This window comes from Hemicordylus capensis, chromosome 2, assembly GCF_027244095.1.
Source record: "Hemicordylus capensis ecotype Gifberg chromosome 2, rHemCap1.1.pri, whole genome shotgun sequence".
Classification (NCBI taxonomy): domain Eukaryota; kingdom Metazoa; phylum Chordata; class Lepidosauria; order Squamata; family Cordylidae; genus Hemicordylus; species Hemicordylus capensis.
Window position 1 is genome coordinate 90,927,583 of NC_069658.1, and position 144,179 is coordinate 91,071,761.

At 42.9% G+C, this 144,179-nt stretch overlaps 1 protein-coding gene across 2 annotated transcripts; it reads left to right on the top strand.

Moving 5' to 3' along the window:
• The first annotated feature begins 6,567 nt into the window (after nucleotides 1-6,567).
• MFSD14B (major facilitator superfamily domain containing 14B) lies at nucleotides 6,568-62,913 on the top strand. 2 transcript variants are annotated; one of them, XM_053298528.1, is made up of 12 exons: nucleotides 6,568-7,056; nucleotides 19,523-19,615; nucleotides 27,371-27,433; nucleotides 34,189-34,316; nucleotides 34,516-34,630; nucleotides 46,802-47,020; nucleotides 48,533-48,646; nucleotides 50,952-51,023; nucleotides 51,838-51,950; nucleotides 52,674-52,771; nucleotides 57,616-57,773; nucleotides 61,297-62,913. In XM_053298528.1, the coding sequence occupies exons 1-12, from the start codon at nucleotides 6,841-6,843 to the stop codon at nucleotides 61,498-61,500; spliced, it is 1,593 nt and encodes a 530-aa protein (XP_053154503.1). In that variant the 5' UTR covers nucleotides 6,568-6,840; the 3' UTR covers nucleotides 61,501-62,913. The 2 variants fall into 2 exon arrangements, with proteins under 2 accessions (XP_053154503.1, XP_053154504.1); XM_053298529.1 differs by lacking the exon at nucleotides 27,371-27,433.
• Nucleotides 62,914-144,179: the final 81,266 nt, after the last annotated feature.

Below are 144,179 nucleotides of genomic sequence, written 5' to 3' on the forward strand. Positions count from 1 at the left end.
GGAGCCAGCAGAAGGGCAGTGCCAGCAACAGGCCCCATCAGATAATTTCCTGATTGGGATCAATGGGAAACTCAAAAAGATTAATAACTCTGAGAATTATAAGCACTCTCTCCAAACTAGAACTCCCAGGATAAGACAGGGATAAAATACATATATGTTTGTCATGAAGATAGGTGCCTTCCAGCAACATCTCTCCCCAATGCTGAAGGATTACACTTTGCCCCCACTCTGCAGATAGTCTATTATGACATCATCTGTAGTTTCTCTGTTATGATGCACTCATTGTCTCCTTGGTGATGGCTAAAGCTCCATCACCAACCTTTAGCCATCAAGGCTCTGGAGAATGCAGAAGAAGCAGCATCTCATAGGGGCAGCTTGGTTCTCCTCCTCCTATCCCAAGAATAGATGGGATAATAATGGAAAAGCAGTTGTGTTCCTTTTAAATATACAAGTGACTGGTAAGGATGCCAGGTAAGAAGTATCTTTCTGTTCTAGAATAGGAATTTGTAAGGTGGTTTGAAACCAAGCAAGCTAGCCAATGATAATATTTTAGCTTCTCTAAATGCCAAATTCTTTCACTTCCTTTCTTTGTTTGGCTCTGTAAATAACTTTTGCCAAGACTTAATTCTAGTGACAGTAAGGGAAAAGATACTATGTTGCCTGGAGAAGAATCTTCACCCTGGAAATAGACCAACTTGAACAGGAAACTACTAACAAATGGACAACAATAAAACAACCCTCATTGTGGGAATCATTTGGGAAAGTGGGGTGGGGGGAAACCCATAGATTCTGCCAAGTTTTAAAAAATAAACTCATAACAAAAATTGTGATGCAAGGTACGGAATGATGCAAATCAAAGGAACATAACTTCTTGTACTCGTCAGAAAAAAGGAAGCCAAAAACGTCAGGTATTAACATCATCAACACAAAGGTAATTGCTTTATTGGTAAAGAAAGTAGCCATTTGGTTTCTTCCCTAGAAAATGAGGCTGTTCTCACGAGCAGCCAAGACCGTGCTGTGATAGCTAAGCCTAGGCTTGGGTGCCCATGGGAACTGCCAGGAGGTGCGTGGGTCCCAGCAGTGCCTCGGCGGCAAACCCAGTTATGAAGCCAGGTACTTAAATGAGTTTACGGGAGCGAGTGCTCCCTGAACCCTGTTCAACTGACTGTGTGTCAGTGCTGGCTGCTTTCAGCTGGCACTGACAGGCGCCCGTCCATTGCTGGGGTTATCCCCACAATGCACTGTGCACTTGTGCGGAGCATTGTGGATTTCCGGGAGCCAGGACAATGAGCAGGGCCTGTCCAAGCTGCATGGAGCAGGGCTGATCGTGTGGGAGCATGGAGCGTGCTCCCATCAGGACAACAAAGAAAGTCTGGGGGAAGGCAAGACATGGGAAACCTTCCCCCTCCTGCCCACCTGCCTGATCATGTGAATGGCCCCAATGAGAGGCAACACTGTCACAATGTGCTTCATTAGTAAGAAATGGCTTGGCTTGAAGTTTAAGGAAGCGACAAACTCATAACAGAAAGGTCCAATGACACACATTGTAGCACTATTTCAGGAAGGAGGAAATGTAAAAGATCACAGGTGGTCACCACCAACATGGAGGTAAGTCCTGACGAGTTTGTCCTGAAGTCCTTTGTTTTAGCAGATATTTTAAAAAATAAAAATAAAATTACAGAATTAAAATGTTGTTTGGCTAAGACTTTACACTGAAATAAAAAATGTTTTAGCCAGCTATCTAAAGTCAAGCCTTCTTAAAAATATTGGTGGTTGAACTGTCTACATTTATGTCCTACTCTACAGAATTTGTACATTATGAGATATTTATTTAATCATTTTAGACAGCTACTATACCTCCAGAAGCACCAGGAATAAGTGGTTGGCTATATGTTGATACAGTGCATGAGCTGCAGCAAGATCATTAACAAAAGTGGCATCTGATACTTTTTTCTACACTTCACTAAGCTCACTCTCCTCTTGAGATTCAGATGAGTGTTTCTTTCCACAGGAACCTCTGCTCATGCTGCTCATGTCAGAAGAAAAAAAAAATCTAACTGATAGCACTTAGTATGGAGAAAATAAAAAGGTCTGGAATCCTACACGTGACCAAGCTTCACTCTCTATGATAATGCACAGTGTCTAGTTCTGGAATTGACTAGACAGTGATCTTGTGGCTTCGGGACACAAGCATTGGTTAAGGGAGGAATGGAGCCAGCATCCAAGCATAATTTATATGAAACCAGTATAGCATGGACTCATCTACCCACATTAAAGATCTTACCTATTTTATGGATGGAAGAAGTAACCGGTGTCCATTAACTTCTTTAAGTCCCTTTGATTAAGCTCCTCATGTTTTTGGCTGCCTGACTTGTGTTTACAGCCAATCAAGGCAAAATGGCATGTATGTAAATTAATTACAGATGGCAAATGTTTTAGACACTGTTCCCTGTCTGATCCCACTGTCCATGGGATCTCTATGTCCCTGATTACAATGGCACTCATCCCTCCCTCCTGCTCCCAGACCTCCAGTAAGCCATGTTGGCTCACCTTGCCTGCCCAGGAAGTGCCAGCAGGAACTCAACTGAGATTTGTTGTCCTTCAGAGACCATCTCACATAGCATAACATACCTGTCAGACTACAAATCATATCTAAGCCCTTTCCACCATTGTTCTGCAGAAGGTCCAGGCCAGCAGTGTTGCCAGGCTCACCATTTTTGTGTGCATCTATACACCCCAAGACCAGAAGCTTGATCATTTTAGCCCACAAGAAGGGAAGCCATAGCCTGGGGTATTCCTGAGATTATAAATCATCCTGATTAGGCATTTCCACATGCCCTTAGGTCATTGGTATAGCTGCAAAAGGATTGGGAGATGCCACTTTGATTGCATCTAGGCATGTACAGAGTCAGGGCAGACCAGCCTAAGAGTGCACATCTGAGATGTCTTGCAATGGAATGCAAGTTCCCTCCCTTCTTAATGAGCCTTTGCAGATAAGGCAACCGCCAAGGCCACTTTCCCTCCCTTTTTGTAGTAGTTTTGGTGAGTCATGCTGGGGAAAGATGTGCCCCTCCCATTTCTTTTTAGTCTACTTCTTCAGCAGAAAAACCCTTTTGTTTAAGGGGAACACCTTAAACAGATACTCCACAAAATACATGCAACATTGATATAGAATTACAATAACCAAACACTGAGTCCAGCCCCAGTGATCCAAAATCATTACTTCAGATCATGTTTTCAACTATACGATCTGTCCCCCCCATGAGGGTTTCCCCAAGTTACTCTGCTCGATTCAGTCATTTTGCTGCACAGACACCCACATGCACAGGGAGAGAAGGAGCTGACCAGAAGACAGGTAGCTATGAATGCATCTTTGCTCTATTTTCTTTCTTTAAATTTTCACCCCAAACCTCTATCCCTCTTCCTTAGTGGTAAAACACAGTAAATGTGTATTAGGGCAATCTAAGCCATTTCCAGTCTGCAAACCCCTTATGGGAAAACCATTTTCAGCAACTCACTGGGTGCAAATCTTTGCTTAATCACCCTTTTCCTCATTCTATACCCCTTTCTAGCCCTCAGTAAAGCAACTTTGTTTTCAAGGCACGTGTGTCTGTGTTCCTTCACTTTAGCCTGCTCTAAGTTCCGGTGTACCCTACCATGACTGACTTTCCAAATACCTTGACTATACAACATAGCTGTATGCAGGTTCACACTAATTAAAGCTAATCTCCCCTTCACTTTGAGCAAAACATAGTCACGAAGGGTGGTTATTACCATACTTCAGAGCAAACCCGGTAACTGCAGTTCATTGTTTAGAGTGAAATGTCGGAACTTACCTGATAAGCTCATTCTTGACAGTGGAATGGCGTGTATCTGTTGGGGTGGAAAATAGATCTCTGAGACAGTAGGGGTGGGTCATTCTCCAAGCTAGGGCTCCCCTTGGATAATGACTACTGAGAAACTGATCAGGTCCAAGAACCATGGTTTGTGTGGTCAACTTGGAGCTACTAGGACCACTTCCTCTTGACACTCTTTGACCTTTAAGATGGTTTTGGTAGCAGCTTGGTTGGTTGAAAGTCTGATCACCCAGAACTCCAACCAATTTATACTGTGCAGCATCTCCTCTGTTGACCATTTGTTTTATGTCATGAGATGACTGTAGTGGGTCCCCCAGCCTGATATACTTGCATTTTACAGCAGCTGAAACTTGCAGTGTGTCAGGAAGGAAATATGTCTCCTGAGGGCTCCCTGCATTCTAGCAAGTTCATGTGATAGTGATATAATTATTTTGTAAATAAATTCAAAGTATGCAAATAACACCAGGCATTTCCTCTATCAATCGAAGTGCTGGTGCTGTTTGTTTGCATCCCTCGTACATTAGTTAAAGTTCTATATCAGGGCTGCTTAACTTAGGCCCTCCAGCTGTTTCTGGACTACAACTCCCATGATTCCTAGTCATAGTGGCCAATAGCCAGGGATTATGGGAGTTGTAGGCCAACATCTGCAGGAGGGTCCAAACTGAGCAGCCCTGTTCTAGATGAAAGAATCTAGTAGTTTGAATTTATGTGTTATTGGCCAGTACTGTTCTTGAGGGGAAGGGAAGAGTAAATCCAACAATAAAAAGAGCAAGCTTGCGGATCTCATGACATTGCAATTCATCTGAATTGGCAATCTCATACAAGGTGCTCAGAGACACCTAATGGTGCAGCAGGGAAATGCTTGACTAACAAGCAGAAGGTTGCCGGTTTGAATCCCCGCTGGTATGTTTTCCAGACTATGGGAAACACCTATATCGGGCAGCAGTGATACAGGAAGATGCTGAAAGGCATCATCTCATACTGTGCAGGAAGAGGCAATGGTAAACCCCTCCTGTATTCTACCAAAGAAAACCACAGGACTATGTGGGCGCCAGGAGTCAAAATGGACTTGACGGCACACTTTACTTACAAGGTGCTCAGACACAAATTGCTATCATGCTACACCCTGGTTTTGTGAGTGCTACCATATACTTATAGATTTCAGTTGTAGACATGCTGTTCCATCTGCCACAGACACTCTAACCACCGAAGTGCTTGATTGTACATATGCTATGATCACAGCTGGATGGTACTCCAGCTGAGAAGCATCTTCAGTATCCCTTCATTTTTTCAATGTTTGAAAAGATTAATATTATAATTGCATTTTAGCCCCTTTGGTTTACAATCTGCATGCATGATGTATCATGATCATATAAGATAATAAATTTGCACATGTGGCTCTGTAAACTTGTATTAAAGGTAAATTGTGCCGTCAAGTTGATTTTGACTCCTGGTGCCCACAGAGCCCTGTTCTTTTGGTAGAATACAGGAGGGGTTTACCATTGCCTCCTTCCACGCAGTATGAGATGATGCCTTTCAGAATCTTCCTATATCACTGCTGCCCGATATAGTTCCAGTGGGGTTTCGAACCGGCAACCTTCTGCTTGTTAGTCAAGCATTTCCCTGCTGCGCCATTAGGTGGCTTACACTTGTATTAGTCATGCCATATATAATTTTATTATTAAATTTGTATAGCACTTTTCATTAAAACAATCTTAAGCCAGTTTACAAAACATGTAAAACAATATAAGACTGTAAAAGTTACACAAAGTGGAATATAAAAATACAAATCTTATTGTATTGTTAAAATAAAATATATTTTGCCTAATCTCATATATTTTGTCCAATATAAGCTTTTAAATTTTAAACTCACTTAAAAGCTTGACCCCCATAAGTCCAGCATCCAAGCTGGAGTGCCTTGAATCTCTACATCTTGCATGGCTGTAGTCTAACAGTACCAGTGGTAGGAGTGCCATCACTAAAAGTAAAATGAAAAGTCTGCACAGGAGACTTCATAATATAGGCTAAGCATGCCAGTACAAGATAAATCTGCAAGCCAGTAGAAAGGCTTTAAATGAAAAAGATTGCCATGGGTTTTACAAAATCGATTAGGACAGCAATGAATGCACCACTGAGAGACCTTAGAGGCCAAGTTGAAGAAGAGATCATCCTGGAGAGAATCTATGTGGTCGCTAAGAGTCGACACCGACTTGACGACACTTAATCAATCAATCAATCAATCAATCACAAAATTAACATTTTCCCCTCTGAAACGAAGACATTATCTCCAGAACTCCATCTTGGCACATCTGAATTTGAAAAAGAACAAAGAACAAGATGTAAAAAGAGGGGGCTGAGCCAGGAGAGAACACCACCTTTTTTTACATCACTGAGTAATCACAAGACGGCCACCCATCTGGGATTAAGAAGCAAATTTGGGATATAAAAATAGTAAAATGGGATCTAAAAACATTTCATTTCATTTCGCGATTTGTCCCGCGGGACTGTTTGGTGCCAAAAACATGACAGAGACAGACATCTATGGCATTGAGGCTGCACCACGTGACCAAAAGCAGCAGAACGGCGCGGTCGCCGCAGACGGAAGAAAGCGAGCCGCGCTGAGGGCGGTGAAAGCCTATGCCCAGGCCACGCCCCCTGAGCGAGGAGGGCCCCCCCCCCATTTTCCACGATACGTCCACTCCCCCTGTGTGTGACATAGTTTCCGGTGGGAAAGGCAGTCGGGTCGCCGCCGTGTGAGAGTCACGTGTACTTGGAGGCTTCGACGAGTGAGGAGGAGCGACGCCGCCTCCGAGAGCAGCTGCGGCGTTAGGGAGGCTCTTTCCCCCGCTCTTCTCCCTCCCCTTCCCTCGCGCACTGCCTGGTCCTCGCGACGGTGGCAGCAGATGAAGGAGCCGGCGGGAGGCCGCCCGGAGCCCCTGCCCCCCCGCCCCCGCCGCTGCCGCTGGGGCAAGATGGGAGCGAAATGAGCCCCGAGCCGGAGCCGCCGCCGCCGCTTCCTCTTCCTCTTCCCCTTCCAACTCCGGCCCGGGAAGCAGAGGTGGTAGCCTTGACGGTGGCGGCGGTGGTGGAGGGGGAAGCAGCAACTGCAGCTGTCGCAGGAGGGAGTGGTGGAAAGAAGTGGGGGAGCCGAATCATGCTGGTGAGAAGAATCGGGCTCAAGCCGGGGGGAAGCGCCTCGGTGAGTGTCTGCCGTGGGAAGAGGAGGCCGGTCCTTGAGCAGTGGGGTGGTGGAGGAGGAGGAGGAGATGGGGCTGCCCGTGGGCGGAGGGCGGGGGTCGCCTTTCTCTCCGAGACTTGCAATCGCCCTCCTTTCGTGCCTCGGTTCATTGCATCTTCCTTCCGAAGCCTCAAGCAGCTGGGCTGAAAGACTTCTGCCTGCCCGTCGCCGCTGGCCTGTCAGGCGCGGGCACGGATATCTTTCGCTTTCCAATTGGAAAGCCCAGAGAAGCGCTTTCATGTTCGAGCCCGGCTGTTTAGGGAGGGAGGCGCGTATGGTCCCTTTTCACTTAAAAGAGGCTCAAGGCTTCTTGATCCCGAACTGCCTGAGCAGGGGGCCCTCTTCTTCTGTTTCCAGACAGTGGGAAATGGTTCCCAGGTAGTGGGGACCATTTGCAATCGCTAAACGATCTCTTTCCAGACTCCTTTAATGCCTGGCCTTGACAGAGAGAACTGGATGCAGGCCTCGCCTCGCCACAGACTGAGCCCCTTGGCTTTCTGCGGAGTTTAGTGAGGTGGGATGCCTGGGAAGGCTTTTCAGGCAGGGATTGCCAAACGCTTTTTTTTTTAACCAGCCTTTGCATCCGCATGAAGAATCTCATGCTGTATTGTTTCCTTATCGTCTCAGATCTCTCTGTGTAAGGTTGTAACCTTATGTACATTTAAAGAGGAAGTTTCATAGAACTTAATGTGACTTTTTAGTACATCTGTACCCCACCCACACCCTGGAAATAAATTGCCACACCTTGCAGCTTAGATTAGGTTCTCTGCTATATCTGTTGCTGGAGTTTGTCTTACCCTTGTGCCTTATGTCGTATCTATGTCCTATCAGATATGTTCTTATAGTCCTATTTTAAGGTCTCCTGGTGCTATAGATTTCCTTTAGGGTGCTGCCTCCTTAAAGTTTCACTCTATGAAACACACAGGGGCTTTTCTGTGTAAACCCGCCCCCCCACTTAGTTGCTAGCCTGTGATGTATTGCTAGCCTTTTAAGTATTGGAACCCTAGTTGAAGGGTGTAGGGTGATTTTTCTTGTTAGTGGTAAAGATTGCCTGAAGAAGTATAGGAATTAAGCTCCTGCTCCATTATATTTTGTACTGGTAAACCTTGAATGATGTTCATTTTGGAACCAGTTTGATCATCTTTGCATCACATGGAGGCCCCTGAAATAGTGTTATGGAAGCACTCATATGTCAGGCCATGATGTTTGTTTTGGGTATATTGTGTTACTGGATGGAAAATGTATTCATGTTAGCAGTCACAGCCTTGGTCCAGTCTTGGTCACATTTTGTGTGATAGCTCTTATGTGCACTAATAAAACATTGCCACCAAAAAGCATTTTTCAGTAACTTTTATTTGTCATTCAAGACACTACTTGTACGTTATTGATTTAATACATACTCTGCAATTGTGCTATTCTGAAGCTGGTGTTGAAGTTAAAAAGTGTAGAGTAGCATTATAAATAATGTATTTGTACTACATGGCTCACCTATGCTTGTGTGTCACAGGGTCCCTGAAGCCTTGAGTTTGGCTCATCCTGAGTAACTGTATAGTAGTGTAGGCATACAGGGTTCCCAAGTATATAAACTTAATCTAGAAAATATAATGGATAGCTCTCTAAGGTCACTAAAACAACTCTGCAAACTTCTGCTGATGCATTTTGGACAAGAGCTGACAGTTTTCTGGATAGATGAGTCGCAGAATAAAAACAAACTGAGCAAAAAGTCCCTTTGCTTCAGAACTTGCTTTACAACATGTTGAAAGCTTCTAGGCAACATTTCTTTTTAGAAAGTCTGGAGTAGTGGTGGTGTCCTGTTCTTAAGAACAGTAGTTTGGGAGGAGTGGTTGCTTGCCCACATGGAAGTTGACACCATAACAATTAAGGAGCAATCAAATTATTACTTGCTTTTATGTTCAGTTTGAAATAACTAGTACAACTACCAATATAACATTGTTACCAGTAATTCACCAACATTCTGATGGAGTAATCCTTATAAGCAAATGGATGTTGTATATGCGTTTGGGACTTCCGTTTGTCCAAGATACTGTTAAATAGGTTAAAAGGATTTGACCAAGATAGGTTAAAAGGATTTGACCTAAAATCATATTTATAATTGCCAAGGAGACACAGAGGGTTCTTTAATCTTTTTGATTGTTACTCATAGATATGGTGAAGTAAAACTGGCAGAGAAAATTAAATTGAAATATAATTCTTGGGAAAAAGTATCATAAAACGAGAGAGCACACCTAAAACAATTTACAATAATATCTACGTATTAGGCAAATTTGTAGAATTTCATTTTTTTACAGAGAGCATAGTTATCAAAATCTGTATTGTGCCCTATTTTTTAAGGTTGGTTCGAAGCATTGTTCCCTCTGTGCGCACTGTCGCAAGTTTTTTGATGTCCGCTCAGTTAATTTTAGATTCTGCTCAGGTTTAATTGGAAGGCCCCAGTCTGAATGCATGTGAGTACACACTGCCTTGATACTGCAGCCCGGAACAAAACTCATTCCACACAAAGATGGAAAAAATTAGAGGGACCACTGGTTCTAAGCTTTAGGTATAATAATTTGTAACTGATGGCAGGAATTGCATCTTGCTGCACAGATGGAGCACTGCACAGAGGGTCAGACCTTGCAGTAAAACAGCTAGTGTGTAATAGTAAGAACTTCAAATTAATTAAGCACACAAGTACTTGAGCATAGCTGAGGTATTAATGCTACATATATCTTTGCGTTTTGTGCATAAAGGGTGGCATCTTTCGGGCTGTGGTCATCTGTCAATGGAAAATCATAATATGTGTTTTGACTGGTTAAATAGCCAACTTTAAAATGATCCTATGTTAAAGTAACATCAGATAAAGTAACTGCATATATCCTTCTTTTATACTATGGTTGCATTTACACATAATGTAGGTGTGTGCGAATCAATTTGGGTACAAATTGATTTGTACCTGAATCTAGCTTATTCAGGTGATTTGTAGACAGAACAAATTGCCCCTGTAGTCCGTTGGCTAGATTCAGGTCCAAATCGAATCATGCCAGATTTTATTTGAATCGATTTGAGATTAGGACTCCTCCTATTAATTTCCCTAGATTTCCAGATTTCTTTCTTTTAAAAAAAACAAACAAAAAAACCAAACTAAGCTCTATCCTTTGTATAAGTTGAGTTATGGAGCAAAAAGTGTGGTCACTATTTTTCAAGTGTTTGGATTCTTTGGTGTGTAATAACTTTTCCTCAATGAATCTCTATGAGGATTCATTGACAGTCAAAATGAACATAGTCAGTCAAAATGAACATAAGAAATGAAGGTGTACAATGAATACACATAGGAATTCATTATGAGGAAAAGTTGTTATACACCAAAGAATGCAAACATTTGAAAAATAGTGACCGCAGATTTTGCTCCATAACTCCACTTCTACAAAGACTAGAGCTTAGCTTTAAAAAAATAAATAAATAAAGGCTGGGGATCCATGATCAGATCCCCATTATTTCTTTAACTTTAGATCCCCGTTATTTCCTATGGTGGAAATATACAAAATCCGTAAAATCTAAAAAAAAAAATCAACTAAGTACCCCACTGCCTTGAAATTTGGATGGGAAGTGGTGCCTCCCACAGACTTACCCACCAACCAAATTTGGTGCCCCTAGGACCTTTATAAGTGGTCCAAATTGAATTCTATGAAATCCAAATCAAATCTGGGATGATTCAGGGGGACAGATTTGGACACAAAAATCAGGGGTGATTTGATTTGGGCACAAATTGAATAAAAAAAATTGGTTCATGCACATCTCTAACATAATGTGAAACCGGAGGTTGCTGAACCCATGGTTAATTTTTCAAACTGTGAATTGCATCACAGCTGTTCACCAACCCCAGTCGGGCAACCTTTGTTTTCAGCTGCAGGGGAGCCACTCGCTCTTCCTGGTCTGCCGAGGCCACATCCCAGCATGCTCCATAGCGCTTGTCACTAGAATGTGGGTAAGGCACCAGCATGTCTCCAGGGTGGCAGCCCTCGGCCATAATCTTCAAGGGTGTGTGTGCTGAGCGTGCTCTTGCCTTTTCGGAATGGTCTTCCCACCCTCTGCAGGAAAAGGGCATTTACATCCCTTTAAATGTCATGCTATTCAAACTCTTTTTCTGTCAGCGTTTGCTCCACCACCCTTGTAAGAGCCCCGGAACAAAACTGTGGTGTACAAGCCCAATTTCTGGCTGGGGTGTGTTGCGGGGCACCATTTTCCTGTAACTCAGGGAGGGGAACATGACTTCCTGGTAGGGAGATATGTATATGAGGGAGGGCAAAGGATCTGGGGTCTGGCCCTCTGTGACCAAAGATGCTCTTATGATGGCTCACCCTGCAATGCAGCCAGGATGCTCAACTTAGGCCTGCCAACCTTCAGTCTTGCATCGGACTGATCTCTCAGGAGTTGAGCTAACTAAAAAAATGGGGGAGGCCCTGCTTGCGTGGGGCCCCTGTTCTCTTTGCTTAATGACAGAAATTTGGCACACCAGCCCCCTCCTCTGCAGGAAAGCCTTTGAGGCACCCAAAGGGGATTTTGATGAGCCATGTGTCTGGGCATAGCTGTGTGGGCAGACTGAGGAAACACCAGGACCAGGGACAGATCTTTGCTCTCATTCAGGTTTCCTGGGTTTGGACCCACATTTGCCATATGCAGATCTGCCACTGGAAGGAATCATGATAGAGGGGAGTCCCAATTTCTGCTGACCCCATGAGAGTGGGGTCACAGTTCCGGGCAAAAATAAAGATGGACATGATCAAATGGGCAAACGGGCTGGTAGAGGACATGATTTGACAGCTTCTTTGTGGCAGTTGCCAAGACAGGGAGAACTGTTGCTGGGATGTTCATGCCCACAGCTTGCTTGTATAGAGGAACCTGGCAGGGCGGCATCTGCTCTCTGGCCCTTATATATGTCTCCATGGCTTGACACTTGTGAGAGTGTGATCTGTGGGAGAAGGGGATGTCATTGCATATTTTTAGTCATTAAAATAGACACCCCTGTCCCTACAGACAGTTCTTCACATGAGCTGTGAAAGGGTATCCCCCATGGCCTTACACTCTTGTGAGTAAGCAGTTTACTTGGGAACAGCATAAGTGTCACCACAGAGGAGGAATTTCTCCTGTCACTGTTGGCAATCTTAATCCCTTTGCCTGGCCCTTCTCATGAGTAAGCCTAGGGACCACACACTCCCTCATAATTGTACAAAAAATAGACTTAAGCCATTCTATAATTCCTGGGTGGGGCCACCTTTTAAATCCGACCCCTGCCATTTGCTGCTGTCCCAGAACTCTAGTGAGGTTGCGCTGTTTATGTTGGCAGCTAGAGTTCATGTGTTTGTGAATATGCATCTTTGTTGTCTCATTTTCAGAGAACAAAGCACTTAATGCCCGTCTTGCTATCCTGTCCTCTTTCTCTCCTGTTTGTCAGGTGGGGGTAGTGTTGTGAGCAGCTTGGCTGTCACTAACATAACTGTAGCCAATCAGGCTACTTCAGATTCGGTAACTGTGAGATCACATGCATTCGGGAAAGAAAGAGATAATAAGCGTCCCACACAGACTAGAATTTAAAAGGCTTTACTGATACTATGATTACATTCAGGCAACTAAGCATGCAGGCATGTAAGCAAAATACTTATTCATTGTAATATAGAGTTCTCAACAATATCTTAGAATCATTCATCCTCACTGGAAACAGTTAACAGCTAAAAGACAGTTCTTCTCTGTGTACATTGGAAATACATTCCTGTCTAGTCTGGGCTAGTGGCCAGACCCAGTCTTATCTCTACCGCTGCCTAGTAACAACCCAAAACAATTCACCACCCTAACAGCAAAAAAGGCATTTCCTCCTGCTTTCGCAAGCGGTTTTAGGATTTTTAAAAATCACCTCTTCCCCTCTTAATACAGCTAACGAAGCTTAGCCATGTCAGTTATCTCCAGTTTTATTCCCAAATAAAATCAAGGTTGCTTACACAGCAAGTAGAAAGCCACACATAGTCTCTGCACCGAGAGGCCAAGACAGAGGAAAGAGGAAGAGAATAGAGCTCATTGCTGATGTAGAGAAATTGAGCCAAAGGCAAAGGGAATGGCAGGTGGAGGGATTGAGGGGAAAGAAAAGATGGCAGCGTGGAGTGCAGGCCGAGGCAGAATGCTGTTAGGCCACCTAATGGGCTGAGAGCAGCCCTCCTTGGAAGCAGAGAAGACAGAGATTGAAAAGAGAGGACACAAGATGAGAAAGGTATGTTAGTACTGGAAAAACCTAGACTGAAGGCAATCTCTAGATATAATATTTACCTGTCCAAGCGGTCTTTATCTTCAGGAGGTCATGGGAGGGGAGGGATGCCGAGAGGCTGCAAGCTGCCCAGGCAGCTGTGTTATAGTGTCCAAGAATTGCTGTGAGGCACAGCTTGCTTCAATAACCTAAGATCCACAAACTAATTCACAAGGCAGGAGTGAGGGCCTCCCCACCACTTTGATAAGGCAGACATCCAACTCCCTGGGGTCTGAGTAGGGCTCTTCTCCTAGTGTGGCTTGCCTCTCTCTCCTTTTCTCCTGGGGAAGGGGTATGAATGCCCCCTTATATAATCTCCCCTCAAACCTCCTGTCATATCTCAAATCAAAAACAGCCAAATCAAATCTGCTAACGTCTCCATCCCAAAGTAAACAATCCTGGTCTCCCATTGGCATAGTGGGGTCCAGGCCTGACTTGTTTACAAGTCCAGATGGCAGCAATCCTGTATACGCACGGCTTGACTGGTCTGTGGTCAGCTCTCAAAGCCTAACTGACGCCTTCAATTCTAAGAAATGTTATTTAGAGATAGCATGCAAAGAATTGTTATTAGAAAATAACATAGAAGAAATGTTATCAGGAAATATCCTGTAAAAGCAATTCAGCAGTTACTGTGTGATAGTATATATTCCAAATGCATACATGTACTGATATCTAAAATGTGGTTTTCTAAGATGTTCTAAATATGATTAACATAGCAAGTTTCAAGCTGGTCCTCATGATTGACAATAGCATAGCACCATGCAAAAACAACTCCAAGGCAGGATAGGGTAAAGTTCCCTTCTCATCAGGCCTTGACTACAGCACACACAATTCCATTCAATTACGTTGGCTCAGCAGAACTAAAGTTCACACTTCAGTCTCTTGCAAACCAGCCATTTTAGACACCGGCTTGAGTTTTGCTTTTTGGAACTGCAGAGCTGCTGGTCCCAATCCCAGGGGCTCACCACAGTAGCAAGGGATAGAGTGGGAAGGGGGCATGCCTCTGTGGGAGTTTGCTGTTTGACAGGCTTCTAATCTTGGGTGGCATCCCTGTTGCTGGGCAACTGCTTTGTTGGATAAGAGATGGGGTGGGTGGGGCTAGTGCTTGTATGTGCTGTAGTGTCTAAAGCTGGATTGGAAGTCTTGCCCCAGCCCCGTCAGTCGTTAAGTTTCCCGGCCGGCCGCTGCCTCCATTTTCTTCCCGCCCGCCCCTGTTGCTAGCTGCTCACAAACTCTCATGAGGTCTGCCATGCATGGGATTAGTGATGGGTATGCCTAAGAGAAATATATAAAGAAGATGAAGCGTCAGATTGATCAAGGCTCTATTCGTGTTTGTGTCCATTTGGGTAACCAAGTTCTGAGTTTCAACCCTGCCAGATAACTAAACCAGCTAACCGTGCCAAAATATTGCATAGCTTTGACACAGGCACGATGCAATGCCTTGCAATCAGCAGTCCTGGAAAGGAGATATCAAAATATCCCCTACAAAGAACGTACCGGTCTCTGCAAATTGGGAGTTATTAAAACAGCTCATGTGCTTCCTTGTCAATTTTACCGAGATATACGGTGTAAACATATTACCCCTTTTATTATCTGCCATCCGGGTTGTACAGATTCTTTTTATCTTGATTATCTTTTAACTGACCAGAATTACCTGAGATCTTATAATGTGGCTAAGTTCAGTTTAATATTCAGTAAAATCTGTCAGGAGTTCATTAAGAATCATTGTTAATTGATCTTTAACTATGTGCTTATCTACTGTACAACCTGTAGGTTATGTAGTGTTGTTGTTGTTGGGCTTCTGTTCATAAAATGTGCTGGTCTGTGTTTGTAATAAAGAATAAATAAAAGAATAGAGCTCAGGGTGCAACTTCAGAGCTGTTTTGTTGGCAGTGATTTTCTAGAAAGCTTTAAACTGGATTTTTTCTGATGTCTTATACCTATTAGGATTTGATTTAACATGTTAATTTGACTTGTATCTAGTACACACACAGAGAGAGAGAGATGCAGTATTTTATATAGTGTACAAATATCTCATTTTTTCATAAACCTAAATTAGTTGAAATTAAATATTTGATGTGGGGGCACATTTAATGTGATTTAATGATTCAGGGCTTACAAATTATTTTTTCCTGGAATACTGACAAAATATGTTTAAATTTAAGGAAAACTAAGATACTGAAAGCAGAATTAAAAAATGTACTGCTAAAATAACTGCATGTTTAGATTGATTGATATATGGGTCTGCCTTGGGTCTTCCTTCCGTTCATCCATTCAGTGGTGAGTGGGCGAAGATACAGGTTGTGCCTGCTAGCTCTGTCCTGACCTTCAAAGGAAGGTGAGATCAAGCTTGTATATCTGTGGAGCCTGTGTTCACCATCTGAATATGTGGAAGCTGGGGGACAGGGCTAACAGACACTTGGGCTTGGGACTGCTTCCCATCCTCACATTGAATAGGACAGAATGTAAGACCATGATTTTCAGTTTTGAAACTTCCCAATTTGACTTGCACTGTACCCATTCATTATGTTAATTTTATGAAACATGGAATTTTTAGAAACAAAAATGTATAAACACAGTAGAGAACTTTTCTCTTCTACATTACTATCATACCATTTAGAAGGTATGAAACTTTTATTTAAATATAGTGGTGTTTTCTAGATTGTATTGTCATTTGCTACCACTGGTAAAAAATGGCTGACACCTGGCAGAGCGAATAGTTACCAGCATAATCTGATATGAAATTCCTTCTTTAAAAAACAGTGCATTCCCCCCCCCCTCACCAAAAGGGAGTTCTAGGGTGACGTTTTGGGGGCATCGGTCTTTTGGGAATGCGGTAAAGGCAGGAGAGATTCATGGAACTTGAACAGAGTATGTTTTAGGAGCTGTATTTTGAGAGAAGGGGAGTAATAGGGACTAGAAAGGACTAGTAAGAAAGGAATTGTTCTTTATTTTTAGTAAACTGTCTATGCCCATGACTTAGAGCCCTTTTGGAATTGCAATAATATGACTTTGATGAAAACAGTTGTCTCAAACCTACATAATAGGGAGGATTAAAAATATGAATTAAGATTCCACACAGATTATTAAAGTTGATGTTACATTACTCCTTGAAGTAACATCATTTGCAGAAAGTACTCTTCTTGTCACCACTTTTGCTTCTATACCGGCTTAAGTAAATGGAAAGCTTAATTAATTGAAGAGATTGAATAATTGCACATAAAAATGTCTGCCTTTGGCAGACATACAAAAAAAAAAAGCTCTTAATGTTGCAGGTTTTAATGAGTTTTTTAGACTGAAGCATTTAATTTTGTAAAAAGAAAAACATTGCAAATGCCGTCTAGGTGGTCTGTTACTATACTTCGTTCCATTAGAGTGTATTGTCAGTTTTGCTGATTTGCAGCATTCTGTGTGCTTAACAATACAAGAGGAGCTCAATAATTGCAGGGGTTCCATTCCATAGTACAACTGCGGATATGGAAAATGTGAATATCAAGTGATATTATAAAATGGGGAATTGGATGTTAGGTTCCTGGTCAGGGGAAGACATCAACAGAACATTGGATACGCGAGGTTGACGTGTCCCCCCACCCCACCCTTTCTGCATATGCCGAGGTCGAGAGTCTATTACTTGACCTTGGATACGCAAATCCACGGATAACGAATCCACGGATATTGAGGTTCAACTGAATCTGTAAAGTCAAAACATCCCATCTTCATTAAGAATGGAATAAATGTCATGGCTGAAAGGAAGTGCTCTGGAAGCTGTTACAGTTCATAGGCAAAACTGTGTTCCTATTTAATATGTGATAGGAAGAGCACTTAGTTGGTTCTGTTTCATAGAGTAAAATTGCATGATAACCTCTAGTTAACTTGCAGGTATTCATTAAAGTAATAACTGCAAACTTTGGCATGAAGGAAACTTGTTTAAAAATCTGGCTGATACATATGAAGATAACTGAGCAGATGCTTCAAACTAATTGAGATTTCTTTTAATCCTCCAGTTTATAAAAATGTCAGATATTCTTTACAGAAATGAATCCCTTTCTGTTCTGTCCATGTGGTTTTGGAAATCTGTCCCCCACCACCACCACCACCCTAGCAAGGAACTTGCTTGAAGCACAAGTGTCTTCTGGAAGCAGTGCATGTGTTTCATCTTAGCTGGATTTTATTATGGTAGAGTTCTAATATTTTAAGGGATTTAAACTTGAGTGTTAAAACAGTTACTTGCCTGGAACTAGGGATGTGCACAGCCCGGTCTGGAGCCCATTCTAAGGGTGCCCGGACCTGGGGCTGGTTCAGTGCCGGGGTGTGTGTGTGTGTGTGTGTGTGGACCTTTAAGGGTGGGGGAGGGTGTACTTACCCCTTCCACCACTTTCCCCCTCCAGTGCTCCCGGTTTTGTAAGAATTTGGGGCAGCAGGGTGCCTTCCTGCTGCCCCTTCCCCTGTTCCTCATCAAAAGGCTTCAAAAGCCTCACTGTGCGTGCGCATGTTGTGCGCACGGGTCACATCCTGCGTTGCATGTGTGTACACGTCGGGCGTGTGCGACGCACGGATGTGACGTGTGTGACGTTCGCAGGCGCAGTGAGGCTTTTGAAGACTTTTGATGAGGAACAGGGGAAGGGGCGGCAGGAAGATACCCTGCTTCCCCCAATGCTTACAGAAGCGGGAGTGCTGGAGGGGAAAAAGCGGCGGGAGGGGTAAGTACACCCTCCCCCTCCCTTAAAGAGCCCGCCTCCCCAATGCCGGATCGCGGAGGTGCGGTTCCGTGCAAACTACTACCTGGAACATTTAGGACTGGTTGGATTACAAGGATTACATAAATACAGTAACTTCAGGAGAGGAACATAGAGAGAATGGATATGCGATTGCTGTACTAGTAGGTACCCTATTGTATGGTATTTCAGCTTAATACAGACTGGCTGTTGAAAAACAGATCTTTATTTCTCCCAGTGGGCTAAACCAGTGGGAGTGTATGTGGCTGAGCAAACACACACCAAGTCACAGAGCACTGACTCACTGGTTTTACTGAAAAAAATTAAAGGGGTTTATTCTGGCATTAAGTATTTTACCCAGTGTGGGGCGGGCGGGGAAGGAACTTGGATAAGTGTTCAGAAGAGAAACAATTGTAAGCCTTTATGTAACTATGCCGTTAATCACTCGTCCTCTCCTCCTCGTTCTCCTGCTTGGATCTCTTGGAAGCCCTACTTGTTCCCAGCAATAAACAGTATTGTCAGAAGACAATTCCCAATAAAGTACTAATAAATAAAATTTGATATCTACCAATATTCAAAGAGGAGAATCTCTAGAAGTCTCAGAAAGTTCAAAAACAAATTCATCAGGCAAAGTTAATATCTATTATGAAAATGTCACAGCTGATACTAAGTTAGTTTAAAAGGGGGAAAGCAAGGGGAGAAGGAGATGCCACCTCTCCAAGGGGTCTTTCATTTACTCTTTCATCCAAAAAGGGCTCACACTATAGACGAAAAGAACAAACAAAAGCCCCCAAAGTCCTTAATGTACCAGGCTTCTAGCCTTTATACACTAGCCAAATTATCCCAGTTTTCTTGCCTCTCATTGGCTGGTTTATCTCTTAGCAACCTGGCTGTTCTTGTATTAATAACATTCTATATTGAGTAATAATGACTTGAGGCATTTTCAGATACTGTCCTCTATTCCCAAATTTTCCATTGTGGCTGCTCAAGCAAGCCTAGATTGATACAAGCCATGTATCAAGAAGGTTAGTTATCTGAACCCTGTGATCTTCCCATGATAGCTTATGTTTAGCCAGCAAAGAGAGAGCCAAGGTTTTTCTACTAGCTGCAGTTGAAACTTGCACATGCCAATGTTAAACCATCCAAAAGACAGCATTGTTCTCACTATCAGACTGCTGACTTGGCTGAAAAGCAATGAATGTATCAGAATTGTCCATTCTTGACCCAGTTTACCTAAGTTAGAGCCTTACAAGTCCAGTCTTATTCTCATAGCATCTGGGCAAAGCCTGTCACCTGGGTGTGTTGAAATTAAATTGAAATGCTTCCCCCCCCCTGTGACGGCGGTGATAGTGTTTAAAATGGTGTTCAGTAGCAAACTTCTAGGTTATGCTTGGATTGACTTATTTTTATTTTTTTACAGCAAGGTATTGGTCGACCAAGCGTGTTCCATGCTGTTATTGTCATCTTCCTGGAATTCTTTGCTTGGGGACTGCTCACAACTCCCATGCTCACAGTAAGTTTGCTATCCTGGGGATTTTCAATCAGTGTTGGCAGGATTATGTTATGTTAATAATTGTTTTTGGAATTAACATGCATTTGCCTTCAGTTTCCATTGACTACAAAAGTGCTTTGAGGATCTGATCTGTACCAGGTATTGAGGTTCTCCTAAGCTGTTGGCTGTATGCTTAGAGGCATCAGGCATGCACACAGAGCTGTTTTATACAGTGTGTTGCTGTGTGTTGGAAGAAAATACTTGTTCATTGATGTGTTGCAGTACAAAGCATAAATAATATTTTCACACTGGCACAGCCTGGAAAAATTACAATAAGGCATCAGAGGGAAAGGTAAGGGAGCATACCCACTTCCCCAGCTTAGCTGAGTCCAATTACCATTGAGCTCTCCCTCCCATTACTTTTTCTATCAGCAACCATGTCACCTGTCTGCATCAGAGAGAAAGGATAGAGATTTTGTGTGAAACAGGATGCTGGACTAGATGGGCCTTGGGCATGATCCAGCAGTGCTGTTCCTATGTTCTTAGACAGAAGTTCACCCCATTGGTTTTCCCCCTCTCATAAGTAGCTATTCCACCTGGTCATTATGTAGCCATTGCATCAGGGGGTCTCAAACTGGGGTCCTCCAGCTGTTGGACTACAACTTTGATCATCCCCAGTCAGTGGCCAGTAGCCAGGGATGATGGAGTTGTGGGCCAGCATCTGCAGAAGGGTTGCATTGATCTCTGCATTACATAATGGTACCTGACTTGGCTGCTTTTTCTTTCCTCCTCCTTGTATTCCAGTGTTTAATTGTAAAGTATTGTGTTAAACTGTAAAGCAACTTGAGTGCCTTGCAGAATGGTGTTCTATACATGTAAATAAATTGATAACAGTAGACAGGAATGTAGAGAACAAGTGATGGAAGTTGTTCATCACATGTTCATAACTAGCTACCACTTAAGAGGCATAATAAACTCAGGAAGGAACTTGAATTCTTTGCAGCTTTAGACAATGATAGTTGGTGCTCTCCTGACTAAAGCAACTCTTTCAGGGTTCCACTTCATAGGATTAAATTAACCCTTGGAAATGAATATTAATGAAGCTTTGGCTTTTAAAGTAGAACACCATATAAGTTTTGCTAAATTTACTAATTAATAAGATTGTCAAACTCAGAAATGCTGGAGGGTTTCATTTCCCCATTTCAGATGCTTCAAGCATGATTACACTCACGTTCTTTAACTGAACATGCAGGTTGAATCATCAGGCAGCATCCAGGCCTTTAGCAGCATAGTGTTTTGTCAGTGGAAGCTTCTTATTCCTTGCACAAGCACCGCTTTTTGCTAAAAGTGTGGATGTTTGAGAGAAGAATGTCTCTTCCTTGCTTGTGACTTTGTGACCTGTATTCTGGCTGACTTGGATTGCACTATTTCTGCAGGGTCTATGAAGGATGTGACCAGCAAGCCTTCTTGCAGTATTAGGTTGGATCAGTTTCAATCTGTGACTCCTGAGGATGTGGACAAGCTGCCTGGGGCGGTGTGTGCTACCACTTGTTCTCTGAATCATTGCTCAACTTGGCTGCTTGTATCTAGCAGGGAGATTGTTGGAGGTGGCCTAGTCAATATCATAAATGCATCGCTGTGGGAGGGTAGGGTGCCCCCTTGTTTGAAGGAGGCAGTGGTTAGACTGCTTCTCAATAAGCCTTCCCTGTACCCCTTAGTGATGGATAATTATAGGCCGAACTCCAATCTCCCTTGGTTGGGCAAGGTGATTGAGAGGGTGGTGACTGACCAGCTTCAGATGGTTTTGGAGGAAACTGATTATCTAGACCCATTTCAAACTGGCTTTAGAGCTGGATATCGGGTTGGGACAGCCTTGGTCGGCCTGATGGATGACCTCTACCAGGGAATCGACAGAGGAAGTATGGCTCTGTTGGTTCTTTTGGATCTCTCAGCAGCGTTCAATGTCATCAACCATAGTATCCTTCTGGATCACCTGGGGGAATTGGGGATGGGGGCTCTGCTTTGTAGTGGTTCCGCTCCTATCTCTCAGGCAGATTCCAGATGGTGGAGTTTGGTGACAGTTGCTCCTCAAAGAAGGAGCTGCTATAAGGACTCCCTCAGGGCTCCATTCTGTCACCAATGCTTTTTAATATCGATATGAAACAGCTGGTTGAGGTCATCAGGAAACTTGGTGCAGGGTGTTATCAGTATGTTGATGACACCCAAATTTACTTCTTTTCATCTTCATCATCAGGAAATGGCATTCATTCCCTAAATGTCTGCCTACAGGCAGTAATGGGCTGGATGAGGGATAACAAATTGAAGCTGAATCCAAGCAAGATGGAGGTGCTCATCATAAGGGCTCAGAATCTGAGGGATGAGTTAGATCTTCCTGTGCTGGATGGGGTTACACTCCCTCAGAAGGAGCAGGTACGGAGCTTGGGAGTAGGGTTGTGCACGGAACCAGGTGGGGTGTGTGTGTCTGATTTTAAGGGCGGGTGAGGGTGCACTTACCCCTCCCTCTGCTTCCTCCCCGATGGTGCTCTGTTATGTAAGGCTCCTTCGAGGCGGCAGCATACTTCCCTGCCACCCCGTCCCCTCTTTGGCCAGACGTAACATGTTGTGCTTGTGCACATGCGCCAGGTACTTACGGCCAAAGAGGGGACGGGGCGGCAGGGAGGTATGCGCCACCCTGAAGGAGCTTTGCATAACGGAGCGCCGGCAGGGGGAAAGCGGAGGGAGGGGTAAGTGCACCCTTGCCCACTTTTAAGGTCCAATCCACCTGCCTTTGAACCTCACAGTGTTCGAACCTGTTTGGAGGCCTGTAAAAGGGCCTCCAAACAGGTTCATGTACATCCCTACTTGGGAGTACTCCTGGATCCAGGCCTCACCCTGGTATCTCAGGTGGAGACTAAGTCCAGGAGTGCTTTCTATCTCCTTCGGCTGATTAGACAGCTGCGTCTATTCCTTGAAGAGGACGACCTCAAAACAGTGGTGCATCAGCTGGTAACCTCCAGGCTTGACTATTGCAATGCACTCTATGTGGAGCTGCCTTTGAATATAGTTTGGAAACTTCAATTAGTTCAAAATGGCAGCCAGATTGGTCTCTGGGACAACCCGGAGGGACCATATTATGCCTGTTTTGAACAGTTGCACTGGCTGCCAGTATCTTTCTGGGCAAAATACAAAGTGTTGGTTATTATTTTAAAGCCTTGAACGGCTTAGGTCTAGGTTACCTTAGAGAGCACCGTCTTCTGCATGATCCCCACCGCACGTTAAGGTCATCTGAGGAGGTCCGACTCCAGTTACCATGGGTATGTCTGGTGGCGACTCAGAGGTGGGCCTTCCCTGTAGCTGCTCCTGGGCTGTGGAATGCACTCCTGGCAGAAATCCGTAATCTGAATTCATTATCTTCAGGAGAGCCCTCAAAACCTATATGTTTGGCTTGGCCTTCCAGGGTTTTTAGTTTTTAGTTGTAAATGTTTTCCAGGGTTTTTAAACTGTTTTGAATGTGTTAACTGTTAATTGTTTTATGGTGTGCTAAGGTCTCTGTTTTCAATTGTTAATTGGTTTTAATGTAAACCTCCCTGAGCCTTTTTTGGAAGGGCGGTATAGAAATAAAATTAATAAATAAGAAATATTACTCTGATACACAATGTCTATGATTTACACTATATGCTGCTCTTGTAGTGTGTAAGGAAAACATCTAAAACAAATGGTGTATAAATAAGGTTATAGATAATCCTGGATTTTAGACATTGCTTTTTGGACTCTTGCTATTGGTAGCACTGTTGAACACTGGAAGTCTTAGCTGCCTTAATCTATGTCTTATGCTCAGAATTCCCATATTGCTCTATTTGAGCGGTGCTTTTTCTAAAACAGCATGTAATATAACTTTAATATTTCTGCAACAGAAGTTGACTTGAGCTAGGGGAATTTTTTTAAAAGTTTGATTGCATAGAGCAGAACAACCCTATACTCCCCCACCCCACCCCAAGAGTGGACATAAAATTGCTTTTGCTATTGCTGAAGCCTGTCTTCATTTTCTAGTCACTTTCACTTAAGTTCTTTGTTTGCTGATAACCATTACAGGAGCAATGTTTGTATAATCGAGGGCTGAGATCCTTGGTACTAAGTGCACAAAAAGTGCCCATTACTGATATGTTTAGATATCCATTCCTCTTGTTGCTCAGAGGTCACTTGAAAGTCAACTGCACTTCTGATACTGCTTGTCAGATGTCAGGTGGAGTTAGGAGCAGAATGAAAGTGTACATGCCAGTTCCCCATGTGATGCTTTTATCTGGATCCTGCTCCATGGTGCTTCTGCCTAGTTAAATGCATAGCTAATACAGAGCTCTCAATCATTAACACTTTTTTTGCAGAGTACAATTATCCAGTTTTCCTCCTTCTGGCACCCCATTTGTATCTAAACCTGACTTAAGCAGATTTAAATAGTTGAAAGATAGACGTGGTAATGTTTCAAGGCTTGAACATGCAGAGAAATCTCAAGTTGCTATTGAAAAATGCATAAGCAGCGATTGAATTCATAAATTTAACCTTGCTTAATTCTTTCTGAGAGCTGGCTATTTGTTACTTTGTTTATCAAAGCCATTATTTAGAAATTGTGGAGCGGTTAAGAAAATTGAAGCATGTTTTGTGGTGTTTCTCTTGGAGACCTACCTAATATGAGGTTTGTTGTTGTTACTACAGTATTAATCCATTTTATCCTCACAACAATCCTATGAGAAAGCCTAGGCTTGAGAGATACTTTTCCAAGGTTACTCCATAAGCTTCCTGGCTGAGTGAAGATTTGAATCTGGGTTTCACCAGTCCTAGTCCCCAAAGGCATCTCAGTCATGAGGAAAAAAGTGGTGATGGCCTTGGGCAGCAGATACACCACAAGACAAGAAGTTCAGGCACTCAGCCCTGCTCTTCACTGTGGGCATCACCCCACCTGCCTGCTGCTGGTTCCTACTGCTGCTTCTCTGCTGTTTCTCTGCTGTTGTGTTGCCCTACCTGCCTTCTCTTTTCCCTCTTCAGTTTGTCCTGGGCGTGCTCTGCCAGAACCTGCTGCCTCCCCTTTTTCCTTTCTGCTTCTCCCTGACATAGTGTGCTCTGACGCTTTTTGTTGCAACCACTGTTGTTGGCTACTACTGCTGTTAGGGCTTTGCCCACTGAGTGATCCATCAGGGCCACTGCTGCTCTAGCTTGTTGGCCCAATTGTTGCTTTTGTCGTCTCCCTAGTGCTGCATTTTCCTGGGGAGACGGTGAGGATGGTCAGATGAGTGAGCCAGTTGCTACTGCTTGAGCAGTTGATGGGTCACGGAGTGGACAAAGGTGAACATTGCCTTCTTGAAGCCTGAACAACTGTGGCTGGTGATCATGGTGGTAGTGGTGGAGCACAGGTTGTGCCCTGGGAGGGAAGATGAGAAGGAAAAAGTGGCAGGGGCAGCAGGCTTCAACCCATGGGGGAAAGGTAGGCAGAGCAACAGTGTAGAGCAACTGCCAGTATTACACCTGCAAGTTCACGTCCGGCGGAGTTGTTCAGGGTTGTGAGAGGGCTAGTATGTGCCCCTCCTCTCTTGAATCAGAACCTGGAACCATTGATTATCCACTGTGACGTGTTTAATGAACACTGTGGAAGAATTCTCTCCTATTTGGGCTGACTTAGACTCCATCTCCACAATTACTTTAGTATCTGATGTGGAGGTGTCCAGCGACTCGTTTGTGATTAAGTTGGATCAGTTCCAGTTTGTGACTCCTGAGGATGAGCTGATCGGAACGGTGCAGTGTACCACCTGTTCTCTTGACCCTTGCCCGACATGGCTTATACTATCTGGCAGGGGCGGGGGGGTGTTGTAGAAGGCCTAGTAGATATTATAAATGCTTCTCTGAGCGAAGACGGGATGCCTCTTGTCTTAAGGGGGCAATTATTAGACCACTTCTGAAGAAGCCTACCTTGGATCCCTCAAAGTTGAGCAACTACAGGGCTGTCTCCAACCTTCCCAGGGCCGGGCAAGGTAATTGAGAGGGTCATGGCCTCCCAGCTTCAGACAGTCTTGGAGGAAACTGATTATCTAGACCGATTTCAAACTGGCTTTTGGGTGGGCTATGGGGTGGAGCCTGCCTTGGTCAGCCTGGTGGGTGATCTCCAATTGGAAATTGATAGAGGAAGTGTGACTGTTGGTCCTTTTGGACCTCTTGGCAGAGTTCAGTATTATCAGCCATAGTATCCTTCTGGAGCGTCTGAGGGGGTTGGGGGTGGGAGGTACTGCTTTGCGGTGGTTCTACTCCTACCTCTTGGGCAGGTTCCAGATGGTGTCCCATGGAGACGGCTGTTCTTCAAAATCTGAACTTTTGTATAGTGTGCCTCAGGGCTCCATATTGTCTCCAATGTTATTTAACATCTACATGAAACCGCTGGGAGAGATAATCAGGAGATTTGGTGCAGGGTGCTATCAGTATGCTGATGATACCCAAATCTGTTTCTCCATGTCAGCATCATCGGGAGAGCGCATAACCTCCCTAAATGCCTGCCTGGAGTCGGTGATGGGCTGGATGATGGATAACAAATTGAGACTGAATCCAAATAAGATGGAGGGACTCATTGTGCGGGTTTGAAACTCTGGAGATTAGTTTGATCTGCCTGTTTTGGATGGGGTCATACTTCCCTGGAAGGAACATGTATGCAGTCTGGGGGTGTTTCTGGATCCAAGCCTCTTCCTGGTGTCCCAGGTTGAGGCAATAGCCAGAAGTGCCTTCTGTCAGCTTTGGCTGATACCCCAGCTGTGCCAATTTCTTGAGATAAACGACCTCAGAACAGTGGTACATATGCTGGTAGCCTCCAGACTGGATTACTGCAGTGTGCTCTATGTGGGGCTGCCCTTGTGTGTAGTCCAGAAACTGCAATTGGTACAGAATGCGACAGCCAGGTTGGTCTCTCGGTCATCTAGGAAAGACCATATTACTCCCGTATTGAAAGATCTACACTGGCTGTTGATAAGTTTCCAAGCAAAATACAAGGTGCTGGCTATAACCTATAAAGCCCTAAATGGTGTGGACACTGGGTATTTAAGAGAACATCTTTTGTTATGAGCCCCACCGGCCTTTGAGATTATCAGGTGAGGTCCATCTGCAGTTGCCACTGGCTTGTTTGGTGGCTACTTGGGGGCGGGCCTTCTCCACTGCTGCCCCAAAGCTTTGGAACATTCTCTCTGCTGAAATAAGAGCCTCCCCATCTCTGACAACTTTTTAAAAGTGTTAAAAGATGTATCTATTCACCCAGGCTTTTAACTACATATTGTTTTAATAGTTTTAACATTGTTTAAAATGTGTTGAGGTTTGATTTTTGCAGTGTTTTAACTTTTGCTGTATCATTTGCTTTGTGTTAACTGTTTGTTTGTTTTTAAATTGTGTCATTTATTTTAACAAATGTTTTAACTCTTTTGGTTGGTTTGCTTGCTTGTTTGTAAACCGCCCAGAGACTTGAGTTTTTGGTGGTATAAAATATGTTAAATAAATAAAAATAGAGGAGGGGGGATGCTGGCAGTTCTGGTTTGGAGGGCACTTGGAGACTTGCCTCAGCAGGCCAAGTCCCACATTCTGTCTACTGCACCCTGTAGAGGCTCCACTGTAACTCATGTGTTATATGATGAGTTCTGTCACAGAAGTTATAGCAATTATTGAGCAATCCAGGGTGTTGTATTTTAGGTTCTGCAAGTTGTTAAATATCTCTGTTCTAATTGAGAGCTACTTATAATAATTGTTTCTCTTTAGGTCCTGCGTGAAACATTTCCTCAGCATACATTTCTAATGAATGGCCTTATTCAGGGAGTTAAGGTAGGAATGTTATAAGTAGCCTGCTAAAGGTGATGTCTTTTACATGTTAATGGTTCAAGAACAATAATGGGCAGAGAAGCACGATGCATCTGAACTGACAGTGGTGTCTGCCTTACAGTTTGTAGGATATGGATAGCAAGCACTGATTCCATGTAGGTGGATGCCTGAGGTGAGGCCTGCAGAGTTGTACTCTTCCCCTGGGCACCCAGCTCGTTCGGCTGGAGCCCACTGGAGCCACTCCTCTTCTTTCCCCTCACTCAGCAGTTGTTCCTTCCTGCTCCCACCCTTCTCCAGCAATGTGCCCCTTCTTCTTTACTTCTTCCATCAGACTTAGTGCATTGCTGGAGGAGGATGTAAGCAAGAGGGAGCCACATGCCTTTTCCTTTGATTGCTGCCTTCAGCTTATGTCAGTCCATCAGATGCGAGCTGGAATCAGCAAGCAAAGGAAGGGGCACATGGCTCCCTCTTGCTCGTGTTGTCCTCAGAGCAACCCTCCTTCCTTGCTGCCTCCAGCCTGGGTCTGATGGATGGGCACCTACTGGAAGCAGCAAGGAAAGAGGAGGCATGTTGCTGGAGGAAGATGAAAACAGTGCGCCCAGCAGGAGGAAACCCAGAGCAGCTATCCGGGCTCACTCAATCGCTGGCTGCAGTGCTATTGAGCTGAGGTGGCCACTCTCTCCATTCCTCACTTCCACTGGCTCTCCTTCTCATGCTTGGAGAGGAGGAGAGCTCGTGGAAGCAAGAAAGGGATAGAGACCTGCTACTGCTGTTGCCGCTGCCACCACCACTGGCTTAATAACGAGAGCTGCTCCAAGCTTTCTCCCGCTGCACACACTGGCTGTTTGCATGGCACACCTAGCAGGAAGAAGCCTGGCTTAATAACTGCCTGGGTTCTTCTGGTGATGGAAACAGCAGAAGCAGCAGGTCTCACTTTCACTTTCTCACTTCCCATGCTTGCAGGGAAAGTGAAAGTGTGGCAGCCAGTGATGGAGAAGCCAGGCATCTGATCACACTCTTCATGCTGACTCCCACAAGTGGCAGTGCCCGTGTGCTCTGTGAAGAGGAGAGAGTGGTGCTTTTGTCTTGGGAGATAGGGGTGACATATACTGAGTCAGAACATAGGGCCATCTAGCTCAGTATTGTCTATACGGACTGGCAATAGCTTCTCCAAGGTTGCAGGCAGGAGTTTCTCAGCCCTATCTTGGAGATGCCAGGGAGGGAACTTGGAACCTTCTGCTTTTCCCAGAGTGACTCAATCCCTTAAGGGGAATAGCTTACAGTGCTCACACTTGTTGTCTCCCATTCATATGCAACCAAGTTAGACCCTGCTTAGCTAAGTCATGCTTGCTACCACAGGACCAGCTCTCCTCGCCTTGATAAGTGAGGGACAGGACAGCATCAGGGCTGGTTCCTGTGCCAGATCAGCACCCGGGCCTGGGGGTAGGTGACAGCGAGATTTTGTGCAGCAATATGAGTGCATTTTTTTGTCCACCAGAGGCACTGCCTCAAATGATTGTCTTACTTCATCTTATGGGGAAGCTGCTCCTGTAGATGGCACTAAAGCAGATGTGGGCTTGAAGGATGCTACTCTTGTATGTGTACTGACAGAGTTTTGCAGCAAATGACAAGGAAGATAAATTTGTAATAATAGTGACAATTCTGGGGGCAAAAGTGAGCTCTGTTCATCCCTTTAGACTAAAAAAGAATAGTTTCAGCTGCATAGAATGAGTGTAAGTGATGCATTGGCACTGAGAAGACTATACCTAGGTTGGAAATGAGGGGTAATAGCCAGGGTGGTGCTTGTGCAGCAGTGCAAGTAGAGCCATTTTCCCACACTCTCTTCCTTGCTACAACCGTCTGAACCCACCCAAAAACAGTTTCTGAGAGCTGACGAGGGAATCCCCGGAAATAGGGTGGAGACATGATCCATATGTAGGGTTGTAAGTTGGAATCTCCAGTTCCAACTAATGTGTTCAATGCCTTCGTGCCCCACAGCAGTGGGTGCCCCTAGTGCTGCCAGCTCTATGCAGTACCTGCCCTTTCTGGCACTGGGGGTTGCTTTTCAGAGGAACGAGTGGCCATGGGGCTGCCAAAAAGGCACATGAGGATAACTGGGAACTGTCTCCTCCAGTGCTGCCCCTCACTACAGTTCCCAGGTATCCTCTTTGCATCTTCACTATCATCTGTGGTCCCTGCTTTGTCTGAAAAGCTTCTGGTGGGGGTGGGTGCGAGGGACATACTTGTCAGAATCGGGGATTGTGACACACTGCCTTATCCATGAGCAAAAGTGCACTTGCAGAAGGTACCTCCCTATGGCTTCCAGGGATTCCACATTCTCTGAAGCCACACTTAGTGCATCACAGACGATTGCCAAGGGTCCCTCAAGTAGGGGTTTTTTGTGTGTGTGTTTGTGCGCTGCTGCAAGGAAAAGGGAAAATAGTCTGTACTCATGCTGTTGTGCGAGTACTGCTTTGGATGATACCCAAGTAGCAACATTTCCTAAACATTTTTTAAAACTTATATCGGTGTTTCATGATACTAAAATGTGGAAACAGATTGGGGTATTGAATAAATAGCTAATGTGAAGTGGATGGTTAGAACCAACTTTGTTTTAACTGGAAGCTAAACTGGGCTGTGAGGCAGGCACTAAAAATTACTGTTGAGGAATAAAATAAGTAATAATTGTTGCATCAATCAGTCAGCAAATGTGCAGTGAGATGATAGTTTCAGAGAAGAGGGAGAAGCAAGGAAGTATCCATGCTTGGGTAAAAGTGTGTTTATATTTATAAATCAGTTTTATGTTAATCTTCTCACAAGCAGTTTCTGTAATTAAAAACAGCAGGTGGCAACCAAAGTAAAAGTAGCATGAACTGAAATGCTACTGCTTGCACAGTGGGAGGAGGGGTAGTTTTCCATGATTCCACCTTCTGCATTGCCCTGCACCTCCTGAAAATATGTTCCTTAAGAACTCTACAACCCTCAGCAATGTATTTTCAGGATGCAAATTTTAGTGTGGATGCAACCCATTAAAACAGCAGTATTAAATGCAAGTACAACAAGCACAGACCAACAAACGTAATCGCCTAGTAAAATCCTCCTCGCACTCCATCCACCTGTCAAACACAAAATGCAGAGCCCAATAAACAGGTTTTTTGGTGCCTATTTAGAAATTGAGAGAAATGGGGCAACTCAAACCTCCTGAGGGAGGGAACTTAGGAGCTTAGGTGCAGTTATGAAGAACGCTTGCCGGCCGGACCTCAGAAGGTATTGGCACATGGAGCAGATCCTCCCCTGATCTTGTAAGAGCTACAGGACTGTAGAAGCTGTTGAGGTTCTGCTGCTGTATGCTCTTCCCAGTTGATTTGGAATGGTATCTCTTTTGTGTCCTGTTTTGTTATTGTATCCCTCTCTATATTTAAGACTCAGGGCACTTTCAGAAAAATTTACGATTGCCTAAAAGAAAAAAACAAGAAATATTCCACAAATTATTCTAAATATTTTATGGGTAAGCACTTGGTGTTTTGTGGATGGTTGAAGACAAAATGTGAAAGGGAGTTGGTGGTAAGATTTGCTGGAGAATGCAATTCTGGTGTAGTATGGAAGAACCGTTGGAACTGCAGGGTGTTGTGACAAATATTTGACTGGCAGAAGATGGCAGTTGATAAGTAGCTTGACTTTTGAGGATAGTGCCATGCAAGGAAAGTTATGCTGTGGTTAGAAGTATCAGGGTTAGGAGAAAAGATTAGAGTTATGGATACAGCTTCAGTCACCATTCCCTGTTTGCAAGAGACTGTGTTTAAAGGCCTCTTCACTAGGAAAGACTTTCCTGTAATTGGCACAAGTGCCTTCTCTAATCCTCATGGTTCCAGTGGTAGCTCTAGTGATTCCAGCATAGGTTTTACAGCCTACTCTAGGTCAGGTTATTGGTTATGCCTGGAATTTTTTTTCAGTAATTTAGGCCCATATTCTGGAGAAGCTGTCCCTCCAAGTGCATGTGAAATGAAGGAATTAGGGTCTCATGAACTTTTTTGTGACAAGCAACCACAATTCACAAAAATGTGAAATGATTGCAGATCTCTGCTTTAGCCTGGCTGAGAACAGTTAGTCATAGTTTTGAATTTCCAATAGGCTCCTCTTCGCAAACTTATTCTGATCTAACTTTTCCTAGCAATAGTTCTATTTTAAAAATATTACTTCCTTCCTTTCTGTTTGCTGTGCAAAATTTCTAGTATGGCCTGGAACCTCATGCTGTTGTGATGGATAAAATCTTAGCCTTCAGACTAAAGGATTACATAAAATCTCTCAGGATGGAGGGATTCTGAAAGGAAGTTTTTGCTTTGAGTAAGATAAAAGGGGAACATTGAGCACATTAAAAGTAGAAAAGACTTTCATGTGCTTCTGAAAAGTAGTTATAGAAATATTAATCAAAAGAATAATACAAGTAAAAGTGGTCTCTGAATGTGCAAGGGCATATAGACATGTTGTCTTTACTGCTCACATTTTTAGCACGTAGGCATGTTGAGGGGCTCAATGCCACTTACTTGTTATGCCAAATGACTTCTATTCTATGATGGTTAAAGTGAAATAGTGTTCCAAGTCTATTTAATTTTAATTTAATTTATTAAATATTCTTAATTTCTGTGCTACCCTTCAGTATACAGATTCTCAGTGCAGCTCACAATAATTTAAAAAGACTTTATTTGGCACTGAAAAGATAGTGTACCCACCAGGTGAGCCTTCTTGGAGAGCAAATTCCTTAACTGAGGTGCCACAGTAGATAAGATCCTCTTCCCAGTTGTCACCCACTTAACCTCTTGAGTACCCAGAGCAGGGCTTTCAGTAATTATCTCAGTGCATAGACAAGCAGATATGGAGGTAGACATTGCTTCAGGTATCCTTGTCCCAGGCCATTCAGGACTTTAAAGGTAAGCATTAGTGTTTTGAATTGTACTTGGAAATAGACAGGCAGTCAGTGCAGATGTTTAATCAGTGAGGTACATTCCTACTAACTGGCCCAGTCAGAAGTCCTGCAGTTGTACTTTGCAGTAGCTGAACAGAGGCAGTCTTTGTACGTTTGTACAACCCCACTGTACAATGCACTTCAATAGTTTTCCAGTGTGGACACCTGCCTACTGCAAGGACTCTATGGAGTGCTGGTTTGTAAATGTTTGTTTTTGTGTGTGACTTGTTAAATGTCATTTTAACAACTTAATTATAGAATACATAATTATTTGCTTGTATAAAATATATCAGGGGCTAAGCATGTTCTGCATAGGGAAAACCCAATTTCTAAACTCAGAATCAGGTAGACAAAACTAACCTGCATTTGAGCATAACTTGTGCATAATATGTGAGCACTGAAACTTTGTAATGCTTTGGCAAAGGTGGAGCCACTGGAAGGCAAAGAGAGCAAATGGCCAGGGAGCAGGATTGGTGTGAAATAGGCATAAGCAGGTTCCTTTTGAGGTTATGGGCTTTGCTGCATCTTTTTCCTTTTGAGGGGGCTTTTTCTATGCAGTTGATATTTTAAAAGTTCTGTATAGATGTATAATGGAATTGAGGCTTGTTGCTGATATCGAGGGAGAAATTGGTAATGAGTCCCACTGATATTGTGGAACTGCTTGAGAGTAAAGGCTTTTGTGTGCTTAAGACTTGGAAGAGTCTTACTGGAATGCATGTGAAAAAGTGGAGAACTACGATCACTGACAAACTGGTGGCATTCACTGCTTGAAAGTTTAAACTACCAGCATGTCAAAATCTGATATTATTGTTCTTAATTGTGTGTGCTATCTGCTTTATGTTAAACAGAATTTAATTTACCTGTTCAGTCATTAGTGCAGTAGCAGTCGGAGGAACCTTGAGACTGGTATTATGCTACTTAACTAAGAGTTTAATAGGTTTCGTGCGAGACAAATATAATAATCTGGTATTGCAGCAATGCAGCTGAAGCTCTATTTTGCATGTCTGAGAATTTCTTTTGTGCTCCTGCCTTGTGTTCCAGGGAGTAAGTAAACAAATGGCTCCTTTGTCTTCAGGGAGCATTTAGGCTGTTACTATGTGCTGTGAATATATTTCATGTTCTCCAGTTGCAAACTGGAGGGGAATAGTTCATTCTCTATTTCAGTTGTTTGCATCTTTTGTCTTGCCACTGCCTCTGAAGGCAGTCGTCCTGTATCGTCCCAGTGTTTGGTAGGGATGTGAATGAGCGAGTTCGGTACCTCATTTGGTGTGAGTGGTTCCCTTAAGGAACCCTGCTGCTTTTCCGGGTCTGGCACTGTTCCCTGCAGGTTGTGTGCAGCCCTGGTGTGCACACCTGTGCCAGTCATGTGCAAGCTAATGCAGTGTGCAACCTGCAGGGAACAGCACTGCGGCTGCATGCGGCCTTTGCTTGAGCGAGCACCACGCCTGGGAAAGTGGTGGGGTGGCAGCAGAACAGGTAAGGAGCTGCTTACTTGCTCCTTAAGGGAACTGCTCCCCACCCTGCCTGCACTTGCATGAATGGCTTGTGTATATTCCTAGTGTTTTGGCCAAATTTCAGAGTGCTTTGTGAAATATGACTTGCCAATGTGTGGATGTTTATAGAAAACACTTTACTTCCATCCCTAATTTGCCTTTTTTTGGCCCTTTCAAATTGTGCTTTTATAACAGGGTGCTTCCCAAAATATAACATGATTACTTTTTTTTACCCCAAATGCTACATTATGAGTATGAAACGGATTGGCATGCACTAAAGCCACTTTCTTTCTCTCTCTCAGGGGATTTTATCCTTCATGAGTGCTCCACTGATTGGTGCTCTGTCTGATGTCTGGGGAAGAAAGTCTTTTCTCCTTGTTACAGTTTTTTTCACTTGTGTCCCAATTCCATTGATGAAGATAAGTCCATGGTAAGTGGCACACATAACAGTACGGAGCTTGAGGTTGGATTTATGTATTGCTTCTGTGTCCGAATGTGATAAATCAGTTCTTATCATACATTCAAAATGAAAGGTGTAAATGTGACAGAATAAGTTGATGTGTTCTTAAGATTGTCAAAAAGCATTCTGCACGGTTGCATTTCTCACTTTAAAACTCTTAATCTTGCAGGTGGTATTTTGCTATGATTGCTGTATCTGGGATTTTTTCTGTTACATTCTCTGTGATATTTGCTTATGTAGCTGATGTAACACAAGAACACAATAGAAGCACTGCTTATGGACTGGTAAGACAATTTCTTTAATATTCTTGTCAAAATCTAGAATCATCTGTCTTGATGGACAGCTATATGTTAACAGAACTTATTATTAATTCATCATTTAAAAATGTGTTGGTTGCCAATAAATTAAATTTGAGTGTGCTATTATGTTATGGGGATGCATCCTGTTTTGAATGAAGTTTCACTCCCCTTGTAAAATAAGATTTGCAATTTGGGAGTGCTCCCACTCCTGACTTGCTCCTGGGTGCCATATAAATGTATGTAACTGTCTTATTTTCTATATTTATGATCCTTTTAACTTAAAAAAAATAAATAACACGGTGCCTTACACTAGGACACTAAGCAACTTAAAATCTGCCCAGACAATAAAAGCAGTACGGCAGCAGCACAATATAAAATCAATTGAGAACAGTGTTAAAAGTCTTCTGAAACAGTAACATCTTTTGCATTGGTATAAAACAAAAAGACAGGAAGACAGCCTGTCTCTGTAGGAAGGGAGTTATACAATTGTGGCGCTACCACTGGGAATGTCCTGTCTCTGGTAGCTGTCAACTGCATTTCTATTAATGGCAGGCCAGAGAGCTGGGCTCCCCAGCCCTTAAGAGCAGCTGCACAGGTTCATGCATGTCTGGTCCCAAACAATTTAGGACTGTGAAGGTTAAAGCCAACACTTTCCATTGGTACTGGAAGCTAATAGAAATAGAACTGGAGTGGGGGGATGGGGTATTGATAATATATTCCAAAGTTATTACTGAGTCATACTATCAGTCCATCTACCTCAATTTTTATTTTGGCTTGAAGTAGTTTGCTAGGTTTTCATATGGGACTTCCACAAGTCTACCTAAATGTTGGAAATTGAGCCCAGACCCTCTTGCATTCCAAGCATATACTTACTACTGAGCTGTGGCCATCCCCAAAATCCAACCCAGGCAACAGCTGTAGCCAGGAGTCTTTGCAAGTTAAGCTAGTGCAGAAGCTGTATATGTTTTGGGGGAAGGTGAATCTGGCTGCGATCACGCACACACCTTAATGACATCAAGGTTGGATTACTGGAGTGTTCTCTACATGGGGCTGCCTCGGAAAAGTACGTAGTAACTTCAGGTGGTTCAACATGCAACTGCAAGACTTCTGACCAGAGCCACTCATTTCAAGCATGTGACTGCTTTTGTACAACTTCACTGGCTTACAGTTCCTTCAGATAGAGTTCGGTTTGCTGGTTATTTACCTTTCAATCCCTAAATACCTTCGGGTGAGATAATCTGTCTCCTGCCATATAAATGGGCCCACTCTCTTAGATTATCTGCTGCTGTATGTCCTGCCACCATCCGAATTTGGTTGGCAGGAATGCATAATATAGCCTTTTCTATTGCTGCACCTGGAATGCCCTACACTGAGAGATTAGTTTGGTTCCATCCCTTGTGGCTGGCTTTTGTAGGATGAACATGTTTCTGTTCCATCAGTTCTTTGGTGTGCTGCATATTTGACCAATTTCTTCTGCCTGACCCCTTGCTACTTCTTACGATGTTGTGTTTTCTACTGTTTTTAGTTCTGGTCTTTTAGATGACTTTTTAATATGATTTTGATTCAAGTCACCTGGGTTGTTTCTGAATGGAAGATATTTTAATAAGTAAAAGGTACAATAGCTATGCTTGAATAAGGTTCATTAGATTGTACTTTGAGGTAGATAATAGTTTCCTGTTGCAACCTCAGGAGCAACTACAGTTGATGCATTAAAAAGGGGAAAAATAACTTGGATTACTTAATTCTTAGATGCGCAACCAAAAAATTGGATCCTATACACAGTTGGAGGATTAGGTAGTCATCTGTTAGGTATAAGATATCCTGTCTTAAAATGTGGAGCAGGAACAGGGTTTCTTGGATTGCTTGCAGCTCTAAGTAAGGCAGTTAGTTATATTAGTAATGACTAATTCTTTTCTCTCAGCCTGGCAGCTGAGACAGAAAATGGCTAGCCTGACATGTACTGGATACATTTCTTTCGATGTTGCCTTCTGTATTTCGATTTCTTCATGAATGTGGATGTCACAGGGATAGTAATTGTTTAATTCAGAAGTATAATAGGTCTTTCTGTCAAAGTGTCTTACAGCTTCTGTTTGATTGGAAAGGGGTTTTTTTTAGAAGCAATGTTTAGAGGTGTTGCTGGTATAAATCTTTTGGAGATTGGAGCATAGACACTTCTAGTGTGTGTCGTCCCCCCGCCCCTGAAATTTAGGTATCTTCACAAAGTACATGGTGGTTGAAATGCATTCATTTATGCTGATACTGTTGGGTGTATAATTTTCCATTTGCTTGAAATAGGTAGAAACCAGTTCGTGAGAGAGTTGCAAACCATGGTGTACTCTCTAAGGCCAGCAAAAGATTGCTTCCTGTTTTTGTCGTGCCTGCAAAAGTCATATGCACAGCACTCTCTCTTTTGCCTGAAGACTTATCTATCTATCTATTAGATTTGTACACTACCCCAAACTTTTTTCTCTGGGCGGTTAACAATAACATAAAAACAAATTAAAAACATATACAAAAACTTAAAACAGTTTAGATAATTTGAATCAAACACAGATTAAAACCCAAAAAACTTAAAAGGCTGAAAAAGCTTGGGTGAAGAGGTGGGTTCTCAAATGCTTTTTAAAAATAGTCAGATGGAGAGGATAATATTTCAATAGGGAGCGCATTCCACAATCTTGGGGCAGCAACTGAGAAGGCCCGCCCGCCCCCATGTGGCTACCAGCCGAGCTGGCAGCAAGTGGAGATGGACCTTTCCAGATGGCCTCAATGAGCGGTGGGGCTCTTAATGAAGACATTCTCCTAAATACCCAGGGCCCAAGTTGTGGCCCTTTTATTACTATTGGCCCTTTTAGGCAGAAGAAAAAACCCAGAAAGTATCACACAGTCTGACATGATAGCAGAAGAATCTGCAACAGCTTCCTTTGGGCCTTGGCCTCATTTGGAACAATAGTGAGCAACTGATCCCTATATGCTCTCTTTCTCCCCTGCTTCAACCAAAAAATGTGAAGTATATCTTCATATTGAACCAACTAGTGTTTCCTGTAATGAAATCAGTAGGGGAACTTTTGGCTCATTTATAATTCGCTCTACTTGGATCCCCCCAGTCTCAGTCCTTCATGGTTAGCAGTCCCTGCTAACTGGGCAAAGAGGCACCTTTTACCGTGGTGATTCTCTTTATTTAGCAGGGGGGGAATAACTGGCCCTATCCACCCCCAGCACAGTACTTCCAGTGACTGTTGCTGGTGTCTATCTTATGTTTCGTTTTAGAATGTGAGCCCTTTGGGGACAGGGAGCCATCTTATTTATTTATTGTTTCTCTTTGTAAACCGCCCTGAGCTATTTTTGGAAGGGCAGTATAGAAATTGAAATAATAAATAATAATAATAATAATATTTATTTATATATTTATTAATATTTACATTCCACTCCTCCTCCAAGGAGCCCAGAGCAGTGTACATAGTTAAGTTTCTCCTCACAACAATCCTGTGAAGTAGGTTAGGCTGAGAGAGAAGTCACTCATCCAGCAAGTATCATGGCTGAATGGGGATTTTTGCTCTGGTCTCCCCGGTCCTAGTCCAGCACTCTAAACACTACACCATGCTGGCTCTCAGGTGGATGACTTTGAAAAACTAATGGGGGGCTACCAAGGGGTTAATATTAGGCTGCTGTTTGGTGTATAGAGTTGGCACATTAGTCTTTGTACCTACTAAGTGAAAATTTGATTTTAAAACATCCATACTTGCCTCTTCCAGTAATGGTTGGCATAAGAGAGGTGAACTTTCAGTTTCTTATGTTTGCAGTGCGTGCTAGACCAGCTGACTACTTCAGAGCTTCCCTTGCAGTGTGCAGTGATCGTCTGGCTTAGTAGGAGAGTGATCCGTGAGGTGGTAATTTCACAGTGAAATCTTAAAAAAACATTATTCGTGAATCTTCTGAACTTGACTTTATGATGATCAGAAGCTTGTATGAAGTGACTTCTATTAATGGAAATCCTAGGTTGACTTAAAGTAGTTTCTCAATGTGTGAGCAGAGGAGGCTTTCTAGGAAAGAACGAGCAGTTGCTAAGGGAGAGGAGTCTCTCCAGGCTTGAGTCTGTGGAAACTTTCCTTTTCCTGTGAGAGAGGATCCTCCACGCCCCCTGCCCAAAGACCAAAGGCCACATAAGCCTTCCAACTCAGGAGCCACTGGCTGTTTTCAGTTCTGGCTGTACTTGGAGACGATGGCTCTTGCAAACTATTATGTCTTTTTATGAAGACAATTGCCAAGGCACAGTAAAGTGCTTTGATGCGTTGAGGTGCTGTAGAGTCATTTCCCCTGTTCCTTCATTAGTACACGAGTACCATGGCAACTCTTCCATAATAGAGTGCTTAAGTGTCTGAAAAACACCTTGCTAAATACTTTTTGATGCAGGAGGATGATTTGTGTTAGAATATTTCACACTGTTTTCAGGTCTCTAGAATATTCTGTGCAATCAGACTTTGGCGCATGGATTCACAGACAGTTCTGAATCTCTTTTGGAAAATGTTCAATCCCACAATGACTATATCTTATTCCCTGTTGTACAGACTTGTTCAACATAATATTTCTAATTCTTAGAATGAAGATGTGTACTGTAAAGGCAGCTGTGAAAACGTCTCAGACTGTAGTTACCCATAATGGTGGAGTGGGGAAGTAGCTTGCCTTGGGAGCAAGAGGTTGCTGGCTTGAATTCCTACTGGTATGTTTCCCAGACTAAGGGAAATGCCTATATTGGGCAGCAGTGATATAGGAAAATGCTGAAAGTCATCATTTCATAATGTGCAGGAGATGACAATGGTAAACCCCTCCTGTATTCTGGCAAAGAAAACCACAAGGCTCTATGGTCGCCAGGAGTCAACACTGACTTGAAGGCACAACTTTCCTTTATCCTGGTTCTGCTTGCATAGCCATTCTTCCTGCCCCTGCTGCTAGCTTAGAGTTCAGTGACTGTTGGCTTTGTGTTTTACATAAAATTGAATGGAGGCTAAATGCATGTCTTCTGACCACCACCAGTTCTAAAGGCCTGCTGGCTTTAATGCTTTTTAAATGGTTTTGACCTTTAAAGCCCTTAACAGTTGCTCCCTGGATACTTGAGGGACTGCCTGCTCCCAATGGTTTCTGGCCCACTTGACAAGGTCATCGGAGGGGGCTCTGCTCCACGTGCCAACAAGGGAGGAGGCTTGGATGTTGTGCATGCGAGACAGGGCCTTCTTAGTTATTGCCCCCAGATGTTGGAATGCTCTCTCAATGAGCATTTGTTTTGCAGTCTCCGTCTCAGTTTTCAGAAAGCAAGCGAAATCGTGTCTGTCGTGTGTCTGTCATGTTGCTGCTGCTCTGTGTTTTATGGTTTCTGTGTGTGTGTGTGTGTGTGTGTGTGTGTGTGTGTGAGAGAGAGAGAGAGAGAGAGAGAGAGAGAGAGAGAGAGAACTTCTAATCAGATTTGTATTTTTATCTTCCGATTTAATATTTTTATTCTCTAACTATAAAACTGCTTTAAATGTTTTGTAAACTGCCTTGAGATTGTTCTAATGAAAGGCAGTATAGAAATCTAAAAATAATTACTTGTAGAAGAGGAAATCAATAGTGCTAATCCCCGGTAGCCTCCTAGGCTGTGCTTAAATACAGCACGATGCTATGGGGAAGGATGGCAATTCAGTGGAAGAGTATATGCTTTGCATGCAGAAGGCCCCATGTTCAATCCTTTGCACCTTCAGGTAGGACTGGGAGGTACCTGTCTGAAAGTGTGGAGAGCTGCTACCGGTGAGTGTAGACAGTACTGAGCTAGTTAGGTATAAGGCAGCTTCCTTACGTAATGGCATCCTCATGTGCTTCTATTGCTGTAGCAGATACCTGGCAAGTAGACTGTAGACCCAGGAATATGCGCCTGTAGTGTTTTCCTGCCTCTTAAGATACTTGAGTAGACTGGTGCTTCACAAAGTGTGTGGTGTTATATAGGATATTGTTTAATTTAGGATAACTCATTAAGGAAGAGCCTTAGCTTGCTCAGGGTGCCCACAAGTTCAAGAAATAAGGTTTCAAATATTTATTTAAATCTGCTCAGCATAAAAGCAAAATAAGCAAAGCATAACCATTGAGCCACAGTACATCTCTACTTGCTCTATAACACTTAATGAACCATACAGGTTTCCAAGCATACCTTCTTTAGCTACCTGGTCTTGGGTTTGGTCTTCACTGATCAGGTGGATAGGCATGATGTGTAGAAAAAACAGATTAGTATTAGACTCTCCCATTTATGATGACATTGCTTAAAGTAAAGTTGTGCTGTCGAGTCAGTGTTGACTCCTGGCGACCAAAGAACCATGTGGTTTTCTTTGGTAGAATACAGGAGGGATTTACCATTGCCATCTCCCACACAGTATGTATGATATGATGCCTTTCAGCATCTTCCTATTGTAGCAAAAATCCCCCGGGTTCTTGAGTGAGAGACTGGCACCAGCAGTTTGAGAGAAAACAGATTTTATTGCTAGCAATTGACTCAAGGGAATAAATTCCAAAGCTTGAGCCCCGATTACATTGTGGCTTCAGCTTTTATACTCACATTAATTTACAAACAGTGGATACAATCCTCATTGGTTAGCATCACTTAATCGTCATTTTACAATTATTACCAATCAGACAATTTCTCATACTAAGCTATAATTAAGCATCCCTCCTCCCTCCATACAGCCAAACTATTTTCCACTCCTTTCCAGATGTGTCCTTGAAGGTGTCGCTAGCTAGCACCTTGTTACCTAGAGATATCAGAGGGGCCCCTTTGCCTGCATTCCAGTGTGAGACAGATTTATTATTGTGTTAGCAAGTTACAATTAGTGCAGTTTGGTAATACAGACCCTTTTAACCATTTCTTGACCACCACAAACCTGAGTCTGCCTCACTATATTGCTGTTGCCCGATATAGGCATTTCCCACAGTTTGGGAAACATACCAGCCTTGCTTACTCCTTACTAATTTCAGCACCTTCCCTAATTGTGCTTCTTATTATTTAAACTGCCCTGACTACTCTCTTGAATTGACACCTGTCCTGACAACAATGCTTTACTGTGTCCTGCTGCTGGACCTTCTTGTTCCCCATACAATTTAATATCTCTGAAACGGCTTCAGGAGTGGGGGTGGTTGTTGCCAATAGGCAGGTGACACCCACCTCTGTTATCTCTAGGGTTGATACAAATCAATGACCTAAATTAATAAAATAGGACTTTTTGATTCAAATTGATTTTAAGGAATGCATAAAGAACCTAGCTCAAAGATATCATCATGAATATTAATCATAACTTCTAATTCTATTCTATGAACGTGTTAACAGCAGTATATGGGGATGAGTGATAAGACCTGATCAGTCCTATTCTGCAGGTGGTGTACATGCAGTGAACACACACACACACACACACACACACACACACACACACGTATGGGATGGGGAGGGGAATAGAAAGTGAAACCAAAAGTGAACAGATTTATGCAGTCTTGAGGAACACTTTCCCATCCCCTGCTAACTTGCCAAAGAGACACCTTTTAATGTGGTGACTCTCTTTAATGTGGTGAGAATAACTGGCCCTATCCACCCCCAGCACAGTATCTCCAGTGACGGTTGCTGGTGTCTATCTTATGTTTCTTTTTAGATTGTGAGCCCTTTGGGGACAGGGATCCACCTCATTCATTCAGTCATTCCTCTGTGTAAACTGTCCTGAGCCATTTTTGGAAGGGCAGTATAGAAATCATTCAATCAAGTGTATTCTCCCTTGTAGAAAGGGAAACACCTATCAAGGCAGCAGGCCATAAGAGACCCGATTTGGGGATATTTTAATGAAGTTTCCATACCTGTGGGTAAGAAAGGCATGTATGCAAAAGGCAAACTGTGCAAAAATGAAATGCAATGCCTGGTTGCCTGAATGAAACAGCATTATGAGAATTGTATAGCTTCTAAAAATGAAACTTACATCTGTCTCTAAATATGTATTAAGGTTATATTTGACAAGAATGTACTTTTATAGAAAATCTTCCTGAGTTGTAATTAAAAGTGTGATTAAAATAGAGTCCTTCTGTGAAATGATTTAAATCTATTTGAATTGAACCAAATCAACCCTGGTTATCTCCCTTTTATTCGCAACTGGATTGCTGTGGTGTTCTTGAATCTGTTTCTGGGGTTGGTGATGGGCTCAGTGAGCAAATAAATTGAGATTAAATCCAGCCAAGGCAACTGTTTCCTTGGTTAGGAATTGTGCAGATCCTGTAACAGAGATTGTACTCCTCGACTAGGCTCACAGCTTGGAAGTGTTCCTGGACCTGGCCTTGCTCCTAGATATCCAGCTGTTGGAAGTGGTTAGTTGTACTTTTTCTCAGTTTCAATTGGTGTATCACCTGGGCCCATTCCTGGCTCAATCAGAAATTATTGTGGTGAACAGTGTCTGGCTACATCACAAGTGGATTTCTGTAACATTGACTATATGAGGCTTCCCTTGAAGACTGCCAGGAAGCTTCAACTGTTGCATTCTAACAGATGCTAAATCTTTTGATCATGCAAAGACTCTGTTTCAGCTGCAGTGGTTATTGATTTGTTTCCAGGCACAATTCAAGGTGCTGGTTATCACCTTTTGAAGCCCTCTCTGTAGGACCAAGATACTTAAAGGATCTCCTCCTGCCATATGAGTCTGTCCTTAAGATCTGTAGGAGAGACCCTGCTGCATGATCCCTTGCTTTCTATGGCTGGGTTGGTGACAAGAACGTTCTCTCTTATAGCACCTGCTTAGTGGAGCTCTTCCAGGAGGATGAGGTTGGCTTTCTCCCTGTTGGTTTTTCAGCACTGACTGAAAATGCGTTGTCTCTTCCTCCCACCATCGATGGGGCCTTCTCTAATTGTTCTTATAAGATGCTCTTTCAAAGTTTTGTTGAACTTGTTTTTCCAATATTTGCTGTAAGCTGCTTTATTTATTTTAAATAAAAGTTCCTCACTGAGGAACTAAACAGGGTAGAAATGTGTTAAACATAATACTATATTACCATCCTGATTACCATACTTTTAAAATCAACTTTGTAGAACCTTTTTATCTAATTTGATGCACATGACTCTAACTATGCCCAAAATAGACAGCTTGGAGTTTTTTTTCACCCAATTGTGATTAATGACAGTTACCTAGATCTAGTGTTGAGAGAACCCACTGTGAGAAACCATGATCAGTAGTAGTATGGTGCAGAAAATGGAAGTAGAAATTCTAGTTTTGACAATAACTTTAGTGAGAGGCATAAAGAAAGGAAGTTTAAACTTGCATTTGGAGTGCATATAGATGAGACATTTGGATAAACAGCCCCCATGATGCCAGGAGGGTATCAGGACATCGCTTTCCTAATTGCATGAGCCAGTAAGGTATTCATCCAAAACAATCCATAATAAATGTGTAGTGCAAAGCAAATTCAATATAAAGAGCAAAAGAGGCAGTTGTGATTGAAACAGTTCAGTGTAAATGAGGCAGATTTATGAACAGAAAAAGGCTTTAAAACAGCCACAAGGGTATGGAGATGAACACTGCAATAATCCAGCTTGGGAATCATTGGAGTCTTTACAGTATCATTTGTGAGCAAGCCTCAGAAATATTGAAGAATTGAAAATGGCAAGTGTTGGTAGGAAATGGAATCTGAAAAAGATCATGCAAATGTGACATCCAAATTGATAAGTGCTTAAAAATTCTCTGTGGCACATACAAAGGATAAAATACAGGTCCCTGTCAGTGGCTTAAAAATCTAATAAATAGTAATACTATCAGACAGAGGATAAATTGTTCTATAAATATTGCAGTCCTGTTGCTTTGGGCTGCTAGAATTATGGTGTTGCTTCAAGTCTTGTGTGCCTTGCCTTTCTACTAAAGCACAGAAGGTAATTCATAGTACATCCAAGAGCTAGTGTGTAATTTGCACCAAAGAAAGTCAACAATTAAAAATAAAGCTTAAAAAAACATTAGTGAAGCAACTACAACCATAAAGTGGAATGACAGCTGTACTCAAGAAGTTGGAATGTAGGGGACACATTGAAACATGGTTATGCCTTCAGGCTCCTGGGGTGCATTTTTCCACTCCCTTTTGCCTTAAAGGCCAGCAGAACCTTAAACTTGTCAGTAGCCCTTAGGACAAAAAGGAGGTGCAGAGAGATGTATATGCTGCCTAAAATAATGTTTGTTAGCTGACTGAAGCGATGTAGCACTGATTTATTGGGAAAGAAATGCTCAGTATTGCCCACTACACCTGTGACATAGAAGCTATCATGGTAGGTGCTTCTCAAGACCTCTTAGAACATCAGATCTAGCAATAACTTCATTATTGTCTTCAAGGGCTTTGGATGCAGTTACTGCTGAAAGCATAATTTCAGCAGGTCTCTTTAGGGAGGTAATTCAAAGGCCTAAGTTTGCAGTGTGACTGCAAGTTAAGGTTTGGGGCAGCACTACCTCTTTAGAAATTGAATGGCAAGACATACTAAGCTGCGCTTTAGGTCAGTGTCAGTACAAGACCAGTTGTTCCGGCAGGTCTGTTTCTTGTCCACCAGGGCTAGTTTTAGGTTAACTACTTGTTTGAATCCCCATTGGAATGTTTCCCAGACTATGGGAAACACCTATATCGGGCAGCAGCGATATGGAAGATGCTGAAAGGCATCATCTCAGACTGTGCAGGAGGAGGCAATGGTAAACCCCTCCAGTATTCTCCCAAGGACAACCACAGGGCTTGCATTCTAGCATTCAAAGTTTATTATGGTCAATGACCAGCACAACAAGGGAAAAAATACAATTAAAATATAATTTTTTTTTAAAAAAAGTCAACAGTCTAACCCATCAACAGTATTATAACTGAAAGGTTATAGAGCAGCACTAGGACTGTTAATTAAAAATTGGCGCACTCTTCGAGCTGCTGCACAAAAGCCCGCCACTTTCCGAGTAATGGCAGGTATGCTGTCCTCAAGCAGGAAAGCCACTTGTTGGCTAGGCAAATTTCCTGGGAAACGAGCCAACAGTGGAGATATTAAACCACAGGGCTCTGTGGGCGCCAGGAGTAGAAATCGACTTGACACCACACTTTACCTTTACTTGCTCTAGGCTAGAAGTTAGTGACAATATGCAAACTTAAATGAAATACAATCTTGTACACAGTCTACTGTTTCTGGACAGCATTCAGACCGTTAGCAGAGCTTCCCTCTATCAGTGGAAGCAGATTCCTTGAAAGAAAAAGTAGTGCTCATGCAGGGGGCCCTTGTGCAAGCTTCCATTGACTGAGTACTGCTCCATTATAGCAATAGCAATAGCACTTTCATTTATATACCGCTTTAAAGCCAGAGCTCTCTAAGCGGTTTACAATGATTTAGCATATTGCCCCCAACATTCTGGGTACTCATTTTACCGACCTCAGAAGGATGGAAGGCTGAGTCAACCTTGAGCCCCTGGTCAGGATCGAACTTGTAACCTTCTGGTTACAGGGCGGCAGTTTTACCACTGGGCCACCAGGGGCAGATTATAACATCTGGATGCTGCCCTCTGTATATAAGCCACAAGTATGGTCTCTGGCACTAGCAAAAGCATTCACAAAATTTGCACTGTAACTGTTGCAATATTATCTGAATATGAACTTTTCTTAGACCTTGTGCTCAGAAGGCTGATCATGCCAAACTTAATTCTACCCCCCTCCCCTTCTGCTGGCATCAGATGATGTCCATGTCATTGACATATGATAAACAAAACTCTTTAAAACTAAGAAACACAAAGAAAACTACCTGGCATTGGTTTATTTTTCCCCAAACTGTTGTTTTAGGACAGGGAACCAGTAGCTCCTTGTGTGCGTGGATTTCAATATTACTTTTCTTGTCCAGAATGCTCTTCTGGATTGGTAGTTGAGTTTGGCTAAATATTTCTCTGAGGCCATGTTTTCTTGATTCTTCAGATAATTTAATAATCTGTTGCTTTGGTAAATGTTAATCAATTTCTACTTGTTTAGCAGCTTCTGTATAATGGTGAAAGTAAATCTAGGTCATAAACTGCATTCATCATTGCTATAAGGACTTGGAAAGCATGCTTTTTCATATGTGTTAAATGGCTTTTTTCAAACAAGGTAATAACACCTGAATGTTTCTGATCTTATGTTTAGGTATCTGCCACATTTGCAGCAAGTTTGGTAACTAGTCCTGCTATTGGGGCACGTCTATCTGCTCTATATGGCGATAACTTGGTCGTACTGGTTGCTACAGTGGTGGCTGTTGTAGATATCTGTTTCATCCTACTGGTTGTCCCAGAATCTCTACCTGAAAAAATAAGACCACCTTCATGGGGGGCTCTTATATCATGGGAACAAGCAGACCCTTTTGGAGTAAGTCATGGTTTTTTTGTCTCTTCATTCATAATGTATACTTTTTGATCCTTGAAGACAATTACAAGGGCAAATGCATCATCAGGAATGTGTTTTTATGCACTGAGTAAATCAAAATCCCATTGGCTATACCTAAATTAGTTCTCTGAAACCTGGCTCATACTTAGAGAAAGTTCTTACTTGCCATAGGTTACCAGGCAGCAGTTTGCTTATCTGGGTTTGGGTGACACCTTGAATCCACATGGTGCTAATCCAATCCTTAGCATCACTATTAATCCAAATAGGAAACACATGGATTAGTAGGGTCATCATGGTTTTTGTAAACGGCCATGAAACACATCTTTGGCAGTATATAAAAATGCCAAATAAATACACAAGAGGATACAAGGTCCTAAATCACACAACTAGGAATGTGGGTACTAGAGGTATGCAAACTGATTTTGTGATTTGTTTTGAGCTTGAAATTAATCCCCAAATCCTCAAATTGATTAGTTGAAATAGTGGCCAAAGCCAGCTTTTCCAATGAATCAACCTCAAATTGCTCAAATAGATTTGAGTGTTTTGAGTGCCATTTTGAGGCCTGTTTTTCTGGGGAGAGCTGGTCTACTGATGGGGGTCAGTGGGTAGAGCAGTCCTCCGCACTGGACAACCTGTCAGCCCACCTCTGTGGACTGGTCTACCCAGTAGACCAGTCCTCCAAGGTGGGCCGACATGCTGTTTTCTCCTGTTTTTCTGGGGAGAGCTGGTCTACCAATTATGGTTGGCAGATAGACCAGCCCTCCATTCCAGATTTAGCGCATTAGCCCACTTCAGAACACTGGCCTTCCTGCTCACTATAATAGGTAGACCAGCTCTCCCCAGAAAAATGGGCCTCAAAATGACACTCAGAACACTCAAATTGATTCGATCGAAATGGAGTATATTTGTTTTGAAACACTTGAAATGACCAGTTCGAGCTTGAATCAGTTTTCACATCTCTAGTGGGGACCACTATCCAGTCATAGCCAATGCTGTTCATGAAGACGGAGGTCTTACTAAGCAGACTTCAAGGTACCTTCTGCTTATGCTTCGTGAGTAGAATTGACCTGCCTAAGCAGTCCAAGTAATGCTAAGAGCCCCAACAACTATCTTAAGAGAAGGCATGAAGATGATATATTACATTATTGTGGTAATCAATGCTATGACTCATCTTTTCTGACTAGGAGAAGAGGGGTTTCTGTTTAATGGAAGATTTCTGTCCCAATTTAGAGAGGCTTTCGGAAAAAGAATAAAAGGAATGGAAGATCATTCATTTCTTCCAAGTAACATAAGAAATTGCCCTGATAAATTAGGTCAAAGGTCCATCTAATCCCACACTTGGTTTCCACAAACAATCAGACAGCAAAACCCCATTTAGAGTTTGTTAAAACAAGCTGCAAGGGGAGTATTTTCTGACACATACTAAAAAAAGTAACCTATTTTTAAAATATACCTTACTGTCTCTCACTGTACCTTTCCTCAATCTTTTAACAGTCTTTGAGAAAAGTTGGGAAAGATTCTACAATCTTGCTGACTTGTATTACCGTGTTCCTTTCCTATCTGCCTGAGGCTGGCCAGTGTTCTAGCTTTTTCCTTTATTTGAGACAAGTAAGTTCTGATCTCTTTCCAATTTCTAACAAGTTTTATATTATTTTAAATTAAGAAGCTTTAAAGTATCCTAGATTTGCATGTTTAATCATTGTACAAACATTGTAGCATTCAGATTAATTTATGACTAAAGCGCTATTCACATGTTATGTTCAACACTCACAGGTACAGTGATTCACATGATGAATGCAGAATCAGCAGTACACTTCTGAACTGTACTTAGGTTCACTTTTAAGATGGGTACAGTCATTCACACAAACAAGTGTACAGTCATCTGAACACTGGTACAACATTATGTCTGAATAAATATTGGGGTCTTAATAGGTCTTGTTTCTTTGATTTCAATGCCGCTAATAATTGACTAACCTGGATGGTGCCTTTTGGGATTAGATGATATAATCTGGAATTAAATCAAAGTATCGTTCATGCAAATGTTAAAGCTTTTTAGAGTGTACAGTGGCCAGAATCTGTAGGACTCTTATTAAAAACAATTTAACGCCAGCCCATTTCCTCTTTTGTTAACTCTTAATATGCAGGAGGAATACTGATCTGTAAACAGGGAATGGCATGAAGGCAACCTAAATACAAGAAACCGTACAGGCATAACTGTCATTTGGTTTAAGATACAAATACTAATACAGTTATTTCCCCCTGGGAGAGAAGCATCTGTTGGTGCCAGTGGGGTGGAATTGAGACGAGAACCATGTCAAGAAAATGGTTAAACCGCATGAGTCTCAGATTGGGACCCTTCTATCATTGCTATTAGGGATGTGCAAATCGACTGCCATGTGCCAAATACCCCCACCACACACACATAGTACTCAGTTTATTTTTAGGAATTTTTGAAGTATTTAGATTATTTGGTGTCTTCATTACTCATGGGTGTAGTTGGAACATGGCACTTGGCAGTTGACACTGTCCAGTGACAGTCAAAATGGACAGAAGAAATGAAGGTGTACCATGAATACTCATAGGGATTCATTATGAGGAAAATTATTATTCACCAAAGAATCCAAACACTTAGTGACCGCATAGTTTGTTCCATAATGCCATTTCTACAAGGGCTAGAGCTTAGCTTTAAAAAAGAAAATTAAAGCTGCAGATCTATGTTAGGGTTAGGGCAAATTGGACTCCCCATTATTTCCTAGGGTAGAAATATAAAAAATCAGTAAAAACTAAAAAGCATACATTAAAAACCAACCAAGTGCCTTGAAATATGGGTGGCAGGTGGCATTCATGGGGACCTACCCAACACTCAAATTTGGTGCCCCTAAGACATTTAGAAGTGGGCAAAATCGAACCAAATCCGAATTGAATTGAATCCAACTTGAATCGAATCGCAAAAAATAAATTTGTGCACATCCCTAGTTGCTATATGCATTGGGGGGAAAGGTACATGGAGCCAGACAGTGGGTCTAATGCAATGTGGTTTGACTCTCAGGTGAAGTAATTTGAATTCAGCAGCACTTGTTTCAAAGTATACTTAGAATCTGACTACATGAAAAAGCATGAATGTCTGCCTCGAAGGGTGCTGCAGGAAAGTCATCAAGGAAGATATAATCGTAGTCATGCTTAGTGATGTTTCATGCAGGGAGGTCCTATCTTGCTTGAAAGGAGAGGCAAGTGGCCGTGAGGATAAAGTTTACAAGAGAATGTGCAAAGTAGTAATTAGTCTGATACTAATCTTGCCCAGAGTCCGATACCAAATTGTCACTCAAAAAATTGGCCTGAGTTCTTTTCTGATTAAAACTCAAATCCATATATTCAAGTGTTCATAAATGGCACACACTTCATTTTTTTAAATGGCCAAGAAATGCATACTTGTAGGGAAAACACTTCATAAGTAAGGCTCCTGGTTTTGCGTATGCTAGAACAGTGATGGAATTGACAACTTCTATAGCTCTAACTTTGAAGGGGAGGACATGCTTTATCTGGAGGTATTGCCAAGGAAGAGAAGTCATCAAACCTCCTGTTAGACGTTAGAGCTTAATATACAGTCCAAAATGAAAGGTCTGTTGCTTAGATTAATGTTAACCGTTTCTTTATGCCTTCCATTTGACCACAGATTAGCTCTGTGTTGTCCTTTATCTTTTATCACAACTGCAACCTTCCTTGTTCAACTGTAGCCTTAGCCTCTTGCTGAAACCACTCTTGACCTTTATCCAAATTTGGTCTTAGAAAAGTTATTTTCTCTTATTTGTTTTATTTCTGTAAGAATAACAATTGTAATCTTGTTCTTATTCACTTACTTTGTTGGAATTCTTTTAGCAAAAAGCTCTTTCAACTCTTGTGTTTCTTTTTACAGGTCATAAGATTTGAGTATGCTAGTATTGTAGCATTCATAGCTGTGGTAGGAATTCTGTCTATAGTTGCTCAGGTAAGCATAGTCTTTATAGGCGTCTAAAATCTGGTTTCCTCACTATTATAGTCTGCATATTAAGTGTACATAAACATTTGGGAACACCATTCAAATTGGTACTTACATTGCAGCAAAAAGAGTCTTGTGATGTCAGATTAACATATTTATTGTGACATAAACTTTCATAGAGTAGAATCTTCATAATCTGCTTATTCTATAATTATTTTAAAAGAATCTCAAAACTAGCAAGTTCAAATTGCTATACTTAGTTTTCAGCGGTATAGCTTAAACTTATCTATCTATATGTATAATTCACTAAGAAGTACTTGTGGCTAATCCCAATGTGTGGCAGCTCTCTCAACAGTTCATGAGTGAGCTGCTGGGAGGGGCAGAGGAAACCGACAGCGGTGGCAAAGATAAAGCCAACGGCCAGGCAGGAAGGCGGGGAGAGAAAGTGGTGGCCAGTGGGAAGGAATGGGTGACCCGCAAGTGGGTGAGGGGGAGGAATGGGCAACTGGCAAGTGGGGGGGGGGCAAACAGACTACCGGTGGGTGGGAGGAATGGGAAACCAGTGAGCAGGGGAGAGAAAAATGGTGACGGGGAGTGGGGGAGAACAGGCAAGTGGTGGTGGGGAGCTAAAGGCTGAGTACACTAGCGCACAGATGCTCTGTGCAGGTTCAGCTAGTTCAAATTATAGTAGGTGTATAACTAACATGAAAAATGCCAAAGTGCATTTTGACACTAAATTGATTCATTTGTATTATAAATATGCAATGCTTAAAACTGCCCAAGTTTAAGTGTTTTTCAGAAAAATGTTTTCTTATTTTTGTAGACTGTCTTTCTCAGCATCCTAATGAGGTCCATAGGGAACAAAAACACAGTACTACTTGGTCTTGGCTTTCAGATGTTCCAGCTGGCTTGGTATGGTTTTGGTTCTCAGGCTTGGTAAGTGTACTGCTTTCAGAACAGGCACATCTTGAGTAGAGTTAAAATACTCCTCTGAACGCCATAGATGAAGTATTAACTCTAATTACTTCTGCTTTGGCCAGTTTCTGTTTAACTTGATAATTCAAGTTAACTCAACTTTTCTTTGGGAGTGTTGCAAATTGGTGGAATTAGTCTGGCTTTTACCTTCAGGAAACATAGGACTGGTGTCTCATTTTACTTAGCTAGATTACTTAACATTTAAAAATGTTACTTTCAGCTATGGGAATTTTATCCTTCATTTCAAAGTCCCTTTGCATGAAACTTGTGTGCTGACATTTTTACCCCTTTAGGTTAGCAAAGGTTTAAGGGCCTGGCAACAAGTTGTCATGAGTATCCTCATGCCTGTGGTAGATGTACTCTCCATGTCCTCCCACTTGCTGTTAGCACTTTTCTATGTGAATTGGGACCTTCACCTATAGAGTTTTCTTGGCAATTGCTGGTGCATTTGAGAAACTTCCTAGGTGATGGTCCTGTTTCATGTGATGAATCCTGCTAAACATTACAGCTATTGGGGTGAAAACCTTGCCACGGAGATGCTAAGCCCTTGGAGTTAGGTAGCCTGACTTGGAGTCTAATGCAACCTGTAAGCAAAGTGTCAACAGCTAGAGAGCTGGCTTTTGTTTCTGAGGAGCTCTTTCTCCTTGGATTATGTAATGGCATTGCTTTGTGCCTTGTTCTCAGGATGATGTGGGCAGCAGGAGCTGTGGCAGCCATGTCAAGTATTACCTTCCCAGCAATCAGTGCTCTGGTGTCACGGAATGCAGACGCAGATAAACAAGGTGAATAAGTTAAGTTAATTTTTTTCCTAGCAAACCTCTTCTGTTTTCTTTCCAAAACCAGCAAACACACATCTAACTCTGTTTTAGAGAACAAAATACATTATGCATCTTTCTTACATGGGGCCTATGTAAACTCAAGAAGACTGTTGTGCATGTTGTGGACCTTTACAGATAGTGATTCTTTGGTCAGTGCAGTCATCTTTCCATGTGATCACGTCCTTCATTTTAAAAAGCTATGGACACTTTCTCACTTTAATATAAACGATTTATCAGTCAGCATATTACTAGGTCTGCAGCACTTACTTTCCATCAAAGATTTACTGTGATGTAGCTAGATAATTTCCATCCATCCATCAGATGCTTTACTTCATGCTGTGGAAGACTAATGGGTCAACTCCTCATTTCTAAAAAGAATGAGTAAGAAATGGTGGTTGGGGGAGAAGTGTGAGATAAATAGTAAGCATCTCCTCCAGCGGGTTGAATTTAACATGGTCAGCAAAATATTGAACAGAGGTTGGTGACTCCAGTCTATTCCAAAGTATGGTAGGTGTGGGTGGAATATTATCTGAACAGGCAACATCGATTTTGATATATCTTTTTGCTTTCCTATGGAATGACTGTCATTTTTAATAAAATGTTTTCAGTTCTGTCAGTGCCCTTTAAAAGATAGTTTGAATCAATAAGTGCAAGTGAAAACCCCAAAGGGTGATTTTTATAATTAAGTATCCTTTGAAAACCTAACAGGAAATGGAAGCTACGCCACCTCGTGGTGACTGACTAACTGGTAAAATACTATACCACTCTACAGATTAAAACTGGCTGTCTTCTTCCTGCTTTGAAACAAGATAATTTTATTAGACCTTTAGGTGGTAAAGTAGGTGGAATAACTGCAGTGGTTACTCAGCAGTATTAATATGATATAGGTGTTGCAGGTAGAAACCACAATGTCTTGTTTAGTATAGGGTTTAGGAAATTAGGAGTGAAACTTTTAACCTCATCCATTTGAAATGGAGCACTCACAATCTAATTCAATCACTTCTAAATTCCAATATAGATTGCTTGTGTTTGCTAAGTATGATACTAACCTGCTGCCTTTTTCTGTTACATGCTTTCCCCCCACCCTTCAGGGAAAAATGACAGTGGGCGGAGTTAGGTTCCTAAATGCCCAGGTGGGAAACCTCCCTTTGGTTTCCCAAAAAATTAAGCCAGGAAAGGTGCCTGAAGCTGGGGCACAGGCTGGCTTGGCCCAGGTTGGGGGGGGGGGAGCGGAGGGTGCCTCAAAACTGGGGTGCAGGCTGGCTTGGGCCAGGGGGAGAAGCATTATGCTGCTATCCAGGAAGGTGTTGTACCCAGGCAGGTCAGATGTGGCAGGATACACACTGAAGGAGCAGACCAAGCCAAAGTTGCAATGACCCAGAGGCCAGGAGCCAAGGATCAGTCCAACAGGAGCAGGCAAGGTCAGAGACAAAAGCAAGCAAGGGGTCTGAAGCCAAGGAATCCAAGAGCAGGGAACAGAAACCAGGCCAAATGTGACCACAAATGAAGTTGCTTCAGTGAGAAGCAGAGGCAGACTGAGGTCTTAAGTAGCAGCCAGAGATGCAGCCCTGCCCAAGCTTGGAATGTCCTTGATCTTAAAGGGCCCATCTCTTGAATTCCAGGTGCTGACTCCAGCGGGGCTCAGTTGCTGCTGGTGGAGGTTCTGTTGCCTCTACTTCATCCTCTGAGGGATAAGGGTAGGGGAGTGATGAGAGGGTCAGCAGGTGTGAGGGACAGTGGTACTAGAGGTGGCAGCGCCTAGGACCCCTGACCCCTGCCAGAGTCCACAGGTCTCTGTGTCTGGCTCTGGCAGGGGTCAGGTTTGGGACTAATGGCTGCCTTTCCCACTGAGTCTGACCAAGGTTGCAAGGGGTCAGACTCTGGTTTCATGACAGCCCAGTGAAGAGAAGATGAGGCTCCTACCCAGGAAAGGTGCTTGGCTGAAGGTCAGAAACCACAGAGGCCTGGTCTAGCTGCCCAAACATCAATGGGCCTGGGTGTGTGAGGTGGGCAGAGCAGAGAGTCTGGATGCCAAGTCTACAATCTCCTGGTTTCTCTTCCCAAAGGGTGGGGGAGATTGGAAAACTAAGCCTGGGGAGGGAGTGCAGCGGTGCCAGTAGATGGAGTCACATTCTCCCCACATGGCTGGAAAAGAACATGGAGGCCAGGTCTACCCATAGCTGGCTTGGGGCAGACCTGGCTTCTGTTCTAAATTTGAAGCCCGTTTCCGCCAATGGGTGCGGAGGCATAGTGTATCCAGGCATGTGCAGAGCACCCTGCAATGGGCCAGGTGCCCTGCCTGTGTGGGGAACACTTCCAGACTCGTCCAGGGTGGCACAGCAAGGCTCCACGTGGGTCTCAACTACAGCACCTCCCTCTACAGGAGAGATGAAAGCTTGTGTCAAGGGATGACTTTCCGTAGATTGCAGCAAGGGAGCTGATCTGCTACGTACAAACCCTGACCCAGAATCAAGCCATCTGCAAATGATTTAGCACCCCCACAAATGTGTGATGCGCTATGGGCTGGAGGCGGTCCCTTCTGGCTGCATGCCGCTCCCGATGCAGACAGCTCTCTGCACTGGGCCAGGCAACCCGATTAGCCACGGTCAGCTGAGGCTCCACGGCGCCTTGGTATCATTAGGTTTAGAGAGAATTCTGTTGAGTCATAATCGCACAGATGATAGCAGAGCCCCATTGGCTCCTCAGCCAAGCACATAGACCAAGTGTCTGAACCTGCAGTTCCTCTTGTACTGAGTAGTATTACTATTGCAACAACACATCATCAAGTAGGGTAAAACTAACCTGTCAACAATTTATGTGTCTTGCAGTTCATATTAATCCTCTCCCCAGTTTTTAGTTGCACCTCTTGCGGGACCACGTGCAAGTTGGATGGCTGGTAGACCAGCCTCTGCCGCACCCCCCCAGGCAAGCACCAGTTTGCAGGTAGACTTCAGCTCTTGTCTTTGTACGTCTGCCCCATTCCATGGCTGCAAGAAGAGTCAGCTATGCTACCACCTTAAAACTTAAAACTGCGGATGTAGTGCAGGCCTGCTCAACTTGGCCCTCCCCCAGCTGTTTTTGGACTACAACTCCCATAATTTCCAGCCACAGTGGCCAATAGCCAGGGATTATGGGAGTTGTAGGCCAACATCTGCAGGAAGTCCAAAGTTCATCTGCAGCCCTGTTATAGTGGAACGCATCAGCAATCATGTAACAGGCCGAAAATTTGAGGTGAATGAGGCAAATGTGTGCCACTGGAGAAAACAAAAGGCCGACCTTGAATTTCAAAGTCTGCTCTTGCAGGGATCCATAAAGAACTGGAAAAGTAACTGCTCCAGTATGTTCTGGATAGGCAATCCCAAGGGTGTGTTGTGTTGTGGAAATCAGCTCAAAAGCAATTCAGCATTCTCTAAGGATGGATCCCCTCAGCACCTTCAAAGCCTCTGTAAAATGGTTCCACCTCTGTGTGGCAGCATAAGCTGTCCATCTGGGAGGTGCACTTCAGTAGCAGTGTTGGCTGCACTTCAGTAACTGAACTTGAGCACTAGCTGTGCCAGTATCAATGGTTCATATTACAGCTCTGTTAGTGACATTAGTACTCTACCAGATAAATCGCAAATGCTGACCAGACACCACTGAGCTTCCGTCTTCCTAATAGACAGTTTTGAGAAAAGGGGAGGAAACTGACATGCTGAAAATGACAGGGAATGAGAAGAACCAGTTCACGGTGATGCTGGGGCTCCTTGGCAATGGGGAGAAGTTGACTCCGTACATTGTGTTTAAAAGGAAGATGCTGCCAAAGAATGCAAGGTGGACCCGAGGTTGTTAGTACATGCACGCAAATGGGGGTTGATGGATCAACACTTGACTGAGGACTGGCTTAGATCTGTCTTGTTGGAACCCCCCGCCCCCCAGGAGACGCTGAATGCTGGTACTGAACATGTTCAGGTGCCAGAGAATGCCATCCATAAAACCTGTTGTCTACAAACACCAAAATGACCTTGCAATCATCCCAGTGGGGATAACAAGCCCGTTTTAGGTCATGGATATGAGCTGTAATCTGCCCTTCAAAAGGTTATGTGGAAGAAATGGGCGGAGTGGATTTACACTGGGCCGAGGGCACTCACCAAATCAGGCCATCAGAAGAAGCCAGATATTTTTGTTATCGTCTGTTTGGTCTCTTGCTTCCTGTATAATGGGAGGCAATATATTCTGCCATTATATGGGGAGGATTCAGGAAATGTTGTCTAACAAATGAGATGGGAGACTCTGATGATGGTAACCCTTGGGCAATATTTGAATCCACTGATTCAGAGATGGAATTTGAAGGTTTTGCCAAAGACGAAGGAGATGGGAACCCTAGAGAGTCATCCAATGATGGACCCTCCCTCCCCCGACCTCACTGTCAGCTCTGAGCCCAGAGGCTGCCCCAACTCTGGGGACAAGCAGATTCATAAAGAAAGTTGGTGATGTTACCTACTCTCTGGTTTCTACCATTACATGCTTACTTCCTGTCACAGAAGTCATGGGAGCATGGGTAACTCCTTCATGTCCATGTAGGTGTGTCTTATGCGTTTTAGAATCAGAAAAACGACAGTACTTCTGTGCAGTATTTTGTAATCTAGCTAATCCTCTTTGAAGGTATAGGTTAGTACTCAATCAGAAAAAAAGTCAACCTGGTAATAATAGTTTGAAAGTGTTTTGTGTTTTGCTTTTAAACTGCAGGCTTTTGAGTTTTTGCATCATCCAAAAATAAATCAAGGTGGCAGAATTTCTTTGCCTTAACTGTTAGCTTGTCGTTTGTACAGGTGTCGTCCAGGGGATAATAACTGGAATCAGAGGCCTGTGCAATGGTCTTGGTCCAGCGCTCTATGGCTTTATATTCTTTCTGTTTCATGTGGAACTTAATGAGTTGGCACCTGTCCCGGATTCGGATAAAACAGCCTTGCAGGATCCAAGTGATGAGGTAAAGGAAATATCGTAAAGCGTTTTTTGAAGTGGTGTGGCTTTCAATTATTTGAATTCTTTGATCAGGAACTATGTTGTTGAATTTCTTGATAAGATCTCACGATACATATGCGAGCTACATTTAGGGGATATGAAAAAATCTTCATGATTTGATGTATATTGTAGTGGCATCAAACTGGACAAGAGAACTGTTTCCAGACCTCATGGCTTCTTAAAGAGTAAACTTTGTGCTAAGAAAATTACGCTGAGAACCTTTTTGTTGAAAATTTGTAGATGGTTGATGACATGGAGCGAGTCTGGAACCAGAAGGCTCCTGGTCATTGTATAGAATGGTTTATGATTTCTTTCCATTGCATCTTCATATTTTCGACACTGGGCAGGTGTTGGAGACAGTGCATCTCAAATTCTTTCCCTCCTACCAATTAGTAGTGCCAGGTCCTTGCCAATCATATCTAATCTATACTTTAAAATTGGAACCAATTGAACAACTTACTAATTTTGCACAGTTAATGCTGGTTGTAAATGCTAGGTTTCTACACCTGTTCTAGACAACCTGTCTTCAAAAAATTCACACTCAGATCTACAAACAAATGTAAAGCCGTGCTAACTGGCTGTCCCCTTACTGTGTTGCAGATTTTTCTCTCTCCAAAGCATCATGAGAGATGCTGCTGGTAATCTTTCTTGGCTCTAGTATAAAGGTTTTGATAATTATTCTGCAAGTTACTGTGGGCACACAGCAGTTCTTTGAATTTTCCAAAAGTGACACTTCTGAGAATTGCTTCCAGGCCTCTTGGGAAGAGGGGAAAAAGGATTCTTGAGATAGTGTCTTTTTAGAGAGCTCTAGGACTAGAAGCTTTGGGGAATAACAGTACTGATATTGAATGTTTGCTTGTTCGTTTATGGATGATTTACCCCTCGTCAGCATGGTACATTTATTTTTATGTAGTCTTTTTTGTTTGTTTGTTTTTTGCCAGGGTGCTCAGAAAGGGTATTCACAAGCTCAGCCTAACCAAAGCTAGGGCAGCCCAACCTGGGCTAGGCTGCACAGTATTTACCCCGGTGTTTAGCTGAGGTTAAGCAAATCTATGGTTTGCTTACCCTCAGGTGGCAATCATCTGGGTGGCTGCCGCTGGGTTAAACGGCGTTGCTTTAAATTAATTTCCATTTCCAGCAGCATATTGGGGGAAGGAGTAGCCATGCCGACCGCAGTGGCTGCTCTAATAATCTTGTGCCCTGAGACACCCTGGGCTGCAGGAGGAGGGAAGTCTTCCCATTCCCAGCATCTCGCTCTGCTGCACCGCTCCTTGCGTCAGCATGTGGTGCAACGGAGGGGAGGACAGTGGATGCTCCCCTGTTGGGGAAGGCAGGTGAGCTCCTGCCTTCTCCACAGCCCCCGCCCCGGTGAGGTCATGCACAGGACCTTAGAGTGTCTTATAATGGGGTTATCTGAAATTTCACACAGTTGTGGTTGAGTTAGCATTTCTGATACAGTATTTTAATACAAGATGCTGGAGCCTGTCCCAGGGAAATCATTTTACAGGTATCTGCAGTCTCTCATTCTTAATTCTGCCATGTGTGGAATCCTTCTAAGCATTTGGTCTGCAACTGGCTTAAATAGCTCTGCTGCTAGTGAAGCATATATTCTGTTTATGGTTTGTAATGTCATTTGGATTGTTTGCATAGCCTATCGTAGGATTCCAGGATGGGACAAATGTGATAGCCAGCTTGACCATTTAGCTTGACTAAAGTTTTAGGCTTTGGGGCCTGTACTAGGCAAAGTATAAGTAAAGAATCAAGACTTCTCTCTTTCTTTCTCTTTGTGTTCTTACTTAATTGTCAATTGACAGGAAGGCAAATAGAAGAGGTGTGGTTCAGTGTACCCAGAGAATTGAGGAAACATGCCCACCACAAAGCTTCACTGTTTTTAAGATCAAAAGGGAGCAGACAGGCAATGTTCTTAAAGCAAATGGCACAGGATACAATAAAACCACAATTTATGTAATTGTCACTTCAGTATTATGGGGTGATGCATCTGACCAATTGAAAGGGACAATTCTGGAGTACCAACCAATCACTGGAAAATAAACAAGGGGGTAGTTGAAGGTAAAAGGTTATCCAAGATGGGGTACAAAAATAAGGTGAAGGCTGTATATGGGGCTGCCCTAACCTTCCGATACTTGATTCAGCTTCTGTGTTCACTCAGTGATTTGTTGGTGCAGGAGCTCTGTTGAATCCTGTGTGGTCACAAGACTGCCATGTTAACTGCTCCTGTCAGGTCCGGTGAGAATAAAGTTCTTATATTGATAGCTTGTAGACTGTCTTGCTTCATTGGGTCAGTGGGCAACAAATGAACATCCTAGACTTCTGATTCCCTTGATTCCCTGTAGGATAATTTTCCTATAAACCCCTTATGCTATGATTATTACTTAGACTACAGATATCTTTTCAATAGAAAAATTCTCAAAGTGGTTTACATAGCAAAAAGAATGAGAAGATGGTTCCCTGACATACAGGGTCCCACAAACTAAAAAAACCCTAAAATATTTAAGATTTTATCTAAATTTGACTTATAGTTAAATATCTAAAATTTATCTAAACAAATAATGAATTCATATCTCTGGATCATATCTCTGAGCCTGCTACCATTTTTAAACAGATATCAGTAAGAACATGGTTTTAGTCATGAATACAATGCATATCCTGCATAATGTACAGCTCTTTAGTCTTCCCCTAAGGCTGCCTGTTGTAGCTTCAGATCAGCTACCCATCCAAGCTTGTAAGGGACCATAGGAGCTCATTCTAGGAAAGCTTGTAAAAAGACTAGAGTGGATTCTGGTCTTCAACAATTAGGCTGCCTCATCCCATTCTGAAGCAGCAGACATGCTAGAATGTGATTCACTTGACCAGACAACCTGCTACCCATTGTGAAGCAGCTCTGTGCTGCTGCTCTGGGACAGGGAATCTTGCCTGCTTCAGAAGGTTGTCCTTGGCCTCCATGCAAGCCTGCTCCGCTACAAAATGTGAGGTATTAAAGGAAGTTGTCTGTTATCTGGCCTCACGCTAACGTAGGAGGGCATTCCAAATTAGTGAGACCATTTCGTTTCCAAGCATCTTTGAAGCTCTGCATGTCATTGGAGATAAGATCCTTCCCGCTTCCTTGAGTCGGGGAAAGATCAAAGGCAGTGGAAGCCACACATTCTGATTACCAATGTCAGCCAAAACTTGTGGCCTCATGAGTGTGAATCTGACTGGTAAGTGAGTTAAATGGTGTGACGAATTTTATTGGTAAAATGTCGGAAAGCAGTTGTGGATGCGTAGGCACAGCTTAGTGCAGTCTGATAGGGCAGTCTCCAGTCTAAGCCCTGTTGAAATTAATAGGTGTTAAGTTAGTCGTGACTAACGTGCCTTCTTGACTTCAGTGATGCTTAGTCATGGCTGGCTAGTCTGGGTGCTGCCATGTGTGTGTTATATTTCTCATAAAATTCATACCGGATATCTTGTTTGTTCATTTTTCTCTGCAGAATGCAATTATACCTGGTCCACCTTTCCTATTTGGAGCATGTGCAGTTCTTTTAGCTTTTCTGGTTGCCTTATTCATCCCTGAGCACAGTAAAGCCAGCAGCACCAGAAAGCACAGCAACAGCATCAGCAGTATCCAGAGCAACAACCCAGACCGAGGCAGCGATGAGGACATTGAGCCATTGCTGCAAGACAGCAGTGTATGAGGACTCAATTTTCCTAATGTTGAGATTGACTGCAAGCCGAATCCATGCACTGAGCTCTGAAACCAGAGCAAAACTTTACTGGAAAGAGCTTTTGATCTAGCAAAAGCTTTGCACATTTCACCCACCCAAAGTATACTGTATTAAGGTGGCCGTTGGTGTCTAATTGGGGCTGTTTTTCAACCAACCACTTACTGTGTTTTTTGTACAACAATACAAGGTAATTATGTTTCTGTTATCTGGTGTGCAAGTGTTATCATGCCCCAGATTGAACTGACCCTTTAGAACACAGCATCTTGGAAAATATTATCTTCAAACAGGATTGAACATTGAGTACCCAAAATCACTGTGAGCTTACCACAGTTCCTACCAAAGTAATTAATTAAGTTTCTCCATCATGTCTTTTTGGATGTATATTCCCCATAGTACTTTTGGATTTGGGAGATAATATATTCTAAATGCCTATTTAAATGTTTCTGATTGGTAATGGTCACAACAAAATCCCTGAATATATGCTCCTGTAGTTCTTCTACTAATATGCTATCTGATAAATTGAATATTCCATTGATTCTTACAAATGAAATGTGGCAGAAGAAAGCTGCTGAATAGAGGTCATTTACAAGTCTTAAATCCTCATTCCTGAGGACTTTTAACTTGGAAGTATATAATAAGGGCTCTATTTGGAACCTCAAAAGGGCATAGACATATTTTGTTAATGGAAGGCACTAGTGATGCTCACTGAACTATCCAGCACCACCAATGTGGCCAGTTCTAACATATACTAAGCTGAATGCTGAGGCAACTTACATTGACTTATGTGTATTTATTGCATCATTTGTCACATTTTATCTGCCGTATGAAGCACTTCTCTTCCCTGTCCCCCATTAATTTCACTCCTGCCTTAACTGCTACTTAGTATGCATTTGTTATCAACTATATGTAGCCTTCATATCAGTCTCCTAAAGAATTTCATGGAATTATGATTATGAAACTCCTTTCCAAAACAGGCTTTAAAGAGGTTTAATTTCTACAGAGTATCATGCTATAATTTTTAGAGGTATTTTATGAAATTGCACAGATTTCTGTGTATTTTGCAGCAGTGGAAACGGACCATTATACACAAACCTAACAAAGTACTCTTATGAATGTTTTATATGTATTGAATATATGTAGATATTTGTAAGAAGTTTTTTTTCCAGATGAGGTACTGTGTAAATCTTGTATTTATAAATGTAATGAGGGTGTTGACAGATATACAGCTTTTATAAAGGATTGTGTATTGACTGAACAAATTTAAATATATATATTTTGAAACTTGTTCCACCTTAAGCAAAGATAACAAACCTTTTGTACTATGCAGTTTGGTTTTTAAGTTAATAAGCTTCCTAATGCATAATAAATTTGCAACCTATATTATACAGGTTTCATATGTGGTTTTCTTTGAGTACTAAACGTGTTCAAATTGCTTGTGGTGCATAGTTTCTTGGCTTCAAAACTGAGCTTCTTGCTTCTCCAAACTGCCAATATGCTAAACGGCAGGATTGGAATATGTGTAAAAGATGTGATGGTCAGTATGGCAGTGGTTATACTTTTCAACAAAAGTTCACAAAGCGGTTTACATAGTAAAAGGAACAAGGAAATGGTTTGCTGTCCCAAAAGTTCACAATATAAAACATGAGAGACACTAGTAACAGCCACTGGAGGAATGCTGTGCTGGGATGAATAGCGACGGTGTTCCCCAGCTAAATATGAGAGCCATAACTTTAAAAGATACAACTTTGCCCAGTTGTCAAGGATCATACTGTGATTTGCTAGAAGCAATTGGTCTTTTCAGCATTATTTCAGTGTACTGTAGTAGTTCAAGCTGGTTTCAGAAAAGGCTGAGGAAACCAGAGACATTATTGCTGATGCATGCTGGATAACTGAAAGAGCCAAAGAATACCAGAAAGAAGTCAATATGTGCTTTATTGACTATAGAAAAGCTTTTGATTGCGTCGACCATGTCAGGTTGTGGAATATCCTTAGGAAAATGGGCGTCCCAGAACATCTCATTGTTCTCATGAGAAAGCTATATACAGGACAAGAAGCCACAGTCCAGACAGAACATGGTGAAACAAGACTGGTTCCAGGTCGGCAAAGGAGTAAGACAAGGCTGTATACTTTCTCCTTCTTTATTCAATTTATATACTCAACATATACTGAGGGAAGCTGGATTGGAAGAAGATGAGTGGTTTTAAAGCTGGAGGAAGAAACATCAATAACCTGTGCTATGCTGATGACACCACTCTGATAGCTGAGAATGTGGATGATCTGTAAGCTCTAGTAATGAAAGTCAAGGAGCACAGTGAAAAAATGGGACTATGATTAAATGTAAATAAGACTAAACTAATAACAGGTACAGCAACCAGCCTCAGAATTGATAATGAAGATTTGAAGTGGTGGATAGCTTCTCCCTTTTAGGACTGACCATCCACAGAAAAGGATCCAGCAGTCAAGAAATACGCCCCAGACTAGCACTTGGTAGAGTTGCAATGAAGGCCTTGGAAAGGATAATTAGGTGCTGTGACGTGTCTATACCTACAAAGATTAGAATAATTCAGACAATGGTTTTTCCTGTGGCACTCTATGGATGCGAAAGCTGGACTTTGAAGAAGCAAGACAGAAAAAAGTATTGATGCTTTTGAACTTTGGTGCTGGAGAAGACTTTTGAGGATACCATGGACAGCCAGGAAAACAAACAAATGGATCATACAACAAGTCAATCCAGAATTTTCACTCTAGGCACAAATGACCAGGCTCACACTGCCATACTTTGGACACACTATGCGAAGATCCAGCTGCCTTGAGAAGTCCATAATGCTGGGGAAAGTTGAAGGAAAGAGAAGAAGATGACCAGCAGCAAGGTGGATGGGCTCGATTACGACCGCAATGAATGCACCACTGCGAGACCTTAAAGGTCAAGTTGAAGACAGATCATCCTGGAGAGAATCTATCTATGTGGTTGCTAAGAGTTGACACCGACTTGATGGCACTTAATTAATTAATCAATCAATCAATCACTGTACTAGTATTAACAGGGGATTGTCGAAAGCAGTTGAGCTGTTCCTGAAGACGCAACAAAACTGTCTATGTCTATGTAAATATAACTATAACAAAACAAAAATTATAGTATCTGGAGTGCTCACTGTGTGTTCCTGACCTTTGTTTTAAACTAGAGTGGGGAAAGCGTGGGACTTAGCAGTTATTGTGATGCTGTTATCTTGTAGATACTCTGCCGCCTTGTTTTGAGCATCTGTTATTGAGGTTGAACTAAATCAAAGGTTGCTTGGCAAAATAAGGCCCAAAGGCAATTCCATGAAAACAGCAACACAGAGGTGAAAAATCAAATGTAAACTGACCAAAGTTTGTGTCACTTTCTAAAGAAATGTCCGGATATCAATAATGTATGCATTTTAAACTTGTTCCTTGGCTGTAATTACTGGACATAATTTCTGACAAAGGCAGCAGTCATTGATGACAAAAACAGCTTACTAAGATATGGATAGTAAATAGAAACAAATTACACCAACTGTGTGTGGTGCAGCCTAAAAAGCCTACTTAAAGCTTTTTCTTCAGTTAGCAAGTTTTCAGAAATGGAATAAGGAAGAGTGAGCACTATGTAAACCACAGAAAATTAATCCCCATTCCATAACCATAAAACTGTCTAATGTTTTAACTGCAAAGTGTAATCACTGCAAAGAAAAATCCAAATCACTGCAAGGCAGTTTACATGACCTAACTTGCCACAATATTTTCTCTTATTTTTAACATCTCTCCAGAATACATGGTAACAGTCTACAGAATCACTTTTTACAGTGATGGAATTGGTAAGGGAATCTGCTGCCTACTTGGCTTGAGCTTGCTCAATGCACACAGGCTGACAGAAAATAGTTGGTCTTCTATTTTTTAGCATGACTCACAAGAATATTGCTAGATATCAGTACTGAACGACAGCATGCCTACTTTAAGTATACTTTTATCTACAGTCCAGCATTTCTTTGATACTGTAATAATACAAGAGCTCCTCTCAAGAACAATTCTTGGCTAGATAAATCCATAGTAACTGGCAAAAAAGGCAAGACCAGACTGGACATTATAAGCCTTCTTTGATAACACAGATGCTGGAAGAGAGCCAGTGTGGTGTAGTGGTTAGAGTGCTGGACTAGGACTGGGAACACCAGAGTTCAAATCCCCATTCAGCCATGATACTTGCTGGGTGACTCTGGGCCAGTCACTTCTCTCGTACCCTAGCCTACTTCACAGAGTTGTTGTGAGGAGAAACTTGAGTATGTATTACACTGCTCTGGACTCCTTGGAGAAAGAGTGGGATATAAAAAATGTTTTTAAAAAATAACCAAATCTTGCATACTACTCAGAATTCTGGAAGTTCAGTAATAATACTTAGCATTTGTATAGTGCTTGTATAGTAGGCACAAGGCCATCTATCCAATCTGCATTGCACATTCTGACCTCTGACCCATGCTAAAGTAAAGCCAGTAAATGCAAATGGGTGTTTATATTTGTACTCAAGATCCTAAATGCACACGAAAGTCTTAGATACAGTACTCTCGTGTATGCAGGCGGAATGGTCTCATTTTAACATCTTGTATGGGTTTTAGTCTGTGGGAACTGTATGGGGTTTGGTTTGTGTGAGTCTTTTAAAGAGCACTTGCTTGACCTAGTAGCTCAGTTCTTATAAAACCTTATTAGCGTATTGTAGGGCTTAGCAACTTTCAGAATTGGTGTGCTAACTCTTACGGGGCAGTATGCGGAGGAATGCCACTTGAAGTAAAGCTGGCATCCCTACCTTGCTAGCCTCATACTGACCCGTGTCAGCTGGGCTGTGATGCCCCACCCCTCTGTCACTGGCCACACTCCCAGCCTGGAAGCCCCATATTGATCACTACCTCGCTTGTTCCTGGTGGCATTCAGTGCTGTTCTGCAGTTGTCAGGTATTAACAGCTGGTCTGTATCTCGACACTTGAGCAAAGTTCCTTGCATTGTCTCCTCCATTCCAGGAGTAGAAGTTAGTTGCTAGAGGGGAGAGAGCATGCACTCAGGGAAGACTGGCTGCTATGATGCCTGCCTCTGGGCCATGGGTTGCTGCTTGCTGAAGCAGACAGTGGACATCCAGGATCAGTGGCAGCTGGCTGGCTTTTGCACATGCACATTCACTTTTTTCAGAGTGCACATTTCAAGAGAGCCAGCCAGCACAGCCAGAGAAAGCTTCACCACTTATTCTTGATGTCTGCTGCTTGCTATAGCAAGCAGCAACACCACCGGCCAGAGGCAGGTAACAGGCATCATAGATGCTGGCCTTCCTAGCAGTGTGAGTGCCACTCAGAATAATTCCACTTGGCACTTTAGTATGTGTGCCATGGGTTGCTGATCCCTGGCTTATACAACTTTTAATGCTTAGCAGTGCTTTTTAGAGGAAATATTAGATCTAGATCTTGTGAGAGTTCAAAGTGTGTTCTCTTCCTATTAGTCACTAACCATCATGTCATGTGGAGACAGTCAAAATCCATGTTTCTTGTTCTGCTCTAATTGATAATTTGCACCATGCTCTTTTCTGGTTTTGTAGAATGGATTTCCTTATTAAGAAGGTGAAATCCTTATTTTATCGCCTTTGGCTGATACACCAACTGCATCCGTTTCTTGAGATGAAGGACCTCAAAATGGTGGTACATATGCTGGTAACCTCCAGACTGGATTACTGCAATGTGCTCTATGTGGGGCTGCCTTTGTACTAAGTCCGGAAACTGCAGTTAATCCAGAATGCGGTGGCCATGTTGGTCTCTGGGTCATCTAGGAGAGACCATATTACTCCTGTGTTGAAAGAACTACACTGGCTGCTGATATGTTTCTGGGTAAAATACAAGGTGCTGGTTATTACCTATAAAGCCCTAAACAAGCTTAGGCCCTGGGTATTTAAGAGGACATCTTCTTCGCCATGAGCCCCACCACCGGCTAAGATCATCTGGAGAGATTCATCTGCAGTTGCTGCAAGTTTTGGGCGGTATAGAAATATGTTAAATAAAATAAATAAAACTTTAAAAAACAGGTTGATGCAAGCAGAATTTGTTGCAGGGTGACTAAAATAAATGCCCCCCATGGGTTTTTTTTTGGGGGGGGGCAGTGCTTTCTGAAATGAAATGTTCTTTAAGAGTTACCGTTACATTGGTATTGTGTAGTTTTTCAATGTGACTTTGGTGTGAAAGTTTAATGTGACTTGGGTAGGAAAGAGGGATTAGCTGGATTAGGCTGCAAATCTATTTCAACCAAGTAGAAACTTGATGAATATTCAGTGTTCATTTTAATGATCTGCCAAGCAAGCAACATCATGTTTAGTATTTCCACCAATTAAGTACATGGTTGCCTGGGGTATTCAGTTGTGGTTCCTATTGTTCAGAAGCACAGAGGTGTAATTTTTTACTTGTATCAGAAACTGCTATTAAGCTAGGTATGGCATGTTAAGTTACAAGTGGTGCAGTGCAATAAAATATTGGGCAGGGGGATATAAAGACAAAGCAAAGTGCACATTGTGCTGTAGGTTTACTTTATGCCAGGGATTGTTCACTTCATGCCAGGAATACACAGATTACTAGCGGTACGTGAACACCATCCCTTTGCTTCCTGGTCTGAAGGACTTGTCTTGGTTTCAAGCCAATGAATTGCTTCTGAGAGCAGAGAAGAATATCAGGCTGCATCTCTCCACTTCACATGACTGCCTGGCTGTGTGTTTGGGGTGCTTCTCCCTCAGCCTGAATCACAGCCTCTGCAGCCAGGGAAATGCTTGCTGGTGCTCAGGACATTTTCTTGACTGCTGAGCCTGTCAGTCAGGCTGAGGGAGAGGTGTTCCGAGCTTGAGTTACATAGCCAGCCAGTCAGGAAGACAGGAGGAATGGGCCAGACCAGGACTGTGCTGTGGAGCCCTGGCCACAAGGCTTCAAAGGCAGCAGGAGGAAGGAAGTTGCAGGTTTCCTTTTGTTTACTGATAGGATGTACCGCTGTCTCACAATTCTTGGTTGCTTGCACAAATAATGTTTCCCACAACTTGACAAGATTTACAGTTCTTGCCCGCTTGCATAGTGTAGTGGTTAAGAGCGTTGGACTAGGACCGGCAAGACCTGAGTTCGAATTCCCATTCAGCCATGAAACTCACTGGGTGACTCTGGGTCAGTCATGTCTCTCTCAGCCTAACCCATTCACAGCGTTGTGAGGATAAACATAACCAAGTACACCACTCTGAGCTCCTCGGAGGAAAAGTGGGATATAAAGGTAAAACGAAATTTAAAAATACAAATATTATGCTACCCACCCACTTAAGCAAGATTTACGTCTTGCAGGGGGCGGAGTGTCACAATTCTTGCCTTCGTATATTTCTTTACCACCAACATCTAGTGGTATAACATACATAGTTAAATGTCACAGTTATGAGAGAGGCTAGAACAGTCATTGGCTCACATACAGAATTACTCATGAGTAGTGCATTGAAATGAATGGAACAAGTTCTATTAATTTCACTAGGAGTACTCATGAGTAGCTTAGACTGTGTGTGAGCCAGTGTAGTAGCCGTGTGTGTGTAGTGGGAGGGAACCTGAATTGAAGCTCTGAGAAAGGCATACACTTGTTTTTGTGTGTTTAAAGGTTGAAAATCTGTGCATTAGTTTTTTGACGGCAAATCTTTTTGACTGCTTGAAGCTCAGCTGATTGGGACTTGAGAACTGAAGATGTTGTCATTCCCAGAACCGATTCTTGTATTATTTAGAGCTTTGTGGAAAGCTTGCTTTAGTGGTAAAAATGCCTGGAAATTCAGACTTCTGTGTTGAAATGTTCACAGCAAGTCTCAGGAGTGTGTTAAGTTGTCAGTGTCTCTGTAAAGGATTGTAACATTCCTATTATTACAGAGAAGTGGTCATGAGAGAAAATCCTGGCTGAACTAGTACATCCATCTACACTACCTAACATGATGTTAGCTTGACTTTGCCTCAGGCATTGACCTTCAAGTAAGTTAAAACATTAATCGTATTAACATCTGAGACTTACTACTTTTGAAGAAAGAACTCACACATACTCCAGAGCTTTTTGTCTGTGTAACTATGCCTTATGCTTCAATATTACTAAGACAAACCCAAAAGATCACTTCATTATGAAAAAAAGGGCTCATTTAGAAAGGAAAGAATCAGGCTTGGGTAATAAAACTGGCTTAAATTAAATCATGCCATTGCACCAATAAGGTACACAAGACTCAGGTTGCAATCCATTCTTAGTTGAAACTAATCTTTGCACATGTATTTTTGCAGCTTAGCTGTTTCATATATCTGTATAGTATCAATAGGAAGTATACTTCCTATTGATACTGGGACAGTTGTGCCAGTATTGTTAAGATGAGCAGTGTTTTCAACACTTCACCATTATAAGCCTTGAATATTCTACTGCTTATAACATCAAAAACATCCACCCAATCCCTTTGAAACTGTGCAAACCTACAACTAAGTGATGGGAGACTGCACCCCTCCAAATCTGGTGCAAGTCCATTGCAAAATGTCTGAGATACAACAATTTAGGGTTTTAACTCCTAAAAAGAGGTTTCAAAGTTTTGGTGACCTTTTTTCACCGTGTGTGTGTGTGTGTGTGTGTGTGTGTGTGTGTGTGTGTGTATCTTTAGCACTCCTCAAAAATTCAGGTCCATGATGGACTGGTGGCTTTTGCTGATTTGAAAAACATCAGTCTAGTGATTTTTGAGTAATTATGTTAAGTAAGAATGTGCATTCTCTTTTTTCCTTCCAGCACCTCAGCAAAGCTTAGAAATGGGGGGACCCTTCTGCGGGGGGCATTTATTTCTCTGGGGCTTACTTCTGAGTAAAAATGTATAGTATTGGGAGCAAGGGCCCCATGTTAGGAAGTTCCAAAGAAGGAACCTTAAGGAAATAAAAATATTCCCATCTAACATCAAGAAACCATGATTCTGGTCTAAGCTGCTCTTGAACATGGGGGTTCTACATCACAGCGAATTTGGAAGCTTCACTTGACCATACTTAAGAAATCAAGCCTCCATATTCACAGGTGTTTTGGCTCTCATATAGAATCTCCACGGTCAAGGGCAGCCTACACTATAATAATAGTTGCCACTGGGTGGAATGGTTTCTAGGATTTCCTTGCTGCACTTCTTTGAAGCTTTCTGGAAGCATGTAGCTAAGCACTGTGAAAAAGAGGGTGCTGGGCTGGAGTACACATGCCTTTTCCAGCAGTATTTTGATAACGGAGCCTGCAATTCTACATGCACACCTGCTTTGTAGAGAATACAGCAAGAAAGAGATAGTGACTGATAAGAGGCACATTACTCAAAGTAAAAAGGAAAGAAAATATTGTGCTGTTGATGTACCGTATTGTGGTGTCAATTCCTAGCGATCACATTGCATGTGATTCTCTTGGCAGAATACAGGAGTGGTTTACCAGTGCCTTCTCCCATGCCCTGTGAGATGATGCCTTTCAGCACCTCCCTGTATCACTGCTGCCCAATATAGGAAAGGAAAGGTTGTGCCATCGCTGTCGACTCTTGGCGAGCACAGAACCATGTGGTTTTTTCTTGACAGAATAAAGGAGGGGCTTATCATTGTCTTCCTCCTGCGCAGTATGAGATGATTCCTTTCAGTATCTCCCTATATCACTGCTGCCCAGTATAGGGCACCTTTTGGTCCTGAGTGCTCCTGCTATGGTATCAACCAAGCAGGCATACTGTGCTGTGCAAGCTTGCTCCCATCACTTTAAAGCTTACAAAACATCCTGTTGACACAGAAGAGACCAACCAAAGGGGGGGGGGAGGAATTATCTTGAAGGGGACGCTGCCCAAAGTTTCCCGCAGAATATCCAACTCTCCCGGAGGGTCAACATCTTCCAAAAATATCAAAGAAAAAGGTTGTCCCAGCCCCCAAGGAACCTATGAACCCAAGGTGAGAGCTGTCCAGGCCACTACAGCCTATGGACACAAACCCAAGTCTTATGACTCCACGTCTAGTCGCTGACCCTATGTCAGTCCTGATGGCTCGCCGGTCTACTCCCGAGACTATGTGTCAGACCTGTATGATGACCCTCACGAGCTGTACCCATTTAGTCGGGACCATTATGACCCTGATCCCTACGATGTACCTCCATGCCATCCTAGGTACCATGACTCTAGGGAGTTTTTCTGAGATCCATATCACTATTCACGCTACGACTCCAGGGAGAGTGTGTATTATAGATAACGTGACACCTCCCCTTCCGATTCATACCGCCAGTACCAAACTGGTGCAACCCGTAGCCATTTTAGTGTCTGGACTTGGAGGGATAGCTCCTGGGACCGATCAAGATCTATTTCTCCAAGTCCAGGCACTGTCTATAATACACACTCTCCCTGGAGTTGTAGCGTGAATAGTGATATGGATCCCAGAAAAACTCCCTAGAGTCACGGTACCTAGGATGGCATGGGGGAAAATTGGTCACTACTTAGACATGCTGCCAGATGACCAGAAAAACCTGGTCAAAGTATTTTATTTTATTTTTATTTATTTATTTATTTATTTTTGCATTTATATACCGCCTTTCGTTAAAAAGATAACCCCAAGGCGGTTTACAAAAGTTAAAAACATACAATAAAAAGACAATAAAAACATCATGTTAAAAGTATAAAAACATTTAATAACAAAGGCATGTATCTGGCAAAACAGCAGTTACATTCATCATGAAACCAGTCAGACTGTGCTTTGAGATCAATGGTGGCTTCCATAGCACTATGGAGACACACATGGCAAAGACTTTCTGGGTTGACAATGGAGGCAAAATCAAAAATAGAAAGGCTCCCCTTCGATGGCAAAGCACTTTTTGGGCAAAACACGCATGAAACCATGGGAAAGGTATGGAAACTGAGCAATACAGCCAAGTCCATGAGTCTCTCCAATTCCTCTCATCAATATGGGTGGCCGAGACAGTCCAGTTCGAGGGCCTCGTCCTATTCTCAACAGTTAAATTCTTCCTCTTTTTGTAGTAACAGGCAGGGATCTTACAGGAGGCCCTTTCAGCAATTTCAATCCCAGAAACAGCATCAGCTGAAGCCCAAGTCCGACTCTTACACTAAGAGGGCTTGATGCCTCCAGTGGCCGGTTTGGCAACCGCCTTCATCCCCACCTTCCTTCTTGAAAGGCCATCATCTCCGATCAGTGGGTCCTTACCATTATTCATGTGGGCTACGCCCTAGAATTCCAGGACTCTCCAAGGCTCCCATTTCATACTCCACCTACCCGGCCCAACCCCCCACTGATCGAAGAGGTGAAGGCTTTCCTTTGAAAAGACGCTATATAACAAGTATCCCCAAGTTGCACACCTGGTTTCTACTCCCCTTTCTTCACCGTGCCCAAGCATGACGGGGGCCTTTGTCTGATCCTGGATCTCAGGGACTTGAACACTCATCTGCATTACAAACATTTCAGGATGCTAACAGTGAGGACATTTTGCCCATTTTGCAGCACCAACTCTGGAGACGGGACAGCGCAGTGACCCAGCAGCAGCCTGGCAGCTTGCAGCAGTACCTGCTCAGGAGGCCTCCAATCGGCTCCAAAGCACAGTGGCTCAGTGGCCGCCAGCAGCAGCAGTAACAGCTCTAGAGGCCCAGTGGGAGCAGAAGCTCAATGGCAAGCAGCAGCAGCAGCAAAGTAGCTTCCAGGGGAGGCCCCTTAGCACAGCAACTCAGTGACCGAAGCCGAGGTGGCAGTAGTGACTCAGAGCAGCGGAAGTGATTCTTTAAATTTTAAAGGGAAAGATAGGAAAGGGTGGACTGGGGTCTGACAGCAATACCAGTAAAATCTTGGATCAATTCAATTCTGATCCACCTCTGACTTCAAGCTGGGTTTTTAGTTGGCTAAGGGCTTGAAATCTGTTTTCATCCATCACAGCAGACTTTGTGCCTTTGCAGAGTATGTGACAAATGAAGACATAGGGTCAGTTTGGACAATTTCATCCATCAGTCTCGCTCAGCATGCAGTGGGGTGTGTGAGTATGCTTGTCCTGGTACACCATTCCACTCCACATAATTGGGGTGAGGGCACCCAAAAGATCCCTCATCACACAACTTAATGCTTTAAGTTTAAAATAGCAATCAAGTGGAACAATGGGGTGGTTTGGATGTTCTAAGCCACCCCCTGCAATTATGTGGTGGTAGGATGAGTGTGTGCACCCTCTTCATTGCATGATTCTGCAGGGCTGGTGGATGGTGTTGTGAATGGTGTTCAAACTGACCCATTATCTAATGTAACGTTTTCTCAGTTTTCCAAAAGCTTGTTGCTTGTTTCCATCTCTCAGATTGTGGTGTATTGGTGAGCGTATCCTTCAATTTGCCCTTGGATCATTGTGTATCGGTGAGCATATCCTTCAATTTGCTCCTGGTCCCCTGCATCTCATGTGGGCACAATTGGGCACAGAAGGAGAATAATAAATAGGTTTGAAAAACTATTGAAGGATTTAAGAGCAGTTGTGGAATCTTGGAGGCCAGTGATTGAGTGATTAGAAGTAGCTTTTCAACTATAATGTGAGAAGTGTGTGACATGAGCTCATACTAAAAATGTCTTTAAATTGATTGATTGATTCATTCATTCATTCATTTGATTTCTATACTGCCCTTCCAAAAATAGCTCAGGGCTGTTTACACAGAGAAATAATAAGTAAATAAGATGGATCCCTGTCCCCAAAGGGCTCACAGTCTAAAAAGAAACATAAGATAGACACCAGCAACAATCACTGGAGGTACTGTGCTGGGGTGGATAGGCCCAGTTACTCTCCTCCTGCTAAATAAAGAGAATCACCACGTTACTTAAAAGGTGCCTCTTTGCCATGTTAGCAGGGGTATACCATCTGCTGGACCTACCCACCACACAAAGAAGTGCATGAGTCTGACTCTCCTGTTCCCTTTGTAGACAAGGGTGCAGACAGAGAAACTTTGAGGAGCAACTCATTTCAATTTGGGGAGGATAGAGGGAAAGGGGAGGGGTGTCAGGAGGGGAGATATAGGCTATTAGGTTTGTCAGTGGGGGGAGTTCAATAAAATGAGTGGGGTGGCTACTAAAATGCTTAGGGGGGGGGGTTGTGGCCTTGCTGGCGTGCTGCTGTTCTTTGTCCTAACTGCCCCTCACACATGGCTTAAATATAATGTCTTAAAAGATTCTGAGAGGCCATGGCTTCCACGTATGTTGATACTAAAGTTGTTTAAACAAAAGTTAACTTTTACCTTAAAAGCTTCTCTGCATTTGCCTGGGTCTGTGAAGAATAATAACCCAGTATTATCTGTTCTGACAGTAATCTCCAGAGCTGATCTTTCCTAGTACTGCTACCTTCTGTTCTTTACCCAGAGATGTCAGGAGCGGAACCTGGGACATTCTGCATGCATCCTCTGGGTTCTGCTAGGAGCTGAGCTTATAGCCTCCCTACGTGTTTATACTGCTTTTGCTGAGGTCATTAACTTAATAGCATGCCATATTTTTCAGTAGTAGTCATAATATTCTAGATTGAATTATTTCAGAATCTGAAATTTATAGCTGCAGAATGTGACTAATACTGATGAAGTAATTAATGGTAATCAAAAGGTAATAAATGTTCCTGCACTTAGCAAATTAGCTGGCTTATTTTATGGTTTTGAAATAGATGAGAGTGAAGTCAGCATGCAAAATTATAGTCAATTTCATGTATCTAAACCTATGCATCTGATGCTGTTGCTTTAAATGAGAGTTGATAATAAGGATGCAGTTTCTATTTGCTCCAAATGTTATCTTAAGTGACTGGGTCATAATATAAGGATAGCTTTTAAAGCAGCTAGGTTTGAATAACTGTGTTGCACTTAGTTGACCACTAGCTGGCAATGTTATACAGCTTTTACTGCAGATGCATCTTGTTTCTACTACAAAGGTGGAAAAAGATATTGGATTTCTGTACAAATAGACAGGTGTTTTTTCTGTATTTCACTGAATTCTCAGCTGGCTTAACAAAAATAAGTGTTGGGTTTTTTAAAACGTTTTTAAAAAACCCTTTGCTTATGCATTTTGTTTTTCTGATGTTTTAATGTTACTGCCAATCTCAAACGTTGAATCTGGGGTCTTCTGTTCTGCATGGAAAAGCATGTGTTCTACTACTTAGCTCTAGCTCCACTAAAATTGAGACTTGTGTGGACTGTCTACCTCTGCCGTGCCAATCCTAGCCATAAAATTTCACAAAAGCTCAGCTTTTCCAGTGGCAAAAATAAATAAATGAACTCAAGTTTGGTGTCAGGAGCAGTGTTCTCATTTTTTTCCATCAGTGTGTGGAATGAGTTTTATCCTGAGTGGCAGTATCAAGGGTGTGTGTGTGTGTGTATACATACATGCTTTCAGTGTGGGGACATTCTGATTCAACCCAAGCAGGATCTAACAGTGGTCAGGAGTGTTGTTTAGTCTCTCCAAATGGCTCTCCTTCCTGATCATTCTACACTACCTGCCTCCCCATCTCACTTCTGCTTTCTACTCTCTGGTCTGTTGATGTCATTGGCTAATTTACTGCGGTGGCACAATGGGCTGTGCTAGTCTTTTTAAGTGACCATAGCCTGCGTTTCAGCTTAAAAACAGTCTCTCAGAGCTGGTAATAAGAAGATTAAAAACATATATGCAAAAAGAAATGAAAACATCAAAAGCAGCAAGAATAACAGCAATAAACTACAGAACTAGAATAAAACTAGAATAAAGAGGAGAGCTGGTCTTGTGGTAGCAAGCATGACTTGTCCCCATAGCTAAGCAGGGTCTGCCCTGGTTGCATATGAATGGGAGACTTGATGTGTGAGCACTGAAAGATATTCCCCTCAGGGGATGAAGCTGCTCTGGAAAGAGCAGAAGGTTTCAAGTTCCCTCCCGGGTGGCATCTCCAAGATAGGGCTGAGAGAGATTCCTGTCTGAAACCTTGGAGAAGCCTCTGCCAGTCTGTGAAGACAATACTGAGCTAGATAGACCAATGGTCTGACTCAGTATATGGCAGTTTCCTATGTTCCTAAAACCAATCCTTGGGAACGAGTAGGATAAAATTATTCAGAATAAAAGTACTAAGATACAAAAACCCAACTAAAATACCTGGGTAAATAAATTTTAAAAAGAAGGCTTGGTACCTGAAGCATAAGTGAGGAATCTCCCTGGGGAAGGTATTCCATATGTAAGGTGCCAGCACTGAAAAGATCCTTTCCTAGGTTACCACTACATCACCTCTGAATACAGGGCACACAGAGATGGGGATAGATGATGATTTCATCTCTCTGGCAGGTTCGTATGGAAAGGAAATTTTTCAGGTACCCTGGTCCTGAGTGGTAAAGAACTTTAAAGATTAGTACCATCACCTTGAATGGTAGGGATATGTGAATCGATTCAGGTCATTCGAGCATGAAACCAAACTGCTAAGACATTCCTGGCCAAATTCGAGCTCCAATTGAATTATGCCATATCTGGTTCAGATTGATTCAAAATTTTGGTTTCTCCTGTTAATTTTCCCAGATCCCCAACTTTCATTTAAAAAGAAAAGCTAAGCTCTAGTCCTTGTAGAAGTGGAGTTATGGAGCAAAAATGTGCAGTCACTATTTTTCAAGTGTTTGAATTCTTTGGTGTATAACAATGTTTCCTCAATGAATCCATATGAGGATTCATTACACACCTTTATCTCCTCTGTTCATTTTGACTGTCTTTGGACAGTGCCAACTGTCTACTGCCATATGCCAACTACACCCCCGTCCCACCCACAAGGCAGTGGGGGTACTACTCTGTTTATGTTGTAGAATCTTTAAAAATGTTTAGACTATTCGGTGTCTAATAACTGTTCCTCATAATGAATCCCTATGAGGATTCATTACACACCAAAGAGTAAACACCTCAAAAATTCCTAAAATATAAACTGAGTACCCAGTGGCTTGCGAGTTGGGGGGTAGTTGGCACAAGGGATACCACTAATTCCCCACCCCAACCCGCAAACCGGTGGGGTCAAAATAAACAGAAGAAATGAAGGTGTGTAATGAAGACACCAAAGTATCTAAACACTTCAAAAATTATTAAAAAAATAAAGTGTGTGTGTGTGTGTGTGTGTGTGTGTGTGTTTGATACATGACACTTGGCAGTAGCCACTGTCCAATGACAGTCAAAATGAACAGAAGAAATGAAGGTGTATAACGAATCTTCATAGGGATTCATTTTGAGAAAAGGTTAGGACACCAAATAATTGAAACACTTGAATATTCCTAAAAAATAAACTGAGTACCCCATTGCCTTGCAGGTGGGGGGTGTAGATGGCACATTGCAGTTGACAGTTGGCACTGTCTAACGAACAGAACACTATCAAAAGTGAACAGAAGAAATGAAGGTGTGCAATGAATCCTCATAGGGATTCATTATGAGGAAAAGTTAGTATACACCAAATAATCCAAACACTTAAAAAATAGTGACCACACATTTTGCTCCATAACTCCACTTCTACACAGGCTAGAGTTTAGCTTTAAAAAAATAAATAAAAATGAAATAAAGCTGCTGATCCATTTTAGGGTTAGGGATAGGGAAACTTTGAATCCCCATTATTTCCTACTGCGGAAATATGCAATATCTGTAAAAGCTAAAATAAATCATTAAAAATCAATCAAGTGCCCCACTGCCTTCAAATTTGGATGGTAGGTGCCACCCATGGTGACCTACCCACCACCCAAATTTGGCACCCCTAGGACCTTTAGAAGGGGGCCAAATCAATCCAAATCAAATCAAATCTTATCAGATTTGAGTTTGAATTGAACCTGGCTGCTTCAATGCAACCTCAAATCAAATCACAAAAAATCAATTTGTGCATATCCCTATTGAATGGTGCCTGGAAAAAAACAGTGAGCCCTTTCTCATGATCAGGAGCAGGAGCAGGGCGAGGAGAGGAAGCCTTGGAATTCCTCCTCCACAGAGGATCTCTTTTTTCATTGCTGGGCGGTGGATCACACGGCAGATGACTGCCAGTTACTGCTGGCCACGTGGAGGGTCGGGGGCTGGGATGCATTTCCCCAGCACTCGGAACTCCCAAAATGCACTGCGTGAGAGTGCAGTGCATTATAGGGGTCAACCTGGCACTGGCCCGAGGGCTACCCATATGTAGGTGCTATGTGGAGCCACGTGGCACTATCAATTAACCTGGTTTCTGGGCACCCTCATGCCCAAAACCCAAGCTAAGAGGTGGCCTCCCTAAGTGGCTTTGCTGCTGCACTGCTGCTGGGAGCCACGCAGCTCCTGGTGGTTCACACATGCCAGCAAAACAGGGCTGGGCTTCCTTAGCCCAGTTTTGCTTACATGTGTGAATAGCCCCAGTGAATCAGGCAACCATGGTCAGACATGTTCCCAGCAGGCAGTGCAACATATTCAACATATTGTTGAACCTGGGATGTTACTAGGGTGAGGATCTCTGTCCAGGAGGGGCTGTAGCTGGCATACCAGCCTCAACTGCTGGCAGATGTGCTTTGCCATGGGTGATACTTGTGAATCCACCATTAAAGCTGGACTGAACAGCACTCCCAAACTGTGAAATTCCTGAAAGAGGAGCATGATCCTGTCTACAATTGGTCAAATGCCATTTTGCCACCTCTTGTGAGACAGCTACCTAGCCCTAAGACTTTCAAAATCCTCTCTCACATAAGATTTGGGGGCAGTTGATACAATAAGTACCACAGCTCCTCAGTTGTTGACTGAGCTGATTGGATGTCACAGACCACATTGCAAGTTTTGTTCCAGCCCCACTGTTTGGGGGCATTAGGGAAAATTTTATTCTGAGTTTTGGGGCCCATGGGCAACTTGGGGTTACATTAGCCCCAGAATGCTTTTATGCCGCTGGCCTTTGATTGAAACCTTGCAGTTGCAAGTCTTGATTGGTTGAGCTATTTCAGAGTCTCTTGAGCTTAATGTAGTGAGACTGTGCAGTTTATGAAGTTAAGCAAAATTGTACGTTGATTGGTTGACCACAGAAACTGGAATTTTAGCTGAATTCAGTATTTTGGCATAGAAATCAAGTGCGTCCAATCTTGACATTGTGTTTACTTTTGTAGGCCACGACTGGCTGTTGTTTCACACTAATTTAGGCCTATTTTACAATCATATCAACTACTCTAAAGTTGGGTTAATCAGGCAGATATTATGCCTATAGGGACCTCCAGTTATTCCTGCGGATACTGGAGAGTCACTATGTACTTCAAATGGAACATCAGTAAAGTTTAACATAGAAAGTGAATGCCCCTTTTAAGGGACTAAGCCTTATTTTGTTTGCAATGGAAGTTGCTCTGCATAAGGGCCTGTATGCTGTTTTAAGTAGTTGCGCAACTGCGCTCTCATGCATCGCTGCCAGGCCTGCCTTTCATGTGCACAGCAGCCCCAGTGGGTTGGAAATGCAGGCGTTGCCTTGTGTAACACGTTGGCCACACTGTTCCATTATTATTATTATTGCTTGTTTACACAGTCAGACAGGTGTTATTGACTGGTTTGTTTTATTCAGACATCGAGTCCTTCCCAAGGACCTGGGATGGCTGAATTTTATTGTCAATGGTTATAGATATCGTCGCAGAATATAGGCTGTTCCCAGTAAAGCTGCTTTTTGTAAGTGGCTGATGGTGATTTCTGTGGCCCCTATGGTGTTGAGGTGCTCTTCAAGGTCTTTTGGAACTGCACCCAGGACGCCAATTACCACTGGGATTATTTGGGTCTTCTTCTGCCACAGCCTTTCAATTTCCATTGGTAGATCTTTGTATTTGGTGATTTTTTTTCTATTTCTTTTCCTTCTATTCTGCTATCCCCTGGTATTGCTATGTCGATTATTTTAACTTGTTTTTCTTTCTTCTCGACTACAGTGATATCTGGTGTATTGTGTGGCAGATGTTTGTCTGTTTGTAGTCGGAAGTCCCATAATATTTTTACATCTTCATTTTCTTCAACTTTTTCAATTTTATGGTCCCACCAATGTTTGGCTACAGGTAGCTTGTATTTTTTGCAGATGTTCCAGTGTATCATCCCTGCTATCTTGTCATGCCTTTGTTTGTAGTCAGTCTGTGCGATCTTTTTACAACAGCTGATTAGGTGGTCCACGGTTTCATCTGCTTCTTTACAAAGGCGGCACTTGCTGTTTGTGGTGGATTTTTCGACTTTTGCTCTTATTGCATTTGTTCTTAGTGCCTGTTCTTGTGCAGCCAGTATTAAACCCTCTGTTTCTTTCTTCAAGTTGCCATTCTTAAGCCATTGCCAGGTCTTGGTGATGTCTGATTTTCCACTTATATTGTGCAAATATTGACCATGCAGGGGCGTATTTCTCAATTTTTCTGCTCGGTTCTTGACTTGTCCTTTCTTGTAGGCTTGCTTTGTTTCATTGGTGTTGAATAGTTTCTCGTTCTTGACCATTTTAAGTGCATCTTCTTCACTGTCCTTGATATATTCTTCAAGGCCTCCTTTCTCCTCCTCTACAGTTTGATCGACTTGCAGCATTTCTCTTCTACCTGAGCTGCGAGGGAGGTAGAGCCTATTGACATCACTGTGGGGGTGCAGAGCATGATTGATGGTCATGATTTTCCTGGTCTTACGATCTAGCATCTCCAGCTCTGCCTGGGTCCAGTCTATTATTCCTGCAGTGTATCTGATAACAGGTATAGCCCAGGTGTTTATAGCTTGTATGATGTTCTCGCCATTGAGTTTGGAATTGAGGATTTTTCTAACTCTCCTGATGTATTCACTTCCAATTTTTCTTTTAACTTCAGTGTGTGCAATGTTATCAGCCTGGAGAATGCCCAAGTATTTGTAATGTTCTTTCTCTTCCAGGTTCTTGATCTTGCTTCCATTGGGCAGTTCTATTCCTTCTGTTTTTCTTATTTTCCCTCTATTCATTATTAATGCAGCACACTTGTCTAGTCCAAACTTAATTGCTATATCGCTACTGAATATACGGACAGTGTTTAGCAGTGATTCGATTTCTGACTGGGACTTTCCATACAACGTCAGATCGTCCATGTACAGCAGATGGTTGATTTTACTGGATGTTTTAGATGTTTGGTATCCGAGGCCTGTTTTGTTTAGTGTCATGGCGATTACAAACAATAGAGGGGATAGTGAGCCCCCTTGGAAAATGCCTCTTCTAATGCTAACCTGTCCAAGTGCCTCACCATTGATTGTTAACTGTGTACTCCACATGCTCATTGCTTTTTAAATAAATATCTGAATGTTTTTGCTGACACCAGTTGTTTCTAAACATTTTAGTATCCATGTGTGAGGCAATGAATCGAAGGCTTTCTTGTAGTCAATCCATGCAACACTTAGATTTGTTTTTCTTCTCTTGCAGTTTCTAAAATCATTTTGTCAATCAGCAGCTGGTCTGGTGAGACCTGTCCAGTATGGTTGGACCTCTGGCATAGCTCTCACCTTCATCAGAGCACACAAGCCCCACAACCACGCCAAGGTAGTGAATCACTGGGGGTTATTATTATTATTATTATTATTATTAATTCGATTTCTATACCGCCCTTCTAAAAATGGCTCAGGGTGGTTTACAAAGAGAAATAAAACAAATAAGATGGCTCCCTGTCCCCAAAGGGCTCACATTCTAAAAGGAAACATAGGATACACACCAGCAACAGTCACTGGAAGTACTGTGCTGGGGGTGGATAGGGCCAGTTACTCTCCCCCTGCTAAATAAAGAGAATCACCATGGTAAAAGGTGCCTCTTTGCTCAGTTAGCAGGGGTTAATCTCTTGAACAGGGATTCCCAGATGCTGTTTACTACAACTCCCAGAATCCCCAGCTTCAATAGCTATTGCTTGGGGATTATGGGAGTTGTAGTCAACAACATATGGGAATCTCTGTTAGAGGTAGCACTGGTTGGCCAGTTTGGTTTTGGTACTGAGGCTTCAAACTGAACAAATTGTTAGATGACTATATTGTAGCACTGCTTTAATTCTGTTAGTAAAAACCCAGCACATCCCAGATGTTGATTTTAGACCTTGAAAATTTATTTCCCAAGTTTATGAAACAATAAACACAAAAAAGGTGTGGGGAGAGAAAGGATAACAGTTCACTAAATCCTTGGACATTTATGAAGGTCTTGATATTGGATGGAATATTTATTGCAAAGATTAAAAGGCTGGCTTTGGCTGTGGCATTTCTAAATCACTTATTTCTTCCTTGTCTTGATGCTGAGCTCAAGAGGCTAGTTGAAGGAAAGAGGCAGGACAAAAGAGCTGGAGCCAAAACTTGTATTCATTGAAAAACAATAAAAACTAGCGTAGTAAGCAGAAAACAGAAAAGATGAGAATAAAATTGAGAGCTACCCACACCCATGACTTAAGGCCCGTGGGACTGTAGAAGTAGAGGGGCAATTTATGCATCTGTTACTGGGTCTCATAGATTACATACTGTCACATGAGTCCACTCTCTGAATGAGAGGTGCTTATGATGCCTCAAACATTAGCATTTATGTACATTTCCAGGGCTCCTTCTGACAATGCTTCCATAGGTGCAGGAACTATTTCCAGGTGGGATGATGCTGGCATGGGAAGGAGATACTCATCTGTCCTGTCTCAGGGCTTCTGACATTATCTTTGCTTTTTGGTAGGGAGCTGTAGTCTGCAACAGCTCCCACACTGCAAAGAAAACATCAGAAAGTGGAAGGTACTTTGATGCAAAATGCCTTTGGCCAGTGGGCTTTTCCCTTCAGTTAACTTGAGTTGCCTCACCCAGCAAATCTCTACTAGTAGTTGGGAGAGGGATGAGCAGGAAAGCTTCACTGAATGAGGTAACTATAGTTTATATACAGTTTGCCAAGTGGCTGTGTTTGCCTGAAACAAGTACAACAGTCTCTTGTGACACCTTAAAGACAAATAGATCTATTGGGGAATAGACTTTCATGGGCATATCATCCCACTTCATAGCATGCTTAAAGTATTAGCCTCCATTGGCAAGCACGCACGCGCACACACACCCCAAACACCATGAAATTGAAGAGGCCATAAGCCCTATTCACATATCATGTTCAGTGCACAGTCTGTGTACAGTGTACTCATGTAGAGATCTGTATGCATGTAAAGTTATTTACACATTTTATTCACTTTATGTACAGTAGTATATACAGTATCTGCACCCTGTATTTGAGGGGGCCTGTATATAGATTTACTTTTGAAATGAATACCATTCATATAAAATGTACCGTCATCCACCCAAACACAGGTACATGTGTACAAACACCTGTAAGCATGTGCAACATAATGTCCAAATAGGGCTCTTGTCTTGGACAATTCTGTGTAAAGCTTAAGTGTACCCAAGATAAGTACAGTGGCTGACATCCTAATGCAGAGAACAGTACTGAAAATGGCTCCCCCCACTTCTGCCTCTGTGTGGCCTCCTTCAAAAGTGCAGGCAGTGCTGCTCTCTTTCCAAGGTGTGCACATAACTCGGGCAGCTGCCCCTAGGATTTTGGCACCAGGTGATTACCTAGTTTGCATCTGTGGTTGAGCCAGCGGAGAAGGCTGGAGTGAATTTGGTTTCAATCTGTTGCAAACTTGTAAAGTAAGTGTGTCACAGAAGCTACTCTCTTCCTTGGAGATCTGGTTTTGTGTTCTTCTTTTGTAGAGACTGGAGTATTCAAGAGGTCTCTTGTGCTGAAAGATATTTTGTCAAGTTATTGATAAGACATTTTCAAGCAGTGCAAAGTACATCACTGGGGTGGATGTGAGCTAGCATTTTAAAAGTTTATCAGCTTTTAAAGAGCAGAGAACTGCTCAGAATTCAGTTACCTTGCTTCCAGAGGCTTTGCTTGCCAATGTACCATAAAAGATCTGGAAAAGCATGCATTTCTGCAGATTGCTTTTGAGTGTCTATACAGTGGAACACACTCCCACTTTTGGGACCATGTCCTTGTCAGAAGCCAGACTGCCTGACAGTCTCTGGAAGCTTGGTCTCATGATTGCCCATATGGAAGAAAACCTAGCCAGGCCAGAAGTGGCAGATACAGCTGTGCTGCACAGATGTTGTGATGCCCACCAACCACTAAATTGGAAAAGTTTCCTCTGGAGAAGACTGGGGGAAGCCAGTGACACTCAAGGTACACTGAGCCAAAAGCTAAGAGTAGGCTTCCTGCTGGAAGAGATGCCAGAACACCAACACCAACTGGGGGACAGCAATTGATTATAAGACAACTCCCCCCACCACCACCCTTCAGATAGATAACCGTGAAGGAAGAACTCCAGGAGGCCTAACAGTCTTTTAAAGGAAATTAAATACAAATAAAATGGATGGCAGCCAGACAGGGCCAGAAAGGTCTCAGTACTCCACCACCACATAGTATGCACTTCTTTTCTTGGGCCTTTATGTGGACTTTTCCTTGAAAAGTGGTAACTGCTACTGAGCTGGAAGGGGAGCCAGACTGAACCCCTCAGATCACGGTTCCCTAATGTAATGCTATAATAAAAGCCAAGACTGCACAAAAGGCCTTAACCCTGGCTTAATGATTAATTGAGATGAGAACCTCATCTTGGCTGTCTCCTAAAGTCACAAGCTTCAAGACAGTGGCTGACAAAATTACTCGAAGGAAGCCCTATTAAAATTAAGCAGTCTAATTAATACTCTAATCTAGATTAACTCCTGAGGATGGAGTACTTATTGAGTAACTGAATATCAGCCAGTGAATTCTGCTTACCTTAGGCATAGGGGCTTGAAGATTAGCACAAAAATATGTTCTGGGGTCTCTGCTGTTGTTACTGGTCCATCAGCAATTCCTTACATTCTGGTTTTGTTTTTTTTAAAATGCTTTTATTAGTATTATAAGTGGAAACAGAAAGGTTACATCTCTGAGAATCCAACAAAACCAAACAAGTTAACATACAAAGTCTTATCCATCAAAACCAAGACAGAAGAAAAACACAATAGAATTGAAGGAAAGTCTTTAACTGGGTATCAGTAGCTATCAATAAAAGAATCTTGAACCGTAACCCTAAAGAAAAGAAAAAACAAAAAAAGAAAAGGGGTGGGGGAAACAGCCCCAACCTGGTTGATCACCCTAGTGTCAGGTAATCTAAGGAGGAGGAAACCAACCCAACTATAACATACAAAATAGAAATAATGCATGTAATTCAAGCGCAGAGCCAGACAGCCCCAATACTCTTTGGTGTGAGCTCCACAACACAAGCTCAAGAAATGTTGTTAAATATTGGTAGTTAAATTCTGTATTCTAGAGAAAAGAGAGTATAAATTCTCTCACTCCATTTTCATCCTGCATCTGATTTGAAGCCTACCGTGTTTCCCTGAAAATAAGACAGTGTCTTATATTAATTTTAGCCCCCAAAAATGCACTAGGGCAATTAGTGGTACATCAGAAATTACTGCTAGGTCTTACTTTCGGGGTAGGTCTTACTTTCGGGGAAACAGGGTATATAAATAATAAGAAAAGAAGTTTATTCAAAAACTTCATTAAGTTAACTGAATCTCATAATGTATATATTTAATAAAATATGTTTTGTTATGCATTACTCTCCAGTGCTAAATAACAGGGGAAATTCTGAAAAATCTTGGATTCTCTAGTCTTTTCTGTCGCAGCAACATTAAATGAGAAATTTAGTATATTATCTTATATGTCAAGCTGATGGACTGAGAGAATCTAAAAGGATCAAAGATTATCTATGTTTCTAGCAGAGCCAAAAATGAATTCAGAAAACTTTAAAAACCTCGTTCTATCAAACCAGATTACAGGTTAACCACAAAAACCTCACCAGCAGACTTCACCAGCAAAATGCTATGCAATTCTCTTCCAATTGAGTTTCAATATTATAAATAACAAATGAAGGGATCTAGATAGAACTGATGAATTCAATCCCACTAGTAAGACCTCAAAAATAGATGTGTATTTTTAAATGTACCTCAAATATATGTCTCAAATATGTCCTGGTGTGTAATTTTAAATGTACTTCAATGCCGTTTATATTATTATAATTTCAATATAATAAGGGAAGATCTATCAAGCCAAACATAAATTGGTTATGCATTTCTCTGTGCTCAAATCATGCCCCAAATCACACCAGTCCCTTCATACTGGCTCTCTCCTCCCAAGACAATTCAGCCACCTACTGTAGAATCCATGGTAAGTTCAAAAAACAACAGTACGGAAAAAACTTATTGGTGTCTATGGGCTCATCCATAAATCTAATCGTCAGAGAGGATAGAGTTTAAAACTCTCACGGAACACGCCCCCTGAATTCAATTAATTATTAGACAACTGTATATACAAAACAATTTCCGACGAGAATATTCAATGGAGAAGAAAACAAGAATTGAACGTACGAATTCTGCCATGACAAAAGTAGTATGCATGTTGTAAATACAAGGCCACGTGTCCACCAACATATAAATATCCCATCTTGTTGCAGACTGGTATTTAAAAACCATAGTAAAATGATTAACAGAGATCAGCTAACCCTCTAACAGTCCCCCTCCACATGTAATGAAAAACAAACACACAAGCCGGAGAGATAAATGGAGGGAGACTAAATTCAGCCTTGACTGATCTTTATAACCTACAGCTGGTGGCACAAGCTATCAAACGATAGCAGTGAAATATCCCCTCTCCACATATATCTAATCCTTTGCAGTTTACTTCCAATTGTTTGCATCCAGCTAAACTGAAAGTGTTGTTATAAAGTATTCATAACGGGTAATGAAAAAAAGCCCATAGGGGAGGAAAGAGGGAATAGTGAACTGGAGCTAAAAAGAGAGACAGCATAATCTTCAGCTGCTTGTCATTCGTATCCTTTCAGAACTATAATGTCATATAATAGAGGATAGCCGGTAATCTTGTTCGGTATGTTTAAAAATATTTGTGCTATTATATCAGTTTGCTTCTAAGAATTAAGTTTGCAAGAATATTCTCAGTTCTTCCCTGAATCCTCCAATCCCAATGCATTCTCATTTCTTCCTTAGAAAACAAAAGAGAACCCAAAGCAGATATATGTGACATTTCCTTAGGTCTTTGAAACCACCAGGTTCATAATGCCACGTTCCTGATTAGATTATTACCCAAGTTAGACCTTATTTAGAACTCCCTAAATATTGATGGTTGAAATAAGAAAGGCAGTTAACACAGGGAATACCCTGAAAGACTAAGTAATAAGGCTTAATATTAAGCTATACTCAAAGTTACAATCCTAAAGTAAAACCCTAAATGATCACGTATAATTCAGTTTCTTTTCTGATGCTTTGTATTAATTCTTTAGGTTAAGACTTTAAATATTGAGGTTATTTCAGTATTAAACCCTATGTGGAACTCCGTAAATAATATTTGATGTAGAAAACATTAAGCACAGGGAATGCATTGAAGAGCCAATTAAAGAGGTATAACATGTATTTATACTCAAAGTTAGAACCTTTAGATAGTTAGATAGACCTTGAGTTAATCACATTTCTCGGAACCAAGGAAAAGGAGAGAAACATCATAGAAAAAAGGGAGAAGCCAGCATTAAGATCTTTGAGGATTTGAGAATCTTCCCACTCACACCACAAAGGGTTAATCTGAAATCTTAGAAACAATGTCCAAGGACATTCTCTCATAGGGGAGAAACTAAGCAAGCCGGAACTATAACTTCTGTGGCTGAGACAAATGGTTATCAAGTTTCTTCAAAGAGAAATCACTCCAGTTGAGATCAATCCGTGTAGAACCTCACCATAGATGTAGTTCTCAAAGCCAAATAGTTATATTAATACACCCACACAAGGTCAACAACTGAAGCAAGTAAACTTTCAAATAAAATTAAATCTTTCAGGTCCATTCTGATAGAATCTTCTGAATTTATCTCAAAGTGAAACACATCTTAACAGTCTCTCCCCATACTGGTTAGCCCAACCTGTCTTTAGCAAGATCAACATTCAGTAAAAGTGAAAGTAATGAGGAATAATAAATCTTCACCGCTCCAGCTCAACCAAGTAATATATATGGGAATTCTTCAAGATAAAGTCAGGGTTTCGACGTAAAAGAGGTAAACTCTTTTCCAACACTTTCATTTCCCCAGTCAGAGCTTACATAATTAATGGCAAAAAGATGATTGTTCAGCCTTAAAACACTTTGTCAGCTGTGCAAACAGAAGGAATTGTAAATGGAACTTTTAGTTCAAAGCAAAATCTTCTAGAGTCGAATCCTCCCAGCAAGCAGGTAAGCAGAATTTTTCCACACAGGGCTTTGTAAGACATACGTATCCTGGTTAGACTTGTGGCTTTGCAAAACAATAAAATGAAAAAATGAAAGTGGAGAGAGAGAGAGAGGGAGAGACATTCTTCTCTCCAAGTCTATCATCTTCTCCATTCCACTTCTCCACTGCAAGTTCTTATCTGCCAAGAAGTTGGAGGCGGGGGGCGGGGGTTCACAAAGAGTTTAAAATGGAAAAAACAAACAAAAAACCCATAATGATCTCCTACAAAAAGCTATAAATAGTTTAGAGTTCAAGATTAAAGAAAGAAATAAGTAATTGCTGGAGTATCAGACATTTAAAAAAATTCTTCTAGGCAAAACTGAAAGCTGTTAGCATTGGAATGCTGAGATCTCCAGCAAAATAGCAGGAAATGAGCGAGAACTATAGATAAAAAAGCCATAGATCTGCCAAACTCGCAGCCGTGAACATCTCAGAGATTTATTAGGAAAGATAAGAGTTAAAGCAGGTTGCCTGTGACTAGGCGAAAATGCCTCTTCCTGTTTGGTCCGATGATAGCAGAAAGGTCTCTCCAGATGTTCAACCAGGGTTTTCCAGACTTTTTAGGGTCCAAAGGCCTCCTGAACTCCCACCTCTGGGAGGAGGACCAAGCCCTGCGCACATACCGACCTCCATCTAGCTGATGGAAGGTGATAAGACCAAACGGCTGGGAAAATCCTGACAGCTGACTTAGTCGGGAGTTTTCATTCAGACGTCATATTGCTTCTCCCTGCAATTCCTTACATTCTGACAAATCTCTGAAGCTCCATCTCATTCCTGCATGCTTCGCTAATGCTTCTCCTCTCACACTAGTATTCTTTTATATTCCATGTTCCACTGGCTCAGTGATGCATAAAGATCTGGAGGCACCATCCATCATCCTCATTCCAACCACAGAATGTGCTATAGTGCATTTGTAGTGGTGTGCAATGCCATCAGGCTGCACAGACTACTTTTGTTCAAGTCATCTAGTGTTCCCATCATGTTCCCTCTAACAGGGATTCCCGGATGTTGTTGACTACAACTCCCAGCATCCCTAGCTGCAATGACCTTTGTCTGGGGATTATGGGGATTGAGATCTGGGAATGCCTGTTAGAGGGAACACTGCTCCTGACTGCAACCTTGGAGAAGCCGCTACCAGTCTGTGTAGACAATACTGAGCTAGATGGACCAAGGGTCTGATTTCGGTATAAGGCAGCTTCCTATGTTCCCATGACAGTATACAGGATGAGGCAAAGGTGAAATCAGGCAAGCAGTCAGTCAGGAACCAGGGATGCAAGGCAAGAGCTTAGCGGCCAGCAGGAAAGCTTTACAGCAAAGTTGCTTCAAGACCAAACTCTTAAACAAGCCTGCTCCAGGATCCCTGTTTCAGGCTCCTCTCACCTCTTCGAGGGCCTGCAGTCATTTCAAGGAGTCTCACTCTGTTCCTTGTACACAGGCTTCTCCAGCAGGGCAGTGATTCCTCTTCTGCTTGTTGTGGTTCCAAGGAGTCCTCAGAGTCAGGAGACCCAGAGGCAAGGGAGTAACTTTTTGCCAAGGTGGGGACAGTGGTTCTTCTGGATTGAGGGTCTCTGGTGGTGCCAGCAATCCTGAATCCCCTTCCTCATCTTCCGAGGTTGATAGCTCTCACTCACTGGGTGGGCACTCAGGAAGATGGTGCAAGGGTACAGCAAGTTAAATCTGGCCCAGTGTTCCCTGTAACAAGGATTAAAAGATATTGTTGACTACAGTTCCCAGAATCCTTGACCAAAGGCCATTGCAGCTGGGGATTCTAGGAACTATAGTCAAGAGCATCTGGAAATCTCTGCTACAAGGAACACTGGTTCCCACTACTTTTCCTCTCCTACCACAGACTGGGATTCCTATGAAAGACATACATCATGGTTACCTCTTTGTTTTCACCCAGAAAATATGAGCATACATTTGCCGTTTGTCATGTAATCTTTGTGAATCTGCATACTTTTGCTTGGAGACGTAATAATCACAGGGGAGCAAAACTGGCTTGCCAAAAACATTTTCGTCGTTCTCCATGACTCCCACGGAACAGTATTCTGCATCATCAACTGAGTATTCCTTGTGGACTGAAATCCTCAACCATGAGCAGGTATCCTAAGAGGTGTTTGTAAAGACACCTGTTTTATAGCTACTTCTCTCAAACACAAAGTAATGTTATGTAGATTTTATTCAGAAAAAAACCTCCATTTTCTCCTTCTCCTTTCTGACTCTGCCCCCACACTCTCTACAAGATCCCCACTGGGACAAGCTTCTAAACAACAAGGCATAAAAGATTACCAGATAGAACACAACACCCCCACCCCACCCCTTTATAACAACCAGAATTGAATTAATTTAAAATTCAGCGATAAAGTCTTGAAGGCTTTTATGTGGTCTCCTGTCACACACACCTTTTCTAAGTCTTGGTTTCACTGGCACAGGAGCTGTTTGTTCTTTTGGTACTGAGGATTGTCCATCACTTTCATCAGCCTTATCTGTCAGGTCAAAATTGGGTGGGTGTCTGAAGGCTGCAAGTGCGTATTTGATGTATTAAGGCATTTCTTGTAAATTAGATGAGGAATGATAGTGTATGGAGAACCAGAATCAGCCAGCATCCACACTTCATGACCATTAAGTTTTACTCAATAATAAGGAGGAGCAAGCTCCAATCCTGTCACACTTAAAATGCTTCCTGTCAGGCAGTGGTTCATCTGCCTCATCCTTATCGTGTAGTGAATCAGTAATGGAATGGACAGCAGACCTGCAAAGCTTAGCAAAGTGACCTCTTTACTTGCACCTGTTGCAAGTGACCTTCTGTGTGGGACAGTGAGCAAAATTGGCTTTGTGGCCAGAGTTCCCACATTGGTAGCATTGATAGCTCTTTTCTTGTGCTGCCACTTTCCGGGGCAGTGCCATATGAGAAGATTGGGTTTGGAATGATTTAGACCAGAGGCGTATCTAGGGAAAATAGTGCCTAGGACAAGCACTGAAAGTGCGCCCCCTGTCCAAACATCTGACACTCATCTTTCAGATAACTTTACCATAATATCAGCTGAAAAATACAAGTCAGGCTCATTAATCTTTTAATATTTCATAAACTATTTAGCAGTGGATGTAGCCAGACCCAAAAATACTGGAGAACTACAAATTTCAGTATGCTGGGGCTCATGAAATACCCAAATACTATGTGGAGGTGTACTTGGAAAACTAAACATAAGTGCATGTCTAATTCTCTACTATGCATTGTAGCATCACTATTCCATAAGTTTTAAAAATAAATGGAGAATTTGACTTTTCCCAGAAACTCTGAAAATAATTAAAGGATATGCAGAGTAAACTGTCACTGCTTGGAATATATTCTAGTATTTCAGAAAGACAGTTAAAATGACAGAAAGAGAGCAAGAAACTTCCAAGTGGGCCTTAATACTAAGGATTTCACACTGATTCAAAGACAAACTCACCATTAATAGCCATATTATTAAGACATCGCATTTAACTCACTTATCACAAGAAGCAAAGTAAGAGCAAATGAATACAATCCTAGCTCATAAGCTTCAGCTCAGCATTCACAAGCCCTGATTCTCTGTACATAGTGCCAATCTGAATTATGTGTACAGTGACTTAAATTATATTAATTAATTTTTACCTGTAGCCCCTTCGAGGGGCATCCTAAAGGCCATGGGGGGGGTCTACAAAGGTTTCCCCTCCCCCCACTGGCCTCTAGGGCCTTGCAGGGACCATTTGAGCATGTGCGGTGGCCATTTTTATTATTATTTTTTTAAATGGCAGCTGAAAACAAAATGGCCACTGTGCATGCTCAAATGGCCTCTGTGAGGCCTGGCATGGCCTAGGGCCTCACAGAGGCCATTTGAGCATGTGCAGTAGCCATTTTGTTTTTGGCTGCCATTTTTTAATTTTAAAAAATGGCACCCCCTTCACGTGGCGCCTGGGGCATGTGCCCTGCCTTCCCCACACTAGCTATGCCCCTGATTTAGACTGAGCAGCCTGGATTTTGGGAGGTTGGTTTTGGGGTACCAAAGAATCCAATTTGGCACAGTGAAGAGCATTTCCCACTCTCCTAGCCATCTCTAGAACTTTATCCAAGAGAAGCTTTTGCTCCAATAGCAGTTTTTTCACACAATTGTTTTCATAACTATCTGATCCCTGTATTTCATCAGTAAATTTGGCAAACCCACAGGCTACATTTAAGGCACACAATGCACGTACTGATTGATAGATTCACCAGGCAGTTGGGAATCTAGAGTAGAACATGTAACATTCAGCAATTACATTCAAAGTAAGGTTGAAATGATCGTTGAAGGCTTGAAGAGCTGCTTCATAAGAATTGGTATCCCCTTCCAAGTTGTCAGGAAAGGGCAAATAATTATATATTCTCTGGCTTTCAAGGCCCTTCAGGGTCCAGGCAGTGAAGCAATATAGCCTTCTGCTTTGCTGAAGTAAAATCAGGGGTCTTTATAGTGAGAAAGTTATTGCAGAAATAGGACCTCCATTGTTTCTAGGGAAGAGCAGGATCTCATGGGATAGACAAGAAAAAAGGTGGTGGTGGGATCTGAGCTATGCTGCAGTGGGTATCCAGTGAACAACAGAGTCCAGGACTGAGAAGGAAAAAGTACCTTTGGGGCTTGTGCAGAGAAAAAAAAACAGCAGCAGTGATAGAAAGTAGTTCAAGAATGTAGGTCAAGTAATGACGAATAGTAATGAGGAGAGCTGGTCTTGTGGTAGCAAGCATGACTTGTCCCCTTAGCTAAGCAGGGTCCACCCTGGTTGCATATGAATGGGAGACTAGAAGTATGAGCACTGCAAGATATTCCCCTTAGGGGATGGAGCTGCTCTGGGAAGAGCAGAAGGTTCCAAGTTTCCTCCCTGGCTTCTCCAAGATAGGGCTGAGAGAGATTCCTGCCTGCAACCTTGGAGAAGCTGCTGCCAGTCTGTGAAGACAATGCAGAGCTAGATGGACCTATGGTTTGACTCAGTATATGGCAGCTTCCTATGTAATGCAATAAAATTACGTTGCAGGAACACTCACAAGTTTTGCAGGCTCACATGCTTAGCTGGCTCAGAATCTCATCACCAAATGTTTTTTAGCTGCTTCCCTCACAAACACAAAGCAATCTCTGAGCTTACAGTTACAAATATTGTTGCTAGATACTGTGCTGCTGCTATTAGTACTCGTCGGCGATTGGTTAATAAGGAATTACTGTTTTAACTTTAATTAACTTTTTCAATTTTAGATATAAATGTATTTTAAGCTCCTTTAATCTTTTACTTAATGTACTGTTTATATTGTACTGGTCTGTGACCGTAACAATAAGGTGACTGACTGACTGACTGACTGACAAAGCAATCTTATGTAGATTTAATTTAGTATATTCAGAAACAGCTCCATTTTCTCCTTCTCCTCCCATCCCCTTTTCCTTTCTGACTTCTCCAAACTCTCTACAGGATCCCCAGTGGGACAAACTGTGAAACAACAAAACATAAAAGACTACTGGATAGAATACAATAACACCTATGTTGTGTTAAGTATGTTGCTTGATCTGTGAAAGTACCCTACTGAGGTACACCTGATATTCCCTGGGCTACAGCAGGAAGTGGGATATGATGCTTAAGGTTTATCATCTGCCATTCATCATTAGTAAGCCACCAATTTGCTATAATCCTTACCTAGAAGCTGATGAGGACAGCAGTTTCCCTAACTGTGTGGGGAGAGATCTCAGTGCTTTATGTTCATCTAGTAGCCTTTTCTCTATCTCATCACCAACAACCTGAGCACCACAAGAATGGGTCACCCTTTGAAAATTTATTTCAGAATGAAATGTTCTCCGTTTCATTTTAGGGAAGGCTTCTGTGTTCCTAGCTATTAGTTCCCGTTGAGATCACGCTGAGGAGACTAGGTGCCAAGTTGAAACTTCTCAGAATGACACTGAGAGCAATCATTCCACAACAACAAATATTGAGACCATGAAAGCAAACAGACTGTCAGTAGTTTCATTTTCTTCTGTAATGGGAATGCATCCAATATGATATCCTGGCAGAGCAAAACACTCGAATTTGACCAAACTGCAACATTTGACACAATGACGAGTGCAATATTTGCCCCTCGCTGTCAATTTCAACTTTGTTTTTATCATTGCTTTTCTCTCACGCTCTCTCCAGGAAGAGAAATGAGTTATGGAAGCTACTGTCACTGGAGAAAGTGGATTTGGCATAGCCTCCCAAATAAGCTGACCTCTCTCAACATGAGTATGAAGAAGGCCTTGGGCACCTTAGCTGTGTGTGTGAGGAGGAAGAGACCTCTAACTGGTACCATACTGCTTTTTAGCCATGCCAACCATATCAAAATACAGGGGAGGGGGAATTACCAGAGGTGTAAATGCCAGTGTAATCTTCTGACTAGCTTCATTGAAGGTAAAAGTGTCCCCTTGTCATTCAATTATGGTGGTTTAGTATGCAGCTGGGATAAAGGTTGATATGAGAATGCTGAAGCTACTTAGAATAGGAACCCAGATCAGGAGAGGCAAGCTGCCTGCAATAACTCTAATAGCTGTTCAACCACCAAAAGGCTGGTGACTGCCAGTTATGAGCTTATATAACCTACCACTTTTTGGATCCTCAGTTCAGCCCTTCTCCAGAGGAGGCACCCAAGCCAGCCTCCCCTCCTTCCAAGAAGGCCAATTGAGAGGGAGGCCTCAAGCAGTCAGGCATATACAGTACTCACCTTTGATGCCTGAACTAGGCCCAGTTAAGAAGTGTGGACACCCAGGCTTCTAAATTGCATGGGGAAAGTGTCCTTGGGATCAGCACTGTTGTTCTCATGCAAACACTGAGCCTAAGGAGAACAGGGAACATAGCTTGTCATCATGTTTGGTCAGATGTGTGATTGTTACCATGATTTGTCACTATGCTTTGGCTAATGTGGGGTAATTAGCTCAAATTGGGGTGCAAATGTGCATACAGCTATATTGTTTTGTTAGGCAGCTGAAAAGCTGGCTGCAGGTAAAGATGATGTCAGAATAACAAAAATGGCACAACGGAATTGAGCAGATCTCTTCACAAACAAGAGGTTGAGATTATTCACACAATCCAAAATTGTGTTCTATCCAGGTTTGGGAGCTGTGTGTGCTCCCAATTTTTGGTTGTGTGAAAGCAAGTTAGGAGGAAAACCTGGGTAGCTTTTTCTCCTAACTTGCTTCCACACGACTGAAAACTGGGAGCACACACACGTCCCAAACCTGGGTAGAACACAGTTTCTGACTGTGTGAATGACCCTATTAAATTCATTAAAGATCAGGAGTATACAAGAAATAGGTAGTTAACTTCTTGGTTAGCCAGCAGAATCAACCAACTTAAAGGATCATGCACACTTACTATACAGAAATTGTACCCAGTAGAGCTTTAAAAGAATTTTTTTTTAGATAAGATTCAGGAAAGGAAGCCCGTAGGTCTTCTTAAAGGATGCTGGACCCAAGTAGAGTACTGAATTCTAACAGATACAAATGTGAGAGGATCCTAGCATAGAGTGACAGGGAGAGAGATGAGATGACAGACTATGAGGCGGGTCTCATGATCAGTGAGACCCGCTTTTGCCGGTTTTGCAGGGCTGGCAGGGACTGGGGAGTTCAGAGGCCGCGCGGCCCCCGGAAGCTCCAGTATGCCCTGTGCAAGCGCGCAGGGCATACTGGAGAGACCCCTGAGCTGGGAGGTGGCTTTTCAGCCTCCTGCAGGGGGTCTACTCTTTTCAGCCTCCTGCGCCGCGACTACTCATGATCTCAAAAACCGGGTTAAGGGGCGGGCTACTTGAGTGGGTTACCCGCTCAAGAACCACTGGGCTTGCAGGCAAGCCCAGTAGTTCACTCGGTTGTAGGAAATCAGGCTAGCGGAGGCTAGCTCGATTTTCTACAATCGTGTGAATAGCCTCAAAGAGAAAGAGAGAGTCACAATCAAATACCTATCTTAGGTTGTCTGTGAAGCTGGGGTGGTGGTGAGGCAGTAGTCTTCTTTCTCTGGGCAGAAGGAAGTGATTTGGCTTCTCCTTTGGATTATGGAGGGTACTGATAGGTCTGGGCAATTTGGAGATGCAAATGTGAAATATACACTGACCCACTTCATAAGAACCTCAGTGACGGAAGTTGCAAAGAAGGGCTTCTGGTGCAGTGCAAAGGCAGCTAGGGCTTTGGCTAGAACTCAGGGTTCAGGGAGGCATTTGAAGTGATTGGGAAGGTGCACACAGGGATCATACTCAGAAATGAGCAGGCTTTGAGCACACTCTGGACTGGAAAATGGGCCCCTCTTAAAGCATTTTCCTGCTCCTGGGCAGGGCTAGGTGCAGATCCATGCAGGAAATGAAATGACCTTTAATTGCTCAAAACAAAAGGCTTGATTAGCCCAAGGCCTCAAAGCAATCTCAGTCCTTTTCAAATATTGCACAGGAGCCAAATACCTCCTCCTAATGCAACTTGATTTATTCTTAATGGGCAGCAATTCCCAGATGTTACTCATAGGGCTGCTTTTAGCTGCTATGAAAAGGAGATTCTGCTTGACCTTGACAACTCTCAGCCATTCTCGCCCATGCTAGTCTCTGGAACTCCCTTCGGGCTGGAAAGCTAAATCTGTCTTGATATGCTTATCAATCCATATCAGTTATGCAGCTGGGTATCCCAGTGCTGCTGTTTTAGATTTCCTCCTGACCCACTGTGATCTTTTGTTATATTAAAGGCATCAGGAATGCCCAATCAAGAAGGCTGATTGCATCGGGGAGCCAGGTCCTAGGCACAATGGTATGGGCAGAGAATTATAGGGCTGCAGGCAGTTTTGCCAACAAGCAAAGGAGCATGTTGGCACAGGGAAAGCAGCTAGACAGCCTGCTGCCCTTGCCTCTTTATCCGAGTTCTGTAGCTGACATTATGTGCAGCAGTATGTCACACTGAGTCTGCGGCGGACTCAGAAGGCAGCCCCAATACAGTTTTAAATGAGCAGTTGTGCAGGCAGTGCTACTGCAATTATTCCCATTCAGTGCAATGGGGATAACTGCAATAGCCCTGCTTGAGCACTTGTTCTTTACTATGTTGGGACTGCCATATGAGTCTGTAGCAGCTTCAACGTGGCGCCGTAGCCCTGCACATCATGTCGGCCATTGTACCTGGTTTAATAATGCACGAATAGGGTTGTAGATAGATCTCAGTGTCCAGATAATGCCAGCCATTACATCTGGTATGCTGTTGGAGGTGACTGTACTAGTAGCTAAGAATTAAAATGAGTCTGCTGTACATTTTCTTCTTTTCTGGCACATGAAGCAGTGATATCATAATGTCCTAGGAACAAACTTTTCTCCGTGCCTGCCCCCTGATGTGATTGTCACATTGAATCATGCAATTAATTGAAGTATACACACTCCAGCAGTATGCATTTTCAGCACAAAATTAGTGTAGTAGAACGGTTAACCTTGCTAAGGAATATAAGTTGTTACATTAGTAGCCTGAACAATTCTGCCTGTCAAATGTTGGGAGGTTTGTGGGCCATAAAGCTGCGCTGAGCTGAGTGCATGCTTTATTTCATTTTTATTTTCAGATAATGTCCAATTGTGCATCTCTCTGGGAGATTTGCCAACTTCAAAGCAGTAGTAAAAACATTCTATAAAATCTGTTTGTAGGATGACAAAGCGGAGCGAACTGGCCTTCCACAGGGAAGCAACTCAGATCAATACAGATTGAAAAAGCTGGTGCCACACAGATCCAGGCAGGTAAGGTATTCTGTTTTGCATGGCATATGAGAAGAGCATGTTGAGCTAAATTAGGCTGCCTGTAAACAAATGTGAATTTACCTAGGACATCTCAGAAGATGGCTATCTGCTGCCTGCAAAAAACCAGCATATGACACTAGAACAATGGCTACTTTGCAGCTGCCAAAGATAGGAATTCAACCACAAAAGGGGAAGGGGTTTTGCAAAAAGCCAAAGGTAAACAGTAACCCTGGAACCTCAATCCATCAAAAGCCATGATATTAAAAAAATAAAAATAAATCTGTATTAAAGCTGTACATGACTGTAAGTACAAACAATATTCAATACATGCATTGATCGTATGTATATGTTGATTATTGTTTCTACTTAGAGTCATTGTAGCTTTAACGCAGATTGCTGTTCAAAGGTAGAAATTCAGCACATTCATTTTAAATGGTGTGTGAATGTGTTAGAATTGTTAGATGCTGAATTAGACTCTTTCCTAATCCTTATGTACCCTACTGATTGCTTTGTTTGCAAACCAAGTCTGCAATACAAGAGTTCTTATTTACTCTCCTCCTCCTCTCTCTTTTGGCAGTCATGCTGGATGCACTGCAAGGAAGGAGGGCACTCACCTGCTTTCCCTGTCAGGTGAGCAGTGGCTGCCCTCCCCTCTGCTGCACCACACACCCACACAAGCAGCAGTGTGGCAACTGCAGGTGCTGGGAGCAGGAGGACTCCACCCACCCACACACTCCACACCCCAAGGTGCCTGCTAGAGGTGTGTGAGCTGGTTCGAAATCGAGTTGGCTTAAGCTCAAAGGCTCGACCTTGAGCTGAGCCGGGCCCAGTTTGAGAGTGGCAGGGGGTGGTAAAACTGATTAGAAAAAGTAATGACACCAACACCGAGGGCTGTGACTGCCTCAGGGTGCTGTGGCGGTTGCGGAGGTATGCATGTCTGGTGGCTCCCACTCTCCCTATCCACAAATGGGCTTTCTCCTGGCTGGCTTCTCTTGGCAGTTTCTCTCCATGAGCAAATGGACTGCGGATGTGGCAGCAGCTCATCCATTTACCAATGGGGAATTGGCAAATGGAGGAGGAATGTTCTTTGTTCTTTGGTGGTGGCAGCCCTGGGAGTAATGGTAGTTCCAGTTCCTGCTCCCACCCTCCCCATTTGTCAATAGTTTTACTTTAGCAGAAGTGTAGGGAATTGGGAGTGGGTTGGTGGTGGCATTCACCTTCTCTATTGCTAATGGGAAGGGTGGGAAACAGAGCGGGAAGAAGAGCCTCCACCGCCAAGTTCCCCACCTTGCTGCTGGGATTAACAATCTCCACCATGGGGCCTTACAGTACTCATGTGCTAAGAACCACTGCAGACTTGGAGCCGGGCCTGCTACTAGCCTTCAGGACCCACATAATATTTCTCAAGATCTGGGGCACTGCTTGAGTAACTTCCCTTGAACATTGTTATGTAAAAGAAAGGAGGAAATGACTCCAGGCCAGGGATAGAAATCTGCCTCGAAATGAGTGAGCTGAGACTCAGCCTGTGAAAATCATCTTCTCTGAAAGTCAACATCTCCTTCAAGGGATCTGCAGGCACTCCCATTTCTCTTTATATGACATGCAATTTCTGTTTTTCTGACAATCAGTTCCACACTGGAGACTGCTAAATATTCCTGAGTAACAAAATGGATTTCATCCTGAAGGTTTCCTAATGATGATTATTGCCCAATGTTTTTCCTATGAACAATTATATACATGAAATAACTCCCCTTATTAAATTTGGATTGGATGTTAATTAAGACTAATTTGGAAAGAGCCTATATGCAATTTGGATGATTTGGGGAAGGATTATAATCAATGTGAAGTTACATTTACTTTTAATTGCTTAAATTTTAGCAAGCTTCCTCATGCACTATGTTGCACCTAATTTGGCATACCCTAAATGATTTTCAGTGGAAGAAATTTGTATCACCTAAGAAATATGCATCTAAGCAAGCATAAATGAAACTATTTGTACTAGGACATAAAATGTTTACTTTCTACTCCTTAGCCCAAATGAGAAAAAGCTCCCTGAATTATATACAAATGCTGAATGTTTCCTTCAGAACCAATTCTTCACCTTTTCCTTCCTATCATTATCACTTCAGATTGTTCCTCTATTTCTTCTACTCATACTTGCAAATGCTTTGTCCCATCATGGGAAGTGGAACTTCCAAGATCTGTGAGCCTTGAACAGCTACTCATCTTTGCTGGGAGCTGGCCTTAAACTGCAGCTATTAATTGAAATATTGATTTCAAATGCTGGAACTATTGAGAACTGATGAATCCTCACAGGATTGGGACATTTGAGGGGCATAAGTGCCCACAGGAGTAGTTCAAAGGCTGGGCAAACACTTTTCCCACTAAGCAGGCTGGGATTGGTTCCTGATAGTCTGAGCAAACAAGGCTAAGGCAAGCTCATGAAGTTAGTGGGGATGAGATCAAAGCTGATGTAGGAAAGAAGCAATAGCTGGCAAAAGCAACACAGGATCAGAGCAACATTCCTAGGATGGGCTTTGTTGCACGGGCAGAAGCTGAAATTGGATGCTGAATAGAGGAGAGCATGAGAACTGGGACAAGTCACTCAAAGGAAGGCAGGAAAAAATAAAAGGGCTACCCAGAGGACATGCAGATTGTAAAGGCAAGATGATGACTAAAAAAGATAGGATCCTGTCTAATTCTTAAAGAATCCAGGTTCAAGGCTTTCCACTGCAAGAAACTGTAACCAGGACTGTTTGAAGCGGGGGGAGGCTAGAGGGGTGGTCACCCAGCCCCCTGTTTGTTTAAAGGGTCCCCGCACTGCAGCACAGCAACAGACACTCTTCAATATTGATTCATTGGGGGTGGGTTCTGCACTAGCTATAACCAGCTGTTTCTGAAACAGACCTGTGGGATAGCTAAACATTGTTGAGCTTGGCAGGCATAAACTAAAAAACCAAAACAGAATACACAGGTGATTCTCTTAGGGAGTCCTGCAAACTCTTCACCCCCTGGGCCCCATAAAAGCTAGAGACAGCCCGGATTGTAGCATAGATCTTACAAATAAAGCAGGTTTGTCAATAACTCATTTCTAGAATGAGTAGATTATACCTCACACACGGTCGCTATCTAAATTTCATTTTTGTGTGTATTGCACCTGTTACCTGGGAGAACCTGCTTTCTGCGTTGAATTATAGTTTGACTTCCTCTTCTTGTCTATGCTTTCATTTCTTAACCTGATTTTCTTCTGTCTCCACCAGTGACGTGATTTTGCAGCTCTTTCCTTGCATGCTGGTTTCCAGACAGCAAGCTTTACACCACAAAAAGTGGTGTAAGCTGCGACATTTTGTGGTGCCGATCTAAAACTGCAGTTGAAATCCACTGCCTCCTACAACGGGCAAACGCAGCTAAGATGTTATAGGGCTGTAACGCAGCAATAAAACATGAAACAAGGCATCGGAAATGTGAACACCACCCTTGGCAGGATCATAGTCACAATGATCCCCAGAATTAAAAAAAATCCTACAATGGGAAAATACAGTAACCTTTTTGCGAGGCACATATGTTATAGCACTATATCACAGTGATTAAATCCGCAACAAGGCATCCAATATGTGAACAGCACCCTGCTGACAGCATAGGGACTGCGATGTCACAACATAGGAAGTACGGAAGCACACTTAGCAATGTGGAACTACGGAAGCACACTTAGCAATGTGGAACTACGGAAGCACACTTAGCACTCTCTCCTACTGTTACTCCTCTGCAACTGGCACTTAGAGGCATCCTGCCTCTGAGGCTGAAGGTGGCCTGTAGACCCCAGACTAATAGCCATTGATGGACCATTTCTCCATGAATTTATCCAAAACCCTCTTAAAGTTATCCAGGTTGTTGGCTGTCACCACATCTTGTGGCAGAGAATTCCACAGAATGACTATGCATTGTTTGAAAAAGTGCTTATTTTTATTGGTCCTAAATTTCTTCACAACCAGTTTCATTGGATGATCACTGGTTCTAGTATTATGGGAGAGGGAGAAAGATTTCTCTCTGACAACTTTCTCTACACCATGCATGAATTTATAGAACCCTATCATGTCTCCCCTCAGTTGTCTTTTTTCTTAAGTAAAAAGCCCCATGTGGTATAGCCTTGCCTTGTAAGGAAGGTGCTCAAGGCCCCTGATCATCTTGGTTACCCTCTTCTATACCTTTTCCAGTTCTACAATGTCCTCCTTAATATATGGTGACAAGAAATGTATGCAGTACTCCAGGTGTGGCCACTCCATAGTTTTGTATAAGGGCATTAAAATATTAACAGTTTAATTTCTAATCCCCTTCCTAATGATCCTTAGATGAAATTGGCCTTGTTCACAGCTACCGCACATTGAATCAACACTTTCAAAGAGTTGTCCATCACAACCCCAAGATTCCTCTCCTGGTCAATCACCAACAGCTCAGATCCCGTCAGCGTATATTTGTTAGGGGTTTTTTTTTGCCCCAATATGCATCACTTTACACTTGCCAATATTAAACTGCATTTGCCATTTTGTCACCCACTCACCCAATTTGGAGAGATCCATTTGCAGCTCCTAACAATCTGTTGTGGATTTTACTACCCTAAATAGTTCGGTGCCATCTGCAAATTTGGCCACCTCGCTGCTTACCCCTACTTTTAGGTCATTTATGAATAAATTAAAAAGCACCAGTCCCAGTACAGATCCCTGGGGGACCCCACTTCTTAATTCCCTCCATTGTGAAAACTCTCCAGTTATACCTACACTCTGTTTCCTGCCCATCAACTAGTTACCAATCCACACATGTACTTGTCCCCTTATCTCATGGCTGCTAAGTTTTTTCAAGAGACTTTGATGAGGAACTTGGCCGAAAGCTTTTTGGAAGTCCAGGTATATTATGTCAACTGGGACACTTTTATCCGGTTGCGTAGGTGTCAGAGGGGGCCTGATTTGAATCACAACAATGACGTGGTGGTGAGCCTTTGCCCTGCTGTGTTCCAAATTGAGATTCTTCCTCCCTCTCATGGGCTCTTGCTCTCAGGAGGAAGACTCCCTTTGGCAACTATAGAAATCTCCCTCCCAGTCCTTGGGGAGTCCAGATCCAGGTTGGGACCATGGTGAGCTATAGGATTAGAACACCTTTCCCATGCTGTAGTCTTAATCCAAATCAATTCCCTCCTGGACCATGGCTCCTATTTTACTGTACCAAAAATACCAAACAAAAAACAAAACTCAAAAATGCAGACCAAAAGTGCATATTTAACATCAATGTGTAGTTTTACCCATGAATTTTGAAGCAACTCCAAATACTCATGTCCCTTCCTTAGTGCTCTAGAACGTGAAAACAAGCTAAAGTTAAAATATTTTCATCCCTAATGCTGTTGACACACAACATTTATGTATTGATTACATTTTTATACCACCCTATCCAAAGGCTCTGGACCGTGCACAACAAAACTAAAAACTAACAAACAATCATTTAAAACAATCAACTGAAAACAAATTTAAAAACAGTTAAAAACCATTAAAAACAGTTAAAAGCATTTTAAGAACAGTTTTGAAAGCTTGGAAGTCCAGACTAAACAAATAAGTTTTTTTAAGGGCTCTCTTGAAGGCCATGATTTTTTTTTGCCAGGAGTGCATTCCACAGTCCAGGAGCAGCTGTAGAGAAGGCCCAGTTGTGAGCCACCACCAGACATGCCAGTGGTAACTGGATACAGACTCTCCAGATGAACTTAACATATAGTGGGGATCATACAGAAGAAGGTGCTCTCTAAGGTAACCTGGATCTAAGCCGTTCAGGGCTTTAAAGGTAATAACCAGCACTTTGTATTTTGCCTGGAAACATATCGGCAGCCAGTGCAACTGTTTAAGTACAGGCATAATATGGTCTCTCCAGGACACCCCAGAGACCCATCTGGCTGCCACATTTGGACTAATGAAAGTTTCCAAACTATGTATAAAGGCCCATGTAAAGTGTATTGCAATAGTTAAGCCTGGAGGTTACCAGCGGATGCACACTGTTTTGAGAGCATTCTCTTCAAAGAATGGATGTAGCTGTTGAATCAGCTGAAGCTGATGGAAAGTGCTCCTGGCCATAGCCTCTACCTGAGCTACCAGGGTGAGGCTTGGATCCAAGAGCACTCCCAAGCGGTATTCCTGTTCTTCATGGGGGGAGTGTAACCCCATCCAGCACAGGAAGCTCTAACTCATCTCTCTGATCTCCTGCAATGAACACCTCCATCTTGCTTGGATTCAGCTTATCACCTGGTATAACTCTGTTGAGTGCAAACCTGCAGAAACAATGCATGCAGACCAGAACTGATTTTTTTAATGCACGCACCACTGCCACATAAACCTTCAAATGCACCATTATCTCTGTAAACAGAATAATCAAATAAATAATGATAATCACATTAATAATAATAATAATAATAATAATAATAATAATATTTTGCGACGATATCTATAATAACCAACAGTATTGATGATAAAATTCAGCCATCCCAGGTCCTTGGGAAGGACTCAATGTCTGGATAAAACAAACCAGTCAATAACACCTGTCTGACTGTGTAAACAAGAAATAATAATAGTAATAATAATAATAATAATAATAATAATAATTATTATTATTATTATTATTATTATTTGGAGTTGAGCTGGAAGAACTGCAAAAAGCAATACAGGCTCAAGATGTGGAAGAATTATAACCAATTGAAGAAGCTGCTCAGGCGCAGGTGGAGGAGGTGTTGGAAATCGAGGATGCCACTGTTGCTGAACTGTTTCAGAATCAAAACCAGGCAACCTCCCCTTTGCCTTCACCTCAAAAACCCAAATGCCATTTAACAGAAAAGCAACAAGAACTAAAGCAAAAAATAACTGAGCACATGAATCAAACAACCACCAGGGTTCGACTTCCAGCTCTAAAAACAGTTGCCAAAAAACAACTTGCTCAGGCATTAAAAGATGTCAATGCTGCACTTGCAGAAATAACAACCAATAATTTGCAAGAAACAAACCAACTAATGTACAGTGCAGCAACAATAACAACACAAGAGCCTGGATATAAGATCAGTGGACCTGTCAAAAAAGAAAGCAGTACATCACCTAAATGGAAGATTAGATTAGAAGATTAGAAGATTAGATTAGAAAATAAAATATCCAGGCTTAGATCAGATGCTAGTAAATTCAAAGATATGAAAGACAAGAAGCTGAAGAATCAAAACACCAAACAGTATCTGATCCAAAAATACCACCTAGATTCAAGGAAAACTAGAGAAGTCCTGGAAATAATAAAGCAGCAAATAACAGCAGTGTCAAAGAAGATTAGCAAATATGAAGCCAGAATTAATCTCCAATTCCAGTCGAATCAGAGACGTTTCTACCAAAGCATAGAAGGAGAAACTGCAAGAAACGTAGAAACACCAAATAAAGAAGAAACAGTGCAATTCTGGGGGAAATTATGGGACAATCCAATAGATTATAATAAAAAAGCAGGCTGGATGAAAGAGGTCAAAAAATGTAACCAACAAATGCAAGATCTAATAATAACACCAGAATTAATAAGTGAAAGAGCAAAGAAAATTAAAAATTGGACTGCACCAGGTGACGATGAACTGCATGGCTTTTGGCTAAAACACCTAACAAGCCTTCATAAACAACTATCAAAACAGTTCAATCACATTATGAAAGGCGGTGATATTGAACAATGGCTAACAACTGGGAAAACTCATCTCATCATGAAAGACCCAGCAAAAGGTGCAGTTCCAAGTAATTATAGACTGATCACCTGCCTGCCAACCATGTTCAAATTATTAACTGGAATAATAGCAGATGAAGTGATGCAACACTTATTAACTAACAAACAGCTTCCAGTTGAACAGAAAGGAAATTGCCCAAACACCAGAGGCACAAAAGACCAGCTGCTGATTGACAAAATGATTTTGGAATATTGCAAGAGCAGAAAAATCTAAGTGTTGCATAGACTGACTACAAGAAAGCCTTCAATTCATTGCTTCACACATGGATACTAAAAAGTTTAGAAACTACTGGTGTCAGCAAAAACATTCAGATATTTATTTTAAAAAGCAATGAGCATGTGGAGTACACAGTTAACAATCAATGGTGAGACACTTGGACAGGTTAGCATTAGAAGAGGCGTTTTCCAAGGAGACTCACTATCCCCTCTGTTGTTTGTAATTGCCATGACCCCACTTTCACAAATACTAAACAAAACAGGCCTCGGATACCAAACATCTAAAACATCCAGTAAAATCAACCATCTGCTGTACATGGACGAGCTGACGTTGTATGGAAAGTCCCAGTCAGAAATTGAATCACTGCTAAACACTGTCCGTATATTCAGTAGCGATATAGCAATGGAGTTTGGACTAGACAAGTGTGCTGCATTAATAATGAAAAGAGGAAAAATAACAAAAACAGAAGGAATAGAACTGCCCAGTGGAAGCAAGATCAAGAACCTGGAAGAGAAAGAACATTACAAATACTTGGGCATTCTCCAGGCTGATAACATTGCACACACTGAAGTTAAAAGAAAAATTGGAAGTGAATACATCAGGAGAGTTAGAAAAATCCTCAAGTCCAAACTCAATGGCGGGAACACCATACAAGCTATAAACACCTGGGCTATACCTGTTATCAGATACACTGCAGGAATAATAGACTGGACCCCAGCAGATCTAGAGACTCCAGATCATAAGACCAGGAAAATCATGACCATCAATCATGCTCTGCACCCCCGCAGTGATGTCGATAGGCTCTACCTCCCTCGCAGCTCAGGTGGAAGAGGAATGCTGCAAGTCCATCAAACAGTAGAGGAGGAGAAAAGAGGCCTTGAAGAATATATCAAGGACAGTGAAGAAGATGCACTTCAAATGGTCAATAATGCGCAACTATTCAACACCAATGAAAGAAAGCAGGCCTACAAGAAAGACCAAGTCAAGAACCGAGCAGAAAAATGGAGAAATAAGCCCTTTCATGGTCAATATTTGCACAATATTAAGTGGAAAATCAGACACCACTAAGACCTGGCAATGGCTTAAGAATGGCAACTTGAAGAAAGAAACTGAGGGTTTAATACTGGCTGCACAAGAACAGGCACTAAGAACAAATGCAATAAGACCAAAAGTGGAAAAATCAACAACCAACAGCAAGTTCCACCTTTGTAAAGAAGCAGATGAAACAGTGGACGATCTAATCAGCTGTTGTAAAAAGATCACACAGACTGACTACAAACAAAGGCATGACAAGGTAGCAGGGATGATACACTGGAACATCTGCAAAAAATACAAGCTACCTGTAGCCAAAAATTGGTGGGACCATAAAATTGAAAAAGTTGAAGAAAATGAAGATGTAAAAATATTATGGGACTTCTGACTACAAACAGACAAACATCTGCCACACAATACACCAGATATAACTGTAGTCGAGAAGAAAGAAAAACAAGTTAAAATAATCGACATAGCAATACCAGGGGATAGCAGAATAGAAGAAAAAGAAATAGAAAAAATCACAAAATACAAAGATCTACCAACTGAAATTGAAAGGCTGTGGCAGAAAAAGACCCAAATAATCCCAGTGGTAATTGGCGCCCTGGGTGCAGTTCCAAAAGACCTTGAAGAGCACCTCAACACCATAGAGGCCACAGAAATCACCATCAGCCAATTACAAAAAGCTACTTTACTGGGAACAGCCTATATTTTGCAACGATATCTATAACAACAGCAACAACATTGACAATAAAATTCAGCCATCCCAGGTCCTTGGGAAGGACTCAATGTCTGGATAAAACAAACCAGTCAATAACACCTGTCTGTCTGTGTAAGTATGTAAGTAAGTAAGTACGTAAGTAATTAAATGACCAATGTCTTGACCCTCTAGCCCTCTTACTCACTGGTTATGGGCAGGAGTCTCACTCAGCTCTATCTGGAAATGCCTTCAACAATGTACTATAGGTCAGAATTATTATCCCTCATTGAAAATAGGGGACTAAAGAAGATAGATTGTAGCTTGCTAAAATTTTCAATTGGGGGGTGGGGAAATCCTCTTTGTTAGTTCAGTATTTATTGTCATGCTTTGTTGCTTTTCAGTTTGAATGGCTTCTGAGCAACCCCCCTACCCCAAACTTTCATAGACATAGAACTGATCATAAATGGCTGTGAACTCTTGTTACAGGGTGATGGCTGTTACATGGTCTTTCTTTTCGATTATCTTTCCAAATGCGTCCAGTCTCTCAGAAGTAATTTAGATGGCTAGGCAAACTTCTCGGCAGTCAAGCAATTGAGACGGCAGAGCATTCTCTTTGCTGCAGCCTCTGTAAACGTAGCAGAAAACATTCATATCTTATCAGCTGACTGCGAGCAGGCGTGTGCCCAGTACGTAATTTCATGCAGCAATGTGCTAGGCTAGAAAGATGTTTGCACGTCTTGTAATAGCACTGCATGACTCCCTGCCTGGCAAAGTAAAGGGCAACGGCTCTGTACTTAAAGGGTTTCAAGCTGGTATTGTCTTTGACAGTTCATGTGCTGAGATTGTTTGATGACAGACGGTGACCTAGTGGTTGCCTGTGGCAGGTAGTTTTTGATATATGAACAATGTTGCCTTTTGTGTGTTTGCTTTGGAGCCAGCACAACTCAATTTATTGCATCAGTCAGTACTCTTAGCTATATACACAACAAGATGGGTTTCTATACCAATCAATGGTGGGGATGCAGAGTTCACAGCATATTAAGAATAAGCCGGAATTTGAAAAAGTTGCAATAGTTTATTGGACTTTGTTCCAAAAAAGTACAGCAGTCATTATTTGCTTACACCCCATTGCACCAGAATTTATTGCTGATAGATCAAACACAAGCCTTCTTGGATACAATGGCCTACTTCTGCAAACTCATACAATCCCACATGTAATGCTGGGTTCTATATGTGGATCCTACCATTATATGTAACAGAATGTAAATTCAATCTTGTAATGGACCACAGATATAATTAAGACCCTACATTGGGTTTATCCTGAGTGCTCAATTTTGCATATTGTTTTGTATAACAGGTTCCACCATTAGAGGGTGCCAAAGACTTTCCATTGATGAATTTTGTCTTTTTTATGTAAATGTAGGTGCATTAAATAATGTTTAAAAACTACCTGAAAACAATTATATTTAGGTAGCCTAGTAAGTCAACAAGGGCCAGTAAATTTTCAGTTCATTTCACCCCACTCAGCCTTCCATCCACTCAAGTGGAAGAAATCTCCCAACAAGGACTAATTCATTGTCAGTCATGAAAATCACAAAAAATCTGGGCATTTTGCACGTCAGTTTGACTTGCATTTGGAGCATATTGTAACCCATAATGCCTGTGGTAGACATTGGAGCTAGGGACGCACACGGAACTGGCACGGAGGCCATGGGCCTCCAAAGCAGTTTGAAAGACCGGAGGTTTGGCTGGTTCGAAGGTGGGATGATCTCTTTAAGGATGGGGGAGGGTGCTCTTACCCCTTCTGCCACATTCCCCCCCACCCCGGTGCTGCCTTTTGAAATGGTCGATGGAGGCAGCAGCATACTTCCTGGCTGCCCCAGTGCCTCCTCGGTCCGGAAGTGACTGGAAGTTGCCACAGTGGATGTCAACTTCCATGTGCAGCAGCAACTTCCAGTCATTTTTGGTCCAAGGAGGCACCGGGGCAGCAAAGAGGTATGCAGCTGCCCCGCCAGACCATTTAAAAGGCATCACCGGTGGGGGAAATGCGGTTGGAGGCGTAAGAGCACTATCCCCCATCCTTAAAGAAATCACCCCGCTTTCGAACAGGCAGGCTCCAGTTCCATGCACACCACTAGTTGTCTGCTTGGTGCTTTGATAGACAGTTCTGCCCATGGCCAATCAACGGCTACCAGTCAGAGGGCTATAGGCCACCTCCAGACTCAAAGGTAGGATGCCTCTGAGTACCAGTTGCAGAGGAGTAAGAGCAGGAGAGAGGGCATACCCTCAACTCCTGCCTGTAGGCTTCCAGCAGGATCTGGTGGGCTATTGTGTGAAACAGGATGCTGGACTAGATGGGCCTTGGGCCTGATCCAGCAGGGCTGTTCTTATGTTCTTATGACTAGTTAGCCCAAACCTTTATAAGCTTTTATCCCTAGTAGTTTGCATAGCTTCCGGATGCCTACTGTGCTGTGAAAACATTGTTTCTCCTCCTCCAAATTTACAGAGCTTCACAATTCCTTGATGGTATCATGGATACTTTGTTCCTTTGATTCTGCTCTTCTTTGCAAGTATTATTCAGATTCATTTGTCTTTCATCATAGTGGGTCTGTGCTTCCTTTCCTGACCTCCAAAACATTAGAACTCTCTGCAGAGTTTGATGAAAGCCAAGCTTTTCACTAATGTTTTGAAAATCATGCAGTTTAAGTGCCTTTGCGTTTATTTGCCTTCCATAATACAAGTTTCTGGTGTTCTGTAATTTAATAAGTGGAAAGGTTTTAGAGGAAAATGGAGGAAGACACATGTGGGTTATGGTTGGTAGGACTGAGGCAGAAGATGGAGGTGTTTGTATCAAAGAAGAGCAACCTTGGAAAAGGGAAACAAAACTTAATTTTATTTCTTTAGCATATTTATATATTGCCCAAAACTCGTGTCTCTGGGCACTGTACACTAAAAGAACAAAAATAAAAAATTAAAACAATTTTTTATTATTTTATTTTATTTTATATTTAACTTCTATACCGCTCAAACTTTCGTCTTTGGGCAGTTAACATTAAAAAAAAATTAAAACACATATAAAAGTTAAAACAATGCAACAACTTAAAACAGCCATAAAATTAAAAACAGACATTTTTTAAAAGCTGGGAAAGCTTGGGTGAAAAAATGGGTTTTCAGGTGTTTTTTAAAAATTGCCAGGGATGGGAAGGATTGTATCTCAGCAGGGAGCGCATTCCACAATCTCAGGGCAATGACAGAGAAGGCCTGTTTCTGTGTAGCCACCAGACGAGTTGGGGGCAACTGGAGACGGACCTCCCCAGATGACCTCAATGGGTGGTGGGGCTCATAATGAAGATGACGCTCTCTTAGGTACCCAGGGCCTAAGCTGTTTAGGGCTTTATAAGTTACAACTAGCACTTTGTATTTTGCCTGGAAACCTGCTGGCAGCCAGTTATGTTCCATCAGCAGAGGAGTAATGTGGTCTCTCCAAGATGAGAGACCAGCCTGGCTGCCGCATTCTGAACCAAATGGAGTTTCCGGACTATGTACAAAGGCAGCCCCATGTAGAGCGCATTACAAAAGTCAAGTCTCGAGGTTACCAAGAAATGTACCACTGTTTTGAGGTCATTGATCTCGAGAAACGGGCGCAGCTGGTATATCAGCCAAAGCTGATAGAAAGCACCTCTGGCCACTGCTTCAACCTGAGAAATCAAGGAGAGGTGTGGATACTGAAGTACTCTTAGACTGCGAACCTGTTACTTTTGGGGAAGTGTGACCCCATCTAGAACAGGGAGATCAAGATCGTCTCTAGAGTTCTGACCCCTCGCAATAAGTACCCCCGTCTTATCTGGATTCAGCTTCAGTTTATTCTCCCTCATCCAGCCCATTATGGCTTCCAGGCAGGCATTTAGAGAGGATATGCCAGGTCTCGAAGAAGTTGGCATGGAGAAGTTGATCTGGGTGTTATCAGCGTACTGGTAACACCCAGCTCCAAATCCCCTGATGATCTCTCCCAGCAGTTTCATGTAGATGTTAAAAAACATTGGAGAAAGTACGGAGCCTTGAGAGATGCCATACTTAAGCTCAGATCTCGAAGAGCAACAGTCTCCAACTGACACCATCTGGATTCTGTCCGAGAGGTAGGAGCGGAACCACTGTAAAACAGTGCCTCACACCCCCAACACTCTCAGACGTTCCAGAAGGATACTATGGTTGATAGTATCAACAGCTGCCGAGAGATCCAAAAGGACGAATGGAGTCACATTTCCTTTGTCAATAGCCAACTGGAGATCATCCATCAGGCCAACCAAGGCAGTCTCCACCCCATAGCCCTCCCAAAACTCAGTTTGAAATGGGTCTAGAGAATCAGTTTCCTCCAAGACTGCCTGGAACTGAGAGGCTACCACCCTCTCAGTTACCTTGTCCAGCCATGGGAGGTTGGAAACAGGCCTATAATTGCTCAACTTTGAGGGATCCAATGCAGGCTTCTTTAGAAGAGGTCTAATGATTCCTCCTTAAGACAAGGAGGCATTCTGCCCTCCCTCAGAGAAAACCATAATTTAAAACCATAACAAATTCTACATGTCTAATTAAAAGCCTGGATGAATAAATGCATCTTAACAGCCCGCATCATCTCATACAGGAAAGTAAACCCTTCCTGTATTCTACCAAAGACAACCACGGGGGTCTGTGGTCGCTTGGAGTTGCCACTGACTCGATGGCACACTTTACTTTTACTTTAACAGACCTTTTAAAAGCTCTCAGAGATGGGGAGGCTCTTATTTCTACAGGGAGTGCATTCCAAAAACTTGAGGTGGCAATGTAGAAGGCCTATCCCTGAGCAGCCATCAGACAAGCTGGTGGCAACTGCAGACGGACTCCCCAGATGATCTCAGTGGGCAGTGGAGGGGCTTGTATTGTGGGTCTATGCTGTTTAGGGCTTTATATGTTATAACCAGTACTTTGTATTTTGCTTTGAAACCTATTGGAAGCAAGTGTAGTTCTTTGAATAGGTGTAATATGGTCAGCTTTTCTCTCAGGCAATCTGAAGTGAGCCAGGGCATCTCAGTCCTCTCCACCAGTGGGTGCCTAGATGTTTCAGAACTTTACAACCAGGAGGGCCAGAAACATGCTTAATTAAAAATGATAATAATAATAATCACAGCAACATGGCAACATCTATTATTTCCCGTGCTCCCAAATGGTAAATTTAGGAGCTCCTAGCTTCTGTGCTTACAGGAATACCTTTGTCAAGATACCACTCACAAGGGCAAAAATGGCCCAGTTCAATGCCTGAGGAGCTGAGTGATTTGTACATGCATGCACCATCACTCAGTATGTACATTTTTAAATTCAGTGACATATTGCTTGATGACTCTCTCTACTAAATGGGTTAACTTCCTCCACTGAAAATCATTGTATTTGAGGTGATGTGGGATCAATGATATGACATGTTTGACTATGCATCAGTTGATGATGTAGTCACTGAATGATTAATGCATATTGTGAACTTTGAAAAGCAAAAGTATGTACAGTATAAAATGAATGACATGAAGGATTCAGTATATTCATCAACAAACCACACTGAAATGATAGGACTTATGAAGGCAACTCGTTTGGAGGTGAGGTCTAGACAACTTTCAGAGCCTTTGGACATTCCTGGATTGTTTCCACATTAGTCACTTCCTCTATCCTTTGGGCAGTCATTTTCTGCTTCCTTTGGTCATTCACTGTTCATGGAGCATCCAGTGTTTGTTACTGTCAGGTTGTTCCAGTCTAGTGTTTTCTATGTTGCCCTCCTATTCTTTCAGATTTGATGTGTGTGACTTTGGGGCAATAAAATGCCATTGCAGCACAATCCTGACTAGTGTGGATAAGCCAAACTCTATTTCTATCAGGGCTTTTCAATTCTCCTATATTTTTAAACTGAACACTCACTTAAATACTTGCAAGCGAAGCCCATCCTTTTACCATTGGAATTTACTGTGTAACAAAGCAATGGCCACATCCACACATGATGGGAAACTGGAGTTGGAGGGGCCTGGGGTTGAATTTGTTGTATGTCTGAACCCATGCAACTACTGTTCAGACACCAAAGTGACCCAAGGTCTCCCTCCCCAAACTCCAATATGAACCTGTGATTTGTAGTGAGCTTTGCCGTTTGTACCTGAGGTTCCATGCCTTTCCCATTACATCAGAATGCTGTATGCTTCATTAGGAGGAAGCTCCTCCCTGATTGGTTGCTGAGGCTGTCCTTCATTCCAGAAGGAAGCCTGTGCATCCAGTTCCCTCTCCTCTCTGCAGTCTGCCTGACTTCAGAGTGGGTCCTGCTGGTTACATCCAAATGTGGACAGGTAACCATGCTGGGGTGGGGGGGTGGGGAACAGTATTTCCATTGGTCCCACAGTTCTACATTACGTGTGAATGCAGCCATCGTCTCTCTTCTTGTCCAAGGCATACTTACCTCTGTATGTATGTATCTATGTTAAGTCCTTGGATTGGAGTCAATCTTCAATTCTGTTGACTAGTTGTTTTATTAGTTCAGTTGGTTTTGCTCTCCCCTCTTGCAGAAGTTACCTTGTTAGCCAGTGTTAAGAAATAAGAATTAAGATGTTTCTGTAACTAAAGTTAAGCCTCTTGTTTAATTCCTTATATATCAATGAATAACTCTGCAACAATTGCCTCCTGATGATCCTGTTTCAGGAATTAATAATGAACTAGCTGTCCCTGTGCAGAACATAAGCACCCTAGTTCTCCATCTCTCACCCCTCCCAGTACAATCTGGCTCCCTGCCCTGCCTCCTCCCCCCTCCTTAAGCTGCCCCCTGCCATCTTGGATGGCAGTGGAGGTGGCAAAAACACCCTTGCCCCCCCAACTCACGCTCCCCCCCCAACTCATGCTTCCCCAACTTTTTCTCACTCACCCCCATCCCCCAGCCTTCCCTCCCCTTCCTTTCCTAGGGAGAGCAACATAGTGGCCATGCTTGGCTCCTACCAGTGGCCTCCATCACATCACCCTGTCACATCGCCTCCTCCTTGTGAGGAGGATGGCCAATTTGGGCAGGAGAGTGCACTGAGGGCTGGCCTTCATCGCCCTGCTGAGTCTTGTTGCAAGAATGGCTGAGCCAGGGCTTCCCTTCCAGTCTGCACAGATGGCCCTCTGTGCCCTCTTCCGCCCCGGCCATTCTCCCCAGCCATCCTCTATGCCTATCCAGCACTGTCAGGATGATGGAGGCCACTGCGTAATCTCTCTTCTTTATTCCTTGTTGCCGCAGTGCCTTCTACTCCTTGGTCCTCTCTCCTCCTCCTCCTCCTCCTCAGCAGCTGCCCCTCTATCTGCTGCTCAGTAGGGATGTGAGTTTGGCCTGTTGGTTCGAATTCAAACCCAATTCAAACCAGACTGGGTAGGTTCAGTTTGGGTTTTGCTCAAATCCCACCTTGGTTCAGTTCAAATTTCAACCTAACTCGATCCAGTTCTAAAAGGAGAGGAGAGCTGGTCTTGTGATAGCAAGCATGACTTGTCCCCGTAGCTAAGCAGGGTCTGCCCTAGTTGCTTATGAATGGGAGACTGGATGTGTGAGCACTGCAAGATATTCCCCTCAGGGGATAAAGCTGCTTTGGGAAGAACAGAAGGTTCCAAGTTCCCTCCCTGGCTTCTCCAAGATAGGGCTGAGAGAGATTCCTGCCTGCAACCTCGGAGAAGCCACTGCCAGTCTGTGAAGACAATACTGAGCTAGATAGACCAATGGTCAGTATATGGCAGTTTCCTATGTTCCTAAGTTCCTAAAAGGTTCTAAATAGGGTATATTGTGGACTTGAACTGGCCCATTATTCCCTATGTAGAGCACCTAGGGGCACAAAACTGGGGTAGGTGGTAGGCACCCACCAAACCCCAAAGCAATTGGACATTCCCGAGATTTTAAAAGTATTTTTTGAAGGTTTTTCTTTATTTTTTTCATTTCCCCCATAGGGAATAATGAGGACTCAAACCGGCCCATTAGTCCCTATGCAGAGCTCCTAGGGGCATAAACCTGGGGTGTGTGGTAGACACCCAGGGGTGCCTATCACTCACTGAACCCCAAAGCAATTGGACACATTATAGCCAATAATGGGGATTTGAGGATGCCCCAAATGCCCCCCTGGGAGGTGCCTGGGCACCAAAGTGTGTTTAGTGCCCAAGCTAAATTGCAAGACCTATATTGCAAGATCTAAAAGCAATCTGGTCTGTAAAGGACAAGGTTTTATTCTTTAAGAATCAAAATATTTGGTAGTTCATTCCAGTTACTTTAAAATTAATTTAACTAAGATTTAAAATAGCACTTAATGGCATGTAGGGTTCTTTTTTTACAACCAGAATGATCATAATCCATGAACATATGTTGTTTACATTATCCCTCTGGTCTTCACATGGCAATAGTTAAGTAATTTGTGTGATGTGTTAAATTGCCTGGTGTAATTGAATCAATCGTCCTTGTGTAGACAAGCCAGTTGGTAGCTTCAGGGTCTCACTGCTTCCCGGGATTAGAATGAATGAACAGGGTTTAAATTCATGGGCTGCTGTGGGAACCAGGATTGATTAACAAAGAGAAAACCCTTACTCACAGATGTTCATTGAGTCACGCATGCAAGAATGTTTTTGGAACAGTAATCATTTATCATGTGCTGCTAATGTTATTTATCAGGTACTAATAATTAGAGCTGCAGGTTTCCGCCTAATTCCTTGTAAGTACTAGTTAAATCAATGAGATTTGACATCAGAACTGCTAGCAGGAGCACAGCCTGATTGACATGTAATTGATTATTTAATTTTATGCAAAGGTGATAGGTGAGGCCTGGGTTTGGGAAAGCTAAAGTGCTTGTCCTAGATATATGGATAGAGAAGTTGTCCTTTGTAGTTTAAATTTTGTAGAGTGCCTGCCTAATTATTTTAATAATAAAGTACTGGTGTTATATGTTGGTGTTATAAAGAGCATAAGACTGCAGTGAAAATGGCTGCCCTGCATCAAGCTCCGTTTCATCATGCCTAGTTCACCTTGCATGGTGTTCCAACCTTATTCTGAAGTAATTAATGCTCCAACTCACATCTTTGTCTACTGGTAAGAGGAACTTCCAGTGGCAAACAATGTTCTTGGTAACATGTCGTTTTAACCCCATTGGCCCCAATTCTGTTCTTGGTAACAATTTGACAAGATTGGGTGTGTGTATGAACCCACCAATCTTGGCATATCCTGCCATTCTTGCGGCACAGAACTGGATACCTGCAACTTAGATTTGAAGTGAACAGACGACTAGTTCCATGCTTCAAGTAGGGTAGGACATGCTGAGATTGGGCATGTTGTATGAACTCACCGATCTTGGTACATTTTTACTGAGATCAGAAGTAAGGCTCATATGTTTGTGAGGCCGCAGCCAGAGGCGTATCTAGGGAAAATAGCGCCTAGGGCAAGCACTGAAATTGTGCCTCCTGTCCAAACATCTGACACCCATCTTTCAGATAACTTTACTATACTATCAGCTGAAAAATATAAGTCAAGCTCGTTAATCTTTTAAAATTTCAAAAACTATTTAGCAGTGGATGTCGCCAGACCAAAAAATGCTGGAAAACTACAAATTTCAGTATGCTGGGGCTCATGAAATACCCAAATACTATGTGGAGGTGTACTTGGAAAACTGAACAGAAGTGCCTATCTAATTCTTTACTATGCATTGTAGCATCACTATAACATAGGTTTTAAAAATAAATGGAGATTTGACTTTTCCCAGATACTCTGAAAATAATTAAAGGATATGCAGAGTAAACTGTGTCACTGCTTGGAATATATTCTAGTATTTCAGAATGATAGTTAAAATGAGAGAAAGAGAGCAAGAAACTCCAAGTGGGCCTTAATACTAAGGATTTCATACTGATTCAGAAACAAACTCACCATTAATAGCCATATTATTAAGACACCACATTTAACTCACTTATCATAAGAAGCAAAGTAAGAGCAAATGAATACAATCTTAGCTCATAAGCTTCAGCTCAGTATTCACAAGCCCTGATTCTCTGTACATAGTGCTAAACTAAATATGTGTACAGTGACTTATATTATATTAAATTAATTTTTTTTACCTGTAGCCCCTTTGGGGCGCTTCCTATAGGCTGTGGGAGGGGGGCATCTGCAAAGGTTACCCTTCCCACCGCTGGCCTCTAGGGCCTCGCAGAGACCATTTGAGCATGTGCAATGGCCATTTTTTAAAAAGAATTTTTTAATGGCCGCTGAAAACAAAATGGCCACTGTGCATGCTCAAATGGCCTCTGTGAGGCCTGGCATGGCCTAGGGCCTCACAGAGGCCATTTGAGCATGTGCAGTGGCCATTTTGGTTTTGGTGGCCTTTTTTTTTTTTTAATTAATTTTAGGAATTTGCGCCCCCCTTCAAGTGGCGCCCAGGGCACGTGCCCTACCTGCCCTACCCTAGATACTTCCCTGGCCGCAGCAGCTCATGGCAACCTCAGGTTTGGTACTATTTGTGAAGCTGGATTAAGAATTTCACTCCCGACATATGTATACACATATAGTTTTGCAGTACAGTCATCCCTTGCCAACCACGGTTTTACAACCACAATTTTGAAATTGTGACAGGTCTTTTTTGTGATGGGGGGCTCCACTATTTTGGGCGGTTCAGAGGTCTGCTCATTCAATCTGCTTGTTCCTCTTGCTGTCCCTTGTCAATTTAAAATGCCGATTTGTGGGTGGGGATTCAAAAATTTCCAAAAATTCAACAGCTCATTCGTCTTGGTGGCTCTTGGTGATGTTACAGGATTTTGGGGTGATTTTTTAAAAAGCCATTTTTTGTATTTTCCCTTTATTTTTAGGTCTTTTTGTGGCTGCAGTTACCCTAACCCCCTGTTTTCCATAGACTTTCATGCCTCGCCAATTGTGAATTTGCCCACAACCAGGTTTTGCCATAAAGGAACCCTAGCAGTTGGTGAGGGATGACTGTATAAGTCACTGAGTGATTTGTTCTGCTCTCTGCCTTGCTTATTCGATAAAGAGCATGAACTCAGGCTGAAGCTGTAAGTTCAAGTTGTGCAATGCATATGACCAAAGCCTTTATTATAGAATGGCAACCTCAGGGGAAATCTAAGACAAGATGTCTTAACTGGTTATTGTTTAGGCACAGGAATACTGTAATTGTGGGTGTAAAGGGTTTCTAGAGTGCTTTTGTCTCCCTAAACTGTAGCATCAGCCGCATACAGTGGAAGGGCTGGAAATTCTCTACTCCAGTTACTTACAACGACTTGCAGGTTCCTCAAAGTCTCCTAACAGTTTAGCCACAATATCGAGATAATTGTGTCATGGAGAGCAGAAGCGAACAAGGTCCCTAGTTCTGTCTGACCTGTAGAAATGACATATCAAATGTTAACTTCAATATGGAACATGAGAAAAGAATCAGTTCGAAAAACCATTTGCATAATCCATTTACAATTTTTTTAAAAAATATTGCTAAGCCTATGTTGTCCACTTCCAGTTATGGTCCTCTCTGTTTCAGAATAGGGGATCCTTTGTTTTATTTTTAAGGGGGAAAACATGGTCTGATTCCAATTGGACCTCCAGCACACACTTGCACATATCTTGAATTCAAGGGTGGCCTTTTCATGAGGCATGGTGAGGCAGTCGCCTCAGATGGAATATTATTGGGGCACCATCAAAGTGGCAAGATGCTGCTTCTGCCTTTGGAGCAGCTCTTTGGGAACAACTTGACACTTGCAAGTTTTGCAAAGGGCACCTCTCTTCACACTCCTTAAAGGAAGCATGAGGGGGAGAAAAGGAGGCTGCTGGGAACCTTCTCATCCACTGCTGGCAATCTTCTCACCTCTATGTCACTTTCAAAGCTTGCAAGGGTAAGTTTTGAAATGGGCTTGGGCTCAGGGGCATAGCTAGGGGAGAGGGGGCCTGTGTTCATCCCTCTCTCTGGCAGCCCCCTAGAGTGAGGGAGACAATGAAGAAAATAGGGAGGGAGGGATATGGAGGGCCCTCAGGAGCTGGGGGCCCGTGTTCTTTGAACCCTTTCGCTCAATTATAGCTACGCCCCTGCTTGGGCTCCCTCAGGGTCATGGGGCAAGACAGCATTTGGCACTGAACCTCAGGAGACACAGTACTGTGAATTTGTTCCGCCTGAATTCTTATATATTTGCACACAATGGTGCAAAAGATCAAGGAACTTTGTATGGAGGACCTTCACATGCACAAACAAAATTCATGCACACCTGGCAATTTTGTGCTGCTTGCACAGAATATAGTACAACCTGTAGTATCACATTCCTCCTCTTCTTCTGGCCTTCTCCACCAAGAGCAAAAATTTTCATTGCTCAGGAACTGTTTGTCTTTGTTTGAACCTTCCAATATATAACCAAAGTATAACAGTTGTTTTTGTGATTTACAGAGGTTCATTTCAGCACAATCTGAGAATTGCTGAATGAGCAATAGAACAAACTGCTTAAGGCAGTTTCAAAAATTCTTATCTTGGCATTTTGAAGAGGCTAAATAAGCATATTTTGGCCTGAAGTGCTTGTGCTGTGATGCTTTCTACCTTATTGAAAAGTTAAATCGTAAATACCAGGAGTCGATCCAACTTTGGAAGGGACCCCAATAATTTTATGATTCTCAATAATACTGATTCTAAATAATTCTAACTCAGCCATTGTGTGAAACCAGCTGAAACACCTAGCTCTTTTTACACCCCTATGTTTTTGGCCCACTGTGAATGATCAGCTGTGGAGATCTGGATGGAATGAGGAGAAATTGCAGCTAATGGCTTTTCTGCATGAATGGTTACACTTTAAGTTCTCATGTTTCAGTCACATTTTATAAAGATTCTCTACGTTTTTTAAGAGATCACAGAAAAGATCTGAGCCGGCACTTTTTTCTTGTATTGAACTGAATTCCCCTCCACGTCAGGAAGGTGATTACATGACACCCATACCTAACCATGGAATTTCATGCTGTGTAATTTTATACACCAGCTCAACAAACTGCTTAAGAGGAAGAACTATGTGCTGTGGCAGAATAGATTATCAAAAATGAGAAGGTAAAAAGGTATTTTGTTTGAATCACACAAGATTTAAAAGGTGATAACTCAGGAAGCTTCAGAGAAGGCAGTTTCTGACAAACAATATAGTATTATTAGATTTCTGTCCATGGTGGTTGTGAACATTAAAAAAAAAGTTGTTTGTGGCGAATGTGATTGCTGAGATTGATCGAAAAGCATAGTTTAAGCTTCAACAGTGGTAGCGATGTGCAGTCTAAAGGAATGAGTAAGTGTAATTGAGAAAAACCAACCCAACCTAACTAACTGCAACACTTTCATATTGAAGTAGAATGGCTCTGCGTCTTCTCTTCATCTGACAAAGACCTCCCTCAGTGCCAGATTAATTAACTATGGGATTTGTGAACAGCCTCAAGTGCCCAGATTTGCTAAAAAGTCTGGGTATAATAATAAAAATAATGTTTTTTCCATGTCTGTGGTATCCTGCATTTCAATGCACCTTAAGACTCCTCAGGAAATCATCAAATCTTTTAGAAAACTGTAAATATTATCAATTGCACTGGAAACATTTTAAATGCCATATTAACCAAAACATTTACACCAAATAATACAGTTTAGATTTCTTGGAGACAGTGCCTATTGGTATAGAACAGCTTCTATTGCCTTCCTGAAAAGGACGCTGAGGGAACAATGGAGAGGACAATGAGGGACAATGGAACTAGGCAGGTTTTCCTCAGAAGAGGAAAGTGCCACCATAGAAAATGTCCTGCCCCATGCAACCTAGCTCCTTAGTTCCAACTTGGTTTCGTTCCAGCTCAGGTAGCATCTTTGGCCTGCCTGCGCTATATCCAATACACCCTGAGGTCGTTCGCACAATCAAAAATTGTCTACTACCCAGGATTGGAAGCTGTGTGCACTCCCAATTCAGTTGATTTGCTGGCTGAGAAGTTTATCTACCTGTCAAATTCATACACCGCCCCAAACTTTAGTCTCTGCATGGTTAACAACAACATAAAACAAGTTAAAACATACACAAAAATCTTAAAACAATTTAGGCAATCTAAAAATTAAAAACAGATAAAAACTTGAAAATTTAAAAAAGCTGAAAACTTATTAACTACCTATTTCTTGTATATTCCAGTTCTCTATGTGAATTATTTTGTGACATTTATCAAAAATAACAATAAATAATGATCAATCCACCCAGGTTTGGGAGCTGTGCGTGCTCCCAGTTTTCAGTTGTGTGGAAGCAACACAGGTAGGAGGAAAAGCTATCCAGGTTTTCCTCCTACCTTGCTTCCACATGAAAATTGGGAGCACACACAGCTCCCAAACATAGGTAGAACACAGTTTTTGACTGTGTGAATGACCTCCCTGTATCAGATCAGATTTGATCAGTAAAGGTGGGGCAAGGGCTTACTGTGCAGCTATGCAGTGAATGGTGCTTCTTCCAAACCCTGCTACCTTAATGGGCAGCAGCAGCAGCAGCAGCAGCACATTTAAACATACCACTTCTCTGCCCTGGTAGCTGGCCAATAATGCTCCAAGGAAGGGCACAGTGACATGATGTTGCATCCACTTCCCCGAGTAAAATGGCTTCCTCCCTTCCCCAACCCATGCACAGAAAGTCCTCTTAGCTACTGCATGTGACTAACACAGGTTTGACAGCAGCAGAAAAATAGAGTATCTGGCCTTGGTTCAGGAACCAAATCCTCATGTATAATATTGTTGTCTATGGGAAAATAGGTTTCAGGTTAAGACATTTTGATTTAAGACACAGTTTTCAAGAATCAGTTGTAAGTTTGAGGACTTCCTGTAATGCACTAGGGAAAAGAGGCAACATCATGACAGTACATCCTTCCCCAGTGTATTATTTGCTGGCTGCTGCTGAAGAAGTGGTAAGTTTAAATGGTGCTGCTTCCACGCACTGAGGCACTTGTGTATTGCATTTTTAGTCTTGCCTCACTAACCCTTTCAAGTTCTTTGAGAGTGTCAACAGGCATGTGGATAAAGGTGATCCGGTTGACATAGTATACTCGGACTTCCAAAAAGCTTTTGACAAAGTTCCCCACCAAAGGCTCCTGAGTAAACTTAGCAGTCATGGAATAAGGGGACAGGTTCATGTTTGGATCAGTAACTGTTGGAAGGACAGGAAACAGAGAGTAAGAATAAATGGACAGTTTTCACAATGGAGGTAGGTAGGAAGTGGGGTCCCCCAGGGATCTGGTACTGGGACCAGTGCTCTTTAACTTGTTTATAAATGATATAGAAGTTGGGGTGACCAGCAAAGTGGCCAAATGTGCAGATGACACTAAACTATTTAGGGTAGTGAAATCCAAAACAGATTGTGAGGTGCCCCAAAAAGATTTCTTCAAACTCAGGGAGTGGGTGACAAAATGGCAAATGTGGTTCAGTGTAAGTGAGTGTAAAGTGATGCACATTGGGGCAAAACCCCTAAACTTCATATATATGCTGATAGGATCTGAGCTGTCGGTAACTGACCAGCAGCTTTGGTCACCGTATCTTAAGAAGGATATTGTAGAAATAGAAAAGGTGTAGAAGAGGGCAACCAAAAATGATCAGGGGCCTGGAGCACCTTCTTTATGGGGCAAAGCTACAGCATCTGGGGCTCTTTACCTTGGAAAAGGGGCAACTAAGGGTAGATATGATTGAGGTGGAGAGGGTGGACAGAGAGAATTTTTCTCCCTCCCTCTTTCACAACACTAGAACCAAGGGTCACCCCATGAAACTGAAGGTGGGGAAATTTAGGACCGACAAGAGCAAGTACTTTTTCCACACAGTGCATAATTAATCTATGGAATTCTTTGCCATGAGATGTGGAGATTGCCACTAGCTTGGATAGCTTTAAAAGGGGCTTAGACAAATTTATGGAGGACAGGTCTATCAATGGCTACTAGTCTGGTGACTGTGGGCCCAGATGATCTTAAGAGGTGGCAGGGTTGATGAAGAAGAAGGCATTCGCTTAAATGCCTTGTACCCAAGCTGTTCAGGGCTTTATTATAGGTAATAACCAGCACTTTATATTTCACCTGGTAACTTCAGTCATTCTAGGCTGGAGGCAAACAGTTGTTTTTTTCAGATTGTTGAAGGCGATTTGAAAGTGATCCCTGCTCATGCTGTATACATCCATTCCACATTTGCTCCCAAGAAACAGGTTTTGTGACTTTTTGTACTGTTTCAAAAACCATGGAAACCCTGTTTTAACTAGAGGTCATAATGCAACAAAAGAAGTGTGCACACCCTTTGGGAGGAGAAGCCTCATTCAAGCCACTTTCAACTGTCTCCCTCCCTGTTGTGAATTTTATAGAATATTGTTTTAGGAAGTTGTTTTTTATTATTATTATTATTATTATTATTATTATTATTATTATTAATTCAATTTCTATACCGCCCTTCCAAAAATGGCTCAGGGCGGTTTACAAGGAGAAATAACAAATACGATGGCTCCCTGTCCCCAAAGGGCTCACATTCTAAAAAGAAATATAAGACACACACCAGCAACAGTCACTGGAAGTACTATGCTGGGGAGGGATAGGGCCAGTTACTCTCCCCCTGCTAAATAAAGAGAATCGCCACGGAAAAAGGTGCCTCTTTGCCCAGTTAGCAGGGGATGTGAATGGCTCTTTTACTTGTAGATGTTGCTCTGAGTCATTCAGGAAAAAATTTGATAAAAGCTTTTTGAATAAATAGATTCTGGCATTTAAAGGTGGCAGTATTATTTTGGGGCTTGCTCCCCCCACCCCACCTTCTAGAGGATAACAATCAGTTTCTGCTGCTATGTAGCATCTCTGTTAGCCCAATTTGCACCTTCTCCCAAGTGCACCAAGTGCTACCAAGCTACTTCACTGTCTCTAGTGCTAAGCTGAGGTCTGGCTATGAGTCTGATTTCTCTCAGTGTGTATGCAATCCATCAGCACCATATTTACTGAGGGGGGCTAGCAACATAACAAGCTGATCTCATTTCTCCTGAGGGCTTTCCTTTGCATAGTTACGCTCAGTTCTCATTCAATTCCCTGCTGTCACTTGCAAAATGTGGCCCTTCGACACCTCATATTATTGCAATTAGAACTGTCTTCCAGAGCAAAAGTGTTTCTCCTCAACTCAGTGAAGCAGCCTATTACCCTTTGCTAAAAAGCCTTCTTTCATGGGAGGGAAAAAAGCTTATTAATTATCGCCTCTGTCCAGTCTCTCTTTCTTGGCAAAAATGATCTAAAAGGTCATGTCTGAACAGCTGTAATTTTATGTTTTCTAAAAAAATAAATTAAAAAAATAAATAAAAATCAAGCCCACTTGAATGAGAAATTTCAGTCAACTCTTAAGCTGTGGATCATAGCATTTAGTACTGCAGTGGCCAATTCTTGATTGGGTTCTCTTCTAGGATGAATAAAGCTGATGGATTTTTTAGATGAGGGGAAGGTCATATAAAATTCACCTTTAAATGTAAATTGACCCAAGTGCTGCACTTTGCATGTCTATTACATTGATTTTTGTGAAATCAAAGCTTCCAGCCCTATAAGGTCCAAACACACGCATTTCGGAAAATCCAAAACTATGTCTCTAATATCCACTCCTTTGTAGTGGGCTCCAGGGGCATCTATTAACTCACCTTTTTAGGTTCTGCTCTCCAAGTTAGCATCAGCACAGATAAGATAGTGGATGAAGTAATTTTCTTTTATTGGGATGCATCACTAACTAGCAGATAGGAAGACACAGTAGCAGATTCCTGCCTCAGCTCACTGCACCCACAGACTGAATGGGGGTGTTGTGAAGTTGCAGCCTGCCACACAGGACAGGATGCCAAGGTCACTGCTGCAGAGCACAGCACGCTGCCGTGTGCTGGCCATGCTCTCTCCCCTTGCATCAGGACTACAGTGCAGGGGGCCTGGCTGGTGCTGGGCACAAAAGCATGGCCCCTGGCCCTATCCAGCGTGTGATGACTTGCTTCACTTTCTGGAGGACGTGAGGGGCTGTGGGTTCATACCCAGTGCTGCCCATGCCCCGTGTTTTGGTGTGCTGTTACGGGGAAGGACCATGGCTGGTATGGAGTAGTGTGCCCAGCCTCAGCAGTGGCGGGATGAAACCTAGTGGAAGGGAGGGGTAATGGGATGAGGGGGCACCCTGATGACCCTTGGATCCTCATGGCCCAGGGACACTTGTCCTCTCTCTCTCCATGATCCTGAGACTAAATTAAAAACATAGCCACAGAGTATCAAAAGAGAAAACGAGCACTTAATCACAAACCCCTTGGTTCACTACAGATATACCACAATGACTGATGGATTCAAGGATACATTTTGGAAACTCATAGTAAAGCTAGAGTTTAATCACCCTTTTCCATTGATTTTGGTGTAACTTTTGTATACATCATGATACATGTTTTGGTTGGAAGGTGAGTCTGGCATTTGTGATGACAGGCCAGCATAGGGTGCTACTACTATGCTGTAATATTTAGTGGGTTAGAGCAGAGAGTCTTTGAGTCCAGTCCTTGCAGTGGGGTGGGCCAAATGATGCATTCACCCACATACATTTTAAGAGTCTATTTAAAACCAGAAGTGCCTTTTGTCTCACAAAATGCAGCTGAATGGGACCAGGGCACACGGGGAGTGACTCTTTCCCCTTGTACTGTTTTCCTGACAAAAGCGGTTGTTAGTTTGCTCCCAAAGTGGCTATTTCCTGCAAACTGTCACTTTGGAGGAATGTTTGGGTGAGAAAATAACACAAGGGAGAGAAAATTAACCTTCACCTCCCTGTGAACGGTGGTGTCAGTTAGGATCCGACCCCTCCCCCCAGCAGCTCTGTGCCTTGGCCTGTGTCTCTGGGTTGTTTACAGGACTGGCTCAGAAGTGATAGAAGGCAGCCAGGATGGGGTGAGAATGAGTCTCGGGTGAAGTTTACCGCCCCCAGATCCATCCATATCAGCCACCTCTGCCACTGTAGAAAGGAGTGGAGACAACAAAGAGGGACCAGAGAATGTTGGGCTTCCAATAAACGCCTCCTAAACAGCCACAGCAACATCACCAGGGTGTTTTCCAGATTACGAGATCTGCACCGCTTAAAGTGTTGCAAAGTGCAACGGTATTAGGCAGCGGCTGGAAATGGCGAGCACAGCATTTTTCAATACATCATGACAGGGTTGTGGCCATTCAAATTGCCCACGACTGAAGTGGGTTTTCCAGACAGGGGGTGTCCACATTCCACTGGAGTCACACTCACTGTGCCCTCCTCCTCCTCCTCTTTCTTCTCCATTTCAGGCCAATGGGGTCGCAGAGTGGGAATTATATGACAAAGGTTTTTTAAGATAACTTTTATTTAGCCACCTTTACACAAAATCACCACTAGGGGGAGCACCATGGTGCAAACTACAATCCCTTGATTGCCTCTATATTGAACGGGATTGTGCATCTGCGCAAGAATCCAAACATTTTTTTAAAAAATCATATACGGAGAGGGGCTTTAGATATTAACAAATCCTTGAACTGCAGAAGGAGCCCTCTACACCACATGGCATTGAGAACAGTTTGCAGGGCTTCCTTGCAGTAAACAAGGCGGGGGGGAGGGGGTTCCGTTGTCTTGCAGTAAGCAAATGACTGCCAGTCAGCTGCTCAACTGATAAAGCAAATGGGATTGCACAGAAGTAAATGAGTCAGTTCAACGGGCTTCCTCTTAAGCAAGTGACCAGATCCACGCTTGCCCCAAAAGCAGAACACAAAAGGAAGCAACAGTGGAAGAGGCACTGCCGCCATGCTCTGCAAAAGCTGGACTGGGAAGGAAGGTGGGTGGGCTGGCAAGAGAGAGAGAGAGCCAGGAGCAGCCCATATGCCGCCCCCATCAATTTCTTCTCCTGCTCAGGCAGGAGGTGTGGCTGGGGGCTCTGGTAAGAGGTAGGGATGTGCACTAACCTGTTCAGTGTTCTATCCTTACAACGCTGAACAGGTTCCGAACCCCTGCATTTAAATGGGTTTGAAAATGGGGGTGGGGTGGCTTTAAGGATGGGGGAGGGTGCACTTATCCCCCTCCGCTATGATTCCCCCTCCGGCACTCTGTGGATAAATAGGTAGTTGAGGCGGCAGCGTACCTCCTTGCCACCCATTTGTTGCAATGGCCAGAAGTGGGGCCGGAAGTGCCGTGTGTGTGTGTGTCATGCCCGCCCGCAACACGTGCATGGCACTTCTGGTCCCCCTTCTGATCATTGCAACAATGGGGTGGCAAGGAGGTATGCTGCCACCCCAATTGCCTATTTATCCACCGAGTGCCAGAGGGGGAAGTGTGGCGGGGTGGGGGTGGGGTAAGTGCATCCTCCTTAAAGCCACCCCATCCCACCCCACCATCAGCTCAGGGGGAGCCGGTTCCATGCACATCCCTAGCAAGAGGCTGCTGGGACCCATAGGAGAGTGTGGAGCTCTTCCAGAGGCTGGACATAAACAGCCCCCCCCCCACACACACCCCTTGGCTCCTCTCTGCCTCCATTCTTCTGGCTCTGGACAACTGTGCTCCCCCATTTTTCCTCAGTCTTGGGGCTGCATCTCCTTGATGAGGGGGGCACAGCATCTTTCCACCTCTGCTCACACCAAAGCCTCCCTACATCACGGTCCAGCCCTCCAGCCTTGCCCCAAGCATGTTCCCCTCCCTTCCATCCCTGCCCACCCACTTACTCCCTTAACAGAGCCTCGCTGCCTCCTTCTCTTTCCTTGCCTCAGCACTGCATCCCATCACCCAGCTGCCTCTCCTCCTGCCTGCACCCCACCTGATCCCTTGAGGAGGGTGGGTCACCAGCGCCAGCAGCAGGGCTGGGCGAGAAGGTGAAGGGAGGCAGTGGCGGTGATTCTTGGGATCCCATGGTGAGGGGGCAGTGGGGGCAAGCACAGGTGGTGGTGGTGGTGGGGGAAACCATCCATACCAGAACACGTTGCGACGCATGAACTCCATTGCAAGCCGCACTACCACAGAAAAATACAGCTACTTTCCTGCAATGTTGTTACAACATTATAGGGCCATAACGCATCAATAAAACCTGAATCAAGGCATCCTGGTGAGAGCGCAGCGACTGTGATGTCGAAACATGGGCAATGCGGAGGGGCCCTTAGTGGACATGTTGTGAATTTGTTGCAGGGAATAATCTGGAAAATGCCCAGATCGACCAGCCAGGGATGAGGTGAGTGCTAATTCCCTGAAGGGGCCCGTCATTGAGGAAGGGACTCATGTGCCTGACCAGTGAAAATTGAGGGTTGAACTGTGTGCCCTCTGATGTCTTCTGGGGCTGGGCTACAAAGGAAGTGTCACAATTTAGCTGTTGTTACTCACAGTCTTTGTGTTGTTAACCTGTTCCAGAGCTTTTGGGATGGGACAGTCTAGAAAGGCAGTAAAACACTGGTGTCAAAGGAGTGGCTGAGCCCAACATCCTGTCTCTTTTGAACAAAGTAGAGGTCTTTTGTTTTCTGGATTTTTCCTCTAGGAAATTATTAAAGAATGGCCTTAGCACCATTCTGTATGAAACAAACAGTCTATATCTGATTATTTTGAAATAATTTTGTTGCATCTGAAAACTCTGACAGTGGATTTTCAGAAGCTCCCTAAAAATACAGAAGCCAGCTTCCCTGGCTTCAACATGTATAAAGGGCACAAATCCAAGCATAAATATTTGAGCTTCAAGGGATGCTCAGTTATATTTAAGGTGAGTCTGATAAAAGGATAACTTCCTTGTAGTACTTTAATATCCCTGTGATTGATGAAGCTTCTGTAAATAGGGTTTTGGAATCCAAGCCATTGCAGTTTAATTTTAAGAGTCCTGTCTCCCCTTCCCAGTACAGTCATGTAGAAGAGTCCTCTACTTTCGATCATTCTCTTAGTTTGACGCTCCTGGTTAACAGTCTATTTAGAAAATAAAGCAACTCAGCACTATACTTGGTTGAAACTATATGATCCTCCCACCCCAATAATTGTTATTTTGTTTGCACCCAGCACACATATAGAAATAATTCAGATGGAGACAGGATACAAAACAAACACTCTTTACTTCGCCTGAGTCAGTAGGCAACTGGCTTATACTCACAGCTGTCTGCTTTTATAGCTACTCATTATTACAGTAAGGTTACATTAAAGTAGTACTCAAACTTACACATGAGTAACAGTCACTACAGTTATATGCAGACAATGGCCAACATCCTAACAAAACACTTGCAGAATAACATTGCACCAGAGCTTTCACACTAACTACTTGCATGGACTCCAGGGCTTGCATTCCGGTATAGCGTTGTGCTGCAGCAGTGTGCAACTGCAGCACGTCCCATATGTTTTAAATGGAACTTTTGCACAAATTAATTGTACAAATCCCAGGGGTTGTGATCTTTCGGTACCACAATTTTGTATGTCATGCTAATGCTTCATTAGACAGGATGTCAGCCAACGTTTCTATAGCAGGTTTTCTTAACCTTGGGCCCCCAGATGTTGTTGGACTACAACTCCCAGAATCTCCAGACATGACCTTTGTGGCTGGGGATTCTAGGAGTTGTAGTCCAACAACATCTGGGGTCCTAAGGTTAAGAAAACCTGTTCTATAGGGTTAAAAAAGGCTTTTGGATTCTTCTGAAAATTACTGTGTGGCTCTGGGGTAGTAGCCAGAGTGTTGGTCTACGACTTACCTGGGTTCAAATCCCTACTCAGCTGTGAAGCTTACTGGGTGTCCTGGGACCAGTCACTCCCCCCCACCTCGCACTAGCCTACAAGGCAGTTGTGAGGATAAATCACATAGCAAACATTCATCCTCCCATTGCCTGGCAACTGCTGGTTTCAGGCTAGGAGAGCCACTTCCTCTTCCTAGTCCATCAAGGTGGCATCCCAGCAAATTCTGTAGTGCTTGCGTCACCAGACTGTGAGCAAAGTGTCAGAACGTCTCCAGGGGAGCAGCCATCGGCCACCATCATCAAGGGTGTGTGCTGAGCAACACCATGCCTTTTTGGAATGGATTGCCATGCCCACCCTTGGCAGAGAAAGGGCATTTAAATCACTTTAAATTATTATTATTACTATTTCTTGTTTACATAGTCAGACAGGTGTTATTGACTGGTTTGTTTTATCCAGACATTGAGTCCTTCCCAAGGACCTGGGATGGCTAAATTTTATCGTCAATACTGTTGGTAGGAGCCCAGAGCGGTGTACTACATACTTGAGTTTCTCTTTCACAACAACCCTGTGAAGTAGGTTAGGCTGAGAGAGGAGTGACTGGCCCAGAGTCACCCAGCTAGTTTCATGGCTGAATGGGGATTTGAACTCGGGTATCCCCGGTCCTAGTCCAGCACTCTAACCACTACACCACGCTGGCTCTTCCTTCTTCATGCCTTCATGAAATGGCATTCAAGCCCTTCTCCTGACAAGTATTGCACTGGCACCCTAATAAGAGTCCTACACCAAAATAGTCTCACACAAGCACAATAGCTGGCAATGTACGGATGCATGGGGGCACTATTTTTCTGTAACTCCAGAAAGGGACTATGATGACTTCCAACTGGGAATATGTATATGAGGGTAGGCAAAGGATTCTGGGGTCTGGTCCACTGTGACCAAGGATGATCTTGCGATGGCAGATCCCAGCAATCCAGTCAAGGGACACTCCCACCCCTTGTTCAGCTTGCCAGACACGGATTAGTCCTCTCATGAAAGGGCCAGTCCGCTGGGGAAGATAACAGGCTCAGTAAACTTTGGTCCTCTGATGGACTGTACTCTCATGAAGTAGGCCATCCAAATCAGTGTTTCTCAATGTTTTTGGAGTCATGGACTGGTACATTATTCATGTGCAGGTTCCTAGACCAGCAGTTAGTAAGGGGGTTGCCCCCCTCACCCCCCACCCCACCCCCAGGCACCCCCCCAAATAATAATTTTGGGCAGCTCTCTGGAGATCATTTCGAGGCAGCCCTTGCTGCTGGATAATGTTCATTTCAAGGAAGTGAAATGAAATGAATTGAGTGTTATCCAGCAGCAAGGGCTGCCTGGAAATGAGCTCCGGAGAGCTCCCAGTGGCTCCTGCCCGCCCAAAATTGGGGTTTTTTTTTGGGGGGGGGTTATTAGTGATGCCTCATGGACACCAGTCCACGGACCAGTGGTTGAGAAACACTGATCCAAATCAAGGAGGCCCTGCTTGTGTGTGGCCCCCATTCTCTCTGGTAAATAATCAAACTTGTACACCACGATCCCCTCCTTTCCAGACAACCCTTTCATACTCCCAAATAATAACCCCTGCTAACTTGGCAAAGTGGTACCTTTTAACATGGTGATTCTCTTTATTTAGCAGGGGGAGAGTAACTGGCCCTATCCACCCCCAGCACAGTATCTCCAGTGACTGACTGTTGCTGGTGTCTGTCTTAAGTTTCTTTTTAGTTTGTGAGCCCTTTGGGGACAGGGAGCCATCTCATTTATTTATTATTTCTCTATGTAAACCACTTTGGAAACTTTTGTTGAAAAGCAGTATAGAAATATTTGTTGTTGCTCAGAGACAACTTGTTGTCGATGGCCAGCAAGAAGCACGGCAGGCATTGAGCGGCACATCTCTGGGCAGGTCTGGGACACACTCTCTATTATTTCAGTTCCAGAAACAACACAAAACTATGGTTATGGTGCCATCTGCATGTGGACATAATGCTGCCACTTTCAAACCTCACGTTGGAGCAGTGAAACTTACTACAAACTGAAGGTTCAAACTGGAGTTTGGCAGGTCGCTTTTTCCCGTGAAACCATGGTGTCACACATTTGGACATTCATGAATTTCAACCTCTGCCCCATTCAACTCCGGTTTTGGGTTACATGTGTATAGGGCCATAATGTATGCCCACCTGAACTCCTTGGTGGAAGGGCAGGATAAAAATTAGATAAGTTATCATAAGAATCAGACTGATGGTGGAATATTCAGGTTGATTGTGAAATAATGAAAATGAATTCAGAAGCTATGTGGTATATTATCTCTTCAAAAATGTAACAAAAGAAAACAAAAATAAAAGCATTAATGCTAACTATTGAAGCATATTGGCATAAGATTGAACTAAGAGTCCTGTACAGTAGGAATGTGCACGAACTGATTTTTTAAATTCAATTTGTATCTGAATCGAATCACCCTCAATTTTCTTTGGATCCAAATCTGGCCAGCCAGCACAGCGGCAATTTGTTTTGTCCACAAATCTCCTGAAACAGGTAGATTTGGGTACAAATTGTTTTCTACCCAAATTGATTTGCACAGACAGCAGGCACAGGCAGTGATTCTCTCAGCAGCAGGAAGGGGGTGAAAACATGTCTCTTCTTTTCCCCTCAGAGACTGTTTAACAAAGGCTGGTTGCAGACTCCTAGATGCTGGAGGTGAATTTGTATGAAGGTACACTTACACATATGGTTTGGTTATTGTTCCATTTTGGCTTGAAATTCATAAGACTGTTAACATGGCTTTGTAGTGAACATTACTTATGAAGGAAGTTCATGTTCTCTTGGAGTACATCCCCTGAATATAGAATCTAGCATTACATCAAGAATTGTGGATTCTTTGTGCATGGTGGGGGGAGGGGTTGCTAAAAGGATTATAATACAGCACTGGATTGAAAAATTTAATCCTGAATTGCAACTTTGGATAACCAATATGTGCTCCTTTTCAAATTATGAACTGTGTTGTTGTTTTTCAACAGAAAGGTAAACAAGAGGAATTTTCAGCAATTTGGTCCAATTTTAATGAATTGTTCCTGTTTTGAAGAAATATATCCTTAGAAGAAAGTGTTCCCCTCCCCACTTTCCCTTTTCTTTTGGCAAATTATGTTTATATCATGTTAAAGTCAATGCTTAAGGGATTTTTAAAATTATCATCACTTTATCCCCCCCACCCCAGTTACGCATATACACTATCCCTATCTTTGTTTATATGATATGTACTGTAATTTTGGGTAGAAAACTCTGCGGTAAGAAAAAAAGGCTGAAAAAATGCAGAAAGCCAGCAGAAACGCTGCCTCGGCGTAAATGGTGCAGTTAGAGGGAGACATCATGCATTACATTTTCAGTTGTCTTGAACACTTAAAATTTTACTACAGCTAAGCTTGAAATGTTACTAAAGCTAAACATTGCAATGTAAATCATTGGTAACCCATATTCCCATCAGTCTTAATACAACGAAAGGAAATGAATGCAATGAAAGGTAATTAAGACATAAATGCTTGCTGAACATATATATATTTTAAAATTTAACACATCACATTGCAGAAGTAATTTACCATTACACTTCATAGGAAACCTTTTATTTATTTTTAAGCACATCACGTTATTAACATCAAATTACACTTCAAGGAAACATTGGTTGCTTTTTTTGCACATCACAGTGCAAAAATTATACACTTCAAATTACACTTCAAAGGAAACATTGGTTACTTTTTTGCACATCACATTAAAAAAATTATGCACTTCGAAGGAAACCTTCGAAGTCTGAATTATCACAATCCAAAATAAAGAAGTTTAACAAATTCCCATCTAATTTCTCAGGACTGTCTGCATCCTCATCTTTTTTTGCCCTCTTATGAAAAGTTAATTTCATTACTTTCGCATTTTCAGATTGTATAATTCCAGCTTCTGTGAAACCAGAAATCACGAGAAGTTTTAACAGCTTTCCATGCTTCTGAAACGCACTTCACCATAGGTTGCTTTGTGCATTTTCCTGCCCTTTGTGAATATATGCAGGCCTTTCCTCATCCAGTTTTCCCAGCACTTTCACATTTCACATTTGAATGCCTTGTTCATGGATAAGTAAGAGCTGCAAGATTGTGGTCAAACCACCAGTAATCACAGCTAGTGTATCTGATACCTTTTTGAATTCATTTTAACTGAATCCAATAAATATTCACGCATCGAGTCCATTATTAAAATGCTACATGGTTGGAAAAAAGCTCCTTTGCTTTTCCACCTAATTTCATTAAACCATTCGAACATTATGTCTTCGCATAACCACCCTTTCTCATTAACACAAATAATATCAAAAGGAAATTTGCCTTTTGGGATAGATTTCCATTTTCACCACCTTGAGATGTACGTATCAGGCAGTACAGAAATATGATAGATTAGACAGACAGACAGACAGACAGATATTAGCATTGGCTTTAGTTTGTCACCATTTGTGGTGCAGGCTAATATGTGAAGGAGTCTTCTCATTTCTGGTAGTCAATATGGAAACTATTTTTCCTCCCTTTCCTTCACAGTCTTATTCAGGGGACAGGCAAACATCAGTGGAACTTCATCCATATTTGTTTTTTTGTGATTGATCAAATTTTCCCGCTCAATAGCATTTGCAACAAACTTTTGAAAGACTGATTTTCTCCCCTGCCAGTCCTTTGGCAGCTGCTGTCCCATTGTTATTTTAGTGCTCACAGATAAATTCTTTTGCCTCATAAATTGTAGTGCCAACATGGGCCACTTTTCAAGTCAGTTATTCCCATTTGCTGTGCCATTAATTCTGCTTGTAGGCAGATTTTCACAGTAGAGACTGGCAGTCTTTTCCCTCTCTGCTCTTAATCAACTCCTAGAGGTTATTCTCCAAATAAGGCCGCACACTTCTCCCTGCATGTTTTGATTTCTGCATTCTTGCCAGGTCATCTTTTTCAGATTTCCATCTATGACTGCAGCATTCATTCACTTCAAATCATTCATCCCCCCATCACTTCATGGGCTGCAGCTCTATTTCTGTTCTGTTCTGCTCTTAGCACAACTCTCAGCTTGAAACTAGCGGTGTAGCTCTTATGCCATCTGGGTGCCATTTCCCCCCATGAAATTGGTGCCAGAAATCCTGCCCAGAAATCTCATGTTGACACCACATCAATGGAAGTTCTTTCCTACCTTTCCTGGCTTGCCCCCGAATTCGCACATCAATGCCGCAGGCAGCGATAAACAACTTTTTAAAATATACCCACCGTGGCCTTTCTACCCCAAATTATGGTAATGTTGTAATCCTTAGTTGATTAAAAACAAGTTGTTCTAGTAAGAACTAATCAGCCTACTTTCCTTTCACTATATATACATCTGGACTAAATCTGGTGCAGATCGAGGTCCACAAGTTAGATCTCTTGCACCTCAAATGTTCATGCATCCGCCATCTTGGATCGGGGTGGGTGACATCATGACAAACTACACCATTGGGGCATCCCTATGTGTCCATTCAGCTGCAGCAAATTTGGTTCAAATTAGTTAGGCTGTCCACAAGATAGTGCACTTGCACCTCAGACGTTCATGTGTCCATCATCTTGGATTGGGGTAGATTACATCATCACAAACTACACCATTGAGGTGTCCCTACAACTGCAGCAAATTTGGTTCAGATTGGTTAAGCGGTTCAAAAATTAGCCCACTTGCACCTCAAAAGTTTACGTGTCCACCATCTTGAATCAGTGTGGATGACATCAGCAGAAGCTATACCATTGAGGTGTCCCTATGTGTCTTTCACTGCAACAGTACCAAATTTGGTTCAAATGAGTTAGGCAGTCCACAAATTAGCCCACTTGTGCTTCAGATGTTCATGTGGCTGACATTTTGAATTGGAGTGGATGACATCATCACAAACTACGCCATTGAGGTGTCCCTAAGTGTCCCTACAACTGTACCTGATTTGGTTCATATTGGTCCAGATGTTGCAAAGTTGATACGAGGGGGACACACGGACACACACACTGCTGTGTGAGCCCATAAGCCTACTGGAAAGTAGGCTAAAAATAAAACAAAATAAAAATCAGTGCTTTGTTATCAAGAAGCTTACAAACTGACTGCTTTATAATTTGTTAGAATATCTTCCTTGGTACTGAAGTCAGAGTGGACCCACTGTAGTTTCCTGCTTCCTCATTTCCCAATTTATGAAGTCAGTTTCCAGTTTTGTGGCACCTCATCCATTCTCCAAGATTTCTCAGAGATAATAGACAGAGGTTCTGAAAGGGATTAGCAAGTTTATTTAATACCCTAGAATGCAATTCCTGTGGCCCTGAAAACTGAAATTCATTCAAATTAGCTAGGTGTTTCTTGACCAATTCCTTATCAGTCCTGAACTGCTCTCTGCTCCTGTGTGACACAGTTCCTCTTTTGGGAGAGGACTGGCCATTTAGGAGTAGGGAAGCACCAAATCGGCTTGGGCACCTGTGTCCAAACTGGCTCAGCGGGGTGCGGGGCGCATCAGGTAAACCAGGTAAGCAGGTCCTTACCTGCTCTGCCACTGCCCGACCAATTTTCTGGATGCGCTGTTCACTGTCCCAAAGTCTGTGCACAGCTGCATGCTACTTGCATGCGCAGCGGCCATGTGCATGCTGACACTGCACACAGGCTGCTGGGAGCAGCACCGCTGCTGCACACAGACTTTGGGACAGCAAGCACTGTGCCCACTGCCCGGAAAAGCAGTGAGGTGGCAGAGGAGCTGTTTCAGGCACATCTCTGTGTAGGAGTTCCCCCTTCTCTTAGTCATCATCCTTGCTGAGCAGCAAGCCTTCCCCTTGCTCTTCTTCTTTCTTCAAGCATCCCTGGAAAAGTCCCTTTTGTTGCTCTTTGCATCCGTCACCAGCTTCCAATTGTTTTGAGCTGTTTCCACAAATCTGAGATCCTTGGTGGTGGTGAGATTTCTTTTATGTTCTTAAAAAAAAAAAATTCAGCTCATGGTTAAACTTTTTTTTTGCTGCCACATTGACCATTTAAAAAGATTTCTCTCACCTCCCCACCTCCCCTTGGAATTGTTTGAGATTGCTCCTTTAGTAGCTTCTCTTTCATGGACTCCCACCCACCTTGAGGTTCTTTCCTATATTTTTCTCCACTGATTTATCTAGCCATGAAATTCTGGTGCTTTTCTGATCTTATTAACATCAGTTTTCTGAAATCCAAGGTACATATTTTCAAGGTCCACCTTTAGCGTTCATAAGATCAAGAAATTCAGCATTACATGGTCAGTTTTCCTCAGAGTTCTCACTGCTTCAACTTCATTGACCTTGCTCACTCTTCTGGATATCTGTGCTGGTGCCCTAATTTTTGACAATTCTACTTCTCCTTGCTTTCCTTTGCATCTATCAAGCCCACTGATCTTTATTCTTTCTTGCTCATCCAGAATGACACTGCCAGGCACAGCTATGAATGTATCACATCTGACTAGATCAAGGAAGTAGTGGGAAAGAGTGGTGGTGGTTAGTGACTTCCTTTTGAGAGGTATGGAGTTTCCTCTGTGCCAACTGGACCTGTTAGCTCATGAAGTGAACTGTTTTCCAGGGGTGCAGATCCCATCCCCAAGACTTGAGGAGCTCAACCTCATTTTACTGAACTTCTCACAAAACACATTTTCTTCCCCTCAAAAATATCTTTCCTCTTCCTCCCCTACAAAAATTTGAGGAGTTGCTCCTCAAGTTTTCTCTCTGTCTGCACACTTGCTGTCTCCTCACGGTGCAGAGCCAAAGTGTGACAGATAAGTTTCCAAGACTTATCAACCTCGCCCACACCTGCTTAATTCCTTCTGCTTTGGAAAGCATTGTGCAAAGTTTGTGTTGAAAAACAGTATATAAAATTCTTAATAATAATAATATAACGAGGAAACTTCTTCACTGACTGATTTGGAAACCCCGTGCTAATTTTCATCCTGCAGGAGTAACTATCTGTACATTGCACCTGTGCAATATAACATAGAGTATTTTCTTTGTTTAATGAGTATCTGAATTTGCATCCTTTGAGAACTTCTCTGAGCAGTTTGCCTTTGCTTTGGTGATTTGTCAAGCAATCACAAATTTACACACATTAACTGTGACTTCTCCACAGCTTAATTGCATAACAGTTTTATTTTTGTACATTATGACTTACATATTTTGCTTTGAAATCTATTTTGTGAAAGTACGCTTACAAATCAAACTACTCCTAGTTCATGAATTTTGTAAAACTAAATGACAAATTGATGACTAACATGACAGTGTTTCTGTGAGCATTGAATACAAAGTGCAGAACAACAAATAGGGTTGCATTTCTGTGTTATGAAGCTGGAAAATCTATGGAGCCCTTGAATACTTTTTCAAGGCAAGACTGTAGTTTTGCCTTGTGCTTTTAGACTAAACATATTATGTACCACCAGTGTGTCCTGTTCTGTCGATAGAACAACAGGAGATCTCAAGTCTGTCAGAAACTGAAGCACTAATGGCATGCCTTGAGTTGTATCCTAACCTTTCATGGAGTGCTGTTTCTACATGAGAGAGACTGCTCTTGAGCAAGGGGACCTTCCACACATGGAAAGAATCTTTGTATGGGTGAAACTCTCCTCTTGTGAGTGGAAGGAGGTTTCAGTGATGAGCAGTGGCCAAATCCAGATGTAACACAAAACCAAAGTTAAACAGAGCAGAGGTTGGAGCTCCCTTGGTTCCAAATTTGTGCAAGCACAGCTTTGAGCTGAAAGCAACCTGTGGCTTGCCTCGCCAAACTCGATTTTGAACCTTGGGTCTGCACAAAGGTTCACCACCGAAACCTCTGTCACCAAAGAGTTACGTCTGAACCCGGATGCCACCATAACCATGGTTTTGTTCTGGTTTTAAAACCACAATCTTAGAGACGGTGGGATCAGACCCACCTTGGATCACAGCCGCTCCATGTCTGTAGAGGTTCTCGCTGTCTGCCTCTTCGAGTGCCAGCCCCACCCTTCCTGTCACCTATCCAGCAATGCAATAGCTCAGTAACAAGGATGCCACCATGTCCCATCCCAAGATTGTCAGTCTGTTAAGTGGCAACATTACACAGAAGCGTTCCCCTTTCCCAATCCCTTTCTCCCCACTCCTGGCAAGCAGGAGGGAATGGGGATGGAATGACAGGGCGGACATTGAAGTGCTTCCCTCCCTGAAAATAAAGTAATGATGTGTGTTCACAAGCACAAACACTCCAGATGGCAACATAAGCAGGACATGACATCACAGCACTGGGATGGGTACATATGGCTGGAGGGAGGGGGGTAACCAGGGTTGGTTTAAAAGGTAGCCCCAACCAGGGATTCTTGAACAGCCAACTTTTATTTTTGGCACAAAAGGATTGGGGAAGGGGGCCCCAGCCCCTTCCTCTTGGGAGTACCTGCATGGTCCCTAGGCTCACTCGTGAGAAGGGGATCAGCATTGCCATCACTGAGGATCAGCAGGAACAGCATTGCCATCACTGAGAAGGAAGATTCTTCATATATGATGCTGACAGATGCTGACACAGGGTAGACCACACTTGGTCAAGAGAGTGCCAGGCCATGAGGACTAGGGGTGTGCATGGTCTGGTGCACCCCCGGTCCGGCACGGGGGTTCCTCTGCCGCCCCTGCCCCCGTCATTGTTTGTAAAGCCTTCAAAGAGACGAGCGCTAGTGGCGCGCATGCGCCCTGCGCGGCACGCGCACTCGTCTCTGCCGCTGCTGCGTGCACGTGGCATATGTCACGGTGCGCGGCAGCGTCAGAGATGAGCGTGCGCCATGCAGGGTGCATGCACACCGCTAGCGCTCGTCTCTTTGAAGGCTTTACAAACAACGATGGGGGCAGGGGCGGCAGAGGAACTCTGCTGCCCCAAGAAGATTTTTCAAATGACACAGCGCCGGAGGGAGAAGAGCGGCGGGTGGGGAAAAAAAAAATACTACCACCCCCCCCCTTAAAGCAACAGTCCCCCGCCCATCCGGACTGCCAGACCTCTGGACCGGTCCGGCGGTCTTTTGAATTGTGCCGGACCGAACCATGCACACTCCTAATGACGACACTGCCTCACAACTCATGAGAAGAATCATCTTTGGGGACAGGGTATCTGTCACAATCTCTAATAATGTGTGGAAACAAAACAATGCCGCCTTCTACAGGTAGCTCTCTCATGGGAGTGTTAGGCTATTGGGGCTCTAAATTGAGCCAAGTTGCTCTATGGAGGAAAGCTTCATGGATGGCCACCCCAACAAATGCTCTCTAGGGGTGTGCACGGAACTGGCTAGCTCGGTTCAGTTTGAGTGACAGCTGCACTTGAACCTGACCAGGCCAGTTTGGTCTGGGCCCCTTCAACGCCCCCCCCCCCCGGTTCAGTCCGGGTGGGTTCGCGAATTTTTTAAAAAACAATTAAATAAAATTTTTTAGTACCTGGAGCCCCTTCAGGGGGCTTCCTAAAGGTGTCTCCTTAAAGAAAAATGGCCACTGCGCATGCTCAAATGACCTCTGTAAGGCCCTGGGCCATGCCAGGCCTCACAGAGGCCATTTGAGCATACACAATGGCAGGCAAAATGGCCACCATGCTGATTTACAGAGGCCCGAACGGGCTAAAAAGGAAGGTTTTATGGGCTGCGGCGGTGATAAACAAGGCTGGTGGGGGGGAGGGTGAACCTTTGTGGACCCCCCCTGGCCTTTAGGAAGCCCCCCAAAGGGGCTACAGGTATTTAAAAATATTTTATTTTTTTAAAAAAATTGTGAGCTGGTGCGGGGGTTCAGTTCTGGTCCGGATGGAACTGGGGGGGTGGGGTTGGTTTGACTCCACACCCCAAACCCCAAACCAAACCGTTGAACCATGAACCCCCAAACCAGTTTGCACATCCCTAATGCTCGCCATGTCTTATTGACTGCCACCAAGGAGCTATCAAAGCTTCTCCCCTGCTAGCCTGTCAGTGCATGTTGACATGTGTTTGGCTGGAATCCAACTGTGGGATTCATGTGGACCCTTGCTTGTGGTGACCCTGCTCTCATAGGATTGCTGGAAATTGGAACTCCCCTCTCCCACGATTTCCCATGCCGGCAGAATCTGCATATGGCACAATGCTGGAAAAAACCCCGGGAATTTTGAATGGGAATAAAGATCCATCCACACACCCAGTGTTCCCCCGTCCATGCACACAGCCAGGCTCTGACACATGGAATGCCAAATTCTCCTGCGAGCAAGATTTCCCAGGGGAGGAGGGTGTTGCAGTGCGGTTCTATCTTTTTCCAGAAAGAGTGCCCCACACAAGCAGAGGCTCCTGTGTTGGATTTGCTCAACGCATGAGCGTGCAGTCCGATAGGGTTTACAATCCCATGGTCCTCCCAATAGGGTTTACAATCCCATGGTCCTCTCATAGTAGCCCTCACCCCTGCCAGCAAGTTGCCAGGGGAGCAGGACTGTGGTTTAGTCATGCATTGCTTTGCTGGGGTGATCCCTCGCATGAGCATCCTAGGTCATGGCAGGACAGATCCCCTCAGGATCCTTTGCCCTTCCTTGAATACATATCTCCTCCTACAAAGTCATCCTTTTACATTCCTTTTCCAGGGTGATAGGGAAATAGTGCACACCCCCACACCCCAATCATGCTTGTGTGGAACTATTTTGGTGCAGGCCTCTTAGGAGGGCAGCAGTGCCATTACTGTCAGAAGAAGGGCTGGCATGGCATTTAAAGGGATCTAAATGCCATTTTCATATCAAGGATGGGCGGACTAGTCTGAAAATGCATGATTGTGCTTGACAACCCCACTTCAGGATTGTAGCCAATTGTGGCTGCTCTGCTCACGTGCTCACACTTTGCCAGCAGACTGGCCATGGAGCTTGCTGGGATTGGCCTCGGCCACTAAGCATCAGGGAGAGGCTCCCCTCTCTTGGAACTGGAGGTTGCTGGACCACAGTTGGACAAATGTCTGAAGCCACAGGTTCGCCAATCTCCAGTTTCACATTGTGTGTGAATGTGGCCAGTGTATGCAAAAGGTTAGAATTGATTGATTGATTGATTGATTAAGTGCCATCAAGTCGGTGTCGACCCTTAGTGACCACATAGATAGATTCTCCCCAGGATGATCTGCCTTCCATTTGGCCTTTAAGGTGCATTCATTGCTGTTGTAATTCAGTCCATCCACCTTGCTTCTGGTCATCCTCTTCTTCTCTTTCCTTCAACTCTTCTCAGCATTATGGACTTCTCAAGGGAGCTGTATCTTCACATAATGTGTCTGAAGTATGATAGTTTGAGACTGGTCATTTGTGCCTCGATTGAAAATTCTGGATTGATTTGTTCTATGATCCATTTGTTTGTTTTCCTGGCTGTCCATGGTATCCTCAAGAGCCTTCTCCAGTACCAAAGTTCAAAAGCGTCAATGCTTTTTCTATCTTGCTTCTTCAAAGTCCAGCTTTCACATCCATAGAGTGTCACAGGAAAAACCATTGTCTGAATGATGCTCATCTTTGTAGGTGTAGACATGTCACGGCATGTAAATTTCCTTTCCAAGGCCTTCACTGAAACCCTAGCAAGTGCTAGTCTGTGGCTTATTTCTTGGCTGCTGGAACCTTTACTGTTGATGGTCGATCCTAAAAGGCAGCAGCTATCAATCACTTCAACACCTTCATTGTCAATTCTGAGGCTGGTTACTGTACTAGTTGTCATTAGTTTAATCTTCCTTACATTTAGTTGTAGTCCCATTTTTTCACTGTGCTCCTTGACTTTCATTACTAGAGCTTGCAGATCATCCACATTTCCAGCTATTAGAGTGGTATCATCAGTGCAGCGCAGGTTATTGATGTTTCTTCCTCCAACTTTAAAACCACACTCATCTTCTTCCAATTCAGCTTCTCTCAGTATATGTTCAGCATATATATTGGATAAAGAGGAAGAAAGTATACAGCCTTTTCATTCAGCCTTACTCCCTTGCCGATCTTGAACCAGTCTGTTTCACCATGTTCCATCTGGACTGTGGCTTCCTGTCCTGTGTATAGGTTTCTCATGAGAACAATGAAGTGTTCTGGGATGCCCATTTTCCTAAGGATATTCCACAACTTGACATGGTCAACGCAATCAAAGGCTTTTCTGTAGTCAATAAAGCACATATTGATTTCTTTCTGGTATTCTTTGGCTTTCTCAGTATTCTTTCTTTTCCCAGCATGCATCAGCAATGATGTCTCTTGTTCCTCGGCATTTTCTGAAA

Bases quoted from the DNA above. Each gene is read 5' to 3' on its own strand.
- MFSD14B (XM_053298528.1), top strand. From the start codon at position 6,841: ATGAGCCCCGAGCCGGAGCCGCCGCCGCCGCTTCCTCTTCCTCTTCCC. The intron at 47,021-48,532 runs GTAAGTCATGGT...ATCTTTTAACAG, and splicing joins AACAAGCAGACCCTTTTGGA to TCTTTGAGAAAAGTTGGGAA. The intron at 51,024-51,837 runs GTAAGCATAGTC...TTATTTTTGTAG, and splicing joins TTCTGTCTATAGTTGCTCAG to ACTGTCTTTCTCAGCATCCT.